This window comes from Oncorhynchus mykiss, chromosome 18, assembly GCF_057628025.1.
Source record: "Oncorhynchus mykiss isolate SJ-2025 chromosome 18, ASM5762802v1, whole genome shotgun sequence".
In the NCBI taxonomy this organism is placed as follows: domain Eukaryota; kingdom Metazoa; phylum Chordata; class Actinopteri; order Salmoniformes; family Salmonidae; genus Oncorhynchus; species Oncorhynchus mykiss.
This window is the reverse complement of record NC_143039.1, coordinates 43,470,566-43,588,442: the sequence shown is the minus strand read 5'-3', so window position 1 is coordinate 43,588,442 and position 117,877 is coordinate 43,470,566. Positions and strand designations below refer to the sequence as shown.

The 117,877-nt window shown below is 43.1% G+C and overlaps 3 protein-coding genes across 8 annotated transcripts; all 3 read left to right on the top strand.

The window, feature by feature from the left end:
* The first annotated feature begins 15,207 nt into the window (after positions 1–15,207).
* On the top strand, positions 15,208–22,910 carry LOC110496099 (uncharacterized). Of its 3 annotated transcripts, none has more exons than XM_021571793.3 (5): positions 15,208–15,293; positions 16,919–17,041; positions 17,320–17,435; positions 17,677–17,820; positions 21,162–22,910. In XM_021571793.3, the coding sequence occupies exons 2-5, from the start codon at positions 16,927–16,929 to the stop codon at positions 21,864–21,866; spliced, it is 1,080 nt and encodes a 359-aa protein (XP_021427468.1). In that variant the 5' UTR covers positions 15,208–15,293; positions 16,919–16,926; the 3' UTR covers positions 21,867–22,910. The 3 variants fall into 3 exon arrangements, with proteins under 3 accessions (XP_021427468.1, XP_036808519.2, XP_021427469.1); XM_036952624.2 differs by having other exon boundaries at positions 15,290–15,505; XM_021571794.3 differs by lacking the exon at positions 15,208–15,293 and adding an exon at positions 16,062–16,308.
* Positions 22,911–23,866: 956 nt separating this feature from the next.
* Positions 23,867–91,217, top strand: LOC110496098 (histone-lysine N-methyltransferase 2B). Of its 2 annotated transcripts, none has more exons than XM_021571792.3 (37): positions 23,867–24,245; positions 36,818–36,884; positions 37,084–38,673; positions 44,483–44,721; positions 45,007–45,084; positions 45,364–45,520; positions 45,687–45,933; positions 46,075–46,136; positions 46,814–47,086; positions 47,452–47,543; positions 48,786–48,893; positions 49,074–49,187; positions 49,412–49,558; positions 49,654–49,746; positions 50,977–51,094; positions 51,892–52,005; positions 52,375–52,559; positions 52,754–52,858; positions 56,743–56,853; positions 57,100–57,176; positions 66,556–66,740; positions 68,292–68,389; positions 79,069–79,203; positions 79,568–79,726; positions 79,951–80,068; positions 81,508–81,586; positions 81,848–82,011; positions 82,253–82,411; positions 82,669–85,099; positions 85,260–85,367; positions 86,407–86,540; positions 86,710–86,841; positions 87,065–87,317; positions 87,539–87,652; positions 87,756–87,839; positions 87,970–88,099; positions 88,391–91,217. In XM_021571792.3, the coding sequence occupies exons 1-37, from the start codon at positions 23,943–23,945 to the stop codon at positions 88,664–88,666; spliced, it is 9,039 nt and encodes a 3,012-aa protein (XP_021427467.3). In that variant the 5' UTR covers positions 23,867–23,942; the 3' UTR covers positions 88,667–91,217. The 2 variants fall into 2 exon arrangements, with proteins under 2 accessions (XP_021427467.3, XP_021427466.3); XM_021571791.3 differs by having other exon boundaries at positions 48,498–48,893.
* A 2,396-nt stretch (positions 91,218–93,613) lies between these two features.
* LOC110496097 (trypsin-3) lies at positions 93,614–117,677 on the top strand. 3 transcript variants are annotated; one of them, XM_090208489.1, is made up of 6 exons: positions 93,614–93,845; positions 114,855–115,017; positions 115,407–115,568; positions 116,316–116,407; positions 116,830–116,966; positions 117,234–117,677. In XM_090208489.1, the coding sequence occupies exons 3-6, from the start codon at positions 115,531–115,533 to the stop codon at positions 117,381–117,383; spliced, it is 417 nt and encodes a 138-aa protein (XP_090064615.1). In that variant the 5' UTR covers positions 93,614–93,845; positions 114,855–115,017; positions 115,407–115,530; the 3' UTR covers positions 117,384–117,677. The 3 variants fall into 3 exon arrangements, with proteins under 3 accessions (XP_090064615.1, XP_090064614.1, XP_021427464.1); XM_090208488.1 differs by lacking the exon at positions 93,614–93,845 and adding an exon at positions 93,849–93,994; XM_021571789.3 differs by lacking the exon at positions 93,614–93,845 and adding an exon at positions 114,493–114,684.
* Positions 117,678–117,877: the final 200 nt, after the last annotated feature.

Below are 117,877 nucleotides of genomic sequence, written 5' to 3'. Positions count from 1 at the left end.
GTTAACATTATGTTTTCGAATAACATCCCCAAGAGGTAAAATATATAGTGAAAACAATAGTGGTCCTAAAACGGAACCTTGAGGAACACCGACATTTACAGTTGATTTGTCAGAGGACAAACCATTCACAGAGACAAACTGATATATTTCCGACAGATAAGATCTAAACCAGGCCAGAACCTGTCCGTGTAGACCAATTTGGGTTTCCAATCTCTCCAAAAGAATGTGGTGATCGATGGTATCAAAAGCAGCACTAAGGTCTAGGAGCACGAGGACAGATGCAGAGCCTCGGTCCGATGCCATTAAAATGTCATTTACCACCTTCACAAGTGCCGTCTCAGTGCTATGATGGGGTCTAAAACCAGACTGAAGCATTTCGTATACATTGTTTGTCTTCAGGAAGGCAGTGAGTTGCTGCGAAACAGCCTTTTCTAAAATGTTTGAGAGGAATGGAAGATTCGATATAGGCCGATAGTTTTTTATATTTTCTGGGTCAAGGTTTGGCTTTTTCAAGAGAGGCTTTATTACTGCCACTTTTAGTGAGTTTGGTACACATCCGGTGGATAGAGAGCCGTTTATTATGTTCAACATAGGAGGGCCAAGCACAGGAAGCAGCTCTTTCAGTAGTTTAGTTGGAATAGGGTCCAGTATGCAGCTTGAAGGTTTAGAGGTCATGATTATTTTCATCATTGTGTCAAGAGCTATAGTACTAAAGCACGTCTCTCTTGATCCTAGGTCCTGGCAGAGTTGTGCAGACTCAGGACAACCGAGCTTTGAAGGAATACGCAGATTTAAAGAGGAGTCCGTAATTTGCTTTCTAATAATCATAATCTTTTCCTCAAAGAAGTTCATGTTATCACTGTGTTGTCTGTGAATTTATAGCACGACTTTTGATGGTCCTTGGTTGGGGTCTGAGCAGATTATTTGTTGCAATTGCAAACGTAATAAAATGGTGGTCCGATAGTCCAGGATTATGAGGAAAAACATTAAGATCCACAACATTTATTCCATGGGACAAAACTAGGTCCAGAGTATGACTGTGACAGTGAGTGAGTCCAGAGACATGTTGGACAAAACCCACTGAGTCGATGATGGCTCCGGAAGCCTTTTGGAGTGGGTCTGTGGAATTTTCCATGTGAATATTAAAGTCACCAAAGATTAGAATATTATCTGCTATGACTACAAGGTCCGATAGGAATTCAGGGAACTCAGTGAGGAACGCTGTATATGGCCCATGAGGCTTGTAAACAGTAGCTATAAAAAGTGATTGAGTAGGCTGCATAGATTTCATGACTAGAAGCTCAAAAGACGAAAACGTCATTTTTTTTTTGTAAATTGAAATTTGCTATCGTAAATGTTAGCAACACCTCCGCCTTTGCGGGATGCACGGGGGATATGGTCACTAGTGTAGCCAGGAGGTGAGGCCTCATTTAACACAGTAAATTCATCAGGCTTAAGCCATGTTTCAGTCAGGCCAATCACATCAAGATTATGATCAGTGATTAGTTCATTGACTATAATTGCCTTTGAAGTAAGGGATCTAACATTAAGTAGCCCTATTTTGAGATGTGAGGTATCATGATCTCTTTCAATAATGACAGGAATGGAGGTGGTCTTTATCCTAGTGAGATTGCTAAGGCGAACACCGCCATGTTTAGTTTTGCCCAACCTAGGTCGACACAGTCTCAATGGTGACAGCTGAGGTGACTACACTGACTGTGCTAGTGGCAGACTCCACTATGCTGGCAGGCTGGCTAACAGCCTGCTGCCTGGCCTGCACCCTATTTCATTGTGGAGCTAGAGGAGTTAGAGCCCTGTCTATGTTGGTAGATAAGATGAGAGCACCCCTCCAGCTAGGATGGAGTCCGTCACTCCTCAGCAGGTCAGGCTTGGTCCTGTTTGTGGGTGAGTCCCAGAAAGAGGGCCAATTATCTACAAATTCTATCTTTTGGGAGGGGCAGAAAACAGTTTTCAACCAGCGATTGAGTTGTGAGACTCTGCTGTAGAGCTCATCACTCCCCCTAACTGGGAGGGGGCCAGATACAATTACTCGATGCCGACACATCTTTCTAGCTGATTTACACGCAGAAGCTATGTTGCGCTTGGTGATCTCTGACTGTTTCATCCTAACATCGTTGGTGCCGACGTGGATAACAATATCTCTATACTCTCTACACTCGCCAGTTTTAGCTTTAGCCAGCACCATCTTCAGATTAGCCTGAATCCACTATAAGGCAATATGAACCACATTCAAAGCACTAAATTACCTTTCCTCGAAACGCCTATCTGATCTACCAGTAGTGGTCTACTGAAACCATACACACCATCTCAGGGGGTGCTCAGATCATCAACCACTGACCTCCACACCATCCTCAAAACCAGCAGTCCTCTTTTGGAGGCAGATTGGTCAGTGCTCCTGTATGGCACCAACATTGTGGATTTTCATCCAATACTTCTGGACTATGAGAACATTCTTTGGACAATAAAATTAGGTAAAATGGAAGCTGGCTACAGTCTCAGTTTTATCCTCCAAGACAGTGTGAGGATGTGTAACAACAATACCTGTGGTTTAACTTGATGATCAGGGCCAGATTACCGAATGGGCACGCAGGGCACCTGCCCTGTGGGCCCCGACCTCCAGGGAAAATCATCATAACATCCAAAACTAAAAGTATTGTGGATATATATTACAGTACGTGGACGTTTTACAATTCGTGAGCTCGTTTCATAGTTTGTGGGTATGGTTGTGGGTATGGGTATGGTTATATCCTGCCTGTTTGGCCCTGTCCGTGGGTATCGTCGGATGGGGCCACTGTGTCTCCCGACCTTTCCTGTCTCAGCCTCCAGTATTTATGCTGTGGTAGTTTGTGTGTCGGGGGCTAGGGTTAGTCTGTTATATCTGGAGTATTTCTCCAGTCTTATCCGGTGTCCTGTGTGAATTTAAGTATGCTGTCTCTAATTCTCTCGTTCTCTCTTTCTCTTGTTCTCTCTTTCTTTCCCTCTCTCGGAGGACCTGAGCCCTAGGACCATGCCTCAGGACTACCTGGCCTGATGACTCCTTGCTGTCCACAGTCCACCTGGCTGTGCTGCTGCTCCAGTTTCAACTGTTCTGCCTGCAGCTATGGAACCCTGACCTGTTCACCGGATGTGCAAGCTGTCCCAGACCTGCTGTTTTCAACTCTCTAGAGACAGCAGGAGCGGTAGAGATACTCTGAATGATTGGCTATGAAAAGCCAACTGACATTTACTCCTGAGGTGCTGACCTGTTGCACCCTCGACAACCACTGTGATTATTATTATTTGACCCTGCCGGTCATCTATGAACATTTGAACATCTTGGCCATGTTCTGTTATAATCTCCACCCGGCACAGCCAGAAGAGGACTGTCCACCCCTCATAGCCTGGTTCCTCTCTAGGTTTCTTCCTAGGTTTTGGCCTTTCTAGGGAGTTTTTCCTAGCCAACGTGCTTCAACACCTGCATTGCTTGCTGTTTGGAGTTTTAGGCTGGGTTTCTGTACAGCACTTTGAGATATCAGCCGATGTTCGAAGGGCTATATAAATACATTTGATTTGATTTTGATTTGATTTAAGGCAATTTAGTGCTAAAGATGGCAGCGGTGTTATATCCCTTGTATGAACATCATAATGCTGCCAAAGTTTGAATTGGCCAAAGAGATGACAATCATGAAGACTTGCACAAACAACAACAAGGAAGATAGCAGTGGGATTCAAACCCATGCCTCCAGAGAGACTGGAGCCTAAATCCAGCACCTTAGACCACTCAGCCACTCTACCCTGTGCTGTCAACAACCCCACAATTTGTCATCTGTTACCTAAGCATGCTAAGCGCCCATTGATTTCAGTCTCTTCTTTTTTCATTTTTCGTTTGTATTCTTCATTTATATCATGTTGCTTTTTCTTCCTGTGTCAACACACCATTTTTTTTTGCTGCTTTATCTGAAGAGCACGTTTGTAGAGCCCTTTAACAAGCTCAGAAAGGTGGCTCTTGGCCAGCTGGTGGGAGGGGCCACTGCTATAGAACAGGATGAGGTAGTTAAGGCAATGTAGTGCTAATTCAATGTGTTCTGCACTCGTGGGTTTGACTACACACAACATTTCTTATTTCCCTTGTAAGAATATTGAAACGCTGCAAAAGTATGGATTGAGTAAAGAGATACCCACACTGAAGCCTTGCACAAACATTGACAACGTCAAAGATGGCAGCATTGTGATACAAAGCCAATCCACCAGAGAGACTTGAGCCTAAATCCAGTGCCTTAGACCACTCTGCCACGCTACCCAGCCTCTTCCACAAAGCCAAACTTTCTCATCTGTTACCTAGGCTTGCTAAGCTCCCATTCATTTCAAAAACAGTGTCTCCCGTCATGCCGAACTAGAGGCATGACTGATAGGGATAACTAGCAGAATGTCGAATAGGGCCTAAAAAACGTTTTTCATCCTTGTTCATGAAAAAGTGCTGAAAAATATGTTTCAAATTCATGACCCAAAAACGGTGTCTCCCGTCATGACGAACTAGAGGCATGACGGATATTGACAACTAGCAGATGGCAGGGCCTAAAAAAAGTTTTCCGTCCTTGTTCATGAAAAAGTGCTGGCAAATATGTTTCAATTTCGTGACCAAGAAACGGTGTCTCCTGTCATGATGAACTAGCGGCATTCCAGTTGGCGCCAACAAACTAGTGGCATAACGGCTAGGGCCTAAAACAAGATTTTCGTCCTTTTAATTTAAAAAGTGCTGAAAAATCTGTTTCAAATTCGTGACCCAGAAACAGTGTCTCCCGTCATGACAAACTAGAGGCATGAAGGATAGGGACAACTAGCAGAATGCCGGATAGGGTCGCAAAAAAGTTTTTTGTCCATGTTTGTGAAAAAGTGCTGAAAAATATGTTTGAAATTCACGATCCAGAAACGGTGTCTCCTGTCATGCTGAACTAGCGGCATGCCGGATAGGGACAACAAAACTGGTTTGCATAACGGTTAGGGCCTAAAACAAGAATTTTGTCATTTGTCTTTAAAAAGTGCTGAAAAACATGTTTCAAATTCAGTATAGGTCTGGCCTGGTGTTCTGCCCTTAACCCTGTACTGCTTCTCCCCCACCTCACAGACATTAGGAGAGAGAAGATAGACAACTTATAAGATACAGCAAATAATAAAAGACCACATTATGTATTTTTGTAATATCACAAACCTGTATTCATCACTATTTTACCTGCTCGATGTCAGATGAGTTGACGATGCTCTCCTGGGCCAGAAAACATGAGCGCCGAGTTGACCTTCTGACCATGCCCAGCGGCCAAGGGCATTTTCAGAAGGTCAAATAAGGCAGGGAGATTGAACACTTTTGTCCTCTGGAGGATTTTATCCTTAAGGACCCGCATTGCTGCCTCAACAAAGTTATGTGTTGTTCCCTTGAGTTGGCAGCTTCTCCCGATAGTTGAGTGCCCAACACTCTCGACGACTGAACAGTCGATCGAAATAAGACGTGAATTTCTTCTACCTGTAATTAGGGTAAAATATGTACTTGAACAATGTCTTGTACTATAACATATTGGTTACAAAATATTGGGAAAATGTATCCAAAATAACAACATATCCCAAACATGGACTGGGCAAATGTCTTTGAGAAAAGACTAAAACTGATCAGCAAGTTCTGGTTTTATCGTAAAAAAGTGAATGAGAATAAAGCATAGGATAATAGATTGCACATCATTATACTGTTATACTACACTAACCTGGCTACAACTGGGTTTTGTTTGGCCTGCTGATAGAGGGGCTCAGCCATCTCTTCCCTGGAATACATGATGTCTTTGACAGTGAACTGGTTCTGCCTGTCTCTCAGGTCTACTCCACAGCCACCTCCACACTGCCTGGAGTAGGTGGAAGGTGCAAACGCTCAGTTTGGCTCCTGGAAATGCCCTCCCTCCGTCCCTTCTCTCCCTTGCAGTTATCTGTAATGATGATGTGAGGACCAGCCTGACCTCTCCCTGCAAAGGCGTCCTCCCTCAGTATGTCCTTCAAGAAAGAATCTCTGTGGCCGACGTGAGTAAGACGTTTAAGCATGTTAACCCTCGCGGGCCAGACAGCATCCCTTGCCGTGTCCTCAGAGCATGCGGATACCAGCTAGATTTAGTGTTTACTGACATATTCAATCTCTCCCTATCCCAGTCTGCTGTCCCCACTTGCTTCAATATGTCCACCATTGTTCCTGTACCCAAGAAAGCTAAGGTAACTGAACAAAATGACTATCGCCCCGTAGCACTCACTTCTGTCATCATGAAGTGCTTTGAGAGACTAATCAAGGATCATATCACCTCCACCTTACCTGACACCCTAGACCCACTTCAATTTGCTTACTGCCCCAATAGATCCACAGACGATGCAACTGCCATCGCACTGCACACTGCACTATCCCATCTGGACAAGAGGAATACCTACAGTGGGGCAAAAAAGTCTTTGGTCAGCCACCAATTGTGCAAGTTCTCCCACTTAAAAAGATGAGAGAGGCCTGTTATTTTCATCATAGGTACACTTCAACTATGACAGACAAAATTAGGAAAAAAAATCCAGAAAATCACATTGTAGGATTTTAAATGAATTTATTTGCAAATGATGGTGGAAAATAAGTATTTGGTCACCTACAAACAAGCAAGATTTCTGGCTCTCACAGACCTGTAACTTCTTCTTTAAGAGGCTCCTCTGTCCTCCACTCGTTACCTGTATTAATGGCACCTGATTGAACTTGTTATCAGTATAAAAGACACCTGTCCACAACCTCAAACAGTCACACTCCAAACTCCACTATGGCCAAGACCAAAGAGCTGTCAAAGGACACCAGAAACAAAATTGTAGACCTGCACCAGGCTGGGAAGCCTGAATCTGCAATAGGTAAGCAGCTTGGTTTGAAGAAATCAACTGTGGGAGCAATTATTAGGAAATGGAAGACATACAAGACCACTGATAATCTCCCTCGATCTGGGGCTCCACGCAAGATCTCACCCCGTCAAAATGATCACAAGAATGGTGAGCAAAAATCCCAGAACCACACGGGGGGACCTAGTGAATGACCTGCAGAGAGCTGGGACCAAAGTAACAAAGCCTACCATCAGTAACACACTACGCCGCCAGGGATTCAAATCCTGCAGTGCCAGACGTGTCCCCCTGCTTAAGCCAGTACATGTCCAGGCCCATCTGAAGTTTGCTAGAGAGCATTTGGATGATCCAGAAGAAGATTGGGAGAATGTCATATGGTCAGATGAAACCAAAATATAACTTTTTGGTAAAAACTCAACTCGTCGTGTTTGAAGGACAAAGAATGCTGAGTTGCATCCAAAGAATACCATACTTACTGTGAAGCATGGGGGTGGAAACATGCTTTGGGGCTGTTTTTCTGCAAAGGGACCAGGACGACTGATCCGTGTAAAGGAAAGAATGAATGGGGCCATGTATCATGAGATTTTGAGTGAAAACCTCCTTCCATCAGCAAGGGCATTGAAGATGAAACGTGGCTGGGTCTTTCAGCATGTCAATGATCCCAAACACACCGCCCAGGCAACGAAGGAGTGGCTTCGTAAGAAGATCCAAAATGGCGTAGCAGTCAAGACGTGTTTGTCCTGTCGTGTCCCTTGTATATATCGTTTTACATATTTTTCGTCGCATATCCTTTAAAATATTTTGCTAAACCTCATCATCTAAATACTCTACTGCAACCCGCCTCACCCAATGTGGCGTGGATCTGCTTTTTTTCCCTAAAGTATTTATATTTACTTCGGATCTGGAATCCCTCAACTGAAGCTAGCCAGCTAACTACCAGATATTAGTCAGCAAACCATTGCCAGCGGTCATCAGCTAACCTTCAGCTCGGAAAGCTCTCGCCAGTTCGAACAACGTGACTCTAACCAGAGCATAACGGACCTGTTATTTTTATCCCCGGATTCCTACCGCAAACTGAACATTTTCATCTGGATCTTCACAACTAGCTAGCGTTTCCATCCCAGAGCAAGCACCAATTTAGCTTGAAGCTAGCCCGGCCAGGACTCTTGTGCTACCACCGAAGCATACTCCTGGGCTACAATATCGGCCTGCTAGCTACCTAGAGCTACTTGGAACCCTACTAATTCCACGACTGGTCTATTGACGTCACCGCACGAAGAGGCAAAAACAGACTTACCCCCATCGCGACGTCCTCCCCCCAAAGGCTAACTTTCTGGCCCCTGCTATCTGCTTGCTTGCTAACCCGGTCTGCTAACTGCTAGCTTGCCCTGGTCTACCAACTGCTAGCCCATGCTAACTGCTTGTTTGCTAACCCGGCCTGCTAACTGCTAGCTTGCCCTGGTCTACTAGCTGCTTGCTTGTTTAGCTCCGGCCTACTAACTGTTAGCTTGTTAGCCTGCTAACTCTCTGAATCGTTGTGTCCCCAGCCAGCCCAACCACTCACTGGATCCATATGTTCACTTGGCTACGCATGCCTCTCTCTAATATCAATATGCCTTGTCCATTACTGTCCTGGTTAGTGATTACTGTCTTATTTCACTGTAGAGCCTATAGCCCTGCTCAATATGCCTTAACCAACCATGTTGTTCCACCTCCTACATATGGAATGACATCACCTGGTTTAAACATCTCTAGAGACTATATCTCTCTCTTCATTACTCAATGCCTAGGTTTACCTCCAATGTACTCACATCCTACCTTACCTTTGTCTGTATGCCTTGAATCTATGCTATCGTGCCCAGAAACCTGCTCCTTTTACTCTCTGTTCTGAACGTGCTAGATGGCTAGTTCGTATAGTCTTTAGCCGTACCCTTATCCTACTTCTCCTCTGTTCCTCTGGTGATGTGGAGGTTAATCCAGGTCCTGCAGTGCCTAGCTCCACTCCCACCCCCCGGGTGCTCTCATTTGTTGACTTCTGTAAACGTAAAAGCCTTGGTTTCATGCATGTTAACATTAGAAGCCTACTCCCCAAGTTTGTTTTACTCACTGCTTTAGCACACTCTGCCAACCCAGATGTCTTTGCCGTGTCTGAATCCTGGCTTAGGAAAACCACCAAAAACCCTGATATCTCCATTGCTAACTATAACGTTTTCCGCCAAGATAGAACTGCCAAAGGGGGCGGTGTTGCAATTTACTGCAAAGATAGCCTGCAGAGTTCTGTATTACTTTCTAAGTCTGTACCCAAACAATTTGAGCTTCTACTTCTAAAACTTCACCTTTCCAGAAACAAGTCTCTCACTGTTGCCGCTTGCTATAGACCTCCCTCTGCCCCCAGTTGTGCCCTCAATACTATATGTGAACTGATTGCCCCCCATCTATCTTCTGAGCTCGTGCTACTAGGTGACCTAAACTGGGACATGCTAATTAACACCCCGGCCATCCTACAAACTAAGCTTGAGGCCCTCAATCTCACACAAATTATCAATGAACCTACCAGGTACAACCCCAAATCAGTAAACACGGGCACCCTCATAGATGTCATCCTAACTAATTCACCCTCCAAATACACCTCTGCTGTTTTCAATCAAGATCTCAGCGATCACTGCCTCATTGCCTGCATCCGTAATGAGTCTGCGACCAAACGACCACCCCTCATCACTGTCAAACGCTCCCTGAAACACTTCTGCGAGCAGGCCTTTCTAATCGACCTGGCCGGGGTATCCTGGAATGACATTGACCTCATCCCGTCAGTAGACGATGCCTAGCTATTCTTTAAAAGTGCCTTCCTCACCATCTTAAATAAGCATGCCCCTCTCAAAAAATGTAGAACTAGTAATAGATATAGTCCTTGGTTCACGCCAGACCTGTCTGCCCTTGGCCAGCACAAAAACATCCTGTGGCGTTCTGAATTAGCACCGAATAGCCCCCGTGATATGCAACTTTTCAGGGAAGTTAGGAACAAATACACACAGGCAGTTAGAAAAGCTAAGGCAAGCTTTTTCAAACAGAAATTTGCATCCTGTAGTACTAACTCAAAAAAGTTATGGGACACTGTAAAGTCCATGGAGAATAAATTCACCTCATCCCAGCTGCCCACTGCTCTGAGGCTAGGAAACATTGTCACCACCGATAAATCCGCTATAATTGAGAATTTCAATAAGCATTTCTCTACGGCTGGCCATGCTTTCCACATCACTACCCCTACCCCGGTCAACTGCCCGGCACCCTCCACAGCAACCCGCCAAAGCCCCCACTATTTCTCCTTTACCCAAATCCAGATAGCCGATGTTCAGAAAGAGCTGCAAAATCTGGACCCCTACAAATCAGCCGGGCTAGACCCTCTCTTTCTAAAATGATCTGCCAAAATTTTTGCTGCCCCTATTACTAGCCTGTTCAACCTCTCTTTTGTATCGTCTGAAATTCCCAAAGATTGGAAAGCTGCCGCGGTCATCCCCCTCTTCAAAGGGGGTGACACTCTAGACCCAAACTGCTACAGACCTACATCTATCCTACCCTCTCTTTCTAAGGTCTTCGGAAGCCAAGTTAACAAACAGATTACTGACCATTTCGAATCCTACCATACCTACTCCGCTATGCAATCTGGTTTCAGAGCTGGTCATGGGTGCACCTCAGCCACGCTCAAGATTCTAAACGACATCATAACTGCCATCGATAAGAGACATTACTGTGCAGCCGTATTCATCGACCTGGCCAAGGCTTTCGACTCTGTCAATCACAACATTCTTATTGGCAGACTCGACAGCCTTGGTTTCTCAAATGATTGCCTCGCCTGGTTTACCAACTACTTCTCTGATAGAGTTCAGTTTGTCAAATCGGAGGGCCTGTTGTCTGGATCTCTGACAGTCTCTATGGGTGTGCCACAGGGTTCAATTCTCGGGCCGACTCTCTTTTCTGTATACATCAATGATGTTGCTCTTGCTGCTGGTGATTCTCTGATCCACCTCTACGCAGACGACACTATTCTGTATACTTCTGGCCCCTCCTTGGACACTGTGTTAACTAACCTCCAGACGAGCTTCAATGCCATACAACTCTCCTTCCGTGGCCTCCAACTGCTCTTAAACGCAAGTAAAACTAAATGCATGCTTTTCAATCGATCGCTGCCCGCACCTGTTCGCCCGTCCAGCATCACTACTCTGGACGACTCTGACTTTGAATACGTGGACAACTACAAATACCTGGGTGTCTGGTTAGACTGTAAACTCTCCTTCCAGACTCACATTAAGCATCTCCAATCCAAAATTAAATCTAGAATCGGCTTCCAAATCGCAACAAAGCATCCTTCACTCATGCTGCCAAACATACCCTCGTAAAACTGACCATCCTACCGATCCTCGACTTCGGTGATGTCATGTATAAAATAGCCTCCAACACTCTACTCAACAAACTGGATGCAGTCTATCACAGTGCCATCCGTTTTTTTCACCAAAGCCCCATACACTACCCACCATTGCGATCTGTACACTCTCGTTGGTTGGCCCTCGCTTCATACTCGTCGCCAAACCCACTGGCTACAGGTTATCTACAAGTCTCTGCTAGGTAAAGCCCCGCCTTATCTCAGCTCACTGGTCACCATAGCAGCACCCACTCGTAGCACGCGCTCCAGCAGGTATATCTCACTGGTCACCCCCAAAGTCAATTCCTCATTTGGTCGTATTTCCTTCCAGTTCTCTGCTGCCCATGACTGGAACTAATTGCAAACATTTCTGAAGCTGGAGTTTCACATCTCCCTCACTAGCTTTAAGCATCAGCTGTCAGAGCATTTTACAGATCACTGCACCTGTACTTAGCCTATCTGTAAACAGCCCATCTATCTACCTACCTCCTCCCCATACTGATATTTATTTATTTATTTATTTTGCTCCTTTGCACCCCAGTATCTCTACCTGCACATTAATCTTCTGCCGATCTACCATTCCAGTGTTTAATTGCTATATTGTAATTATGTATGTTTTGTTTATTCCACGTGTAACTCTGTGTTGTTGTATGTGTCAAATTGCTACGCTTTATCTTGGCCAGGTCGCAGTTGCAAATGAGAACTTGTTCTCAACTAGCCTACCTGGTTAAATAAAGGTGAAAAATAAATAAATTAATACATTTCAAGGTCCTGGAGTGGCCTAGCCAGTCTCCAGATCTCAACCCCATAGAAAATCTTTGGAGGGAGTTGAAAGTCCGTGTTGCCCAGCAACAGCCCCAAAACATCACTGCTCTAGAGGAGCTTCTATCTCCAGGCCATCAGACTGTTAAACAGCCACCATTAACATTGAGTGGCTGCTGCCAACACACTGACTCAACTCCAGCCACTTTAATAATGGGAATTGATGGGAATTTATGTAAAATATATCACTAGTTTCTTTAAACAATGCTACTGAATATAATGTTTACATACCCTACATTATTCATCTCATATGTATATACTGTACTCTATATCATCTACTGCATCTATATGTAATACATGTATCACTAGCCACTTTAAACTCTGCCACTTTGTTTACATACCCTACATTACTCATCTCATATGTATATACTGTACTCGACACCATCTACTGCATCTTGCCAATGCCGTTCTGTACCATCACTCATTCATATCTTTATGTTCATATTCTTTATCCCTTTACACTTGTGTGTATAAGGTAGTAGTTTTGGAATTGTTAGGTTAGATTACTCATAGGTTATTACTGCATTGTCGGAACTAGAAGCACAAGCATTTCGCTACACTCGCATTAACATCTGCTAACCATGTGTATGTGACAAATACATTTGGTTTGATTTGAGATCTGCATGGAGGAATGGGCCAAAATACCAGCAACAGTGTGTGAAAACCTTGTGAAGACTTACAGAAAATGTTTGACCTCTGTCATTGTCAACAAAGGGTATATAACAAAGTATTGAGATAAACTTTTGTTATTGACCAAATACTTATTTTCCACCATAATTTGCAAATAAATTCATAAAAAATCCTACAATGTGATTTTCTGGATTTTTTCCCCTCATTTTGTCTCTCATAGTTGAAGTGTACCTATGATGAAAATTACAGGCCTCTCTCATCTTTTTAAGTGGGAGAACTTGCACAATTGGTGGCTGACTAAATACTTTTTTGCCCCACTGTATGTAAGAATGCTGTTCATTGACTATAGCTCAGCCTTCAACACCATAGTAACCTCCAATCTCATCATTAAGCTTGGGGGCCCTGGGTCTGAACCCCGCCCTGTGCAACTGCGTCCTGGACTTCTTGACAGGCCGCCCCCAGGTGGTTAAGGAAGGAAACAACACCTCCACTTCACTGATCCTCAACACAGGGGCCCCACAAGGGTGCGTGCTCAGCCCCCTCCTGTACTCCCTGTTCACCCGTGACTGCGTGGACACCCACGCCTCCAACTCAATCATCAAGTTTGCAGACGACACAACAATAGTAAGCCTGATTACCAACAATGACGAGACAGCCTACAGGGAGGAGGTAAGGGCCCTGGCGGAGTGGTGCCAGGAAAATAACCTCTTCCTCAACGTCAACAAAATGAAGGAGCTGAACGTGGACTTCAGCTTGGCCCCACAAACTTTTACAGATGCACAATTGAGAGCATCCTGGTGGGCTGTATCGCCACCTGGTATGGCAAGTGCACCGCCCACAACCGCAAGGCTCTCCAGAGGGTGATTCGGTCTGCCCAACGCATCACCAGGGGCACACTGTCTGCCCACCAGGACATCTACAGCACCCGGTATCAAAGGAAGGCCAAAAAGATCATCAAGGACATCAATGACCCGAGCCAAGGCCAGAAGGCGAGGTCAGTAAATGTGCAACAAAGCTGGGACCTAGAGACTGAAAAACAGCTTCTATCTTAAGGCCATCAGACTGTTAAATAGCCATCACTAGCCCATTTGAGGCTGATGCCTTTATACATAGACTTGGAATCACTGGCCACTTTAATAATGGAACACTTGTCACTTTAATAATTTTTCAATAATGTTTAGATACTGCTTTTCTCATCTCATATATACATACTGTATTCCATTCTACTGTATGTTAGTCAATGCCACTTTGAAATTGTTCAATCTAATATTTATATATTTCTTAATTCCATTTTTTTTACTTTTAGATTTCTGTGTATTGTTGTGAATCATTTTTAGATACCACTGTACTGTTAGATACAACAGCACTGTTGGAGCTAGGAACACAAGCACTTCGCTACAACCGCAATAACATCTGCTAAATATGTGTATGTGACCAATAACATTTGAATTGATTTTAAAAGTAATGTTCACTAGATCGCTATCATGGTAACAACAGTAATACAAATAACAAAAAAATGATTTAATGCTACTATTAATAATAATTGTAATAACAATATTAATACTATTATTATAATTACAATAATCCATTTCAGAAAACTTTTAAATCCAATTGTTAATTAGTCCATTCGTATTGCACGATGTTCAGTATGTTTTCCATATTGGACATACTGCACCGTAGTACACAATTTCCTGTACATTGTGTTGCAGTAAGATGGGGGTCCATTCTACTCAGGAGCACCTCTATTTTCCAAATCCAAAGTTTACAACACAAGGAACATCACAGCTCTTTCTGCTGCCCTTAACTAAAGACTGGCCTTTCAGCTTAAATCCAGTCAGTTTTTCATATTGGACATACATTCTGCACTGTACCGCAGGGGTGCAACTTTCACTGGTGATGGGGGGGACATGTCCCCCTTCACATTCTGAAATTGCATTTTTGTCTCCCCATTTTTATCATTGGAATGTGATGCAAAACAAGGCACATGTGTGCTTTAGGACCATGCGGACGCCTCCGAGTGGTCGAGTAGGCTATTTGGAGTGTTTATCCGACTGGATAAAAAAAATATATATATAGATGTTATGCCCCCACCCTTCTAAAACCAAAGTTGCGCCCCTTCCCTGTACATCGTGTCGCAGTAAAAGGGGTGTCCATTTTACTCAGGAGCACCTCTAGTTTCCAAATCCACCGTATACAACTCAAGGAGCATCGCTACTCATTCTGCGGCCCTTAAAGGCCAATCAGCTAAATGGTCAACAATATTTTTTGTTTGTGTACTCCTATAATTTATTGCACCATACTCAATATGTATGTCCAATATGAAAAATAAATACAAATGAATGACATAATATCTTATAGAAATACTTGTAATTATTATTTGTGTAATAACTAGTATAAAATCGTTCGATAGTTCCTTCTTTGCCCTAATTATTATTTTACAACGTATACAGGAAAGCACTTTTATTCTGAAGGATTCCAAAAATCCGTGACCTGGAAGTACTTCACAGCAGTGCATCGTTGGATACTTTCAAAGGTAAGCAACGGTTGTAGCTCGTTATAAGTATACATTTGTACATTTATTTTTACCTCGGCTTTTCATGTTCATTCCCAAATTATTTAAAAAACACTTTCATGAACACCTAAGACAACATAATACTATTTTAGCATGGTCTCGGAAAATGTCTACTATCTTATTTTTTTCCCCCTCGCGTTTGTTTTGTCTGCATTGCTTGGCTAACGTTTTAGGTACTTTGCTTGTTATATTTGCCGAGTTTCTGGTTAGTTGTCATTGCCCTTTTCTTTACTGTTCTGTAAAACATATAGTGAACTGTAACTGAATATCTGATTTGTTGTACCTCTCTTGCCCTCATAATTCCGCGATGGCAAAGCCCGCCAGCCTTCCCAGCTAGCACGCTAAATCATAATTAAGTTCCCCAATCATTTGATCCACGGCGCATTTTTATTAAATTAGTTGTAGCTGGGTAGTTATTGAAACAAGTACCCAAAGGTTCACATTTGCTAGCTATTAGTTTCCAATTAACATTAAGGGTGGGTTCGTAAATTAACTCTGGCTATAAAGTCTGAGTGCCATAGCGCAGAATAATTGATGAATTTATGAACGGCCAGAGCGCACTCCAGATTGAATTTACGAACACACTGGACTGTGTGTGGACCTCAATTCGTCGTTCGATCACCCACGTGGGTATGTGCTCCTTAACACCAATGAGGTGAGGCGGGACTTGCAACGCTTTCAGCGTCACAATAGAACCAAGTTCTGTTATAGCGCCTGGCTACACAGTACACAGATGCGCGTGAGCAGTGTAGGTGCAATCAACAAGGCAGGTTTTGTCGCACCTGGACTATTGTTCAGTCATGTTGTCAGGTGCCACAAAAAGGGACTAAGGAAAATTGCATTTGGCTCAGAACAGTTGGATGTACACAGAGAGCTACTATTAATGTAAATCTCTCCTGGCTCAAAGTGGAGGAGGTTGAATGCACAGAGCTGTCTGAACTACTGGCGCACAGCTCTGATACCCATGCTACAATAGGTATTTTCACAGTCTGCAAGGCCAGAACAGACTATGGGAGGTGCACAGTACTACACAGATCCATGACTACATGGAATTCTATCCCACGTCAAGTAACTGATGCAGTAAAATTTGATTAAGATGAGCAGATAAAAATACACCTTATGGAACAGCGGGGACTATGTAGCAACACAAACATGGGCACAGACACATGCATTCACAGACACAATAACATACACACGTACACATACAACATACATACACATACACACGTACACATGGATTTTGTACTGCAGATATGTGGTAGTGGTGAAGTAGGGGCCTGTGGGCACACAGTGTGTTGTGAAATCTGTTAATGTATTGTAATGTTTTTAAAATTGTATAAACTGCCTTAATTTAGCTGGAACCCAGGAAGAGTAGCTGCAGCAGCTAATGGGGATCCATAAATACAGATGATTGAATAACATGTATGTGTAAATGTATTTTGCAATGCTCGCGCACGTGACGTGGCCAGTGTGGTAAGCATGTAAGAGTAAAATAAGACCATGCTGCAGATATTAATGTATTCCCGTATATGATTCCTATATTTTGGTTACAGCTAAACTTTTTTTGTTTTGCTGGGTGGATTCAGGTGTCAAAATGGAGTTCGGTAATGTTATGTTGGATATAGAGCAGATCGTTCTGGGGGAAGAGGTGATGACCAGTAGCACAGCATCCATCATCAAACCACAGACTGTCCCTGCTCCCCAACCCTGTAAGCACTCATTTTATTATTTCAGATTGTTGTTCATATGTATGAATTTCAGGTGCAGTATTGGTGCGGCAGGTAGCCTAGTGGTTAGAGCGTTGGGCCAGTAATTGGAAAGGTTGCTAGATCGAATCCCCGAGCTGACACGGTAAAAATCTGTCGTTCTGCTCCTGAACAAGGCAGTTAACCCACTGTTCCTAGGCCGTCATTGTAAATAAGAATTTGTTCTTAACTGGCTTGCCTAGTTAATAAAGATTAAATAAATAAATCTCCTCTTATTACAGATCAGCATGACAGCGTACAGTGTTTTCAGTGCTTCATTACATTCTGTAATGCCAAGTCCAGGGAGAGACACATGAGGAAGAGCCATCGTGAGGAATACAAGCAGTCGCTCCAGCAGGTATGGAACGGAGAAAATAAATGCAAGTGTAGGGTGAAGTTGCCCCTAGATGCTGATTTTGGGTGAGTTTAACATTTTTTTCAGTAGTGATTAAGTTTAACATTTTGGGGGTAGGGGGAGCTGATTCTACAGGGGAAACTTCACCCCGTAGCTGCAAAGCACACAGCAAAATGCTGTAGGCCTATATGCACAGCATAACTAAGACACTGTTAATTATTTGCTGTTTTATGTTATTCTGCAGACAGATACGCTGTTCACCTGTTATGTGTGCGATCGTACCTTCTCCTCCTCTGAGGAGCTGACGCAGCACCAGGCCTCACACAGCCTGGAAGACAAGCCCTTCTGCTGCACCCACTGCCAGGGAAGCTTCCGGACTTTCTCTGAGGTGAGAGTGGTCTTTCAATGGAAGGTGTAAAGTTTTAGTCTGTAATGACTTTTAGTTACGTGTAAGTGCCCCAGTAATCTCATTTAACCCAGAACTAAAACTTGCGTAATTTAAGTGATTTCAATGGCGCTTTATCCAATCTGATTTTTTAAAATGCAATTTCAAACCAAAATAATGTATCAATTTCTGCATTTCCTGCACTTTTGTTATCATTTACGCACTGCCACGCAGGGTTGCATGATATTGGCAAAAAATCTAGGCCTAGTTAATTGGTGAACTGTTGGAAATGGAAATATAATGAGTATAGTGAGCACCACCTTGAATACATAGTTTGACATGGCAACAAATGAATAAGTCAGGGAGTTATTATTGACAGGGTAGGGACTAAAGTGTTGCTTAGTTTTTCCATGGGACCCTAATTAGATGGTACATTACAGGTTTTCTTACCTCATGTAGTTAGCTAGCTAACATATTCATGCTTCACCGATATAATTCCTATCTGATTTAGAAGATACTGTTGGGAAAAACAACATTTCTTGGCATACACCAGCACTGGTACTAACTAGGCTATATTAGCTAGTTACGTTTGCTCTGACTCTTAGTACATTTAGCCAGCTAACTAGCGATTAACATTAGCGGCTAGTGATTTATTTACAACTTGCTAAGACAAACTACCAGACAGTCCCCTTGACTGTAATTATAGAACGCTTGTGGAAAGCACCATTGTTCTCACCAACATATTTTTGCATCTATCTGACCATGCAGGCGTCAGAGTGAACAGCAAGAAAGTACTCATGACTCCATGGTGGAGCAACTGCTCTCTCATTGAGTGACAGGGGGCGGGGCTAGGTGTGGGAAGCGGCATGCAGCAGGAGGAGAGGGAGAAAGGCAACTCAAGTAGCAAATGGAGTAAACTATAATAACGGACATCATACATTCCGGAGTTGCGTATCACATTTAAAAACCAAGCATTGAAATACCATTTATAGAAGGTCAAGTAAATCTCTGTAGTGTATCTGCCTTCTGTTGTCCATTGGTGCCTCTGTCTCCATGTTTGTTTCCTCAAGGTGGCCTGAGCCCAGGATTTCTGTTAGCCAGTTATTGCCAACTTTTGGCTGCATAAAAAAGTTGATAAGTAAATTTCCCGGTCAATGGTCAGAAAAAAAAAAAAAAAAAAATCCATTGCTAAATGATGCATTTTAGCCTATTCATTGATTGAAATACCAGTTGATGTAGTGTGAGAGCTCAAACAACTTTGTTGCTGTTGGATTGAGACGTGCTTTAATATGCCCAATCATTGTGCAACAATTCTAAAGGTAAAAAAAACCAACAACAAAAACAATGGCCACGATTAAACATTTATTTATTTTATTTCTCAAATGGTAATTGAAGCATGCTTCTCATTCACCATTCAAGTGCATAGACACCTAGTTAGGCTTCAGTGCACCACACCACTTTGCAATGGGCTGGAGGCAGTATGTATTTTAAAAAGATATACTTAATTGTGTGAAACCTGAACATTTTACTACATATTATGAGGCATGTCTTACCTTGCTTCAAAGTAGCCAAGCCAAAATCCAATAAAACGTGCAGACAATTATTTTATAGTCCTCCATATGCCATTGTAGCCTTTTTCTCTCATGTTCTACTGGTTTTCAAATAAACTTTCTTTCATTGTTCAGTATCCAAAGTCACAATCCTATTCATATTAGCTACTCATGCTAGTTGTTGCGTATTTAGATCTTCTCTCTTTCTAAATTTCAAACAGATATTTTCATCTCTGTCGCATGATGGGCATAGCCCATCTGTAAATAGCCCGTCCAATTACCTCATCCCCATACTGTATTTATTTATCTTGCTCCTTTGCACCCCAGTATCTCTATAAGGCACATTCATCTTCTGCACATCTATCACTCCGGTGTTTAATTGGTATATTGTAAATACTTGTAAGATAGCCATGGCCTACTATTCCTAGATTTCATAGTCATAATTTTTGTCTAGAAGTATAACTCATTCATTGTTTAGAGTAGGCCTAGGCTATAGGCCAGTGGTTCTCAGCTGGTTTTGCCTCGGGACCCAAATTGAACCAGGTAGTCTGCCACGAGCGAATATTTGCTTTGCGAAAAAGAATCGCCAAAATAGAATCTGGACAACTATTTTTCATGCTGTATTGATAGTAAATGTAGCAATTATATGACAGGAGAACAACATTCCCACCATTTTCAATAATACAATTTTGACAATATTATTGATGAAGAATGTTAATGAACTCACTGGCTTGAGACCACAAAATATTGCTGCTAATAACTCTACTGATAATACTGTGATTGTGACCCTTTATATGACTGGAGACATGAGCAGAATCTTCTTTAATATGACACAAATTACAGGGTAACCTTCTCTGCTGACACTAACAAACAGATCAATAAAAACAACATTGTCCGAGTCATATATTAGGCCTATGAAAAGGAGAGACACAAATACAATTTGACATCCATCTAACCTGAAGGAGAAATGATTGTATTAAACAAGAAGTGGCACTAACCCAATGATAAAGACAGTAAATATGGACACTTACTGAGGACATGGCCAATATTCTTTGCTGGTGCCAATAAGATAGGCTACTCTTTGCTTAATTAAGTTTAACAGTTTCATAACTAAAAGACAGATTGGAGACGTTTCATTGTCTTCTCTTTACAGCAATAGCCATTTGTTTTCCAAACAGTTTTTCTGCAATTGTATTTTTAAATATTATGGTATGCCTGGCTGGGTCTCTATGCTTTTCACTGACAGTCTCAACTCGTCAATCACCCAAATTGCGGGCCCTTCCGACTGTAGGCTATGCCATTTTAAACAATCAACAGCTTTTGATTTTTAAATAAGTTAATGATCCTCTATGGCAAAATCATGCTTTCTGGTGTAGTAGCCTATTTTGAATCATTGAATGTATTTCTGTATAGACAGTATGCTAATTAGGATATATCATTTTGGAAATTCAATTCACTTTTGGTAAAGCTCAGCTTCCCCGAGCCTTATGGACGCGCCGTCTATGTATTCTAATATCTTCAGATTGCTCATGGGAGTTCGGTAAGAATGAGGCACCCCGTTGCATGTTCTGTTAAGATGAATTACCATAAACTAAATGTGTTTTCTGTCATTCTAAGAATCGTAGGTGGAAGCCCTAATCATATTACCCAACCAATGCATATGGGTCCGGTACCTTTTTTTAAATGTCGGGTAAATTAAAATGCTGCCAGGCGAATGTCCGGCGCTACCTTTTCATAACGGAAACCCTGCCTGAACCTCTTTGTAATTTTTTTGTCTCTTGATGTCTCTCACAGTTGACAGTCCACCGGCGACAGCTGTGCAAGGAGCGTCAGTGTGCGTGCAAGAACTGTGGCATGGTATTGCGGGGCCCAAACCAGTTACGCACCCACTGCCTCACCCAGCACCCCCAGCTGATGGAAGAGGAGGATGATGACACCAAGACTCATCGTTGTGGCAAGTGCGGCCGCAGGTTTGAGATGGAGGTGGAGCTTGTGCTGCACCAGGAAAACTTTGTGGGTCATCGGCATTGTGACGCAAAAGTCCCAGCCAAACAACGCGGACGCCCTCCCAAGAAAGTGTCTGTGGCTGAGCCAAAGTCTGCTGAGCGAGAGGCAGCTAATGGAGAGAAGAGTGGGAAAGCTGGCGATGGGGGAGAGGAGTTTGTGGCAAAAGGAGGGAAACGACCAGGTCTACCCCATAAGGAGGAGCTCCAAATTCCCTGTCCTAAAGCTGAGTGTGACCTCATGTTCTCCTCTGTTGCCCTTCTCCGGGCCCACAAGAAGGAGAAGCACAGGCGGCCACCTCCACCTCTCAAGACTCACCCCTGCTCTGAGTGTGAAGAGAGCTATACTCGACCGGAGCAGCTCAAAGCCCACATGGCCATGGCTCACGGCTACGGCCAACACAACTGCCCTACCTGCGGCAAGACCTTTGGCCGGGAGAGCAACCTAAAGGCACACCAGAAGACCCACACTGAGGGAGAGGCAACAGACAAATAAAATAGATAATCTGGGGAAAGGAGAATGTCATCATGGTCAATTTATGTAATGGTTAAAGGTGCAATATGCAGAAATTGCTTACCATTTTCTGGTTGCTAAAATTCTAATAGTTTGCCTAATTTTAGTTTGTGATAAAACAAGCAATGTATAGAATAGATAATCATTATACCATCTAAACCACTGTGAAATATATTGTCAGCTGTTTGAGACTGGTGTACAAACCCAAAAGTAAAAGCCACAAAATGAAACTTAAGGGAGTCATAGAAATAGCGCACATAGAACATATCTACTGCTTCTTAGACTTGTTTTCGATGAGTTGTTTGCTTTCTATAACTCATATTTCTATGTGGATTTGGTCGGGTTACCTAAAAAGTTTCATGCTGCAGCTTTTAAGGGTTGGAAAAATATAATTTGGTTAAAACAGGCATTGACGTGGGTGGGTTTTTTATGTTCAAGATGGGAGTTTGGAGTATGTGACATACCATTATGGATAAGCACTTGGTTGGATCATTAGCTTGTTCCTGGTTGCTCCCACGGATTATTTTGAAATGCTTTTAGAACCCTCTAATGATGTGTACATGATCGTGAATTTCAACTGCCAGCCCCCTTCCAGGGTAGGAATCTATTTCCATATTACCTCAAATGTGAGCAGATTTAGTAACTTATCATATTGATTTTAGTAGGAAATCAATGGGTTTTATGGTTTGCATTTTAGTCATTTAGCAGATGCGCTTATCCAGAGCAACTTACAGGAGCAATTAGGGTTAAGTTCTTTGCTCAAGGGCACATCAACAGATTTGTCATCTAGTCAGCTCGGGATTCGACCTTTCAGTTACTGGCCCATCGCTCTTAATCGCTGGGCAACCTACCGCCTTCAACATTCCACTCATCATTTAGTTTACGTTCCTGTCAAGGCATCTTCTGATCATGTAAATGTATATATATTGGTCCGGAGAATATATTATTCTGTGAAGGATGTCGTTGTTGTGATATGATCTTGTACTTTTTTCATCCATAATTAAAGAGTAAGGAGTAATTTTTAAATTGCAGTCTGTAATTTATGTGAATTTGAGGTTATGGGAAACTAGTGTGTGAACCTGAAATTAATGGAAAAGATGAGTACTGAGTAAGATTGTATGGTGCTTATCTTTTCCATTCATTGAGGTTGTGGCAGAAGGAGCTAGTGAGGATGGAGAATGAGGAGGAAATCAAAAGGCAGAAAAGGGAAAAGATCAAGGGTGAATGAAGGTAAAAAAAACTGCTTGTAGTTGAGAATGGGAAAGAGGAGAATAACACCTGGAACCAGATAAGGAGTGAGCTGGAGATTAACCTGGCTAAGAGGAGTGGGGGAGAAAAGGAGACGGGCTAAGGAGGGATGGGTCCAGGTCAAAACCATTCTGGAGAAGAGCAGCAGAGAAACAGGAAAGAGGGATGGTGCTGTGGAGGAGGAAAAGAGTAGATAGGTTTACGAGGGATTGGTCAAGAAGCAGTAGGGATCAGGATATATAAGGGTGGTGCTGTTGAAGGAGATGGATGCTCTGAGAGTCACCATATAAAAATACTGGCAGGTGTTGAGCCAAATGGAAATTAGTATCATGGAGAAGGAATGCAGAGAGGAATGACATCGATTTTGAGGGGTATTGCTGTGATCACCACTTAAGATCCTCATTACAAATAAGAATCTGTGTGGTTACCTGCACAACAATATATACATATTATGGCAGAAAGGAGAGGAACAAGTGGGCAGAAGGAAGAAAAAGGGTAAAAGTTGCAAACATTTACTGCAAGTGGACTGAATACTGAATAATAATGTATTTTACTATACATGTATGTTTATTTTATTTCCTTTTAATACTTTTTTACTTAATTGAAATATAAAACACGAATAAAACTAAATGTATATGTACTCCACATTCATAAACACTCAAAAAGAATGCGGAGAATTCTGAAACGCAACAAACTCGTTTTCCCATGATGCAACGGTATTTCCTTCCTATCTCGCGCCTTTCCATCTTGTTTCACCAGAAGCGCTACAGACACAGCGCACCACCACCGTTGTTGTTATAGTAGTGAATAATGGCGGCAGTGGGAGGGGGATTATCATCTCCCGCTAATGGCGCTTGTTCCAGCACGCCGGCCGTAGCCCGGGCCCGTTTCCCGGGCCGGCCATGGACATCTCGTATTCGGCTACGATCGGAGAAACGTCCGCAGCGGGGAAGGTTGGGCTCGGAAAGTGGAGGCATAGTCACTGGAGGCCGGAGGCCCATCAACATTGGACTAACGTTGAGCGAGGACCCGTCACTGCTGCGTTTACTCGGGATTGCTGATAAACATAGGCGCCAGAGAGACGCGGGTTTCTACTCAAGCGGGAGCGGAGAGGTGAGTTTCCAAGCCGTGCAACAGACCCAATTAACACGTGTATGTTCCACAGCCTTCGCGGTGTAATATAGATTATATTGAGAATCAAGTGTCTGACAACGTTCGTTACCTGGCTACAGTAGGTATCCAGCTATACAATTGTTCAAACTTGAATTCTTGCTGAACCAGAATCTGGGTTTACAGATGACGTTCTAGCCGTATTCAACGCCTCTTTATAAATCCATATTGTGGTTCAGATGTTTGCTAGTTACTGTACCAATCCACTGTACTCGGAGACAAGTACACGTTAGTAGCTAACAGTGAAAACATCTCCTGACAGCCTCCTAGACTGACATTAACGTTACCAGGATCTTTGATAATCGATGATTTTAGGCGGTGAAATTGGCGGTAGCCAACATTACTATATCTGGATACAAGTTTTTCTGCCAATTTAACTAACTGTACTAAAACAATGTAGTTAGCAAGGGATGCTATCTAGTTAGCAACTTTTGCAACAGTCACATTTTCACACAGCCACCATCACTCTACGTAGTATCAGCACATTATAACATCTTTGGTATCGACGTAGCCCCTGTTCAGTCAGATTATGCCATAGTATCTGTCATTTGGTCCACTCCCGACAGCCCCCATCGTTCGTGAAAGATGTCTGGCCTGTGGAACAGAAGCGATTTTGAGACATTCCACTGCATGCTTTAAGTGGGCTACACCAAAAGCTTGGCCCGTGTGTCATTTAAACTAAGAGCAGTTTGTTCTAGCTTATATTTAACTGACTTCTCACACCATAGCCTACTAGTATTGACAGTTATCTTTTATGTGAGCTTGTCTTCGCATTCTCAATCGAATTGGCGCTCATGCCATGCTCACAACAACTAGGCTAATTGCTGCGTGACATGCCCCATTCGGCAAGCAATGTAGAACTGGTCTACTGAGACCAGTGGTCACCAACCATTTCTGAGTGAAGATAACTTTGAGTCAAAATGCAAGCCAAGATCTACCGATCAGAATACATTTTTTACATGACTTAAAAAACGTAAGCCTATGCAACATTAACGTATTAACAGCATTACTCTAGCAATGAGGTTTGCGAATCTAATAGCAACAATTATGATGTGTTGCTAATATGACTAGGATTGTGCCTTTGGATTTCTGGACAATGAGAGTTGATATGGAAATAGAATAGGAGAGAAATGCTGGTTAATTGCATGAAGAAGTCTTCATAAAATGCCTCCACATTTCTGCTGATGTATTTTCGCAAGGCAACTTTGAAGCAAGGTAAAACAGGCCTCCTTATTCAAATCAAGTCAAATGTTATTTGTCACATGTAAGGTCTACAGCAGGTGTACATTTCACCTCACAGTGAAATGCTTACTTACAAGCCCTTAACCAACAATGCAGTTTTAAGGAAATCTCTAAAAAAGTAAGAGAGAATTACAAATAATTAAAGAGCAGCAGTAAATAACAATAGCGGGACAATATACAGGGGGTACCGGTACAGAGTTTGTGTCAAAGTGCGGGGGCACCGGTGTCGAGGTAAATATGTACTTGTAGGTGGAGTGATTCAAGTGGCTATGCATAGATAATAACAGAGAGCAGCAGCCGTATGGGGTTGGGGGGACAATGCAAATAGTCTGGGTAGCCATTTTATTAGCTGTTCAGGAGTGTTATGGCTTGGGGGTAGAAGTTGTTTAGAAGCCTCTTGGACCTAGACTTGGTGCTCCGGTACCGCTTGCTGTGCGATAGCAGAGAGAACAGTCTATGACTAGAGTGGCTGGAGTCTTTAATTTTTTTTAGGGCCTTCCTCTGACACCGCCTGGTATAGAGGTCCTGGATGGCAGGAGTCTTGGCCCCGGTGATGTACTGGGCCTTACGCACTATCCTCTGTAGTGTCTTGCGGTCGGAGGCCGAGCTGTTGCCATGCCAGGCAATGATGCAACCAGTCAGGTGCTCTCAATGGTGCAGCTGTAAAACCTTTTGAGGATCTGAGGACCCATGCTAAATATTTTCAGTCTCTTGAGGGGCAATAGGTTTTGTCGTCCCATCTTCACAACTGCCTTGGTGTGCTTGGACCATGTTAGTTTGTTGGTGATGTTAACGCCAAGGAACTTGAAGCTCTCAACCTGCTTCACTACAGCCCCGTCAATGAGAATGGGGGAATGCTCGGTCCTCCTTTTCCTGTAGTCCACAATCGTCTCCTTTGTCTTGATCACGTTGAGGGAGAGATTGTTGTCCTTGCACCACAAGGTCAAGTCTCTGACCACCTCCCAATAGGCTGTCTCATCGTTGTCGGTGATCAGGCCTACCACTGTTGTCATCAGCGAACTTAACGATAATAATGGAGTCGTGCTTGGCCGTGCAGTCATGAGTGAAGAGGGAGTACAGGAGGGGACTGAGCACGCACCCATGAGGGGCCCCAGTGTTGAGGATCAGCGTGACGGATGTGTTGTTACCTACCCTTACCACCTTGGGGTGGCCCGTCATGAAGTCCAGGATCCAGTTGCAGAGGGAGGTGTTTAGTCCCAGGGTCCTTAGCTTAGTGATGAGCTTTGAGGGCTCTATGGTGTTGAACGCTGAGCTGTAGTCGATGAATAGCATTCTCACATAGGTGTTCCCTTTGTCCAGGTGTGAAACGACAGTGTGGAGTGCAATAGAGATTGCATCATCTGTGGATCTGAAGGTGCGTGGGTTATGCGAATGGAGTGGGTCGAAGTCAAGTAAAACATTTAGGGTTCAAAACATTTTACTGGCTCAAGCTCACATTGCAAAGTGCTGATAGTCAGGCTATAGTATTGACAGTTCTCTTTTTTTTTTGTGAGCTTGTCATCGTATCAAATTGGCGCCCATGCCATGCTCACAACTAAGCTAATTTCTGCTTGACATGCCCAATTCTGCAAGCAATTTAGAACTAGTCTATTGAGACCCGTGGTCACCAACCATTTCTGAGTGAAGATCACTTTGAGTCAAAATGCAAGCCAAGATCTACCGATCAGAATATTTTTTTTTTTACATGACTTAAAAACCGTAAGCCTATGCAACTATAACCTATTAAAAACAGTACTATAGAAATTAAGTCTGTGCAGTAGGCTATAGGCCCAATTAGGGATGCACATTTTGGCAAATTTTGCTGCTGACTAACTGACCCTCATCAACCTGTCAACAAACAGTTAAATTGTTTCTAAACAGTAAAATGAAGTGTCCAACAGAAAATACTATTAGAGATCTGTATATAATGGCGAGATGCTTATGTTTCCGTCCTAACAATTGGAGCCCAATGCTGGAAGGCAAGCAACAAGTTTAGACCCAAAATAAGCCCTAATTAACATATTGGTCTTATTTTGGACATATTTTTGCAAGGCAACTTTGAAGCAAGGTAAAATAGGCTTCATTATATGAATTAAAGTAAAACGTTCAGGTTTTAAACAGTTATACTACCTCAAGCTCACATTGCAAAGTGGTGGGTGACTGATAGTCAATGGTAGGCAGGCTATAGCCTATACGGGTGGTTCCCAACCCCTTTCGGGTATTGTACCCCCAACTGAATTTTGCTCTGCCCGGAGTACCCCTGAAGTACCCCCTTGTGCATTTTACCAGTAGGCCTATGGTCTCATGAGTCTTCTCACGTCCCCCCTGTGGATAGGCCAAGTACCCCTAGGGGTCCTAGTACCCATGGTTTGGAACAACTGGCCTATACACCTGAATGGCGAATGGCAGGCAAACCGGTAGTAGATCAGTTGTTGTATTACTTGTGAGGAACAGCTGAGTGAGCATACATTTGAATATTTTACTGGGCTGATGGTGCCTTCATCTGATGGTCAGTCTCAGCGGAGGGAGAGAGCAGGAGGAGACTAAGGTTCACCTTTCAATGTCCCGCTACTCTCCCTTTCCTCCACTGACCGAAAAGGGACACTGTCTTCCAGCTAATGGCACACTTGAGTCGCACCGCATTATTTCTTCCTCATACAGAAATTCATGTTGCTACTCCTATGAACAGAGATATTTAAATATTTCTACATATAAAAAAAAGACCTAAGACGCTAATAATGATGCAAGCCTATCAATACACTTTCCTACTCATTCATTACAGCTGCAGTATTGGTTGCAGTGGAAGTAGGAAGAATGCACATTTTAATAGCATATAAAAGGGTTGACAGTGCTAAGTAAGAACTTAAACTCATAAAAACAGCAGCTCTTTTCTGTGTTCATTGACAGTCTCTCGGTTCATGGTTTTAAAAGTTTTGAAATCTCACAATATCAACTTTGTGCTAGCTTTCTTTTACGCCTGCTATGTTACTGCAGACATGGTAGTCTAAGCCATCCGATTGGCCAGCGTTAGGCCTATTGTGCACTTGATTTGTTCTCTAGGCCCGCCGGGAAGGCCGAATTTGTTACTTCAGACACGTGAAATGGTTCAAAATGGGAACACTGAGCCTTTCCGGTGTGCAGTACAGCAGTGGCATGGTTTCTCTGACAGGGATTTATTCATTCTGATTCATTTACATTTGAGTAATTTAGCAGACTCTCTTATCCAGAGCGACTTAACCCTAATTGCTCCTTTTAAGTCGACATATTTCACTTAGCCAGCTCTGAAATTCGAACCAGCAACCTTTCGGTTATTGGTCCAATGCTCTTAACCGCTAGGCTACCTGCCACCCCTGAATTAGAGGTTGACCGATTTATGATTTTTCAACGCCGATACCGATTATCGGAGGACCAAAAAAAGCCGATACAGATTAATCGGACAATTTTTATGTATATATTTGTAATAATGACAATTACAACAATACTGAATGAACAATGAACACTTTTATTTTAACTTAATATAATACATCAATAAAATCAATTTGGTCTCAAATAAATAATGAAACATGTTCAATTTGGTTTAAATAATGCAAAAACAAAGTGTTGGAGAAGAAAGTAAAAGTGCAATATGTGACATGTAAAAAGCTAATGTTTAAGTTCCTTGCTCAGAACATGAGAACATATGAAAGCTGGTGGTTCCTTTTAACATGAGTCTTCAATAGGGTGTAGTTCTTATAGCACTATTTCTCTCTATACCATTTGTATTTCATAGACCATAGACTATTGGATGTTCTTATAGGTAATTTAGTATTGCCAGCCTAATCTCGGGAGTTGATAGGCTTGAAGTCATGAACATGGCTGTGCTTCAAGCATGGCAAAGAGCAGGAAAGTCCTGTCTGAATGAATGCTTACGAGCCTGCTGCTGCCTACCACCGCTCAGTCAGACTGCTCTATCAAATCATAGAAATACGAGCCGTATGTCATTAATATGTTCAAATCCGTAAACTATCATTTCGAAAACAAAACGTTTATATTTTCAGTGAAATACGGAACCGTTCCGTATTTTATCTAACGGATGGCATCCATAAGTCTAAATATTGCTGTTACATTGCACAACCTTCAATGTTATGTCATAATTACGTAGAATTCTGGCAAATTAATTTGCAACGAGCCAGGCGGCCCAAACTGTTGCACATACCCTGACTCTGCGTGCAATGAACGCAAGAGAAGTGATACAATTTCCCTAGTTTAATATTGCCTGCTATCATGAATTTATTTTAACTAAATATGCAGGTTTAAAAATATACACTTCTGTGTATTGATTTTAAGAAAGGCATTGATGTTTATGGTTACGTACGTTCGTGCAACGATTGTGCTTTTCTTCCAAATGCTCTTTTGTCAAATCATCACTCGTTTGGCGAAGGTTGCTGTCTTTGTTAGAAAGTCTTCACAAAGTTCGCAACGATCCAGGCGGCCCAAACTGCTGCATATACCCTGACTCTGTTGCACAGAACGCAAGAGAAGTGACACAATTTCCCTAGTTAAAAGAAATTCATGTTAGCAGGCAATATGAACTAAATATGCAGGTTTAAAAAATATATACTTGTGTATTGATTTTAAGAAAGGCGTTGATGTTTATGGTTAGGTTCACATTACTGCAACGATAGTGCTTTTTTCGCGAACGCGCTTGTTAAATCACCCGGCACCGCATCAATTATATTCAACGCAGGACAAGCTGGATTAACTAGTAATATCATCAACCATGTGTAGTTAACTGGTGATAATGTTAAGATTGATTGTTTTTTATAAGATACGTTTAATGCTAGCTAGCACCTTACCTTGGCTTCTTGCTGCCCTTGTATATCAGGTAGTCAGCCTGTCACGCAGTCTTCTTGTGGATTGCAATGTAATCGTCCATGATTGGTGTCCCAAAATGCCGATTACCGATTGTTATGAAAACTTGAAATCGTCCATTCCGATTAATCGGTCGACCTCTACACTGAATGAGATTTACCATTCGCAGAATGTGAAGATAGATGTGTGTATAAAATATGTATGTGTGCCAAAACGCACCTGTGCACTCTCAGTGAAGTTTATATACTGGTTGGTAAATGTTTGCCTACATGCATTGGTTTGTGTTAGATATGTTGCAACTTCTTCTTAAATGGGAATTATTTTTAGTCAAGCTTCAGTGAGATCTTTACTTTAAAATGGCCTTTGTTACATTGTAACTATAGCAATTCACATTTTCGATTGATTGCTGAATGCTGACTATATTTATGTTCAGGAAATGTTATGTAGGCTGTTCACTGATTCAGAGGTATAGTTAGAGGATACTCACCTTTAATTTTTTTTATTTTATTTGTATTTATTTATGTACAGTACCAGTCAAAAGTTTACACACCTACTCATTCAAGGTTTTTAAATTTTTTTTTTTTTTTTTTTTTACTATTTTCTACATTGCAGAATAATAGTGAAGACACAAAAACAATGAAATAACACATGGAATCATGTAGTAACCAAAAAAGTTTTAAAGAAATCCAAATATTTTATATTTGAAAATTCAAAGTAGCCACCCTTTGCCTTGACAGCTTTGCACACTCTTGGCATTCTCTCAACCAGCTTCACCTGGAATGCTTATCCAAAAGTCTTGAAGGAGTTCCCACTTTTGCTGAGCACTTGTTGGCTGCTTTCCCTTCACTATGCGATCCAACTCATCCCAAACCATCTCAATTGGGTTGAGGTCGGATGACTGTGGAGGCCAGGTCATCTGATGCAGCGCTCCATCACTCTCCTCCTTGGTCAAATAGCCCTTACAAAGCCTGGAGGTGTGTTGGGTCATTGTCCGGTAAAAAACAAATGATTGTCCTACTAACCGTAAACCAGATGGGATGGTGTATTGCTGCAGAATGCTGCGGTAGCCATGCTGGTTAAGTGTGCCTTGAATTCTAAATAAATCACTGACAGTGTCACCAGCAAAGCACCCCCACACCATCACACCTCCCCCTCCATGCTTCATGGTGGGAGCCACACATGCAGAGATCATCCGTTCACCTTCTCTGCGTCTCACAAAGACACAAAGACACGGGTTAAAACCAAAAATCTCAATTTTGGACTCATCGGACCATAGGACAGATTTCCACAAGTCTAATCTTCATTGCTCTTGTTTCTTTGCCCAAGCAAGTCTCTTCTCATTATTGGTGTCCTTTAGTAGTGGTTTCTTTGCAGCAATTTGACAATGAGGGCCTGATTCACGCAGTTGATATTGAGACGTGTCTGTTACTTGAACTCTGTGAAGCATTTATTTGGGCTGCGATCTGAGGTGCAGTGAATGCTAATTAACTCTGGGTCTTCCTTTCCTGTGGCGGTCTTCATGAGAGCCGGTTTCATTATAGTGCTTCATGGTTTTTGCAACTGCACTTGAAGAAACTTTCAAAGTTGTTGAAATTTTCCGGATTGATTGACCTTCATGTCGTAAAGTAATGATAGACTATTGTTTCTCTTTGCTTATTTGAGCTGCTGTTGCCATAATATGGACATGGTCTTTTTACCAAATAGGTTTATCTATTGTATACCACCCCTATCTTGTCACAACACAACTGGTTGATTCAAATGCATTAAGAAGGAAAGAAATTCCACAAATTAACTTTGAACAAGACACATCTGTTAATTGAAATGCATTCCAGGTGACTACCTCATGAAGCTGGTTGAGAGAATTCCAAGTGTTTGCGAAGCTGTCATCAAGGCATAAGGTGGCTACTTTGAAGAACCTCAAATATAAAATATATTTAGATTTTGTTTAAAGCTTTTTTGGTTACTACATGTTTCCATGTGTTATTTCATAGTTTTGATGTCTTCACTATTATTCTACAATGCGGAAAATAGTAAAATAAGAATAACCTTTGGTACTGTATCTTAGGGAAGTGCAAACCTACTAATGTGTTGAGTTTGAATATTAAACTAAATTGTCTGACGGAGAACCTTGAATCAGTAGTCTTTTGCATGAATACAAATTTTTAATGTGAATAAATGGAGAGTACCTTTTCAGTAATGAACTAGATGAGTAACTTCCAACCTAATTGATGGGTATTTTAATTTATTGTACAAAAACTAAAGTGTGCAAATGGATAACATCATTGCAGCACAATAGCCTATAGGAGGAGCCAAAATACAACAGAGGATTTCATCACATTTTAAAGTCAGCTATTGGAACTTTTAACTCAATCAACATCAATATGTTATTTTATATTCACTCACAAATATGGCATCACAATTTGTGTATATCAACACAATTGTTATTGTGGCAAAGTTGAAGGAAATGAACAAAGTACGTTCAAGAAGATGAAATATCAGCAAGATGTATGCTCTTTTGGTCTGCAATTTTGTGGTCATCCAGTGTAGTTTGTTGATGATAGGTTTGTAACCAGGAGTAAGACTCTTCCTCAGTCCTGTGGCTCTGCTCTTGTGAATACAGCCATGTAATTCTGGGCCTGTATTCAAAAAACATCTCAGAGTAGTAGACGGAGTGCTGATCTAGCATCAGTTTTTCCTTTTAGAACATAATGAATAAGCTTATGGAGGGGTAGGGTTGCAAAGGGTCGGAAGCTTTCCGGTAAATTTCCAGAATTGTTCTGGAAATGTTCCATGTGAGGATAAGCCCAGGAAGATAATTTTGCTCAAATTCATCCAAAATGTTTTTTAGTGGGATACACATTAGGCAATTCTAGGTCCTGTGGCATATTTTGGTTAAACTATCCCCAATTCTATGGAATTGCAACCCTCTGCATGCACAGTGCACTCTTCCATTACATGTAAAGCTGATTGTCAAGATCTTGCACACTAATGAGATGCTATTGAGCCCACACTACTATACTGAGCCCAGGATTACATGCTTTCTGGTATGTTCCGATTACAATACTGGGTGGGGTGAATATATTTTATATGACATACATGCTTCTTTGTTAACTAGTAAATAGTATCCTACAGCAAAGTGTGTTTAAATCATTTCTAACGTAACAATTTCTGCTTGTTTGTTTTTGCTACCATGTGGGTTTCTATACATATTTCATTTTAAAACATTTATCTTACAAATATATATATATATATTTTTTTTAAATTAATTATTTTACAGGAAAATGCAACGGGCACAATCTGATGTGTGGAGGCATTTCACTGTAGCTAATGTAGAAGGAAAAGCTGTGTACATTTGCAAGTACTGTGCCAAAATCATATGTGAAGAATGCAACAAAGATGCAGAATCATCTGGCCAAGTGCATAAAGTTCCCTCAGCGCTCACAACAAGCAACCTCTCACAAAAGTCCCTCTACTTCTATTTGAGGTGAAAATTATGAATCAGACACCTTATCGATAGCAACAGCTCATGGTCCTCCTGGAATCAGAAGTTTTTTTGACTCAATAGAGAAACGTAGTCAGAGAAATGCTGATGAATGTCTTGCTCGAGCTGTGAATGCAACTGGTTCACCTCGGATGCTCATAGGCAATGTGTATTGGAAGAGATTTCTGAATGTTCTTCTCCCAGCATACACCCCTCCAACCAGACATGCTTTATCTACTCATTTACTGGATGCACAGTTCAATATAGTTCAAGTGAAGGTCAAGCAAATCATAGAGAAAGCAGACTGTATTGCAATCATCTCTGATGGGTGGTCGATTGTTTGTGGGCAAGGAATAATTAACTACATCTCCACCGCTCAACCAGTATTCTACAAGAGCACAGACACAAGGGACAAGACACACCGGTCTCTTCATTGCAGATGAGCTGAAGGCAGTCATCTGTGGCCCAAGGTCATTGAAGGTATTTGCACTGGTGACAGACAATGCTGCGAACATGAAGGCGGCTTGGTCTAAAGTGGAGGTGTCCTGCCCTCACATCACACCTATTGGCTGTGTTGTTCATGCATTGAATCTGCTCCTCAAGGACATCATGGAACTGAAAACAATGTATACACTCTACAAGAGAGCCAATGAAATGGTTAGGTATGTGAAGGGTCATCAAGTTATAGCAGCAATCTACCTCACCAAGCAAAGTGAGAAGAATGTGAGCACCACATTGAAGCTGCCCAGCAACACCCATGTCATCAAGTTTGACAGTCTCTTGGAGGGGAAGGAGTTTCCAAGAAATGGCCATATCAGTCTGCCGATATGGACAGCCCCATCAAGAGGATCCTCCTGGATGATATATTTTGGGAGAGAGTGGTAAGCAGCCTGAAACTCCTGAAACCTATAGCAGTAGCCATTCCACGGATTGATGGAGACAATGCCATCTTGCCTGATGTTCAGACTCATCCGTACTGCCCTGCCCACTTCACTGTTGCTCTAAGCAGAGAACACTACAGTACTGAAATACATCAAAAAGCGTGAAGACTTCTGCCTGAAGCCCATACACGCAGCAGAGTACGTGTTGGACCCCAAGTATGTTGGCAAGAGCATCCTGTCTGGTGCAGAGATCAACAAGGCCTATGGTGTCATCACTACCGTGTCTCACCACCTTGTTCTGGATGAGGCAAGGTTCTTGGCACTCTGGCGAATTTCACTTCCAAGCAAGGGCTTTGGGGTGGAGAAGCAATATGGCATTAATGCCAACATATCTCATCAGCCACCTGGTGGAAGGGACTCTGGCAATCTCAGGCTCTTTCTGCTGTTGTCTCCATCCTCAAAATCCTACCAACATCAGCCGCCTCCGAGCGCAACTGGTCCTTGTTTGGGAACACACACACCAAAGCACGCAACAGGCTGACCAAAACAAGGGTTGAAAAATTGGTGGCCATCCGGGGAAATTTGAGGCCTTTTGAGCCTGACTACGAGCCATCCTCAGCAAGGTTGGACAGTGAAGATGAGGCCTCAGACTCTGATGTTTAAGAGGTGGACATTGAGGAGGTCCAGGGAGAAGACGTGGATGCCTGAGAGGATGACAACCAAAGCTTTAGTTTCTCTACTTTCATTTTACAGATGTATGTTGAAAGCATTTTTTTGGAGATGCGATGGATCATTGGGATCATTCAATATTCCCTTTTGTTGTTCAGTGAAATCATCCCATGTGAAGAGTCAACTCATTTAATTAAAGTTCAATTTGTAACTAAATGTTTATTTCTATTGGAAGGATTTAATCATTTGCAATTGTCTACTTTTGATAAGGTAAAAAGGTTTATGTTTCTGTCTCCATGTGATATGGTAAATATATCCAATGCAAAAAACATCTGTTTAAATGGTATTAATATTAATTTGCATATATTTCTGTAATTCCCATATTCCTTTTAATTCCCAAGGAAAGTTTCCACCTCTGAATGTTCCCCAAAATGTGCATCCCTATGGAGGGGGGGGACCTGATCCTAGATGGTTTGTGTTTACTGGCCCAGGTCCCCCTGTCAATTCATTATGATCTAAAAGGCAAAACTGATCTTAGATCAGCACTCCTACTCTGAGACGCTTTCTGAATACAGGCTGCAACAGGCAGCTCTGCATGTAACTTTATACAAACTCAGCTAGTCATGCGTGTGTCTTGTCTTTTCACAAATAAAGTTCCCTTTGCCACCCTGGTCTTTCTATATCCAATCCGATTTTACTTCCAGTAAAAAGCTAGTCTCCGGCCCCTATATCATCTTTGCAGTTTCTTTTGTCACGCTTGACTGACTGCATAAAACTGGGACAGATTGCATGGTCGTAGGTTGCTCTCTCGGATAGTGAGATGCTAGCTATATTTAGCCTATTAAGCTGATGCAGTTTTAGTCTAGATCAATTTTTGCCTTGTTATTTCTTATTGTTCCTTTTCTTACACATCCTCATCTTCCGGCAATGTGGAAAAATAGTATTCAGATCAGTATTTGTGAACATTGTACATTTCAGTGTACATTTCAGTGTACATTTCATGATGGTGTATGTTTTCTGTGGAAAGTAGAGTTTGATCAATGTTCACACTTTGCATTTGCAATAGCCTAGACCTAATTGAAATGGACACATTTGCAGTTATACCCCACTACATTTTGAAGCCTGATCTCTCAAATCAGTTCAGTGTGACGGTTTGTAACCAGATATCAGCTGGGTTGCTGCCCATGGATTCATCTGATCCCACCCCTTACCAACCCTGTGATGAGATCGAGGTGGCCTAAACATTTCATTATTAAGTCCTTCTGTAGTATACATGCAAAGTATTAAATTCGGCTTGTTATTATGTATTATATATTTTTTTGCTGAACACAGTGTGATGTGTGAACATTAAATTATGCATTATGTTCCTACCCTGGGTTTTTGTGTTTTAGGATGAGGATTTCCCTGGGTTTGGGACTGAATACCGGCCAACACTCTCAGCACACAATATCTCTGAAAGTAAGTAGGCTAATGATGAACAATAATGTGAGATATCAATTGTGCTCAGGAATTCTCACATTTCCTAGCAGAAATTTGCAGTAGCCTTCATGTTTGGGATTTATAGCTTTGGTAGCATACCTTATAATATGCATCAACTTATTGTCTGACATTGGTCTATTCGTATTAAGACACTTATGTTTCCCTGTCTTGTTTCTAGGCAGGCCTCTCCAATTATCATTGTTGAAGCCAGAAAATCCTCCCCCAGCTCCAGAACTTACAGCAAAGCTTGAGAAAAGTGGAGTGAAGGGCTCCAAAGAAGACCCTAAAGTTGGAGAGGGTCAGGAAGACGAAAACGCTGTGAAACCCAAAATAATTGCCAAACTGGCAGCCCAAAAAATGTCTCCCAGTTCTGGGATTAAATCTAGAGGAAAGCAGGCTACTGGAATAAAGGCCTCAAAAGGCAAGGGCAGTGCAAAATCAAATGGTTCCAACAGGAAAAGGGGAAGGAAGGTGGTGGAATCGTCTTCAACAGCCAGAAAGAGGAACAGGCAAGACCAAACAACAAAGGTGGGTAGGGGAGGCTCAGGGTCCAGCACAGCCCGACCCCAAACCAGCAGAGACAAGCAGGGAAAACTGGTGTGGACCCTGACAGTGGTCAAGGGCAAAGGGAAGGCCTCCAAGAGCAAAGAGGCCAGGGAGGTAACAGCAGACAAAACCGAACCAGACCAATCTGAGCCACAGATGTCTGGGAAGAGAAGAGGATCTCAGCAAGACCAAACAGGCCAAACTGGTGTGGACCCTGACATTGGGCAAGGGGAAGCACTGTCCCCTAAACCTGTGAATAAGCAGCAGCAGAGGAGGAGAGTGTCCAAGGGAACAGGGGAATCCCTTGAGGCTGGAGCTGAGATGGAGCAGAATCCAGCAATGTCCCTGAAAAGAAAGAAACCAGCACAGAATAAGCGCAAGTCCCTATTTGGCCACAGGAGGAAGCCCGGGAATGTGCAGAGGCTTAGTACGCCAGAGTCTGTTGTGAAACGCTTTCGTCGTAAGTTTGTCTTCTACACCTACGTGCCAGAGTACCTCCCAGACCCAGTGAAGCAGGAGGGAAAGGAGCAGCAGCCGCAGGGGGAGAGCACCAGGACAGAGGGCGAGCCTCTCCTGTCCCCTGGAGAGCTCGAGCAGGGAGCCAGCAGTAACTTCTCCTCGCCAGTGGTGAGCGCCAGATCTTCACGCGTCATCAAGGCACCCAAGAGGTTCCTCAATGACGAGATAATATCCTGGCACAGGGGCTCCCTGAAAAAGAATAGCCAAGGCAAGGTGAAGGTGAAGGAGGAGGATGCCATGAGCCTATCCTTTTATGATTCAGACAATGATGACATTGACCACTTGTCTCGAACCCCAGGCCAAAATGAGTTCAAACCTAAAGTTTCGGGCTCAACTGGTAAAAAAACACTTCAGACCAGCCTGTCCTCAACCCTGTCTGTGAAGGACTCAACGCTCAGCCCAGGCTCATCCCACCTCGAGGTCTACGAGAGACTCAAGAAGCTGACCCTCAGCCTGGCCCAGAAGAAGAAAGGCCTTAGTGCTGCTGAGGGTGAAACAGCAGAAGAAGAAGAAGCCCAGGAGGACCGGAGTTTGACCTCGCCGGTTAGGAAGAGAGGGAGGTCCAAGCTGAAAATGGAGGACCTCAACTCTCCTGGGGTTGTGAGGAAGCTGGCTGTGCAGGTCCGTAACGCTGCCGCTGAATCCCAAGCTGCATCATCTGTGACTATGGAGGAGGCAGCAAACGACACAGAACATTTCCAAGGTAAGGCATTTTGTGTGCTCAGTTACATACATTTGAAGTCGAAAGTTTACATACACTTAGGTTGGAGTCATTAAAACTCGTTTTTCAACCACTCCACAAATTTCTTGTTAACAAACTATAGTTTAGCTAAGTCGGTTAGGATATCTACTTTGTGCATGACACAAGTAATTTTTCCAACAATTGTTTACGGACAGATTATTTCACTAAGAATTCACTATCACCATTCCAGTGGGTCATACGTTTACATTCACTAAGTTGACTGCCTTTAAACAGCTTAGAAAATTCCAGAAAATGGTTTCATGGCTTTAGAAGCTTTTGATAGGCTAATTGACATAATTTGAGTCAATTGGAGGTGTATCTGTGGATGTATTTCAAGTCCTACCTTCAAACTCGGTGCCTCTTTGCTTGACATCATGGGAACATCAAAAGGAATCAGTCAAGTCCTCAGAAACAAAGATAATTGTAGACTTCCACAAGTCTGGTTAATCCTTGGGAGCAATTTCCAAACACCTGAAGGTACCACGTTCATATGTACAAACAATAGTACGCAAGTATAAAGACCATGGGACCACACAGCCTCCATACCGCTCAGGAAGGAGACACGTTCTGTCCCCTAGAGATGAACATACTTTAGTGTGAAAAGTGCAAATCAAATCACAGAACAACAGCAAAGGACCTTGTGAAGATGCTAGAGGAGACAGGTACAAAAGTATCTATATCCATAGTAAAACAAGTCATATATCGACATAACCTGAAGGGCCCAAAACTGCTTAAGCCTGAACTGCTCCAAAACCGCTTAAAAAAAAAAAAGCCAGACTAAAAAAGCCAGACTACAGTTTGCAACTGCACATGGGGACAAAGATTGTACTTTTTGGAGAAATGTCCTCTGTTTGGCCATAATGACCATCGTTATGTTTGGAGGAAAAAGGGGGAGGCTTGCAAGCCGAAGAACACCGTCCCAACCATGAAGCATGGTGGTGGCAGCATCATGTTGTGGGGGTGCTTTGCTGCAGGAGGGACTGGTGCACTTGACAAAATAGATGGCATCATAAGGAAGGACAATTATGTGGATAAATTGAAGCAATGTCTCAAGACATCAGTCAGGAAGTTAAAGCTTGGTCGCAAATTGTCCATTTGGAAGACCAATGACCCCAAGCATACTTCCAAAGGCTTAAGGACAACAAAGTCAAGGTATTGGAGTGGTCATCACAAAGCCCTGACCTCAATCCCATAGATCATTTGTGGGCAGAACTGAAAAAGCGTGTGCTAGCAAGGAGGCCTACCAACCTGACTCCGTTACACCGGCTCTGTCAGGAGGAATGGGACAAAATTCACCCAACTTATTGTGGGAAGCTCGTGGAAGGCTACCGTAAATGTTTGACCCAAGTCAAACAATTTTAAAGGCAATCTTACCAAATACTAATTGAGTGTATGTAAACTTCTGACCCACTGGGAATGTGATGAAGGAAATAAAAGCTGAAATAAATAATCCTCTCTACTATTATTCTGACAGTTCACATTCTTAAAATAAAGTGGTGATCCTAACTGACCTAAGACAGGGAATTTTTACAAGGATTAAATATCAAAAATTGTGAAACTGAGTTTAAATGTATTTGGCTAAAGTTTATGTAAACTTCTGACTTCAACTGTGTGTGTGTAATATTTTGCTTAATGGATATTTAGGAACTATCTGTTTCTTTATTCCAGAAAATGATTTGGGCTTTTGTGATAAAAGTATTATTCTTCGATGTTTTAATGCATTTAGGAAACCACATTTTACCATAGGATTGAGAAGTATAGCTTGCCAGAAGGCTCTGGTTAAAAGTAGTGCACTATCTTCCTGTTTCCTGCTTACAAGCAAAAACTAAAGCAGGAAGTACCAGTGACTCGCTTAATACGGAAGTGGTCAGATGCGCGGGTGCTGCGCTACAGGACTGTTTTTCTGTAACAGACTGGAATATGTTCTGGGATTCATCCAATGGCATTGAGGAGTAAACCAACTCAGTCACCGGCTTCATCAATAAGTGCATTGACAACGTACGTAAATTTCCTAACCAGGAGCCATGGATTACAGGCAACATCCGCACCAAGCTAAAGGCTAGAGCTGCCAATTTCAAGGAGCGGGACACTAATCTGCACGCTTATAAGAAATCCCGCTAGGCCCTCAGACGAACCATCAAACAGGCAAAGCGTCAATACAGGACTAAGACTGAATCTGACTACACAACTCGTCGTATGTGGCAGGGCTTGAAAAATATTACAGATTACAAAGTGAAAACCCAGCCACAAGCTGCCCAGTGACGCGAGTCTACCAGATGAGATAAATGCGTTTTATGCTGCTTCTAGGAAAGCAACACTGAAGCATGCTTGAGAACACCAGCTGTTCAGGATGACTGTGTGATCACGCTCTCCGTAGCTGATGTGAGCAAGACCTTTTAAACAGGTCAAAATTCACAAAGCTGCGGGACCATACGGATTACCAGGATGTGTACTCAAAGCATGGGCGGACCAACGGACAAGTGTCTTCACTGACGTTTTCAACCTCTCTCTGACCGAGTCTGTTATACCTACAGGTTTCAAACAGACCAACAAAGTCCCTGTGTCCGAGAAAGCGAAGGTAACCTACCTAAATTATTACCGCCCCGTAGCACTCAAACACTTCATGGCTACTGACGTGAAAGGCTGGTCGTGGCTCACATCAACAACATCATGCCGGAAACCCAAGACCCACTCCAATTCGCATACCAACCCAAGAGATCCATAGATGACGCAATCTCTATTGCACTCCACACTGCCCTTTCCCCCCTGGACAAAAAGGACACCTATGTCAATCAATCACATCTTTTTTATAAAGCCCTTTTTACATCAGCTGATGTCACAAAGTGCTGTACAGAAACCCAGCCTAAAACCCCCAACAGCAAGCAAAAACTCACTAGAACGGTCAGAACCTAGGAAGAAACCTAGAGAGGAACCAGGCTCTGAGGGGTGGCCAGTCCTTTTCTGGCTGTGCCGGGTGGAGATTATAACGGAACATGGCCAAGATGTTCAAATGTTCATAGATGACCAGCAGGATCAAATAATAATCATCACAGTGGTTGTCGAGGGTGCAGCAGGTCAGTACCTCAGGAGTAAATGTCAGTTGGCTTTTCATAGCCAAGCATTCAGAGTATCTCTACTTCTCCTGCTGTCTCTAGAGAGTTGAAAACAGCAGGTCTGGGACAAGGTAGCACGTCCGGTGAACAGGTCAGGGTTCTGTAGCCGCACCTATGTGAGAATGCTGTTCATTGACTACAGCTCAGCGTTCAACACCATTGTCCACACAGAGCTCATCACTAAGCTAAGGACCCTGGGACTGAACACCTCCCTCTGCAACTGGATCCCGGACTTCCTGATGGGCCGCCCCCAGGTGGTAAGGTTAGGTAACAACACATCTGCCTCGCTGATCTTCAACACTGGGGCCCCTCAGAAGTGTGTTCTTAGTCCCCTCCTGTACTCCCTGTTCACCCACGACTTACGTGGCCAACAGTGGTAGGCCTGATCACCGACAACGATTAGACAGCCTATAGGGAGGAGACCTGGCAGTGTGGTGCCAGGACAACAACCTCTCCCTCAATGTGAGCAAGACAAATTAGCTGATTGTGGACTATAGGAAAAAGAGGGCCGAACAGGCCCCCATTAACATTGGCTGAAGTGGAGCGGGTCGAGAGTTTCAAGTTCCTTGGTGTCCAAATCACCAACAAACTATCATGGTCAAAACACACCAAGACAGTTGTGACGAGGGTACGGCAGCATCTTTTCTCCCTCGGGAGGCTGAAAAGATTTGACATGGGTCCCCTGATCCTCAAAAAGTTCTACAGCTGCACCATCAAGAGCATCCTGACGGGTTGTATCACTGCCTCGTATGGGAACTGCTCGGCATCTGACCATAAGGCACTACAGAGGGTAGTGCGTACTGCTCAGTACATCACTGCCGCCAAGCTTCCTCACATCCAAGACCTATATATATATCTCATCATAGGTACACTTCAACTATGACAGACAAAATGAGAAAAAAAAATCCAGAAAATCACATTGTAGGATTGTTAATGAATTTATTTGCAACTTATGGTGGAAAATAAGTATTTGGTCAATAACAAAAGTTTATCTCAATACTTTGTTATATACCCTTTGTTGGCAATGACAGAGGTCAAACGTTGCTGGTATTTTGGCCCATTCCTCCATGCAGATCTCCTCTTGAGCAGTGATGTTTTGGGGCTGTTACTGGGCAACACGGACTTTCAACTCCCTCCAAAGATTTTTTTATGGGGTTGAGATCTGGACACTGGCTAGGCCACTCCAGGACCTTGAAATGCTTCTTACGAAGCCACTCCTTTGTTGCCCGGGCGGTGTGTTTGGGATCATTGTCATGCTGAAAGACCCAGCCACGTTTCATCTTCAATGCCCTTGCTGATTGAAGGAGGTTTTCACTCAAAATCTCACGATACATGGCCCCATTCATTCTTTCCTTTACACGGATCAGTCGTCCTTGTCCCTTTGCAGAAAAACAGCCCCAAAGCATGATGTTTCCACCCCCATGCTTCACAGTAGGTATGGTGTTCTTTGGATGCAACTCAGCATTCTTTGTCCTCCAAACACGACTAGTTGAGTTTTTACCAAAAAGTTATATTTTGGTTTCATCTGACCATATGACATTCTCCCAATTTTCTTCTGGATCATCCAAATGCTCTCTAGCAAACTTCAGACGGGCCTGGACATGTACTGGCTTAAGCAGGGGGACACGTCTGGCACTGCAAGATTTGAGTCCCTGGCGGCGTAGTGTGTTACTGATGGTAGGCTTTGTTACTTTGGTCCCAGCTCTCTGCAGGTCATTCACTAGGTCCCCCCGTGTGGTTCTGGGATTTTTGCTCACCGTTCTTGTGATCATTTTGACCCCACGGGGTGAGATCTTGCGTGGAGCCCCAGATCGAGGGAGATTATCAGTGGTCTTGTATGTCTTCCATTTCCTAATAATTGCTCCCACAGTTGATTTCTTCAAACCAAGCTGCTTACCTATTGCAGATTCAGTCTTCCCAGCCTGGTGCAGGTCTACAATTTTGTTTCTGGTGTCCTTTGACAGCTCTTTGGTCTTGGCCATAGTGGAGTTTGGAGTGTGACTGTTTGAGGTTGTGGACAGGTGTCTTTTATACTGATAACAAGTTCAAACAAATGCCATTAATGCAGGTAACGAGTGGAGGACAAAGGAGCCTCTTAAAGACGAAGTTACAGGTCTGTGAGAGCCAGAAATCTTGCTTGTTTGTAGGTGACCAAATACTTATTTTCCACCATCATTTTCATTAAAAATCCTACAATGTGATTTTCTGGATTTTTTTTCTCATTTTGTCTGTCATAGTTGAAGTGTACCTATGATGAAAATTACAGGCCTCATCTTTTTAAGTGGGAGAACTTGCACAATTGGTGGCTGACTAAATACTTTTTTGCCCCACTGTATATATTAAGAGGTGTCAGAAGAAGGCCTCCCAAAAAGTACCTTGACTCACTTGTACCCCTGCACATTGACTCGCTGCCGTATATTGCCTTATTATTGTTATATAATTTTCTTGTAACTTTTTTATTTATTTCTTAAATATTTTCTTAGCTCTATTTCTTCAACTTCATTGTTGGTTAAGGGCTTGTAAGTAAGCATTTCACGGTAAGGTAACCTGTTGTATTTGGCGCATGTGACAAATACAATTTGACATACAGGCTGTCTCAAGTTTGACACAGTCAGCCTTTTGTAAGTTAGTGACAGTTGACTGATTCTTCTCCCCAGGGGCAGAGTCCGCTCCTGAAGGAGTTTACAAAGGAGTGAGCCAGCCTAATGGGGGTGATGATGGGGTGGTGGTGGAACAGGGGGGCACCAGCCATCGTATCAACCTCACCGGCACCAACAAGAGGATGTTCCATCTGCTGAAGAGGGCCAAAGTTCAGCTCATTAAGATCGACCAGCTGAAGAGAGCCAAGCTGCAGCTGGTGAAGATTGACCAGCAAAGGCCGATGAAGTCATCACAGGTCAGAATCGGTGACCTTGATTGACCCTGTCTGCATCCCAAATGGCGCACACTTCCCTATGGTGTGCCCTAGGGGGTTTGGTTAAAAGTAGTGCACAACATAGGGAATAGGGTTCCATTTTGGACGCTACCATTGATTTACCCTGAATTAGCAGGGCTGTTGGTAACAGTTGAATGTCGGCTTACAGTGTATGAATTTGGCATAGATTTGTTGGATTAAAACCAATTTAAATTATTAGGCGGTTTCATTAATAAAATTTCACTTTTATACCCTTGTTTCTTTCAGCTCCTGTCTGGATCTGTAAAACTCAGTCCCAGAGATTTAAGAGTTGGAGGGGGGAGGAGGATAGGAGGCTCTGCTCAGGTGAGCCCCTGTTTCCTGACCCTGGCTATGTTTGTGTTTTTGTCTTTGTCTGTGTCCATCTCTTTTCTTTCCTCTCTGTTTTTAGATGTTGTGGTTTAACATTTCTGTATTGTTGATGTTTGTAGTACAGTGTTTTGTTAGTGGCCTGTCTAGGGTTTCTCTTGAAAATGCTTAGGCCATTTGTGCGGTGGCTGCAATTTGGTGTCTGTCTTTAGAGTGGAGTTTCATTGTAATAGTTTAATTTATGACCGTGTTCCCCACATAATCCTGTTCCCATAGGACCAGCTCCTTGGTGGTCCACGCATCAAGCATGTCTGTCGGGCAGCAGCGGTGGCGTTGGGGCAACCCCGTGCCATGGTGCCTGACGATATCCCCAGGCTTAGCGCTCTGCCCCTCCATGAGAGAGAGGGCATCACCACCTCACCAGCTGTAGAAGGTAACCTTTATGTTTATGAAGCACACTGCTAAGAACTGTAGTTACCACTTGTTTTCTTTTTCTGGTGTTTAGCTTTCTGTCGATTTCAGGTATTGACCTTAGCTCAGTCACCTATGTTAACAAATCATTTTTTCATCTCGCTCTCTCATGCTCTCTTTGTTTTTAGACATTGCTGATGACCCCTCTGATCAGGAAATCGAGCACACTCAGGAGCACAAGAGGACAAGACAGAAGCACAAGTACAGCAAGCAGCGCAAGTTAAAGCGGAACTATAACGAGGTTGGTCCTGGGGGTCGTGCCACCCGCTGTGGGTCCTGCCAGGGCTGCCTCCATGAGGGCGACTGCGGCACCTGCTTCAACTGCCTGGACAAGCCCAAGTTTGGAGGGCCAAACACCAGACGCCAGTGCTGTGTGTAAGTGCTCCTACTTTTCATCCACTATTATTAATCTACTCATGGACAAACACACACTGTATTTTTTCTTGGTTGTTTTGTGTACAAATTGAACATGATACCCATTTTAAAATGATAATAAATATTTCCCTGTGCCACCAGGTTAAAGCGATGTGTTCGGATTGAGGCGAGGAAAGTAAAGCGTGGCATGAAGGCATTCACAGGTTTGTTGGAGTTATGTTTAATACATCTGTATTTATATAATTTTACATTTGAGTCATTTAGCAGACTCTTGTCCAGGGCATCTTACAATTGGTGCATTTATCTTAAGATAGAGGGGTGAGACGACAACATCACAATCGTATCAAGTACATTTTTCATCAACGTATTTATCAGCAAAGTCAGTGTTAGTAGGACAAGCCAATTGCCTTTTTTCGGGATGCAGGCTCTTTAAAAAAAATGTAATGTACTCTTCAAAGAGGCAGGATGATTTCGGGAGATTGGCAGGGACACCGCTGTCCTGACTTTAAGGGGAAGCGTGTTCCACCATTGGGGTGCTAGGAAAGAGAAGAGCTTTGACTGGGCTGAGCGGGAGCTGCCCTGCTATAGGTGGAGGAACGTAGTGCATGGGTTGGGATGTAGGGTTTGAGCATAGCCTGAAGGTAAGGAGGGCCAGTTCCCATGGCTGCTCCATTGGCAAGCACCAGGGTCTTGAAGACAGCAACTGGAAGCCAGTGGATCAATTACTAATGACTACAAGCCACTTGTGTGTTTTTGCTGTTATTACCAATTACATTGACACCTTTAACTGAAAACTACACCAACACGGTGGTCTGCCTCATGGCCCAAAAATTCAACCAATGATTTCAGTGTTACCATTGGGCTTCAATTTGTTGTGCAGTCCTTTCAAGGCGGCGACGCAGGTCATCAGCCAATGTGTTTAAGTCCAATGATGACGAGGGGTCGGTGTCCTGGGAGGAGGGAGAGGCAGAGGAGGGGTTGGACCCAGCAACCCCTGGAGACTGCCTGAGCCTTTCCACCAGAAAGCAGCCAAGGCGGAACGTGACACCTCGCTCCTACAGCAGCCTGCTGAAGTCCGACTCGGACGAGGACATGGGCGGAGAAGCAGCAGTCAAGAGTCCTGTAAAGAATCCTGTCGCCCCAAGCAACCAAGGTAATGCCGTACACAGGGATAGGAGCCTTAGTGTATGATGAAAATATAGGTCAATGCATATTTGTGCCTCACCTTTTGAGTTGCACCACAACACGATCCATTGAACTCCATCTTTGAAATTGAGTGATTTGACAGATAGTTGAAGGATTTATAGCCATTAGCCAGGCAGATCAGAAGAAATGGGGTGGATGTTAGGGACCATAGTGATTTGAGATTGAGGATGACTGTGTTTTGAGGATAGACTTGCAGGTCAGAAATGCCAAAATACCATTGAGTGGTTTCAGGGTATTGGTTTGAGTAGAGAGTTTGTTATGTTTTAAAACCCATTTGCTCCCTGACTGATGCTGCTCCCTCTGATCTCCTAGCTCCAGAGGAGGGCCCAGTGCCCAGTGAAGTTGTAAGGCACCGCAGACCTGGGCCACCCAAAGGACTGCTGGGCCGACGCAGAGTCGACAAGGTAATTACCCGTAGAACTGTCTCTGCCTGACATTACTCACTCACATTTAAATGAGTGAGTAGATTAACTGATTAACTGATCAGTCTCTCACACTCTAACTTCGTCCTCTGTGTGCAGGAGTGAGCAGCTCCAATAACCACTTCCATCAAAATGCACTGTTTATTTTCTAGTGTGGTCCCCTTCTTTTTGGTGCTGAAGCTTTAAATGTCTGATGTTGGGAAAAGCTTTCACATTAATCGCCGACGCATGCATTATACCTTCATTCAAAAACCTCTGGATCCTCTGCAATCTTGCTTAATTTTTTCTGGAATTTAATCATCTGGAATCCAAAGATGCCGTGACTCAATGTTTCTTTTGACAGGCATGATCTCGCTCACTCTCACCCACTCACAGTTTACTGTGGGTAATGGGTCCTCTTTCTGGTTTGACTAGGCATGCTTTAACAATGATTAACTTATCTAACCCTCTCTTACCTCCTCTCACAGTTAACTACTGTGGTAATGGGTCCTCTTTCTTTCTTTCTGGTTTGACTAGGCATGCTTTAACAATGATTAGCTTATCTAACCCTCTACCTCCTCACAGTTAACTACTGTGGTAATGGGTCCTCTTTCTTTCTTTCTGGTTTGACTAGGCATGTTTTAACAATGATTTGCTTATCTAACCCTTTTACCTCCTCTCACAGTTAACTACTGTGGTAATGGGTCCTCTTTCTTTCTTTGTTTCTGCTTTGACTAGGCATGCTTTAACAATGATTAGCTTATCTAACCCTCTCTTACCTCCTCTCCTTCACTTCTCCTAGCTAGACTTTTCTCTCAAAGCCAAAGGTAGTTTTGGTGGCACTCCTCTTTCCTCTACCTTGCTGACGCTACCCGCCACCTAGCATGTGACCGTGGTCGTGCTGTAACGCTGGTCCCCCCTCTTTTGCTTAAGCATTCCCCCCCTTCACATGCACAGGGGAGCAACTCAGAGGAGCACCATCCAGGGCTGCTGGTCACAGAGAGCCACATAACAAGGAGCCCCAGCGAGCCGTGCCCACCCAGGATCCCACCGTTGCGGTTACAGTGGCGACTGCAGGTGCAGCTGCAACGGTTGCCCCAATGTGTGGTGCAGTCGGTCATGCAGGAGGAGGAGGAGGAGCCAGAGGAGAAGGAGTCTTCACAGGAAGAGGAGGAGACTATTGTTAAAGAGGCTGTGCTGCAACATAATCCCAGAATTGATCCCCACTATGTCCTTCGTTCCCAGAATGCTGCAGAACACACACCAACTAACATCCTCGCCACGCTAATCAACGGACTCCCCCAAAAGGGCCACTTGAAGACCGGGACGCACAGGATCCGCGTAGACTTTAAGGTGAGGGTCTCTCTCATTCAGATTATTTTATTGGTTTGAAATACCATTTGTAAATATTGCCAAAGCAGTATAGTGGTATAGCATTTCATTAAATAGAGTACTTGCTCTCTATCTCCCTCCCATACAAACATTCATTAAGTCACACCATTATTGTGTTTCTTTCTCTCGTCTTTCTCCCAGGAGGACTGTGCCGTCCAGAACGTGTGGTTGATGGGCGGTCTGAGTATCCTCACCTCCATCCCAGTCACCCCTCATCCTGTCTGCCTGCTCTGTGCCAGCAAAGGACACCATGAGGTAACTGTGGAAATGCATTTACAGAATATTCTGTCCTGGTGTTTGCCATATTATCATTAGAATAATTAAATTTCATTGTAGATAAGTATTACTGTTTTGAGGAAAACTAGGAGGCTGCGTAGGCTTAATGAAGAGCTACCCTGGGTTATCTGGAAAACAGTAGGTTTTGTGCAATATGTGTTCTCCTGATGCTGACTGCCTTCTGCCTTACCACCTCCCCTCAGATGATCTACTGCCAGGTGTGCTGCGAGCCCTTCCACAGCTTCTGCCTCTGGCCTGAAGAGCGACCCCAGGAGGAGAACAAAGAGAACTGGTGCTGCCGCCGCTGCAAGTTCTGCCATGTGTGCGGCCGCAAGCACAAGAACAACAAGGTGTGCATTTCAGCAGGATCCTCAAAAGTGAATTGAGATTTGGTAGTGTTTTCACCCCAACTTTCACATTTTAAATGTACTGTTTCTTCCTTTAGCCTGTGTTGCAGTGCAGGAGGTGTCAGAACTGCTACCACCCCTCATGTCTGGGACCCACCTACCCAAAGCCCATCAACTGTAACATGCCCTGGGTAAGTACCAGGAATGTATTATTTATATTTCTGTTTAACTTTTTCTTCTCTCTAATCCCCATTCCGATTTACGACCATGTTTTTAACCTCTCCATGGTGTGTGTGACGCTACCGTCCCACCTGGCCAACATCCAGTGAAATTGCAGAGCGCCAAATTCAAAACAGAAATACTCATAAAAATTCATAAAACATACAAGTGTTATACATCGGTTTAAAGATTAACTTCTTCTTAATCCAACCACAGTGTCAGATTTCAAAAAGGCCTTACGCCGAAAGCATACCATGCGATTATCTGAGAACAGCGCCCAGCAGACAAATCATTACAAACAGTTACCAGCCAAGTAGAGGAGTTACACAAGTCAGAAATAGTGATAAAATTAATCACATACCTTTGATCTTCATATGGTTGCACTCACAGGACTCCCATTTACTCAAATGTTTGTTTTGTTTGATAACGTGCCTCTTTATATCCAAAAACCTATTTTTGTTTGCATTTTGTTCAGTAATCCACAGGCTCAAAGGCAGTCACAACAGACAGACGAAAAATCTGAAAAGTATCAGTAAAGTTCGTAGAAAAGTGTCAAACGATATTTAGAATCAATCCTCAGGTTGTTTTTAGTCATAATAATCAATGACATTTCAACCGGACAAAAGCTTCGTCAATATAAAAGGAAAACAAGAAAGGCGTGCTCTCGGTTGCGCGCATGAAAAACCTCTGGGACAGTGAATGGTCCACTCATTCTGACTGGTCCCTCATTTTTCAGAATACAAGCCTGAAACAATTTCTAAAGACTGTTGACATCTAGTGGAAGGCATAAGAAGTGCAATTTGAGTCCTAAGTCAATGGATACTGTAATGGCATTCAATAGAAAACTACAAAAATAAATCCACCCAGGAAGTGAGATTTTTTTCTCAAGTTTTTGCCTGCTGTATCAGTTCTGTTATACTCACAGATATTATTTGAACAGTTTTGGAAACTTTAGAGTTTTCTATCCAAATATGCCAATTATATGCATATCCTAGCTTCTGGGCTAGGATTTCTTTGGAATGAAGTACCTTGCTCAAGGGCACAACAATGGTGGATATGCTAGTAATGATCTGAAACCAGCAACCCTCAGTTCTTAGCCAATTCAGTTCCCACTTTTCTTCGCCCTACCCTGGACTTGAACCAGCGACCTTCCGGATACTTGTCCATCTCTCTAACCTTTGGGCTACCTGCCCCCGTCCCAGGTGTGTATGACGTGTATCCGGTGTAAGAGCTGTGGAGTGACCCCAGGGAAGACCTGGGACATGGCCTGGAACCACGAGCAGGACCTCTGTCCCGACTGCAGCACCCTCCACCTCAAAGGTAGGACCTCAGCGAAACATTACAATCTGTGTATTACTAGTAAGACGTGATGTGGTATTAACCAGAATATTACAGATGAGACAAAAATGTTCACCTGGCCCTTTAATGTTACCATGGTAATGTGACTTGTTCGTACCTGGTGAGATTGAGTCTGGCTAGTAGAATCGCTGCCTTCTCTTCCCAAGCAGTTGAAACTCAAACATTGAAAAACAACCTAGCTTGTGAAAAAAACATTGTACATTTCCAAGAAACACTTCATTAGACTTTCATTTCAAGTAAATTAGAACAACTTTTATGCCAGGCAACAGCGTTTCTAAAAATGAATCTTTCACTCAGCTCTTCACGTGCGCACAGCCCCCCAGCCAGGCGGGGTTGCAGCACCAGGTGGTATAGGTTATATAGGATTCGTAGTCCTTTGACTGTGTGCGATAATTTTACCAGCTATGGAAAAAATATAGAATAATCACCTAGCAGCATTTATTTTACTATAAATGTGATCATACTGGACTATTTTTATTTACAAATGTGTCCTGAAATGCTTGCGCTGTTGAGCCCTGACCAGCCGCCAACATGGCTGGTGATATAGACATCTTACCTGCCAATGACAAAATCGACCCGCAAGCTGGTGGGTGTTAATTTCATGCCCTGACGGTATAGACAAACTCCAGGAACAGTCCAAGAAGACCGGGATGAGAGCAGTTGTATAGCTGGACTGATACTTTGTCAGGACCTTCTGGTCATGTATTTGTATAATTTAACCATTGATTACTGTAGTACATCTGATTTTGTTTTACAAGGGAACTTCTGCACTATCTGCTCCAAGTGTTACGAGGAGAACGACCACAACAGCCAGATGATGGAGTGCTCCAGGTGTAGCCACTGGGTACATTCTAAATGTGAAGGACTCTCTGGTGAGTGGGACTAATATTTCTGCCTCAGGACTGTCTTTATCAAGGGGATGTACAGCAGGGGTGGCCAACACTCATCTTAGAGGGTTTCTGGTTGGTATGCAGTCTTTTGCTTCAGCCCTACACACACACACCTGATCCAGCTGTCACACACACTTGACCCAGAATCAGGTGTTTTAGAGATAAGGGCTGCAACAAAATCCTGCAAGAGGGTAGCTCTCCAGGCAAAGGGGTGACCACTGCTGTTAACAGGATGTAGGGGAAGATGCCACCTTAATCAAAATATAGGCCCTAACTTGAGGGATCAGAACAACTCTCTCACTATAAATCCATTCCATGACATTGAAATTCTTCCTCTCTTCTGTCTGTCAGATGACCTATATGAGATAATGTCCAGCCTGTCAGAGAGCGTAGTGTACTCCTGTACACCCTGCAGCCAATCACAGCCCAGCTCCTGGAAGGGTGAGCTGAAGGACAGGCTGAGGGCGGGGCTAGAGAAGGTGCTGGCCAACCTCCTTTCTGACTCCTCTGCCCAGCACCTGATCACCTGCAGGGAGGTACGGACTGCCTCCATCATAGTAGAGACATCAAGTAGTCACGAGTCAGACTTAATCTCTCACTTTCGCAACATGGTTTTGCTCTGTATCCAAAAACAACTAAAATGTTTAGACTGTCTTATCTATTGTATATCCCTCAACACGGACCCTCTGACAGCAGTCTACATGTACTATGCTGTTTCTTCCCCCTGTAGTGTGAGGAATCCACAGAACCAGATGCTTTCAGGGACAAACACCAGCCCATCTGCGACCTACATGCCGTGGGTCAAAAATTTGAAGGGCACCAGTACACTTCACTGGTGAGATACCTCAGTCCTTTTTAAACTTTTGAATTATGCCACATGAAAACTATTTAGAGGTGGTCTATTTTGCTCTCAGGGCATCAATATTCTACTGTGAATCATGTATGTCTTTTCAGACCACATTCTGGTCACTTTCTACAGTCAGAGCCTTCAGAAAGTTTTCACACTCCTTTACTTTTTCCACATTTTGTTGTTAGCCCGAATTTACCATTTATTAAATAGAGCTTTTGTGTCACTAATCTACACACAAATCCACATAATGTCAAAGTGGAATTTTGTTTGTAGAAAACTCTAGAAATGATTAAAGAATTAAAAGCTGAAATGTTTTGAGTCAATAAGTATTGACTTTGTTATTGCAAGCCTAAATAAGTTCAGGAGTAAAAATGTGCTTAACAAATCACATAAGTTGCATGGACTCATTCCGTGTTCAATAATAGTGGTTAACATGATTTTACCCCACACACATCTGTAAGGTCTCTCAATCGAGTAGTGAATTTAAAGCACAGATTCAACCACAAAGACCGAGGTGTTATGTTTTAAATTAACCGAGTAAAAACTCACGGACGATTGTTAAAGCTCAAACCAAATGTATTCCCCCAAAGGGTCAGACAGCTGATCAGACAAAGACATGTTTTCACCAGCACAAGTGTGTAAATATACCCCAATTTGGGTGCCGTCTCCTCCTTCCCTCTAAACATTACTTTATTGCTAGGCAGGAAGTTAAGTGATGCGGGCAGTAAACTGTTCCTTCTCCCTTAATCTGACCTGACCTCAGCCCCCATTCCTCACTAATCCATGTCTCTCCATCCTTATCAGTGACTGACTGAAACCATGTGATTACCTTTCCTTTTTTTTCAGTACATTCCAAGCTTAATTGCCTCCACCATATACATTCCTTCTACAGATAACCATTCATTTCTGGTGTAGAAACCACACTATGGCACTCTTCATTTCCATAGGATACGTGATGATAAACAATATTTCAAGTTTAGGAGTCAGAACGCGTCAGTTGTTAGAAATTTTAAAAAGCAGACGCTGAATTTCAAATAAAATGCCATTTGTCACATGCCCCGAATACAACCAGTGTAGACCTTACTGTGAAATGTTTACTTATGAGCCCTTAATCAACAATACAGAGTAATAAAAAAAAAACGAAAGGAGAAATGCTACCAATAAAATAACAAGGTACCGAGTTAATGTTCCGGAGTACGATTTAGTCGAGGTACTTGAGATAATATGTACATGTAGGCAGGGGTGAAGTAACTATGCATATATAATAGAGTAGCAGCAGCATGTTTGAAGGAATGTTTGTGCATCCGCTTCATCTGAACACTTCCATATTGAGCGCGTCACTGGTACTCTTGGAAGCAGGAATCAGGAGGTTCGACTTGCTGGTAGAAATTAGGTAAAGGGGATTTCAGTATTAAAGTCTGGCACGAGGAGCACTGCCTCTGGATGAGCATTTTCTTATTTGTTTATGACCCTATACAGCTCGTTGAGTGTGGCCTTGGTGCCAGCATCGGTTTGTGGTGGTACATGATGGGGATTTGGGCATGGTCCGGGGAAGAGCAGTTTATCGTTCACGTCCGACTCATTAAATAAAAAATCATCATCCTGTTTGAGGTGAGAAATCGCTGTTCTGATGTCCAGAAGCTCTTTTCGGTCATAGGAAACGATGGTGGAAACATTATTATTCCTAACTCGGTTACCAGAGAGGAAGGAAACTGCTCAAGGATTTTGCCATGAGGCCAATGGTGACTTTAAAACAAAGTTTAATGGCTGTGATAGAACTGAGGATGGATCACCAACACTGTAGTTACTTCACAATAATAACAAAATAAAGTAATATTTTATGTATAGAATGCATAAAATAAAATAGAATACAAATATCTCAAAACATGCATCCTGTTTGCAACAACGCACTAAAGTAATACTGCAAAAAAGATTGCATAGAAATGTACTTTTTTTTCCTGAATACAAAGCGTTTTGTTTGGGGCAAATCCAACAACACATCACTGAGTACTACTCTTCATATTTTCAAGCATGGTGGTGGCTGCATCATGTTATGGGCTTGTCATCGGTGTTGGACTAGAGTTTTTTTCTTCTTCAGGATAAAAATAAACTGAGTACAGCTAGAAGCGCAGGTAAAATCCTAGAAAACCTGGTTCATAAAACACAAGGCCAAATCTACTCTGAAGTTGCTTTACTTTGAATGTTCATGCGTGGCCTAGTTAGTTTTGACTTAAATCTGCTTTAAAATCTATGGCAAGACTTAAATGGATGTATAGTGGTGATCAGCAATCAACTTTTTAAAATAATAATGGTCAAGTATTGTACAATCCAGGTGTGCAAAGCTCTTAGAGACTTACCCAAAAAGACATCGCTGTAATCGCTGCCAAAGGTGCTCTACAAAGTATTGACTTGGGTGTGAATACTTATGTAAATTGGATATTTGTGTATTTCCTTTTCAATGAATTTTTTAAACATTTATATAAACGTTTTTACTTGGTATTGTGGGTGAAAATAATTATATATTTAAGCCATTTTGAGTTTTAACAACTATGTGGAATAAGTCACATTGTTTTTATAGTCTGAAGGCACTGTCTACATTTTGGTCATTTAGCAGATGCTCTTATAGCTCATATAGACACTCTAATAGTACAGTAAATTGAATCCTGTGTGTTGTGATAATTGCGTTGTTTGCTCTATAACCTGTTAATTAATATGCCTTGCGACTGTGATATATAGGCTTAAAGGCCGAGACAATAAGACAGTGGCAGAATCACACCTTTTTGTTTTAGCACAAAACCGTATAGCAACCTCTGTCCACAAAGCATATTGCATGTACAGTAGCAGACAGCATGGTCAAGCAAGTTACTATTTCCGAGATTTTCGGACCACTAAGCAACTATTGATTTAGAACCGTGGAGAGTTACCGCAAGTCACAAAGAAAACAGGAGCTGCCTCCACTATTCCAGCACCATTTCCACTTCAACATCATCAAATCACCTCGGCTTAGTCTAATACACTGACAGCTAAAAGATAGCAAAAATATTTAGTCAATCAGCATAAGCTGTGGCTGTCGATGGTTCTGATTTGTGTGTGTGCACGTTCATGCAAGTAGAAAAACAGGACTCTCTACTTGTAGAGAAATTGCCATCCTCCTCTCCTTCATGTTGAAGAAACGGTCTAACTCTGTCATACAGTACACACCTTTTTACATTTTTTTGTTGTCCTAGGCTATCTGGCCAAAATGCTTACTCGCTTGCCTAACTTCCATTAATGGGCAACGTTAGCTCGTTAACATTACCCTTCTACATCTAGCTACATATTGAACTTCCAGCGTCTCAGGCCAGAGACACAACAATAAATGAGTTAATGGTTGGATTAGAATTGCCGTTATAGTCATTGGCTAGTACGGAGAATTAAGTAAAACCACACACAAACCACACCACATTTTAGCTAAGTGACGTATGCTCTCAATGGAATTTGATAGGATGCCTATCATTTAAATTGTTTTATTATTTGTCATCTCCTAAACTTGACACCGTTTTTCCTTTTCTTTTGCACCCCAGTATCTCTACCTGCACATCATCATCTGCACATCTATCACTCCAGTGTTAATGCTAAATTGTAATTATTTCACCTCTATGGCCTATTTATTGCCTTACCTCCCTAATCTTACTACATTTGCACACACTGTACATAGACTTTTTCTATTGTGTTATTGACTGTACATTTGTGTTTGTAATTCTGTGTTTTTGTCGCGCTGCTTTGCTTTATCTTGGCCAGGTCGCAGTTGTAAATGAGAACTTGTTCTCAACTGGTTAAATAAAGGTGAAATAAAAAAAATCTATTTCCTGCTTTTGTCAACCAATCAGAAATCATTCCATGAGGATGTTGTCATGGTGATGAGGAAGTGGTTGAAGGAGGAGGAGTCTCTCCCTGAGGGCCTGAGTCCCACCTGTTTGGCCAGGTCTCACTACCTGAAGGTTAGTAGAAAGACCTTTCCTCCATTAATGCTATAGACATTATTAGGGGCCATACTTGGCTAAATCATTATTGTTTGCCTATGTACTCAGACTAGTATTAAAAAAATAGATTTTCTGTTTTATTAATTTCCTCAATTAATAAAACTGCATAAAATAACTCTGAAAGTCTCTCTAGTGGAACGTTTGCTTATTGACTCCCCTTAATGATGTACAGAGATCACTCACTGAGTATATCTGTCCTTTCAGTTGCTGGAGGAGACTTTCAGTTGGTTTCATAGCCAAGATCAGAAAATGTGGGACCCACTCTCCAAAGATTTCCCAAGGTAAATGGATACGCTATGTGTAGACAGTATGACTGTGTATGTTATACATTTTGACCGACTTTCTCACATTTCCACCAAGAAGATAAGAGAATCTCTATGACAAGAAATTATTTTTCCTACAGATAAAGCAAGCATATAATACTTGTTTTTAAAAAGCTAGCAAAGGATACTACTTTAACCCCCTAGAGTGGATGTCCGCACACCCATGGAAGTCTTATTAGCATAATATCCACATGGCCGATTAATTTGGACCAATTTCAAGTTTTCATAGCAATTGGTAATCGTCATTTTTGGACGCCGATTATGACCGATTACATTGCAATCCACGAGGAGGCAGCAAGGAGCCAAGGTAAGGTGCTAGCTAGCATTAAACTTATCTTATAAAAAAAAACAATCAATGTTAACATTATCACTAGTTAACTACACATGATTGATGATATTACTAGTTTAACTAGCTTGCCCTACGTTGCATATAGTCAATGCGGTGCCTGTTAATTTATCATCAATCACAGCCTACTTACTCCAAACGGGTGATAATTCAACAAAAGCGCATTCTAGAAAAAAGCATAATCGTTGCACCAATGTACCTAACCATGAACAGCAATGCCTTTCTTAAAATCAATATACAGAAGTATATTTTTTTAAACCTGCATATTTAAATTCATGTTAAGCAGGCAATATTAACCAGGTTAAATTGTGTCACTTCTCTTGCGTTCAGTGCAAGCAGAGTCAGGATATATGCAGCAGTTTGGGCCTCCTGGCTCATTGCGAACTGTTTGAAGATAATTTCTTCCTTACAAAGACCGTAATTAATTTGCCAGAATTTTACATGATTATGACACAACATTGAAGGTTGTTTAATGTTACAGCAATATTTAGACTTAGAGTTGCCACTCGTTCAATAAAATACGTAACGGTTCCGGATTTCACTGAAAGAATAATCGTTTCCGGATTTGACCATATTAATGAACTAAGGCTTGTATTTCTGTGTGTTTATTTTATTATAATTAAGTATATGATTTGATATTTGATAGAGCAGTCTGACTGAGCGCTGGTAGGCAGCAGCAGGCTCGTAAGCATTCATTCAAACGGCACTTTCCTGCGTTTGCCAGCAGCTCTTCGCAATGCTTGAAGCACAGCGCTGTTCATGACTTCAAGCCTATCAACTCGTGAGATTAGGCTGGCAATACTAAATTACCTATAAGAACATCCAATAGTCAAAGGTATATGAAATACAAATGGTATAGAGAGAAATAGTCCTATAATAACTAAAACCTAAAACTTCTTAACTGGGAATATTGAAGACTCATGCTAAAAGGAACCACCAGCTTTCATACAGTGCCTTGCGAAAGTATTCGGCCCCCTTGAACTTTGCGACCTTTTGCCACATTTCAGGCTTCAAACATAAAGATATATAACTGTATTTTTTTGTGAAGAATCAACAAGTGGGACACAATCATGAAGTGGAACGACATTTATTGGATATTTCAAACTTTTTTAACAAATCAAAAACTGAAAAATTGGGCGTGCAAAATTATTCAGTCCCCTTAAGTTAATACTTTGTAGCGCCACCTTTTGCTGCAATTACAGCTGTAAGTCGCTTGGGGTATGTCTCTGTCAGTTTTGCACATCGAGAGACTGACATTTTTTCCTATTCCTCCTTGCAAAACAGCTCGAGCTCAGTGAGGTTGGATGGAGAGCATTTGTGAACAGCAGTTTTCAGTTCTTTCCACAGATTCTCGATTGGATTCAGGCATGGACTTTGACATGGCCATTCTAACACCTGGATATGTTTATTTTTGAACCATTCCATTGTAGATTTTGCTTTATGTTTTGGATCATTGTCTTGTTGGAAGACAAATCTCCGTCCCAGTCTCAGGTCTTTTGCAGACTCCATCAGGTTTTCTTCCAGAATGGTCCTGTATTTGGCTCCATCCATCTTCCCATCAATTTTAACCATCTTCCCTGTCCCTGCTGAAGAAAAGCAGGCCCAAACCATGATGCTGCCACCACCATGTTTGACAGTGGGGATGGTGTGTTCAGGGTGATGAGCTGTGTTGCTTTTACGCCAAACATAACGTTTTGCATTGTTGCCAAAAAGTTCAATTTTGGTTTCATCTGACCAGAGCACCTTCTTCCACATGTTTGGTGTGTCTCCCAGGTGGCTTGTGGCAAACTTTAAACGACACTTTTTATGGATATCTTTAAGATATCCATAAAGAGATATCTTCTTGCCACTCTTCCATAAAGGCCAGATTTGTGCAGTATACGACTGATTGTTGTCCTATGGACAGAGTCTCCCACCTCAGCTGTAGATCTCTGCAGTTCATCCAGAGTGATCATTGGCCTCTTGGCTGCATCTCTGATCAGTCTTCTCCTTGTATGAGCTGAAAGTTTAGAGGGACGGCCAGGTCTTGGTAGATTTGCAGTGGTCTGATACTCCTTCCATTTCAATATTATCGCTTGCGCAGTGCTCCTTGGGATGTTTAAAGCTTGGGAAATCTTTTTGTATCCAAATCCGGCTTTAAACTACTTCACAACAGTATCTCGGACCTGCCTGGTGTGTTCCTTGTTCTTCATGATGCTCTCTGCGCTTTTAACGGACCTCTGAGACTATCACAGGGCAGGTGCATTTATACAGAGACTTGATTACACACAGGTGGATTGTATTTATCATCATTAGTCATTTAGGTCAACATTGGATCATTCAGAGATCCTCACTGAACTTCTGGAGAGAGTTTGCTGCACTGAAAGTAAAGGGGCTGAATAATTTTGCACGTCCAATTTTTCAGTTTTTGATTTGTTAAAAAAGTTTGAAACATCCAATAAATGTCGTTCCATTTCATGATTGTGTCCCACTTGTTGTTGATTCTTCACAAAAAAATACAGTTTTATATCTTTATGTTTGAAGCTTGAAATGTGGCAAAAGGTCGCAAAGTTCAAGGGGGCCGAATACTTTCGCAAAGCACTGTATACAGTTGTAGTCGGAAGTTTACATACACTTAGGTTGGAGTCATTAAAACTCGTTTTTCAACCACTCCACAAATTTCTTGTTATCAAACTATAGTTTTTCCAAGTCGGTTAGGACATCTACTTTGTGCAATTTTCCCAACAATTGTTTACAGATTATTTCACTTATAATTCACTGTATCACCATTCCAGTGGGTCATACGTTTACATTCACTAAGTTGACTGCCTTTAAACAGCTTGGAAAATTCCAGAAAATATCGTCATGGCTTTAGAAGCTTCTGATAGGCTAATTGACATCAATTGAGTCAATTGGAGGTGTACCTGTGGATGTATTTCAAGGCCTACCTTCAACATCAGTGCCTTTTTGCTTGTCATCATGGGAAAATCAAAAGAAATCAGCCAAGAACTCAGGAAAAAAAGTGGTAGACCTCCACATGTCTGGTTCATACTTGGGAGCGATTTCCAAACTCCTGAAGGTACCACGTTCATCTGTAGAAACAATAGTATGCAATTATAAACACGATGGGACCACGCAGCCGTCATACCGCTCAGGAAGGAGACGCGTTCTGTCTCCTAGAGAAATGTACTTTGGTGCGAAAAGTGCAAATCAATTCCAGAACAACAGCAAAGGACCCTGTGAAGATGCTAGTGGAAACGGGTACAAAAGTATCTATATCCACAGTAAAATGAGTCAACATATCAACATAACCTGAAAGGCCGCTCAGCAAGGAGAAAGTCACTGCTCCAAAACTGTCATAAAAAAGCCAAAATACAGTTTGCAATTACACATGGGGACAAAGATTGTACTTTTTGGAGAAATGTCCTCTGGTCTGATGAAACAAAAATAAAACTGTTTGGCCATAATGACCACCGTTATGTTTGGAGGAAAAAGGGGGAGGCTTGCAAGCTGAAGAACACCATCCCAACCGTGAAGCACGGTGGGGACAGCATCATGTTGTGGGGATGCTTTGCTGCAGGAGGGACTGGTGCACCTCACAAAATAGATGTCATCATGAGGAGGAAAATTATGTGGATATATTGAAGCAACATCTCAAGACATTAGTCAGGAAGTTAAAGCTTGGTCGCAAATGGGTCTTCCAAATGGTCAATGACCCCAAGCATACTTCCAAAGTTGAGGCAAAATTGCTTAAGGACAACAAAGTCAAGGTATTGGAGTGGCTATCACAAAGCCCTGACATCAATCCTATAGAAAATCTGTGGGCAGAACTGAAAAGGTGTGTGCGAGTCAGGAGGCCTACAAACTTGACTCAGTTACACCAGCTCTGTCAGGAGGAATAGGCCAAAATTCACCCAACTTATTGTGGGAAGCTTTTGGAAGGCTACCGTAAACGTTTGACCCAAGTGAAACAATTTAACCTGTAGTGACACCCCGTCCCGCGAATGGGACCATTGTCATCATCTGACACTAATTAGCATAACGCAACGGACATAAATCTTCCTAGAAAATATTCCTATTCATGATAATCACAAGTGAAATATATTGGAACACAGCTTAGCCTTTTGTTAATCACCCTGTCATCTCAGATTTTCAAAATATGCTTTACAGCCAACGCTAGACAAGCATTTGTGTAAGTTTATCATAGCCTAGCATAGCATTATGCCTTGCTAGCAGCAGGCAACCTTGTCACGGAAATCAGAAAAGCAATCAAATTAAATCGTTTACCTTTGATGAACTTCGGATGTTTTCACTCACGAGACTCCCAGGTAGACAGCCAAAGTTCGTTTTTTCCCAAAATATTATTTTTGTAGGCGAAATGGCTCCGTTTGTTCTTCACGTTTGGTTGAGAAATCGCCCGGAAATTGCGGTCACCACAACGCCGAAAAATATTCAAAATTTGCTCCATAATATCAACAGAAACATGGCAAACGTTGTTTAGAATCCATCCTCAAGGTGTTTTTCTAATATCTATTCGATAATATATCCGTCGGGACAATTCGTTTTTCACCAAGACCGATTGGAGTAATGGCTACCTCTGTATTTTTCTCAAGAATCTCTCTCGGAGCCACCATGTGACCACTTACGCAATGTGGCCGCCTACGGCTATTCTTCAACAGAAATGCGTAAAACTACGTCACAATGCTGTAGACACCTTGCGGAATACGTAGGAAGTGTAAGTTCGTTGATGGTACATTCACAGCTGAATAGGCAGTCATTGGAACGCAGCGCTTTCAAAACCTGGGGCACTTCCGGATTGGATTTTTCTCAGGCGTTTACCTGCAACATCAGTTCTGTTATACTCACAAACAATGTCTTTACAGTTTTGGAAACGTTAGTGTTTTCTATCCAAAGCTGTCAATTATATGCATATTCTAGCATCTTTTCCTGACAAAATATCCCATTTAAAACGGGAACGTTTTTTTCCCCCAAAAATGAAAATACTGCCCCCTAACACCAAGAGGTTATAGGCAATGCTACCAAATACTAATTGAGTGTATGTAAACTTCTGACTCACTGGGAATGTGATGAAAGAAATAAAAGCTGAAATAAATAATTCTCTCTACTATTATTCTGACACTTCAGTCTTAAAATACGGTGGTGATCCTAAATGACCCAAGACAGAACATTTTTACTATGATTAAATGTCAGGAATTGTGAAACTGAGTTTAAATGTATTTGGCTGAGGTGTATGTAAACTTCCGACTTCAACTGTGTATATGCATAAGTGTGTGTGTGTGTGTGTATAACACTGTTTACTGCCAAAAATAAGGGGTTAAGTACATGTAATAAAAAATAAATAATTGTTTTCTGATCTTTCTTATACTCTATCACTCAGATATACGGTGCAGTCAAAGTATTCAGGCCTCTTCACTTTTTCCACATTTTGTTACGTTGCAACCTTATTCTAAATGTATATTTGAATTGAGACTCAAAATTGAGCTCAGGTGCATCCTGTTAACATTGTGCATCCTTGAGATGTTTCTACAACTTGTAGTCGAGCTGTGGTAAATTAAATTGATTGGACATGATTTAGAAAGGCACACATCTGTCTATATAAGGTCCCATAATTGACGGTGCATTTCAGAGCAAAAACCAAACCATGAGGTTGAAGGAATTGTCCGTAGAGCTCCGAGACAGGATTGTGTCGAGGCACAGATCTGGGGAAGGGTAACAAAAAAATGTATGCAGCACTGAAGGTCCCTAAGAACACTGGCCTCCATCATTCTTAAATGGAATAAGTTTGGATCCACCAAGACTTTTCCTGGAGCTGGCTGCAGTGCCAAACTGAGCAATCGGTGGAGAAGGGCGTTGGTCATGAAGGTTACCAAGAAGCTGATGGTCACTCTGACAATCCTTCCGGAGTTCCTCTGTGGAGATGGTTGTGCTTCTGGAAGGTGCTCCCATCTCTGCAACACTCCACTGTGGTAGAGTGGCCAGACAGAAGCCGCCACAAATTTAAAGGCACATGACAGACCGCTTGGAGTTTGCCAAAATGCACCTAATGGACTCTTAGATTCTCTGGTCTGGTGTAAACAAGATTGAACTCTTTGGCCTGAATGCCAAGGGTCATGTCTGGATGAAACCAGGCAAACCTGGCAGCATCCCTACTGTGAAGCATGGTGGTGGCAGAATCATGCTGTGGGGATGTTTAGTAGCAAGGACTAGGAGACTAGTCAGGATCGAGGGAAAGATGAACTGAGCAAAGGACAGAGATCCTTGATGAAAACCTGCCCCAGAGCGCTCAGTACTTCAGACTGGGGTGAAGTTTCACCTTCCAGCAGGACAACGTCCCTAAGCACACAACCAAGACAACGCAGGAGTGGCTTTGTGACTCTGAAGTCTCTAAATGTCCTAGAGTTGCCCAGCCAGAGCCTGGACTTGAATCAGATCAAACATCTCCGGAGAGACCTGAAAATAGCTGTGCAGCGATGCTTCCCATCCAACCTGACAGCGCTTGAGAGGATCTGCAGAGAAGAATGGGAGAAACGTCCCAAATACTGGTGTGCCAAGCTTGTAGCATCATACCCAAGACTCTAGGCTGTCATCACTGCCAAAAGTGCTTCAACAAAGTACTGAGTAAAGGCTCTAAATAGTTATGCAAATGTGACATTAACTTATCATTTTTTTTCAAACCTGTTTTTGCTTTGTCATTATGCTGTGTGTGTGTGTGTATTGTTTGTTATTTTTTAAATTAATTTTAGATTAAGGCTGTATCGTAACAACATTTGTGAACAGTGAATGTGTCTGAATAATTTATGAATGTATTTATTTAACCTTTATTTAACCAGGAAGGGCTCATTGAGATTTAAAATCTCTTTTTCAAGAGCGTCCTGGCCAAGATAGGCAGCACCAAGTCATTACAAAAATGACAGACAAACAACGTGAAAAATGACAAGTAATCTAGTAAAAACCATAGAATTCACAAGAGTGTAACAAAATCAAAAACAGCAAATTAAAAACATTGACCGGTCAGGGAATCAGTCTCAAGATCATTCATCAGTGATTTAAAAATACCAATCGGGACAAGTTCTTCCAGTTTAAAAGTATTTTGTAAGGCGTTCCAAGACGATGGCGCAGAGTTCATAAAAGCCCTTTCACCAAATTCAGTTTGGACGTTTGGAACAGTTAGCAGGATAAAGTCCAGCGAACGAAGAGTGTACCCACCACATTTCTGAACAATAAAAATCCCCAAATAAAAAGGTAGTAAACTCAAAATGGCTTTGTAAATAAAAGTATACCGGTGACTGAGCCTACGAGTGACTAGAGAAGGCCAGCCAACCCTTGTATACAAAGTGAAGTGGTGCATAAGGGTTTTGCAGTTTAAAATAACTCTCAAAGTGCCATGGTAAAGGTTGTCAATTGATCTCAAACACTGAGCGGAAGCGTTCATATATAAAAATATCCCCATAGTCTCGTCTATGAATGCACTGTATAACAGACACTTGAGAACAAACTTCCTTTACATTTTTTTTTGGGGGGGGGGACTATTTGTTGTTCCATGTAGTGTATCAAAGTTATTGAATGCGCTAATAACATGTTTAATTAAATAATTGTTTTAATATTTCTTTGATACTTCAAGGGGTCTTACAATTCCAAATCAAGTAGAAAAATGTGTAAAATCGAGCACACAGACATGCAATTGCCATAGACAAACATTGGCAGTAGAATGGCCTTCTGAAGAGTTTAGTGACTTTCAATGTGGCACCGTCATAGGATGCCACCTTGCCAACAAATAATTTCAGAGAATGCTTCTTGCCCCAATACATGGTGCCAACTGTAAGTTTGGTGGTGGAGGAATAATGTTCTGGGGCTGTTTTTCATGGTTCAGGCCCCTTAGTTCCAGTGAAGGGAAATCATAACGCTACAGCATACAATGACATTCTAGACGATACTGTGCTTCTAACTTTGTGACAGAATTTTGTTTCAGCATGACAATGCTCCCGTGCACAAAGTCCGGTCCTTATAGAAAATTATCTGTGTGGAAGAACTTCAAAGGCCTGCACAGATCCCTGACCTCAACCCCCATCGAACACCTTTGGGATGAATTGGAATTGCCCAACCTCACTAATGCCTTTGTGACTGAATGTAATCAAGTCTCTGCTGCAATGTTCCCAACATCTAGTGGAAAGCCTTCCCATAAGAGTGTTATAGCAGCAATGTTCCCAACATCTAGTGGAAAGCCTTCCCATAAGAGTGTTATAGCAGCAAGGGGGGACCAACTTCCATATTAATGCTCATGATTTTGGAATGAGATGTTTGACAAGCAGGTGTCCACATATTTCTGGTCATGTAGTGTAGCTTAGTAGGAACCCCCCCCCTCACTCTTCAGGCTAAGACTGTTTAGTGCCAAAAATAAGGGGTTAAATACAAATGTTTCCTGATCTTTCTTAAATCGCATATTTTTTTATTTATATTTAAAATTATTTAACCTTTTATTTAACTAGGCAAGTCAGTTAAGAACAAATTCTTATTTACAATGACGGCCGACACCCTCCAAACCCGGACGACGCTGGGCCAATTGAGCCACCCTATGGGACTCCCAATCATGGCCGGTTGTGATACAGCCTGGATTCGAACCAGGGTGTCTAGTGACGCCTCTAGCACTGAGACACAGTGCCTTAGATATAGCATACACTTCCAAACAAACTTCCCTTTTAGAATATCTTTTTGTGTGTGGGGGTGGATAGACTCTCTACTGAATCTGTTATTCGTTGTGTTTGTATGTGCTAATAGCAGTAAGGCAAAATACTATTTTTCTTATATATGTTGGCTACTTAAAGGGATCGTAAAATTCCAAATCAAATACCTAAATGATCCTTGGTATGACCTTAAAACAATTTCATATAGCTTGCAGCTACCCCCATCACCCCCTTCCCTAGACAGGACTTAGACTCTTATGGGTTAAAAATTCTCTGTTGCTGAGCAAGTCTCCCCCCTCTTCTGTCTCAGTGGTATGCTCCCAGAGGCAGTTCTTCCTCCATCTATGGAGCACAGCTATGCACAGTGGCTGGAGAGGACGTACCAAGTTACCAGTGGTTCAGGCTTTCTCCAGCAGGGGAACAGCGTCCCTCCCCCATCCTCAGGTACCACCCATCAGCCCTGGACGCTGGAGGGCCTCCCACTCGAATCCCAAGGTATGTAGTCTATGGCTGTTTCCCAAATAGGGAGTCTGGTCATAGGCATAGGGCTATGGTCAACTGTAGCGCACTACACAGCTCTGTAAATGAAGAGACCACTGCAAAATTATCAGTTTCTCTGGTTTTACTATTTATAGGTACTTGTTTAGGTAAAATTTACATTTTAGTTTTATTCTATAAATTACTGACAACATTTCTCCCAAATTCCAAATATAAATATTGTCATTTAGAGCATTTATTTGCAGAAAATGACAACTGGTCAAAATAACAAAAAAGATGCAGTGTTGTCAGACCTCAAATAATGCAAAGAAAATAAGTTAATATTCATTGTTAAACACAATGTTTCAACTTAGGAAATCAATATTTGGTGGAATAACCCTGATTTTCAATCACAGCTTTCATGCATCTTGGCAGTCTTTCACATTGATGTTGGGTCACTTTATGCCACTCCTGGCACAAAGATCTAAGCAGCTCGGCTTTGTTTGATGGCTTGTGACCATCCATCTTCCTCTTGATCACATTCCAGAGGTTTTCAATGGGGTTCAGGTCTGGAGATTGGGCAGGCCATGACAGGGTCTTGATCTGGTGGTCCTCCATCCACACCTTGATTGACCTGGCTGTGTGGCATGGAGCATTGTCTTGATCGAAAAACCAATCCTCAGAGTTGGGGAACATTGTCAGACTAGAAAGAAGAAAGTTTTCTTCCAGGACAACCTTGTACGTGTCTTGATTCATGCTTCCTTCACAAAGACAAATCTGCCCAAATCCAGCCTTGCTGAGCACCCCCAGATCATCACCGATCCTCCACCAAATGTCCATTGTACGTGGCTAGTTGGCATTTCCAGGTCTCGCAACCACTGTGAAATTTGGTGGAGGATCGGAAGGCTGGCATCAGGCAGATGTCTTTGTAAAGGACACATGAATCAAGCCACGTACAGTGTTGTCCTGGAAGAAAACTTGCTTCTTTCTACTCTGGCAATGTTCCCCAACTCTGAGGATTGTTTTTTCCAGCAGGACAATGCTCCATGCCAAGACGCATGAAAGCTGTGATGGAAAATCAGGGTTATTCCACCAAATATTGATTTCTGAATACTTCCTAAGTTTAAACAACATGATACTAGTGTTTTAACGAATATGAACTAATTTTCTTTGCATTATTTGAGGTCTTGACAACACTGCATCTTTTTGTTATTTTGGCCAGCTGTCATTTCCTGCAAATAAATGCTCTAAAAATGTTAATTTGGGAGAAATGTTGTCAGTAGTTTATAGAATAAAACCAAAATGTTAATTTTACCCAGACACATACCTATAAATAGTAAAACCAGAGAAACGGCTAATTTTCCAGAGCTGTGTTAGGAATAGGGTGCCATTTGGGACAAAGCTTATGTCCTAGTCTTAAAGCAGACATGTAACCCCATTCACCAGCACAAGAAGATATTTGTTGTGCGTAAAGAAATTGAGTGCAATGACTGATTTTTGCATTTCCCTTGATCCTAACAATGTGAATGGTCAATTAAATAATTAATGTGTTTGGTGTATCTTGTCTAGGTACAAATGGTGCTGTAACCGGGGCCCTGGAACTCGACCGGACCAAAGATGAGAGACAGTGTGCACTCTGCCAACAGTGTGGTGACGCCACACCCAACGTGAGTTCTTCTGCCCACCTCTGAACATATCCCACTCAGTAAAACCGGATATCATACATAGTGCATTCGGAAAGTTTTCAGACCCCTTAATATTTTGTTACATTACAGCTATATTCTAAAATGTATTAAAGTATCATCAATCTACACACAATACCAATAATGACAAAGCAAAAACAGGTTTTTAAAAATGAAATATCACAGTATTCAGACCCTTTACTCAGTAATTTGTTGAAGCACCTTTGGCAGAGATTACAGCCTTGAGTCTTCTTGGGTATGACAATCTTGGCACACCTGTATTTGGGGAGTTTCTCTCATTCTTCTCTGCAGACCCTCCCAAGTTCTGTCAGGCTGGGGAGCGTTGCTGCACAGCTATTTTCAGGTTCCTCCAGAGATGTTCGATCGGGTTCAAGTCCGGGCTCGGGCTGGGCCACTCAAGGACATTCAGAGACTTGTCCCGAAGCCACTCCTGCGTTGTCTTGGCTGTGTACTTAGGGTCGTTGTCCTGTTGAAAGGTGAACGTTCGTCTCAGTCAGGTCCTGAGTGCCCTGGAGAATATTTTTTTTGCGAATTGCTCTGTACTTTGCTCTGTTCATCTTTCCCTTGATCTTGACTAGTCACCCATTCCCTGACACTGAAAAACAACCCAACAGCATGATGATGCTGCCACCACCATGCTTCACTGTAGGGATTGTGCCAGGTTTCCTCCAGACGTGTGACGCTTGGCATTCAGGCCAAAGAGTTCAATTTTGGTTTCATCAGACAAGAGAATCTTGTTTCTCATGGTCTGAGAGTCCTGAGGTGCCTTTTGGCAAACTCCAAGCGGGGTGTCATGTGCCTTTTTACTGAGGAGTGGCTTCTGTCTGGCCACTCTACTATAAAGGCCTGATTGGTGGAGTGCTGCAGAGATGGTTGTCCTACTGGAAGGTTCTCCCATCTCCATAGAAGAACTCTGCAGCTCTGTCAGAGTGACCATCAGGACCTTGGTCACCTCCCTGACCAGGGTCCTTTTCCCCCGATTGCTCAGTTTGGCCGGGCGGCCAGCTATAGGAAGTGTCTTGGTCATTCCAAACTTCTTCCATTTAAGAATGATGGAGGCCACTGTGTTCTTGGGGACCTTCAATGCTGCAGACATTTTTTTTGTGCCGTTCCCCAGATCTGTGCCTCGACACAATCCTGTCTGGGAGCTCTACGGACAATTCCTTCGACCTCATGGTTTGGTTTTTGCTCTGACATGCACTGTCAACTGTGGGACCTTTTATATAGACATATATTTATTTCCAAATCATGTCCAATCAATTGAATGTACCACAGGTGGACTCCAAGTTGTAGAAACATCTCAAGGATCATCAATGGAAACAGGATGCACCTGAGCTGAGTTTCGAGTCTCATAGCAGAGGGTCTGAATACTTAGTTGAAGTCGGAAGTTTACATACACTTAGGTTGGAGTCATTAAAACTTGTTTTTCAACCACTCCACAAATATCTTTTAACAAACTATAGTTTTGGCAAGTCGGTTAGGACATCTACTTTGTGCATGACACAAGTAGTTTTTCCAACAATTGTTTACAGACAGATTATTTCACTTATAATTCACTGTATCACAATTCCAGTGGGTCAGAAGTTTACATTCACTAAGTTGACTGCCTTTAAATAGCTTGAAAAATTCCAGAAAATGATTTCATGGCTTTAGAAGCTTCTAATAGGCTAATTGACATCATTGCAGTCCATTGGAGGTGTACCTGTGGATGTCAAGTCCTCAGAAAAACAATAGTAGACCTCTACAATTCTGGTTCATCCTTGGGAGCAATTTCCAAACGCCTGGAGGTACCACGTGCCCTATTGTTTTTACAGATGAACAAGTATAAACACCCTGGGACCACGCAGCTGTCATAACACTCAGGAAGGAGACGCATTCTGTCTCCTACAGATGAACATACTTTGGATGAACATAAACATACTTTTTGCAAAAAGTGCAAATCAATCCCAGAACAACCGCAAAGGACCTTGTGAAGATGCTGGAGTAAACAGGTACAAAAATATCTATATCCACAGTAAAACGGGTCCTATATCGACATAACCTGAAGGGCCGCTCAGCAAGGAGGAAGCCACTGCTCCAAAACCGCCATAAAAAAAGCCAGACTACGGTTTGGAACTGCACATGCGTACAAAGATGGTACTTTTTGGAGAAATGTCCTCTGGTCTGATGAAACAAAAATAGAACGGTTTGACCGTAATGACCATCGTTATGTTTGGTGGAAAAAGGGGGTGGATTGCAAGCCGAAGAACACCATCCCAACCGTGAAGCACGGTGGGGACAGCATCATGTTGTGGGGATGCTTTGCTGCAGGAGGGACTGGTGCACCTCACAAAATTGATGGCATCATGAGGGGGAAAGTATGTGGATATATTGAAGCAACATCTCAAGACATCAGTCAGGAAGTTAAAGCTTGGTCGCAAATGGGTCTTCCAAATGGACAATGACCCCAAGCATGTGTGGCAAAATGGCGTAAGGACAACAAAGTCAAGGTATTGGAGTGGCCATCACAAAGCTTTGACCTCAATCCTATAGAAAATTTGTGGGCAGAACTGAAAAGGCGTGTGCGAGCAAGGAGGCCGACAAACTTGACTCAGTTACACCAGCTCTGTCAGGAGGAATGGGCCAAAATTCACCCAACTTATTGTGGGAGGCTTGTGGAAGGCTACCCAAAACATTTGACCCAAGATAAACAATTGAAAGGCAATGCTACCGAATACTAATTGAGTGTATGTAAACTTCTGACCCACTGGGAATGTGATGAAAGAAATAAAAGCTGAACTAAATCGTTCTCTCTACTATTATTCTGACGTTTCACATTCTTAAAATAAAGTGGTGATCCTAACTGACCTAAGACAGGGAATTTTTACTAGGATTAAATGTCAGGAATTGTGAAAACTGAGTTTAAATGTATTTGGCTAAGTTGTATGTAAACTTCCGACTTCAACTGTATGTAAGTAAGGTATTCACTTTATCATTATGGTTTATTGTGTGTAGTTTTCTGAGAATATATGTATATATTTTTAAATAAAACTAATGTAACAACGTGGAAAAAGGGAAGGGGTCTGAATACCCTCCGAATGCACTGTATTAGTGTTTCTCAACTCCGGTCTTTGAGTTCCTCCAACTGAACGTAATATTGTGACGATAACTACTTTTCCCTGAAGGAGGGAAACGACGTACTATGGGGGAGTCGTGCTCTCGTAACATCGGCAGAAGTATCTAAAATCACGCCTGACAAGGCCAATGAAATGTACTCCTTGCTGGAAGCCCCGCATTCCACAGTTGATAAGCGTGAGGTTCGTATATCCTTACATTGATAAAGCCTCACAAAAGTATGTGATGATGCCCGACTCGCCGCAGCACAAATATCTCCTGCAGTCAACTCTTTAAACAACGCCAGACCCCTGGTGGTGTGGGCATGTACACTGCTAGGTAACCCTTGCTTCTTGCTGCAATATTTCAGGGAGAAAGCCTCCACAATCCAGTGGGAGAGACACTGCTTGGTAACATACAGTGCCTTCAGAAAGTATTCACAGCTAGGGCTGTGGAGGTCACGAAATTTTGTCCGCTGGTCGTTGTCAAACAAATAACTCAGTCTCGTGGTAATTTACTGTTTAATTAACACACACATTTAGCATTTCCTGGCTTCTACACATAGTCTACAAGCCACTGATCCAGACCTTTGGAACATCTACCTTTTTAAAAAAGTCTAATAAATCCATGTAATATAGCCTACACCGTCACAATAAATCAATTTATTTTAGACAGGTCTAAAGAAGCATGATTTGAAGAAAATGTAGTCTTATTTCAGAACAGAATAACATACTCTGAGTTGTCCCTATGTTAGGTCCTGATCTGGCTATGCCAAATGGCTGTGGGCTACACTAGTTCATTTAGCAGAAAACTTTTGCTTAGAATTCCGTTCCATTATTTTATAGTATGAACAACAAAAAACAAAACAATATGGGGATGTGGTAGTTGGATGGGCTATTTACAGATGGGCTATGTACAGGTGCAATGATCTGTAAGCTGCTCTGACAGCTGATGCTTAAAGTTAGTGAGGGAGATTTTTTGCAGTTCGTTCCAGTCATTGGCGGCAGCAGAACTGGAAGGAAAGGCAGCCAACGGAGGAATTGGCTTTGGGGGTGAAATATACCTGCTGGAGTGCGTGCTACGGGTGGGGGCTGCTATGGTGACCACTGAACTGAGATAAGGTGGGACTTTACCTAGCAAAGACTTATAGATGGCCTGGAGCCAGTGGGTTTGGTGACGAATATGAAGCGAGGGCCAGCCAACGAGAGCATACAGGTCGCAGTGGTAGGTAGTATATGGGGCTTTGGTGACAAAACGGATGGCACTGTGATAGACTGCATCCAATTAGCTTGAAAGGCTTGAGCTCTGTTTTGTTTTTTTGCGCAGGCTGTACACACTTCATCAGTCACTCATTCACAATTGGACAAGTACTTCACTGCGGCATTCCGACGTGTATGTTGAAGATATTGGAGGAACTGTCCACATTTACTTTTCATCAGCCATCAAGATGAGTAGGCCTAACAAACAGCAAAAACACTAGTTTATGTCAATCTACTATTCCTCATAATAAAAAAGTAGGCCCAAATGAATACAACCATTTTTTTGCGCAATGTGGCTGACGCAACGGATCAGAACGTTTACCTTATAATGTTGATCAACTATTAAGCTATTTCTTCACATTATAAGCGCAGCAATGCGCTCATGGTAGTAGGCTGTAAGTGCAAATGTTCCATTAGCTGGAAAACACCATTGTCAAAAGTGACTACAAATGCAATTACGCATGTAATGCATTTATTATAAAGGTGCATATTGATGTTTAAAATTATTTTCCACAAACTTGAAACTCACGTGTTGCTTATGTACAGTGGGGCAAAAAAGTATTTAGTCAACCACCAATTGTTCAAGTTCTTCCACTTAAAAAGATGAGAGGCCTGTAATTTTCATCATAGGTACACTTCAACTATGACAGACAAAATGAGAAAAAAAATCCAGAAAATCACATTGTAGGATTTTTAATGAAATTATTTGCAAATGATGGTGGAAAATAAGTATTTGGTCACCTACAAACAAGCAAGATTTCTGGCTCTCACAGACCTGTAACTTCTTCTTTAAGAGGCTCCTTTGTCCTCCACTCGTTACCTGTATTAATGGCACCTGTTTGAACTTGTTATCAGTATAAAAGACACCTGTCCACAACCTCAGTCACACTCCAAACTCCACTATGGCCAATACCAAAGAGCACCAGAAACAACATTGTAGACCTGCACCAGGCTGGGAAGACTGAATCTGCAATATGTAAGCAGCTTGGTTTGAAGAAATCAACTGTGGGAGCAATTATTAGGAAATGGAAATCATACAAGACCACTGATAATCTCCCTCGATCTGGGGCTCCACGCAAGATCTCACCCCGTGGGGTCAAAATGATCACAACGGTGAGCAAAAATCCCAGAACCACACGGTTGAATCTTCTTCGACCTCTTCTTGTTGATCACCTAGTGAATGACCTGCAGAGAGCTCGGACCAAAGTAACAAAGCCTACCATCAGTAACACACTAAGCCGCCAGGTACTCAAATCCTGCAGTGCCAGACGTGTCCCCCTGCTTAAGCCAGTACATGTCCAGGCCCGTCTGAAGTTTGCTAGAGAGCATTTGGATGATCCAGAAGAAGATTGGGAGAATGTCATATGGTCAGATGAAACCAAAATATAACCTTTTGGTTAAAAACTCAACTCGTCGTGTTTGGAGGACAAAGAATGCTGAGTTGCATCCAAAGAACACCATACCTACTGTGAAGCACGGGGGTGAAAACATCATGCTTTGGTGCTGTTTTTCTGCAAAGGGACAAGGACGACTGATCTGTGTAAAGGAAAGAATGAATGGGGTCATGTATCGTGAGATTTTGTGTGAAAACCTCCTTCCATCAGCAAGGGCATTGAAGATGAAACGTGGCTGGGTCTTTCAGCATGACAATGATCCCAAACACACCGCCCGGGCAACGAAGGAGTGGCTTCGTAAGAAGCATTTCAAGGTCCTGGAGTGGCCTAGCCAGTCTCCAGATCTCAACCCCATAGAAAATCTTTGGAGGGAGTTGAAAGTCCGTGTTGCCCAGTAACAGCCCCAAAACATCACTGCTCTAGAGGAGATCTGCATGGAGGAATGCCAGCAACAGTGTGTGAAAACCTTGTGAAGACGTACAGAAAACGTTTGACCTTTGTCATTGCCAACAAAGGGTGTATAACAAAGTATTGAGAAACTTTTGTTATTGACCAAATACTTATTTTCCACCATAATTTGCAAATAAATAAATACAAAAATCCTACAATGTGATTTTCTGAAGAAAAAAAATCTCATTTTGTCTGTCATAGTTGAAGTGTACCTATGATGAAAATTAGAGGCCTCATCTTTTTAAGTGGGAGAACTTGCACAATTGGTGGCTGACTAAATACTTTTTTGCCCCACTGTATGCCAGTTAGGCTCTACAGCCCTTGCCAAGTGGATTGTGCATAATTTTAAGAAGTTGTTTGGCCGCTTTAGTTGTGATACTAACCTTAACACATATATGCCTATCGGAGAGGTTACATGAGGTGTGCGACAATGATTAGAAAAAGTGGCAGAAAAAAGGCATTCTCAAGTGATAGGCTAATATTAGCACCCTTCAGACTATTCTTGATTTAATCTTGTCTTTACATATATTATTTAGTATATGTGTGAAATGTTTTATTTAGAATTAAGCATTATCATGCACCTGTATCACAACAGGGACAGCGGTAAAAAAGATACATGTCATCTATGCACTATTAAAATAGTGAATGGAGGACGCTTTTCCCGTGGTTCATTTTCATGCAAGCCAAGTAGGCTATACTCCTGTTGTAAAGATAAACAATGTCCTTAATATTAGGAAAGTTGAGAAATAAATATAGTAGGCCTATAGAAAGCTGATGGAGTCCTCTTTTTAGTAGAGGCCATCACTCTGTTTTCTCCCTCATAGCCTATAGAAATGTTGCGCAACACGAGCTCATGGGCTCTCATGAAGTGTTTGATTAGATTTTAGATGACATTTGCATCGATGTCAGACTGATTAGAGGGACAATAGAGTGCTGAGTACCAGGCAGTTAGCAAGTTTGGCAGGCTGACCAGCAGCAGCATCAGAGCTTGGAGAAGCCTAATTACACTGACTAAATGATCACGTGGACTCAGACTGCCTTCATGACCGCCGGTGTGGCGGTAACACGGTCACCGCAACAGCCCCATTCACACCCCTTTACTTTTTCCCATTTTAGCTGTATTTTTTTTATCGGTTTTAAAAAAATTGGTCACTGGCCTACACACAATACCCCATAATGTCCAAGTGGAATGATGTTTTTAGGACATATTTACAAAGGATTAAAACATTTTAAAGCTGAGATGTCTTGAGTTCAAGATTTAAAAAAGATTAAAACTTGTTATGTGTGCAATAATGCTGTTTAACATGATTTTTGAATGACTACCTCATCTCTGTACCCCAGACACACAATTATCTGGAAGGTCCCTCAGTCGTGCAGTGAATTTCAAACACAGATTCAACCACAAATACCAGGGAGGTTTTCCAATTACATGTTGGATGCTGTATCAATACACCCAGTCACTACAACAATACAAAACAGTTAACCGCTTAATGACTGTGATAGAACTGAAGATGGATCAACAACATTGGTTGGAGCCGACAGCGAGCCTCCTGTCAAGTGTAGTCTGGGAGTTATTGGTTATTTTTCCCTTTCCACCGCTCTCAACCACCACGTGTATAAATGTGGAGAAGGGACATTTTTCATTGTACCCACACGTGAGAGATGCAACACTTTTGTCACCTGTGAACATTATGGAACTTTCGTTTGACACAACTGTTTGTGCCAAGGTTTGCCTGAAGCCCGGTACTCTGGGTTCAGGGGCCCTGGCAATTAGTGAAGTACCCCGATTTGCAGTGCCCCTTGGGGGTACTTCTGTCACAACGAGCGTCAGTCGATTTAGGCGGTAAGATGCGTCCCAATAACCTGCTGGCACCCAGCACTGCACAGCTCCCATTAAACATTTACCCAGGAGAAAATCGCTATCATGATCGTTGTCATAGATACTGGTGCAACAGCACCTTGTAACCCAGCTGGAAAAGGGACAGACTGCTCTGAAAAACTGATCCCTTCTGTGGTAAGACAAGTGATTTGCAATTGAATTTAATTCACAGGGATGCAACCAATCGCTTATAGAACCTATAACCTGTATCACTAAGCACCTCATAGGGACTTGAGGTGCTTAGGAATCAGCAATGAATCCCAGTAGTGAGCCACCTATGGGTGAGTGCCCCCTTGTGGACTGAGAGCGAATCGCCCAATTTATAATTCTCACCCTGGGAGATTGATATAACCCTTGAACCCTGTGAACACCAAGGAACGCAGGATAACCTTTTGGGCACAGGCTGAGCGATAGGGCTTAAAAATTCTTTATTTTTTAAAATATTTTTTTTTATGTATGGGCTATTCACAATATACATCTAGATTTGTTTGTTTTCTCTTAAGCTTTGTTGTACTATTTTCAACTTCAAATGCACTGCATATCGACCAGTCGTCAATGATCAAATTTATTCAAGGCTTGTGAAATTATACCTAGACTAAATTAAAAAATATATAAGCTTTCCACAACCATAAGACCCACTAATGTCATTATTTTATCAAAATACACTGAACAAAAATATAAACGCAAATTGCAACAATTTCAAAGATTTTACTGAGTTACTGTTTATATAAGGAAATCAGTCAATTGAAATACATTTATTACGCCCTAATCTATGTATTTCACACGACTGGGAATATAGATATGCATCTGTTGGTCACAGATACCTTTAAAAAAAGGTAGGGGCATGGATCAGAAAACCAGTCAGTCAGTATCTGGTGTGACCACCATTTGCCTCGTGCAGCGCGATACATCTCCTTCACATAGAGTTGATCAGGCTGGTGATTGTGGCCTGTGGAATGTTGTCCCACTCCTCTTCAATGGCTGTGTGAAGTTGCTAGATATTGGCGGGAACTGGAACACGCTGTCGTACACGTTGACCCAAAGCATCCCAAACATGCTCAATTGGTGACATGTCTGGTGAGTATGCAGGGCATGGAAGAACTGGGACATTTTCAGCTTCCAGGAATTGTGTACAGATCCTTGCGACATGGGGTTGTGCATTATCATGCTGAAACATGGGGCGATGGCGGCGGATGAATGTCACGACAGTAGGCCTTAGGATCTCATCACGGTATCTCTGTGCATTCATATTGCTATTGATAAAATGCAATTGTGTTTGTTGTGCGTAGCTTATGCCTGCCCATACCATAACCCCATGGGGCACTCTGTTCACAACGTTGACATCAGCAAACCGCTCGCCACACAACGCCATCTACCCGGTATAGTTGAAACCGTGATTCATCCTTGAAGAGCACACTTCTCTAGGGTGCCAGTTGCCCACTGAAGTTGGTTAAGACTCCAAACTGCAGTCAGATCAAGATCCTGGAGAGGACGACAAGCACGCAGATGAGTCTCCCTGAGATGGTTTTGACAGCCGAAATGATTTCATTGTGCAAACCCACCGTTTCAATAGCATTCCAATGATCCCACAATTGAAGAAGCTGGATGTTGAGATCCTGGGCTGGCGTGGTTACACGTGGTTGTGAGGCCAGTTAACCGGCCTGCCAAATACTCTAAAACTGTCGGAAGCAGCTTATGGTAGAGAAATCAACATTCAATTCTCTGGCAACAGCTCTGGTGGACTTTGCTGCAGTTAGCCTGCCAATTGCACGCTCCTTCAACTTAAGACATCTGTGGCATTGTGTTGTGTGACACAACTGCACGTTTTAGAGTGGCCTTTTATTGTCAACAGTACAAGGTGTATAATGATCACGCTGTTTAATCAGCTTCTTGTAATGCTGCACCTGTCAGGGGGAAGGTTTATCTTGGTAAAGGAGAAATGCTCACAAACAGGGATGTAAACAAATTTGTGTACAAAATTTGATAGAATGGAAAATTGGGAATGCTTATGTATTGCTATAGCCAGGCCTAGGAATCTGAAGAATAACTAATTGATTGTGATTGGGAGGGGGGGAGAGCACACTCTACCACTAAGGGACAGTTTAGTTGGCACAACGTAAGATTGTCTCATGTTCCAATTGTTTGTTTTAGTAGCACGAAACGTTCCTGTTCACACCAAGGTGAAGAGCGGAATAACTGAGAGTGAATCTGAGTCTTACGCTTATCACCTGTGGAAGGAGGGTCTTTCAGCGAGGCGCAGATTTCATTGGCCTTGTCAGGTGTAATTGTAGATCCTTCAACCGAAGACGTGAGAGTGCAACTCCCCCATAGTATGTTGTACTGAAGTTAACTGATTGAAAGGGAACACATTTCAACTAGTCATCAAGCACTTGACTAGTTGAATTACGTGTGCTTTTATGCAGCGACAACAAAAATGTATTATATTTGGGAGTACTCGAGGACTGGAGTTGTGAAACAATTCTATCGTACATCATTCCCACAGTAATGGTATTACCAGCTATTGTCTCAGGTCCACTCTAAATCTGAACGTCCTCGTCTTTATTTTAGGACGCGGGCAGACTGCTGTACCTGGGGCAGAACGAGTGGGCCCACGTTAACTGCTGCCTGTGGTCCGCTGAGGTGTACGAAGACAACGGAGCTCTGCTCCAAGTACACAGTGCTGTCTCCAGGGGACGCCATATGGTAGGAATGCATAGAAATTCATCATAGTTGCATCTCAAATGGCAACATGTTCCCTATAAACTGCACTTATTTTGACCAGGTCCCATAGTGCACTGTGTAGGGAATAGGGTGACATTTGAGACACCTCCCACATATCAAGGCTGTAGTACATCCTTACTCGATAGGCTTTGTATTCAGGCATAACTATTCAATTGCCCGTTTGTAACATTGTCATAAGATAACTTTATTGTTCCAAAGAGAATTGTCAAGTCTGCTATTTAGTTAAAATGATCATGTTTACTCTTCAGGGACTTTTCCATTAGTCTTTCTCATTCATTGTTTTCTTTCCTATCCTTGCACTCATTCAACCTTTTCTTCCCTACAGCGCTGTGAGCGTTGTGGCCAGGCGGGGGCGACGGTGGGCTGCTGTCTCTCGTCCTGTCAGAGTAACTACCACTTCATGTGCGCCCGCGCCCGCAACTGTTTCTTCCAAGAGGACAGGAAGGTCTTCTGCTCCAGGCACCACGACCTCGTCAGTGAGAAGGTGAACCTTTGTATATGGGCTAATGAGGGACACACACACACATAAACAAACATATAGTTGTCTTTCCAACCTTGAGCACCACCACTTTCACTGTGACTTGTCAGCAGCATTCAAACTTCACACCTGGTCACTTATTGTGTAGCATTAGGACCAATGTTATGTCTTAGGACACACACACACACACCTACTGCACAGGATTTACACCCGTTTCCCCTCTTCTCCAGATGGTGTCTGGGAATGGGTTTGAAGTTCTCCGGCGGGTCTACGTGGACTTCGAAGGGATCAGCCTTCGTAGGAAGTTTCTGACTGGCCTGGAACCAGAGTCTATAAATATGACCATCGGTGTGTATGGTACATCCCCAAAGGCACCCTATTCCCTATGTAGTGGGAATTGGCCTATATGGATGGGGATAAATTGAAATATTTTTTACTTACTGAAGAAATATGGAAAGCATATGCATAACCATGGTAGCAATTAAAAGGGAACAGTTTGGATATTATGGGCAAATTATTAGACTAAAGGTGAGAACACAACAGTTCACCTAACACAAGACTGAATCCAAACATTACACTGTTCATTTTATGTGCATTTTACATTTACTGTACTTTTCGCCACATTTGTTGATAACAAAATCTGAAAATACTATGGATACATTCAGTAACTTAATATGAATATTCTTGAAAAAAATGTGGGTTAGGTTCAATTTACTAAGGAACTGTGTACACTTTGGAGGTGTGGCCACTTGTAGATACCAGTTTGACCTCACTCAAACCCCTGGCATTTTTTTTGGTCTTATACAAAAAAAAATGTATCACACAGTTACTGTTGTTTATCCAAAAACTGTCCATTTATAAATTGCCATCTGGGTCAGGTGGGCATCATTTGAAAGCTTGTTCTGTTACCAACATGACTAGCTAGATCTTGGTGTTAAGCTTTCACAAGGCAACTCAGAGAAGCAGTAATTTTTGGTGAGCATAGAATGGAATCAGGAGTGCATTTAGATGCGTGGACCGCTGCAAATTTGCTTCACAATACAGAAAACGTCTCATTTGGTTAAGGACCACCCAGGGTAAAACACCATGTCATCTTGTAACTTTATTACATTTTAGTGGTAGCCTACCCTACCCTGGTATTGATCCACTAATATTCAAATCTCCTGGGTATGAAAACAAATATGGGCATTGTGAAGGGCACCATTGTCTTCTGTTGTGTTATTTTGTTTCTACACATCAAACATAGTGATCGTAAACGTTGACTCTGTAAATTATGAGTTTTGTATGGAAATGCGAAGTGCACATTTAAGACTTGCTTTGTATGACACAAAACCGGTATTTATTATAATCCTCTACGTCTCACCTTTCAAAACAGATAGTCCTCTTTAATTTAGAGCAAAACACGCGACCCCAGTGCTCAAGTTCAGAACTGCTGTCAAGTCAAAACCTGTAAAGCGGAGACCCTGAGCTCTGACGTATAGCATAGAACTGTAGCCACTGCATTCCAATGTAGGAACATATCAGTGTCCAAATCTGCCATTGTCAACCCATATACGGGTATGAGTGTAAAGGGTTAACAAGAGCCCCGGGCTCTGGTCAAAAGTAGTGCACTACATAGGGAATAGGGTGCCATTGGGAACAAAGCCTCCCTGCTTTTTATTTGGAAGGTGTGACCCATATGCTCTAAAAGTATGGCCGGTCAGGGATTTATATTACCGCCAACAATCATTCCCCTTTTTATATGTGAAACCCTCTGAAACCATCCATCTGGCTCCTTCTATATCCAGGCTCTCTGCAGATCAACAGGCTGGGTGTGCTGACTGAACTATCAGCCAATGGAGCGAGGTTGTGTCCTGTGGGCTATCAGTAAGTGACCAATAATCCACGTGACCAGACATGGATGCTGTCAATTTTGATTCCTGTTGAATAATCCATTTCTGAATGATTTAATCAGGGTTGTCATTGTCTAATTTAATATACTGTTAATATAAGAAATGAATGGCCGTATAAAACTCCTGAGTTACTTTGTAGGATAGCTTCCCTCGAGTTCATTTTAGAATATTGTGTTGTTTATATATTTTACTTTACTCACCTTTTTCCTCTTCTCCTTCCTCTTCCTCCGTCCAGGTGCTCTCGGCTGTACTGGAGCACAGTGGACCCTCGTCGGCGCTGCAAGTACACCTTTAAGGTGACAGAGGTGTGTTCTCCACTCGAAGAGAAGCCAGGGGAACCACTGTGGTGGGACCAGGAGGAGAACCGAACCATAGCCCACAGCCCCAGCTACTATCAAGGTCAGAAACCCATACCTGCCCCTATCTGATAGTAGGGTGGAGCACTTCAATGGATAACCTTGATGTCCCCTATTTTATATTTGTTTATGTTCTATTGAAATAAATAACAGAAGGATAAGTATAACAACTTAATTAAGTACATGGGGATCATACAATCTATTCTATTGATAAGGGACAATCTACTAATTCTCAAAATGGACTCTTCAAAGTAAATAATGCTCCTTTCTTGTTCCTTGACCAGAAATGGAGATTCCAGAGGCTGTGTTGAGTCCTCCTCCCATTGAGGTATCTCCCAGCACCACCCAGTCTCTCCTGAAACAGGAGACGGGGGCCAAAACCCCTGGTTACTCACAAACCAGGAGACCAGCAGGAGGAACATCTCGACCTCTTCCCTCCCCAGGTAACACCACTCCCTTAGACATTAAGTTTGATATCAATACCAGTTTATATTAGTTTCATATCTAAATCATTTAAAAGTTAAATATCTGCTTTATTGAGGAAAGTTTTTACTCGATATGATATGTTGGTCTTACCTAGCAACCTTACATTGAATAAACTAAGTCCCTTAGGATAAGAGAGTTTGCTAAATGACCTCAATGTAAAATGTTAATATCACTTTTCTGCCATGACACTGACTGGTGATCCTCTTCTCTCTAGGGAGTGCCATGTCCAAATCCCACCACATCTTGACTCTCAGAGACCTGGACGATACCCGCCGGCCGCGTCGCCTGTCTCTGAGCTGCCACTCAGGGGACTCCTCCTCCCCCACCGACGGCCTCGCGGGACCAATGACACTCCGTTCAGGGGGCACCCTCCACCCCAGGTCCCTCCCCTTCAGTTCCCCTCCCAGAACCAGCGAAAACCTCCTGAGTTCCCCTCGGCAAGTACGACCTCTTGCTGGCTCCTCCAGCTGGGGTTCCCCTCCCTTGTCCCCCTCCAGTCTTACCCACCCTTTCTCCCTGCGGCCTGGCGCCGCCGGCAGCCCCCCCTCCAACCTCCATCTGGCCTTCCGCCACTCCTCCAGGATCAGACAGCCATTCAAAATCCGAACTCCAGTGTCCGCTGAGGTGCCACAGTACTTCTTAGCTTCATCCGAGCCAGAGAAAGCAGAGGTGGCGCCCTCAAACGGGATCACATTGACAGCAAATAACATGGAGGAAGACACAGATGTCAGCCCCCTGATGTCGGATCAGGACTTGCCCTTCACAACATTCGACGTGGCGGACGCAGACGTTGCGGTGGCCTCGGTGCTAAATGCCAAACTGGAGTTTGACGAGGCCTTGCTGAACGAGACTGTGGCGCTTCACTGTGGAGGGTCCCATACAGGTGGAGGAGATATGGAAGAGGTGGAGGCACTAGAGGAGGAGACCCAGACTCAGGGTAGGGACAATATGGACGCCAACAAGGCCTCAGTATTCACCAAAGACATGGCCTCTAAAGATGATCTGGAGAACGGTTCCTCAGACGAAGACATGGATCACTACTTGAAGTTCTCTCGTACGGTGGTGGTGTGCGAAGCCTCCAAGGACTCAGGGCAGGAAGGTCTCCCTCTCACCCCACCACTTCCTACGTCTCAGTCCATTGCTCAGCTTGACGGAGCGGATAATGGCTCTGAGAGTGACTCGAGTGAGGCTACTGGCGATCAAGAAGAGGGGAAGAGTGGGGAAGCTCAGGGGGCTGACAGTCAAGAAGTGTTTGAAACCTGTGACCCAAATAACGACATGTCTATTGAAGAGGAGGTTCTGATGGACTCTGACCAAACGGAATCCCAGAATGAGGTTCTTCTGGACCCAAGTAGTGGCCATTTTGTTTCAGCTGACGACGGCACCAGAGTGTACCTGGCCAATAATAAAAAAGCAGCTCTTGATGACAGCGATAGTGACAGCTCTGGCTCCTCTACAGATTCTCTCATTGGAGTGGACGACGAAATGGGAGACCCAGACTTCGAGCCGGAACCCAAACCCAAACCCAACCCAAAACATCTTGTAAAAACCATCAAAGTCATGCAACGCCCTAGTCCTGTGAGCATGAAAACTATTCCTCCTAAACCCACACCAACACAGAAGAAAATCATCAGGGTGTCCCTACCTTCTGCACCTGCTCTGCCTCTGAATGTGGCCTCCTCTTCCCCACCCATCATTGTTCGAAGCGTTCCAAGGACAGTCCCCTCCACCGCTTTTCCGACCCCGTTTGTAATAAACGGCATGAACTCTATACCCTTCCAGACAGGGGCCACTAGGGGCAGAGCTATCGCTATCCGCCTGGCCACCCCCAGACAAGAAGCTCAGCAGCAGCTGACGGCCACTATTCTGTCTGGTGCCTCCAACTCAGCCCCGTCCCCGCAAGTTCTGCTAGTCAACCGTCAAGGTCAGATTCTGATGAAAGATCCAAATACCAACACTTTCCAGACGGTCAGCACCAGTTCTCCGTCCTACAGCCGCATCAGCCAGATCGCCAAGATGATCCACAGCAGTGGTGCCCTGCCACGGGCAGTTCCCCAGGTTGTGGTCGTACCCTCTACGTCAACACCCTCACCACGGACAGCAGTCTTCCATAGTTCACATCTCATCACCACTAACAGAAACAACACCACCACATCAACCACCATCTCTAACAGAAACATCACACCAGCAAGCAACACCAACCTCCTGATCAGAGCCCCACAGAGTTTGCATGATGGGCGAGTGCTGGTCCAAGCCATGCCCGTGACGAGTGGAGCAAAACCAGTGAGGGTCAAGTGCGTCTCTTTGCCTGGCAACCAGGCCCAAGCTATTTTAGACAGAGCCATGGCTACTCATCGCGAGCCCTCTCGGATACGGCCTAATATCCTCAGGGTGAGCCCATCTCAGCTGAGCCCATCCCAGTTTCAGGTCCACCCCTTCCTCAACAAACTCCAGTCCCCTGTAGCCATTTCTGCCACTCCTGGACAGATGCTCCGTCACGAGCCGGCCATCGTACCCGAGTCTCAGTCCCAGGTCCGCGTTAAGAGAGTGTCCTCCGTCGCTGAGCGTCCCGGCAAGAAGAAGTGCAAGACTGATTTCCTCCCGCAGTTGCCCTCTAGTGACGTGGATGACCTAGATGGCAGCAGGTAAGGCAGAGTACCATATCTACGATATGAGATTTATTGTTTCTTCTTTAACTTTTTAATTTTGGAACCCTGACTGCACTACACATTTTCCAATTTGGACAATTAAAGATATTGATTGATAGATTTTTACAGACTAAGAGTCACTGTTTTCTTCACACAGAAATAGTGGTGTTCGAATCAAAGCCCCAACAATGAAAGATGTGCTGGATCTGGACCAGGAGAAGGTTGAGCTCAAGGTCATCCCACCACCACAACCTGAGAATATCAGGTTAGTTTCTTCTCAAATGGGACCATAGCAAGATGGATGCCAGAAATACACACAGCAAGGTTCATTTTAAATCCCTCAAATAATGTTATAATGCGTAGGTACGGAGAGCCTTAGTGGTCATGGTGAAGGAAAAGTACAGCTAGACTAACCCGTTCCCTCTGGGATTTTTATTCCTTCCCTATTTTTTTTTTTTCTCCCTGAATATCAAAATTCGATCCCTCAATTGTATTAATCCATTCCCTCAATTTATTAATTTGTCTCCCCTGCAGATTCGAGCACATGTCTTTATCATGAATTGATCAGAGTTCATTGAATTCTACTAATCTAATCAAAGTTTATTAGTTGCGCACACAGATTTGCAGATGCTATTTTCTTCTTGTTTGAATATGTTATTGAGAACCTCACTCTTTCACTGCCTTTTTAGTCTATACTCCGGCAGAGTTCATTGCTACTTATCCTATCCTGTCATCGCAACAAATCAAATAGCTATCGGTTTTAGTTACGAACATAGATGGCTTAAAGCGGCTCTGGCTCTATCTGTGCCTGGTTGGTTAAGTCGCTATACAGCTATAGCGAGCAAGAAGCCTAGCTAGCAGCTAAATTAGTTAGTCACACATACGCATGCAAACACACACACGCAGCAGCATGTTTCTGGGAAAGTAGAGTAGAGCGGGCGACAGAATGCCGATTCAGAGGACAATTACATGATTGAGGGAACAAATTCCTAAATGAAGGGAACGGATTAATAAAATTGAGGGAATTATTTTTTATATTGAGGGAACTAATGAAAAAACATATTAGCCTAGCTGTTATTTTTGTCTCCACCATGACCCATAAGGCTACTCTTTTATTGCTCTTTTATTAATAGAAAAAAAGCTGCCGTCTTTTGACTTCAGTCGGTCCGCCATCACATTTCTTTTTTGGAATGACTCAACCCAGATGAGCACCCCTTTCCATAGAAAGGCACATCAATATCTAAACTCTTTTACACCTTAGTTTGAGTTCATATAACACCATGTCTGTGTGTCTTGTCTTATAGACCCCGTCCCATACCTCAGATGGAGCGTCAGCCCAACAGCAGCACCACTCAGAGTAGCAGCAACATCCATGGGAAAACCCATGTGTGGGTCAGCGCACGCCATGGAGATCTCTCTGACTGGGGCCCCTACTCAGGTGGGCAACCTTGAGCGGTTATACATATGATTATTTCATATTTTTTCCCCATTCAACCAAAACCCATATTTAAAAAAGTGTGTTATGAATGATAAAAAAATATTTATAATTTCTGATCAATAAAATCTGACTTAACCTTCCTATTCTTAACACACTTAAAACCGCTCAGGTTTTAGCTCAGACGAGGACATGCCGCCACCTAAACAGGACAAGACCATGTTCGCCCACAGGAACCAGCCCCACCTGCGCTTTGAAATCACCAGCGACGACGGCTTCCATGTACAGGCAGACAGCATAGAGGGTGAGAATCTCAGCCTAACTACGGAAACACTAGCTGTAACTTACATAGGTGTAGCTATTCCTTTTTGTATATAAAAGCGTTCTCTATGCAGAATATGTTTGTACTGGCTTTTAACTCCAAGACTAGGCTTAGTCTGAGTCCAGTAAAACGACCCTATGCAGTATCATTCTAATACTTTCTTATTCATATCCTTTGTTTTCTTTCTTGCCTCTCCCTCCCTCAGTGGCATGGCGAGCGGTGATTGACGGCGTCCTGGAGGCCCGAGCAGGGTTCCATCTGAAGGCGTTGCCCCTCGGCGGGGTGAGCGGGGCGCGCGTTCTGGGCCTGCTCCATGACGCTGTCATCTTCCTACTGGAGCAGCTGCAGGGCGCCGCAGGGTGCAAGCAACACCGCTTTCGCTTCCACCGCTACGACACCCCTGACGACGAGCTGCCCATCAACCCCAGTGGCTGCGCCCGCGCTGAGGTCTACTCACGGTAAGAACCAAGCACTGATGTCTGTGGTTAAAATAGGTTTGTTGAGGACCGAGCCATCTCGCCATAAGGGCGCCATAACTTTATCCCTTAATAGAATGTAGAAGTGATTTATATTTTGAAGCTTACTGTCAGATTTGTAAAGTCATTGAATCTGAATGTTATAGCCCTAACCCTAACCCTGCATTTAAACAAATTCCCTCTCTGCCCATGTCCCCTCACAGGAAGTCAACCTTCGACATGTTTAACTTCTTGGCATCTCAACACAGACAGCTGCCTGACATCATGTCCACGCCATGTGACGAAGAGGATGACGACTTCCCACTGAAATCCACTAGGTTAGACAACTCCACAATTACCATTTGAGTTTATGCTGTCAATTAATTGTTCTAAGTGAAATAAGTTCTAACCTACTGGATTCTCCATGTTCCTATCTCATAGACGAGCCACCAGCACAGAGCTTCCCATGGCCATGCGCTTCAGACACCTGGAGAAGACCTCCAAGGAAGCAGTGGGGGTTTACAGGTCACTAAGAAACTATTTTAAAACGTTCTGATATTATTAATATTATGATTACTTTGTTTATTTAGGGTAAAATACTTCATATTTACTATTTTTCTTTTTCACTCTATATTTGATCTTCTCCTTATCCTAGGTCTGAAATTCATGGACGCGGTTTGTTCTGCAAGAGGAACATTGAGGCAGGGGAGATGGTGATCGAGTACGCAGGCAACGTCATCCGTGCTGTTCTCACAGACAAGAAAGAGAAATACTATGACAGCAAGGTTGGTCAACAACAATCAATGGAGCGATCATACAGAGGAAAATACATTTGAGAAAATACACCAAAGCAAAATATACAGCAATGCATCTCATTTCATTCAGTAACTAAGTATATTTTTACCATTCGCAATGATACATTTTAATCCACGCACTTAGGTTTTTAACTTGCATTCATGGTGTCCGGCTTTTAGTGTGTGTCTTTTGTGTATTGGTGTTTTAATAGCTGGTGCAAACATTTCCCCTTTTGGGTTTTCAATAAAGTACCATCTAAAACCCTCTTATCTCCTCGTCAGGGCATCGGCTGTTACATGTTCCGCATTGATGACTTTGATGTGGTCGACGCCACCATGCACGGCAACGCCGCCCGTTTCATCAACCACTCGTGCGAGCCCAACTGCTATTCACGCGTCATCCTCGTGGACAGCCACAAGCACATCGTCATCTTCGCCCTGCGTAAGATCTACCGCGGCGAGGAGCTCACCTACGACTACAAGTTCCCCATTGAGGATGATGGCAGCAAGCTGCACTGCAACTGTGCCGCCAGGCGCTGTCGCCGCTTCCTCAACTAAAAGACCAGCCAAACACACCACGTTGGAGGAGTACTTGAATTCATAGAGGAATATGGACCAGGAGACGAGGGAAAATGCAATGATATGGCGATAGGAGTGTTGCCAATAAGTACTGATGAATTGGAGCCTCCTCCGTAGTTAGTTTAATTTAAAGTCTGACTGATATGACTCATTTTAATTTAAAGACTGACTGGTGGACATTTTTGGGTTCTATCCTACAGCAGGGTTTCCCAAACTCGGTCCTGGGGCCCCCTGGATGCACGTTTCGGTTTTTGCCCTAGCACTACACAGCTGATTGAAATAATCAAAGCTTCATGATGAGTTGGATATTTGAATCAGCTGTGTAGTGCTAGGGCAAAAAAGGAAATGTGCACCCAGGGGGAGCCCCAGGACCGAGTTTGGAAACACCCTGTCCTAGAGGGCTTCTTGAGCCGCTCCCTCTGTCGCAGAAACCAAAAAGGGCGCCAAATGATACAACACGTTTGTGGTATGAAGAGCTATCAGTGTTTGTGAGACAAAATGTCTACAGCTACAGGCATTTATTCTAGGCCTGCAAGGCAACCCAGTTGATTCAGACCTCAGTAATTTCGTACACTGGTGACATTACGCAATCTCATGGTCAACTCGCTTGGTTTGTCTACGTTCTTGACTCAGTCGCCAATGGCCTCTAATAAAAATGGAGCGAAATATTCCACAGTTGTGGTGCTGATCACTTGGACCAGAGATGTGGTTGGTTATGTACTTCATTTCAGTTGTTTCTCATCAGTCAATTACTCTGTTTTAAAGAGGAATTCCATGTTATTGTAGCTATGACAATAGAAGGCTACATTCAAGTGGAGGCAACTGATTTTAGCACCTTATTTTCCATGGTCATAAGCGCAAGCATTGCTGTACATAAAAGGCAATGCTGACCTGTAAATTGGACGAAGAAAAGCCTGTTTTATTTTTTTACTTTGACCCAAGCCACCTCCAGTATACATTTTTAGAGCAGCTATATTTTAATTGTCCATTTCGATATTATGGAGACCATTATAACAGTCTGCATCCCAAATTCCCTACATAGTGCACTACTTTTGTCCAGGGCCCATAGGGAAAAAGGTAACATACAAGACAGAACTCTTATGAGCATGGGGCAAGTTCAGATTGTTGCTCTTTTATGAAGGTGCTGATGAAAACTACCCAAAAGGTTTGCTTTCACCTATGTTTTTAATGAAATCCCTACATGATTAAAGGTACACTCAGCGAAATGACGTTGCCACGAATAGCAAGGCTTCAATCTAACAAAGTGTCTGCACATGTGCGCACAAGTTCAGTTCACAAGGTTACAGCGTGTTAGCAAGGGCACCAAAACAGTGGCGAAGTTAAACCTCGTTCTTAAGTGTTCTAGTTGTTGCAGAAATTGACCCATTATGCTGTTTTACTTTCTGCATCTACATCAAATCGCTGAGTCTACCTTTAAACATGTTCTTCACTCATTTCTCCCCTGTACTTGAAATTAGAATGTCATGCTTTAGATCTGTGAAAACATATCTTGTGACGCACCCCTCTAGAAAGAAATAATGAAACATGTTTTTAGTCTGCCAGGTATACTTTTTTTCACTATTGTTTTTGTGCCGTTTTGTTCATGATCTTCCAGACTTTAATATTGGGGAAAGTAATATGGTTTGGGGTGAGGGAAAAAATGCTTTGATAGTACTCTACTCCCTCCCTATCATTTTACAACCCAATTTGTATATGTATTGTTGTATATTGGTATAAATGAATAATCAAAATGCTAATGAAAATAAATAAATATGTGTTGTCAAATATTAACCTGGTTTATATTCGCTACTGAACACCCACTAATTTTAAACAGGGGCATGAAACTTACAGTACAATACCTGGTCGAAGCCTATGTTCAGTTAGTCGTCCTTTATCTTCTCTGTTTTCCCCTTCTACTTACCTGACAGTGACACTCCTCTCCCCTGTCTCTTGCGGGTGTACTACCTCTGTGGCTCACCATGGCATAAACAAGAGAAGATAATGACTGTTACAGTAACTACTTCAGCCAGCGCTTGAGGTGCTGGAACTCAGTTTCTGTTTGTTCCAGCCCAAGTCAAGCACTGACTGTAGCATACCACTTAGAATGCATGGCCAATCCAGCTTCGTTCTAAGTGATATGCTAATATGGATATTGTAACTTGCTCTTGGTTTCCAACTGGTGCTGTGCTGGCTCGAATGTGCAACCCAATTTAGGGCACTGAGCTGGCTGTGCATGCATCAAAGGACACAATCTACATGTTTTGGATTTTAGTTGGGGTTTGGAGAGGTCTCTGCCCCAGAGTAATGAATAAATGCAGTTTGTGTTATTTCTGTAGGATTATTTAAATATATTTAAAATAAAAATGAATCTCATTGCGTGTTGAACATGGTTGTTACCTTGGCACAAAGCGAACTTTGTCTGTACATAGTTGTATACAACATTTCTAAACCTGTTACATCTTTTCTACGCACTTTTTATTTTATTCTTGATGTTCTTGGCTTAATAAAGATCTTGAAAGGTTTGAAGAAATGTTACTGAGGGATTTGTTTTTGATTCGATTCAATAGAACTTTAAATGATGATTGTTATAAGCTCTACTGTCTGTCTTAATTTAATTTGTGATTGTGTTAGGTAACAGGGTGGGGTTGGGGGAGAAATTAGTGGGAGCATGATTGAGCTCACAGTGCACCAGATAAGACAGGCTGACCCTAGCCCACTGGTACATACAAACTGTTGCAGCATGCATACTGGGGACTGAAACGGGGATCGTGAGACACCGTGGTTCACCAGTAGTCGGTAATGCGTTGATTAATTGACTGGCTGTTTTGACACTTTAGTGTACTTCAAAATGTGCTTGAGCATCAGCAGTTTCTCTTGTTTTGTCACTGATAGTCACTCAATTAGCCATGTCAGCTAACCATTTTTAGATTAATTTACCAATCTATCCAGTTATCTAAACTTATAGTAATCATGGCCGAATACCGACCGGGTGCCCAGGGGCCCTGACCTCCAGGGGGCCCCCCATTTGATTTTGTTAATCACTCTCACTCTGATATCATTAAGGTGAAATAAGCAGTGGTGGAAAATGTATCCAATTATCATACTTGAGTAAAAGTAAAGGGTAACACTTTACTTGACATGTCATTTGACATAAAAGCTGACAACTTGTTATTGTAATGACATATATTTAGACCTGTTGTGGCATATGTGTTATTTTATGGCTGTTATGACACCTACATAAATGTCAACACATTCCATTACACCATAGCCTACGTGTTAACAGTATGTTTATGTTAACTTTTTTATTTTATTGACCATATTCATTATTGTAATTGCATACACATTGCTGTCAGACATGTGCCTGCCCCAATGCTCTGTTGCTGATGAATGCAGGAGAAGACACTTTTTTTTTCTTTTTTACGGATGACTGATATAAGGGCATGTACATGATAACCCTATCTGGCTTATATGATTGGTCATAGTTTTTTTATTTGTATGTTTTATTTCACCTTTATTTAACCAGTTAGGCTAGTTGAGAACAAGAACACTGAAAAGTATCTAGACATTATCTCAAATTTATTTTAGACAAAAATGTGGTTTCCACCACGGAGATTTGTATGTTGGAGAAATGTCTCCAACATTTGCAACATTGTTTCAATATTCAAATTCGATCTCCAGCTGTCCCATAGTAATAAACGTAACGGGAGTCGGGACGAAACAGACAATTGAAATCATGAATCAGCTGGCTTCATTTTTATGGATATATGCAAAGAAATGTCAAACGAAACAAAGTGCAGCTGGTTTGCAGTCTTTCCAGCGTCCATAGACACAGAACAAAAAGACTGAACGACTGGGTCGTGTCTCTAGCAACCGAAACAGTAGAACGAACGACCAGCCGACTTGGGTAGAAGCCCTAGATTTGTGTCGGGACTATATCTTGTGGAAGGTTGAGTAGAGAATTGCATATTTTTTTTTATAAAATTGCAAAATGTATAGAACTGCAGAAAACCTGCTTTAAAACTTACATTTTTCTCTCCAACATGAAGAGGTTGGCCTCTAAAAGGCTAATCCAAGTCACTCATTTCTACATAAAAGCAGGCTCTAAAGCCTTGTTCACACTGCAGGCCTGAAAGATCAAATCAGTTTTGCTTTAAAATCCATTTGAAATACTGACTACAAACAGTAAGTTACAAGTGACTAAATCGGATTTCTAGGTGTTCGGGCAGCAGTAATTTGCTGACATGGCTATGCTTGTTGTCATAGTAACGATGGGTGTATGTAAGCTGATTGGTGGTGGTGCTCGTGGTTCCTACTCTGGAGTTATGTAGCAAGCTAAGTAGACGTGGAATGTTCAAAATCATAGTGTAAGAAAACTTTGAGCCTCAAAGCCTCAAAGGAAAAGATGATCAAAGTAATTTTTGGCTAGCTACTGCAGTCAGCTAGCGAGCTAGGTTGGTGTTTAGCTTTCTAGCACATTCACTAATTTGTTTGTGAACAATTAACAAGCTAGTTAGCTACCACATGTTCTTGTCAAACTGTCAGAGTAGCGAGTAGTGTGCCAAAAACACTTGAGGGCAAATACATCATATTTGACCATTCAGAGACAAGTTGCATGACCAGCAATCAGATTTTTATCTGTGGCTTGAAATATCTGAATCCCATGTTATTTTTGGTTGTTCAAACTGCAGGAAAAAGAACAGATTCAAATCAGATTCTTTTTTTTTTTAAATAGGACTTGAGTCACTTCAAACTGCCAGTGTGAACGAGGCTTAACTGCCCTGACAGCAGGTCTACCTGGACAACCACAGCCAACTCATAATGAACGAGCTGGTATCTGTAATTTTCATACGTGTAAACATACTGAATTGTAATTGGATGCATTTTACCGCCATATCATACTGTGCTATGATTGGTTAAGACCACCCAAATGGTTAGGTCATGGTCAGTTTGATCCTGGTTGGCTGTACGTGAACATGCCAGTTATAGCTAGCTAATAAAGAGCTACATTAAGAAATATCCTGTAGTACTGCATTTTATTATTTTGTACAAAGTGTGCAAAACAAGACATGTTGTCAGAGTAAAAGGTCTTACAAGATGGATTTTTCTGGAGTTCCTTCACCTCGAATGGACTGGGAGTCAAACTTACCCGATGCATGACGTAAGTACAAACAGCATGTGGCGCTAATGTTCACGGGTCCTCTGAAGGACAGAGGAGAAGAGGAAAAATGCAGCAACCTGCTCCTCTGGATCGGTGAAAAAGTGAGAGAGATTTACAACACACGGACACTAACCGAGGCTGAATCAAAGGTACTGAAAATATACTACGATCGTTTCGAAGCATATGTTGCGCCGAAGACCAATAAGATTGTCGCTAGGTACAAATTCCATGAGAAAGTACAGGGAGCTAGCGAGTCTTTTGAACAGTTTGTGACAGAGCTGCGTCTGCTTGTGAAAGACTGTGATTATGCAAACAAGGATGAGATGGCCAGGGACCGTATTGTATTTGGAATACACTCACCGCGAGTGAAAGAAACTTTTGAATGTTGGGTCTGAGGTAAGGCTGGACAAGGCTATCGACATAGCCAGATCTCACGAGCTAGCACAGGCTCAGATAAAAATAATTTCGCGCGGTAGCACGAGCGCATCACGTGAACAAGCAGTGCACGCAGTCAGGCAGACATCAAAGCACACCTCCAGTGCACAGAGAGCGCGTTTTTAGAACGGAGAGACACGTAACTCCAAAACAAAGCGACACAGACTCAAAACATGTGGATATTGTGGATACAAAGTGCATGGCGAACAAGGAAATTGCCCAGCTAAAGGTAAACAGTGTACTAAATGTTGCAAAAGTGTGCAGAGCTTACCGTGGAAAAACAGTACACACAGTAAGTGAAGATGAAATGTCAAACGCTGATGAACTGTTTATTGATTCAGTGACACAGAAGTAATATATCAGAGACAGAGCAAGTCTTTGCTGACATTGAGATAGGAACACAAGGCACAAAGCTAAAGTTCAAACTAGACACTGGTGCACATTATTCCTCTGAATAAGTACTGCAGCTTGACATCTGATACAGCCCGCCACACGCAGACTGACTGGTTATGGTGGTGAACAGCTCCCAGTAAAAGGCACATGCACTTTCAAATGCAAATACAAGGAAAAGTGACATGATGTTAGACGTTTATGTTGTTGACACTAGAGCACCTGCAGTGCTAGGTCTTAAAGCATGTTTAGACATGGACCTCATCAAGCTAGTTTTATCAGTGACAGCACCAGTAGAGACAGACAATTTACTGGAGGAGGTTGCTGATGTTTTTACAGGAATAGGATTATTCCCAGGAGAATGTACCATTCACCTTGACCCAGATGCAACCCCTGTGGTTTACCCACAGAGAAAGATTCCCCTTGCTCTCCGTGCCCGTCTGAAGAAAGAGTTGGAGAGCATGGAGCAATCTGACATAGTCACCAAGGTTACAGAACCGACTGACTGGGTAAACGCGTTAGTGGTGATGGAGAAAGCACGCACAGGCTCCGAGTATGTCTCGACCCAAGAGACTTGAACAAGGCTATCATTGTCCTTTACCGACGCTAGATTGAATCACACACACAAGCTAGCGGGAGCACACTACTTCAGTGTCATGGACGCTAGATCAGGCTACTGGGCTATCAAGCTCACAGAAGAGTCATCTAAGCTCACAACATTCAACACACCGTTTGGACACTACAGGTTCCGTTGCCTGCCTTTTGGGATTATCTCAGCCCAAGACGAGTTTCAGCGAAAGATCGACGAAGTGTACGAAGGCCTCGACGGAGTTGTGGCAATTGTGGACGACATCATTGTCTATGGTCGAATCAAAGAGGATCACGACCGAAATCTCTGTTTGATGCTGCAAAGATCCCGCGAGAGAGGAGTCCGGCACAACCCCGAGAAGAGCACAGTTGGCGCTACAGAGGTCAGCTACTTCGGACATCTTCTCACAGCAACTGGAATCAAGCCAGATCCACAGAAGGTCTTACCCATAAAATAAATTGAGCCACCAAAGAACCATGCAGAGCTGGAAACAGTGCTTGGCATGGCCAACTACTTAGCCAAGTTCGCACCCAGCCTCTCCAATGCTAATGCACCCCTGCGTCAACTGCTAAAGCAGTCCAGTGAGTTTCTCTGGGACAAGCAACACAACATTGCTTTCCAGAATGTGAAAGACTTGATCACGAGAGAACCAGGACCAATCATTGCCTACTACGACCCCAACAAAGAGCTCAGACTCCAAGTGGACGCGTCGAAGTATGGACTAGGTGCAGTGCTACTGCAAGAAGGAAAGCCCATCGGCTACGCTTCCAAATCTCTCACAGACTGTGAAATCAACTACGCTCAAATCGAAAAGGAGCTCTACGACATTCTGTTTGGATGTAAACTTTTCCATCAGTATATACAATGGGGCAAAAAAGTATTTAGTCAGCCACCAATTGTGCAAGTTATCCCACTTAAAAAGAGGAGAGAGGCCTGTAATTTATCATAGGTACACTTGAACTATGACAGACAAAATGAAATTTTTTTTTTTTACAGAAAATCACGTAGGATTTTTAATGAATTTATTTGCAAATTATGGAGGAAAATAAGTATTTGGTCAATAACAAAAGTTTCTCAATACTTTTATATACCCTTTGTTGGCAATGACAGAGGTCAAACGCTTTCTGTAAGTCTTCACAAGGTTTTCACACACTGTTGCTGGTATTTTGGCCCATTCCTCCATGCAGATCTCCTCTAGAGCAATGATGTTTTGGGGCTGTTGCTTGGCAACACGGACTTTCAACTCCCTCCAAAGATTTTCTATGGGGTTGAGATCTGGAGACTGGCTAGGCCACTCCAGGACCTTGAAATGCTTCTCACGAAGCCACTCCTTCGTTGCCCGGGCGGTGTGTTTGGGATCATTGTCATGCTGAAAGACCCAGCCACGTTTCATCTTCAATGCCCTTGCTGATGATAGGCTTTGTTACTTTGGTCCCAGCTCTCTGCAGGTCATTCACTAGGTCCCCCCGTGTGGTTCTGGGATTTTTGCTCACTGTTCTTGTGATCATTTTGACCCCACGGGGTGAGATCTTGCGTGGAGCCCCAGATCGAGTGAGATTATCAGTGGTCTTAGTATGTCTTCCATTTCCTAATAATTGCTCCCACAGTTGATTTCTTCAAACCAAGCTACTTACCTATTGCAGTCTTCCTAGCCTGGTGCAGGTCTACAATTTTGTTTCTGGTGTCCTTTGACAGCTCTTTGGTCTTGGCCATAGTGGAGTGTGACTGTTTGAGGTTGTGGACAGGTGTATTTTATACTGATAACAAGTTCAAACAGGTGCCATTAATACAGGTAACGAGTGGAGGACAGAGGAGCCTCTTAAAGAAGAAGTTACAGGTCTGTGAGAGCCCGAAATCTTGCTTGTTTGTAGGTGACCAAATACTTATTTTCCACCATAATTTGGGATCATTTTCAAAAGGAATAAGAGAGTTGGTTGCAGTGTTGCCAACTAATTTTCAGGGTAAGTTGTGTCATTACGTAGATTACACAATAACGTTACTCAAATTGATTTGACAGTTGTTCAGGTACAGACTCCCACTCTTTTCTGTACTTCTGGCAGTACCATTTTGATTGATGTTGTAAGTTCTGTTCAAGATCAAACATTTGTGACCAACTATATTCATTGGGTTTGGCTTGTCGAACCCATACTACTGCTGTCAGCCAACAATGATTTGCAATTCGCTGAAACTGCTGCTGCCTGGGTACGGGCTGAGCGCCTGCTGCTGACGTCACTCACAATGCACTTTTGCAGCCAGGCAATGATGTTGTGACAGAGAAAATTGTTTGTGTCATTTAGAGGGAAAATGCGTGCATTATAGCTTTGAGTCACTTTTAAAGTTGCTAAAAGTTCCAAATACATTTTTAAAAGTAGCCACATTTGTCAGGGCAGTCTGAAACGATGCTAAAACTAGCAACAAAATTGCTAGGTGGGCATCACTGGTTGGTGGCGCTCACTGGGCTATATTTGGCTGTAAGAGATGGAGGTCTGAATAGTTGAATCGTACAAGTTTTGTGATAGTTCCTAGTTATTGATTTTTGGTTTGATTGTTTAGGTAACACCAGTGAATTTGAACAGGAAGTTAATGTATTCTAAACATTATCTGTTTCCATTATGTGGAACCATGTCGGGAAAGGGGATTGCAGGTTGAGTTAATTTTATTTTAAAGGGACAGTGCACGTTAATCACAGTTGTGGGTGTCTGATGGTGTCACGCCCTGGCCATAGAGAGTCATTTATTCTCTATTTTAGTTAGGCGCCGCCTCGCTTCGCGTTCCTAGGAAACTATGCAGTGTTTTGTTTTTTTACGTGTTATTTCTTACATTAGTACCCCAGGTCATCTTAGGTTTCATTACATACAGTCGAGAAGAACTACTGAATATAAGATCAGCGTCAACTCACCATCAGTACGACCAAGAATATGTTTTTCGCGACGCGGATCCTGTGTTCTGCCTTTCACCCAGGACAATGGAATGGATCCCATGCAGCGACCCAAAAAAACGACTCCGAAAAAGAGGGAAACGAGGCGGTCTTCTGGTCAGACTCCGGCGACGGGCACATCGTGCACCACTCCCTAGCATCCTTCTCGCCAATGTCCAGTCCCTTGACAACAAGGTTGATGAAATCTGAGCAAGGGTAGCATTCCAGAGGGACATCAGAGACTGTAACGTTCTTTGCTTCACGGAAACATGGCTCACTGGAGAGACGCTATCGGGGGCGGTGCAGCCAGCGGGTTTCTCCACGCATCGCGCCGACAGAAACAAACATCTTTCTGGTAAGAAGAGGGGCGGGGGCGTATGCCTTATGGCTAACGAGACATGGTGTGATGAAAGAAACATACAGGAACTCAAATCCTTCTGTTCACCTGATTTAGAATTCCTCACAATCAAATGTAGACCGCATTATCTACCAAGAGAATTCTCTGCGATTATAATCACAGTCGTATATATCCCCCCCCCCCCCCCCAAGCAGACACATCGATGGCTCTGAACGAACTTTATTTGACTCTTTGCAAACTGGAATCCATTTATCCGGAGGCTGCATTCATTGTTGCTGGGGATTTTAACAAGGCTATTCAGATTAGATTAAAACAAGACTCCCTAAATTTTATCAGCATATCGATTGCGCAACCAGGGGTGGAAAAACCTTGGATCATTGTTACTCTAACTTCCGCAACGCATATAAGGCCCTGCCCCGCCCTCCTTTCGGAAAAGCTGACCACGACTCCATTTTGTTGATCCCTGCCTACAGACAGAAACTAAAACAAGAGGCTCCCACGCTGAGGTCTGTCCAACGCTGGTCCGACCAAGCTGACTCCACACTCCAAGACTGCTTCCATCACGTGGACTGGGACATGTTTTGTATTGCGTCAGATAACAATATTGACGAATACGCTGATTCGGTGTGCGAGTTCATTAGAACGTGCGTTGAAGATGTCGTTCCCATAGCAACGATTAAAACATTCCCTAACCAGAAACCGTGGATTGATGGCAGCATTCGCGTGAAACTGAAAGCGCGAACCACTGCTTTTAATCAGGGCAAGGTGACTGGTAACATGACGGAATACAAACAGTGCAGCTATTCCCTCCGCAAGGCTATCAAACAAGCTAAGCGTCAGTACAGAGACAAAGTAGAATCTCAAATCAACGGCTCAGACACAAGAGGCATGTGGCAGGGTCTACAGTCAATCACGGACTACAAGAAGAAATCCAGCCCAGTCACGGACCAGGATGTCTTGCTCCCAGGCAGACTAAATAACATTTTTGCCCGCTTTGAGGACAATACAGTGCCACTGACACGGCCTGCAACGAAAACATGCGGACTCTCCTTCACTGCAGCCGATGTGAGTAAGACATTTAAACGTGTTAACCCTCGCAAGGCTGCAGGCCCAGACGGCATCCCCAGCCGCGCCCTCAGAGCATGCGCAGACCAGCTGGCCGGTGTGTTTACGGACATATTCAATCAATCCCTATACCAGTCTGCTGTTCCCACATGCCTCAAGGGGGCCACCATTGTTCCTGTTCCCAAGAAAGCTAAGGTAACTGAGCTAAACGACTACCGCCCCGTAGCACTCACTTCCGTCCATCATGAAGTGCTTTGAGGACCATATCACCTCCACCCTACCCGACACCCTAGACCCACTCCAATTTGCTTACCGCCCAAATAGGTCCACAGACGATGCAATCTCAACCACACTGCACACTGCCCTAACCCATCTGGACAAGAGGAATACCTATGTGAGAATGCTGTTCATCGACTACAGCTCGGCATTCAACACCATAGTACCCTCCAAGCTCGTCATCAAGCTCGAGACCCTGGGTCTCGACCCCGCCCTGTGCAACTGGGTACAGGACTTCCTGACGGGCCGCCCCCAGGTGGTGAGGGTAGGCAACAACATCTCCACCCCGCTGATCCTCAACACTGGGGTCCCACAAGGGTGCGTTCTGAGCCCTCTCCTGTACGCCCTGTTCACCCACGACTGCGTGGCCACGCACGCCTCCAATTCAATCATCAAGTTTGCGGACGACACAACAGTGGTAGGCTTGATTACCAACAACGACGAGACGGCCTACAGGGAGGAGGTGAGGGCCCTCGGAGTGTGGTGTCAGGAAAATAACCTCACACTCAACGTCAACAAAACTAAGGAGATGATTGTGAACTTCAGGAAACAGCAGAGGGAACACCCCCCTATCCACGTCGATGGAACAGTAGTGGAGAGGGTAGCAAGTTTTAAGTTCCTCGGCATACACATCACAGACAAACTGAATTGGTCCACTCACACAGACCGCATCGTGAAGAAGGCGCAGCAGCGCCTCTTCAACCTCAGGAGGCTGAAGAAATTCGGTTTGTCACCAAAAGCACTCACAAACTTCTACAGATGCACAATCGAGAGCATCCTGGCGGGCTGTATCACCGCCTGGTACGGCAACTGCTCCGCCTACAACCGTAAAGCTCTCCAGAGGGTAGTGAGGTCTGCACAACGCATCACCGGGGGCAAACTACCTGCCCTCCAGGACACCTACACCACCCGATGTTACAGGAAGGCCATAAAGATCATCAAGGACATCAACCACCCGAGCCACTGCCTGTTCACCCCGCTATCATCCAGAAGGCGAGGTCAGTACAGGTGCATCAAAGCTGGGACCGAGAGACTGAAAAACAGCTTCTATCTCATGGCCATCAGACTGTTAAACAGCCACCACTAACATTGAGTGGCTGCTGCCAACACACTGACACTGACTCAACTCCAGCCACTTTAATAATGGGAATTGATGGGAAATTATGTAAATATATCACTAGCCACTTTAAACAATGCTACCTTATATAATGTTACTTACCCTACATTATTCATGTCATATGCATACGTATATACTGTACTCTATATCATCGACTGCATCGTTATGTAATACATGTATCACTAGCCACTTTAACTATGCCACTTTGTTTACATACTCACCTCATGTATATACTGTACTCGATACCATCTACTGTATCCTGCCTATGCTGCTCTGTACCACCACTCATTCATATATCCTTATGTACATATTCTTTATCCCCTTACACTGTGTATAAGACAGTAGTTTTGGTATTGTTAGTTAGATTACTTGTTGGTTATTACTGCATTGTCGGAACTAGAAGCACAAGCATTTCGCTACACTTGCATTAACATCTGCTAACCATGTGTATGTGACAAATAAAATTTGATTTGATTTGACTAGGGTGGGCATTTTATGTTCTTTTTTTCTATGTTTTTGTATTTCTTTGTTTTTGGCCGGGTATGGTTCTCAATCAGGGACAGCTGTCTATCATTGTCTCTGATTGGGAACCATACTTAGGTAGCTCTTGCCCACATGGGTTTTGTGCGTAGTTGTTTTCTGTATAGTTAGTTTCCTCACAGAACTGTTCGTTTTCCTCTTTGTTATTCTTTGTTCTAGTGTTCTGGTTTTAATAAAATATCATGAACACGTCTCATGCTGCGCTTTGGTCCAGTCATTCACAGGAAGAGGATCGTTGCAGCGTGGCCAGGAGAGGCAGCCCCTTTACATTTTGGGGGGGAACACGGGACGTTCGGCAGAGCCGAGGATGCTTTTCTAGCTTTGGCTGTAAAGCATATTTTGAAAATCTGAGATGACAGGGTGATTAACAAAAGGCTAAGCTGTGTCTCAATACATTTCACTTGTGATTTTCATGAATAGGAATATTTTCTAGGAATATTTGTCTGTTGCGTTATGCTAATTAGTGTCAGTCTATGATTACGCTCCCTCACGCGGGATGGGGAGTCACTAGAGGTTAACCTGTTAACTCTAGGGGCAGTATTTCATTTTTGGATGAAAAACGTTCCCGTTTTAAACAAGATATTTTGTCACGAAAAGATGCTCGACTATGCATATAATTGACAGCTTTGGAAAGAAAACACTCTGACGTTTCCAAAACTGCAAAGATATTATCTGTGAGTGCCACAGAACTGATGCTACAGGCGAAACCAAGATTAAACTTCAAACAGAAAGTGAGCAAAATTTTTGAGGCGCTGTTTTCCATTGTCTCCTTATATGGCTGTGAATGCGCAAGGAATGAGCCTACACTTTCTGTCGTTTCCCCAAGGTGTTTGCAGCATTGTGACGTATATGTAGGCATATCATTGGAAGATTGACCATAAGAGACCACATTTACCAGGTGTCCGCCTGGTGTCCTGTGTCGAAATTGGTGCGTAATCTCCAGCTGCAAGTATTCTTCCATGTGATTCAGAGGAGAAACCAGACTTCCACGAACGATATATCATCGAAGAGATATGTGAAAAACACCTTGAGGATTGATTCTAAACAACGTTTGCCATGTTTCAGTCGATATTATGGAAAAAAGTTTGGTGTTTTGATGACTGAAGTTTCGGGTTTTTTTGGTAGCCAAACGCGATGAACAAAACGGAGCGATTTCTCCTACACAAAGAATATTTTTGGAAAAACGGAACATTTTAATCAATCACACATTTTTATTAGAATTATCCAATATACTCCAAATCAACCACACAGAAAAACAATATGTATTTACAATGACTGTTCTAGGCCTACATCAGAATCATAACTCTTCTTGTCAGGATTTTCGTTATAATCTTCATTAAAAAACGGTCTAAACATCAAAACAAGAAGGAACCTAAACATTAATGGTCTCATCTAACATAGGCTCCTCGTAAGTGAAGGACCTGGGTCCATCTACTAGGTCTCGGGGTATGTATTCATCATTCCACTGGTCAGAGCTCGGCATCGGTCCGTATCTCACCATCTGATGTGTCATCGATTTCTCCAGAGTCCTGCTAATGAGACCTCTCACGCACGGAATCAAACAACATCCGCACAAAACTAACACAGTCACACAGGTGAAGTTTGCCCACAACGCAGTGATCATGACATTTTTGAATTTTCCAAAAATACTGTCAAACCAACTCGTCAGAGAAGTATCCACCCCAGAGTTTTCTGCTAATTCGTGAGCTACGGTGGTTAAACCAGCCAGGGCCTTGGTCACTGATCCATCCGGAGCTGTGTTATTTGGGATGAAGGTACAGCACATTGTTCCAAATATCATGTACCTGTTATGACTTCTATGAATGGTGAGTGGAGGAGTCAAGCGCAGAGAGCAGGTAATTCTGTACGTGGATACTTTTATTCCAAAGACAGCGGAGACACGGATATGCAAAACACAAGGGCGCATGAAACAACCCGTTCAAAATAAACAGGACTAAAACTGTCCGGAAAAATAGAGACCACACTAATCAACCAACACCAATAAACAGAGAACGAGCCCGCACAATACCCAGCGGGCCTAGTGCCCTTAAATAGCCTACAAACAAAACTAACTCAAAACAGGTGTTAGACCCAACTAACAGAAACAAAAGGGAATCGATGGCAGCTAATAGGCCGGCGACGACGAGCGCCGCCCAAACAGGAAGAGGCATCATCTTCGGCGGGATTCGTAACAGTATCCCCCCCTGACGCGTGGCTCCCGCAGTGCGCAAACCCCGGCCTCGAGGACGACCCGGAGGACGATGCGCGGGGCGTTCCGGTTGGAGGCGGTGGAAATCCTTCAAGATGGAAGGATCTAAAATGTACCCAGCACCTCTCCTCCGGACAGTACCCCTCCCAGTCCACGAAGTACTGCAGGCCCCTCACCCGGCGTCTCGAGTCCAGAATAGCTCGTACTGTGTACGCCGGGGACCCCTCAATGTCCTTCTTGTAGGGGACCAGCTACCACCGGCCCGAGGAGAGACACATGAAATGAGGGGTTAATGCAATAGTAAGAGGGAAGTTGCAATCTATAACACACCTCGTTTATCCTCCCGCTTTGCCCTCTAGTGGGTGGTCGAACACAGCTCGAAAACAGCGGGTGAACTCCAGGTAGTGGTCCCGAGCCGAGTCTGGGCTGTTCCAGACAGCGTTGGCCCAGTCCAGGGCCCTACCCGACAAACAGGAGACGAGGAGGCTCACACTCTCCTCACCCGAGGGAGTCGGACGCACGGTAGCCAGGTAGAGCTCGAGCTAGAGCAAAAATCCATGGCACCCAGCCGCCGCTCCATCGTACTCCTTCGGGGGGGAGAGACGCAATGTGCTGGACCCAGACGACGACGTAGGTGGAGTGGGTGGCGTCGTCTGTGGGGGAGCTGGGGTAGATGTTGGTAGACCACTCCTCTCCCATCGCTCCATCATCTGGTCCATCGCTGAACCGATCCGATGAAGGACAGCTGTATGATGATGGACGCGCTCTTCCATAGTTGGGAGAGGGGTGGTCGCTGCTCCTGCTGACTCCATTCAGTGTGTGCGGGCTTCTGTTATGACTTCTATGAATGGTGAGTAGAGGAGACAAGCGCAGAGAGTAGGTAATTCCGTACGTGGATACTTTTATTCCAAAGACAGGGGAGACACGGACATGCAAAACACAAGGGCGCATGAAACAACCCGTCCAAAATAAAAAAAAATAGAGATCACACTAATCAACCAACACCAATAAACAGAGAACAAGCCCGCACAATACCCAGCAGGCCTAGTGCCCTTAAATAGCCTACAAACAAAACTAACTCAAAACAGGTGTAACCAATTAGACCCAACTAACAGAAACAAAAGGAAAGGGAATCGATGGCAGCTAATAGGCTGGCGACGACGACCGCCGCCCGAACAGGAAGAGGCACCATCTTCGGCGGGATTTGTGACAGCACCCCTCCCTTCTCAGCTAGTAGCGTATCTAATGTTATCCTATTCTGCTATGCCATCAAACTAGTCGCTTCTGTCTGTTCTGCCAATCCTTTTATTGCATCTCTAGGATAATTGATGAAGCGCTGTTGATTATAATATATATATATATAATTGATCCAATCCACATTCTTATTGAGAGTTGACCAACAGAAAATTCTTGATTCTAATCCTGCTAAGATCTGATTTCTTGCTTTAAACTCGTCTGGTACCCCAATATTATCAATATATACTCTATTGTCAAAAGACCCAGATGGAGAGCTTCTTTTTTCCCATCTTGCCAACACTATGTCATGGTGTTGGATGAGGGTGAAAGGCATTCCTAAATGTACAAGAGCACATAGGCCTGTCCAATTCGTAGGCAGATTCGGCCATAACGTCATTCCCCCACACAACCACCAGACGTCAGCCCTTATCCTCTTTATCTCACTGAAATCCCCGGAGCTCAACCAGCCTGTCAGATCCCTCATAGTCTCATCAGTTGTAACGTTCTGTGTCCTATTGCATGTTCTTACTTTCCCTACGTCCCGTCCGTGTGAGATGTATCGAGCTATACAATAATAATGTCCTCCTGTAACTGAAAGGGGGAAGTCTGGATGTCCTGGGCACATGGGGATACATGCAGATCAATGCAACTGTCATTTTCTGGCTTCCCTGCCTTCATGAACAGCTTTACCATACAGGCCATTCCCCTGGGTGAATCAATTCCATCAAATGGAAAGGGGAAGGGGATAGTTGTCAACTGAGGTTTTGCTGTGGCTCAGGCATAACCTTATTATTTCGCTACTGATCTGGCTGTATAACCATAACCAGTTTCCACCTCAATCACTTCCTTAAGATCTTTCGTCTGAGCTATCCGCCCCGGCCCATGGCTCTTTACGACTCCACTGTCAGTATCTGTTTTGTCAGGGGCTCTGCTTGTATTCTGGCTGACTATAGAGCTATCACCTGCCCTAACCTCTTCTACCCGGAATGGCACTAGGGTATCAACTGAAACCTGATCAAATCCAACATACCATAACCCGAGATCCTCTTCCTTTACGTTTTTAATAGTAATTCGTACCTTTACGCAATATTTATCTCGCTCCGGATTACAGTCCAAAATCCTCACCTTCACTGTACTTCACCTTCTTCCATCTCGGATGGGTCATGATGTATTAGGACGAGGGCTCCCACAATAAGACAGCTCAGACCAATCAGCACTCCTGTAAAGCCCCACCCTTTCCTGGAGAACATATCCTCAGCCAGAGGCCAGCCCACACTTTCACTTCTACGAACGCACACAGGGAGGATAGGGCGGGGTCAGGGAATCTTTGTTAGAGAAGTAACCCCCGAACCCTATTGGTATTCAGTTCTTCTCCTAACTCTGTGATTGTTCGACAGTGTCAGTGTGTCTTACCCTCTTGCAATGTGTGATATGAACCCCGGTAGCTCTTTCAGCTATTCTCACGGTGAAGGCTGTCACCAGGAGTACTTGGTATGGCCCCTCCTAACGGGGCTGCTTCCCGTCTATTCTCCTCAGGGACTGGATTGAGTGAATCACCTTCTCCTGTAATTCACCTGTAGAGCATAAAATCTTGGACATACAGGTTTAGTTAAAAACTACCTGTTATTGGCAGAGAGGTTTGAAACTCTCTGTTATGGGTCTATTAACTTATACCGCATGGGGATGTCACCAGGCAGGCCAAAACTCCACCCATTCAAAACGAGCTGAAAATTCTGTCTTTTCAAACAGCTTTTACACTCAAAGGGTATTATCATCATTTTAAAATGTCTAACTTCAAACTCTCAAAACTTCAAATTTCTAACTCTCACTTCCTCCGACCAGTACCCTAATGGCCCTCATGCCCAGGCCCTAGCTCCAGACCAAGGGGATGAGGATGTCCCATCCTATGATGACGGCGGCGAGGGGATTAGAATCCTCTTCGCAGCAGACGAGGAGGAGATGGAAGCCGACAAATCCTCTTCCACCCTTAGCGGGGCATCGTCACCGGATGAGAGATACTATTCACTGCTCGATGTCTGGAAACGGGCAGCGGTGAGACTCAACATTTAGTGGCCTGAGCCATTGGGGAGCGGCGACGCAGACAGGGACTTTTACGATGGGCGGCGTCTCCCTTCTGGTACTGTTCCAGGCATGCAGTTCCTCTCAGCTGTCCCAGCATGCATGATGGAAACCAAGGGCAATTTGGTCAACCCCCTCACCTCCAAAGCTCAGACCAGGCATTTTGCCAACATGGAGGTCAGGGACATAAAGGACCTGGGTGTCGGCAGTCCACTGGTAATTGACCTATAGTTTCCCAAATACCTTAACCCTGGTTCTTCGTCTATGACGGGGACACCTCTCTTCCTGGAACAGCAGATCGATTCTTCACTTCCATTTACCAGAAGGTTTACCTGTCTGCCGCATGTTCAGAAGAGTTCTGAATGTGATGTCCCTGCTCCTGGTGTACCAGGCCAAACTGATGCAAGGCTATCCAGGACGTCTAGGGGAGCCATTCAAGGCTGTGGCCGTGCCATTAGCCTGGTGGCAGTAGGAGAGAGAGCCTTGTGACTCAACCTGTCAGGTCCCTTGGACAAGGAGAAAGATGATTTCCTTGACAACCCCGTGGTGCCCAAGGTGCTGTTACAGCCTTCTGTTGCCACCATATGACAGAAGCGCAAATTTTACACTGACCAGCCTTCAACTGCAACCCAGGCTACACCCCACCAGCATATGATTTTTAAAGGAAACGATCTAGGCTACATAACAATATCAGAAATGACTTGCTCGGTCGGCCCTTAGGTGGGGGTAAGATGGTGGACAGAAAAAACGTGAAAAGTGGAACATGTTTTGAGTGAATATGGAATGGTGGATCACACAGAATTTATGGCAGAGCTACAGAAGGAAATTGAGCATGAGAGTGAGAATGAGTTAACTGCAGTGGCAAGTGCGGTGAAGACTGCCGGGTTTGCGCCTCCTCCTGGTGATGACAAAGATGATTCTGGTCCAGTGGGAGAGAATGGATCCTTGCCTTCTAGCAGATTAATATGTGGTGTTTGGTTGGATGGAGAAGAGGTTGGGGACTGTTGAGTTGGTGAAAGCAACTTGAAGTGGATTTGTGATGATTTTTTGCGTTTCTTCTGTCCAGAGGGAGCGGGCGCTCTGGACCACACGACTAGGGACAAGAGCTGTGACTTGCTTTGCTCTCCGAAGCAGGTGGCGTTAAAACTGCAATATGTTACTTTTTGCGCGACCCAACCAAATTGACGTAGAAATGTGAGTTATAGATCTGTCATTCGCATTGAAAGCTAAGAAGCTGTATATCTGTTCTGTGTGCTTTATTTCTATGCCTCATGTTCTTAGGTTTAGTTTTTGCATATTTTACTTTTGGTTTTGTACACCAGCATCAAACAGCTGAAAATGCTTTTGTCCCGGACCCATTATGGTGTTTTAGGTGACAAGCTTATGGTCATGTTGCAGCATGTGTAGGAGAGAGATTCTTATATGTGAGAAGAGTGCAGGAGGGCATGACACAAAGGACTGTGTAGTATCGATTTTAAAAGTTTTGTGTGTTAGCTGTGGGGGTGCCCATGGTGCTGGAGCTCGGAAGCGTCTGGTGAGAGGAAGGCATGTTGAGTTTGCCAGGATCAGAGTAGTACAGAAGATGTTGTATGCTGAGGCAGTGAAGTAGTAGAGGAAGATTGGTACAAGGTAGGTCTATCAACATACCTAATTGCCACGCACAATTTCCTGTCACGAACTCGGATACCTCCTGCACATCTGTTGCACACCTGTTGTTTCCTAAGTTTTATTTTTGTTTTGTTCAGAAGTGCTTGTGTCAACCTGCTACTGGCTAGCTGGGCTGCAATGGAGCCCGCTTCGTCTGGAATAGTTCAAACATTTTCAGCGCTGTAAAGCTGTGTTTATTACACTTTTGTCTGGGACAATATTGGCAATTCGGGGTTCCAATACGGCAATTGTTTGCTAATGGAGGATTACAGAAATGAGCTGGCTATGCTTCTCAATCTCAATTATGCACGGATTTATGGGGAAAATGCAAATTGGAACAGTCTCAACTCCTGTGGCTGGATGCCTCTCGGGCCTAATGGATGTTTCCCCGCCTTGTCATCTGTCCCTATCCAAATGGCCTGTAAATACATGGAACTTGCCTAGCAATGAAGTCGTCTCCATCTGCTTCTCCTCCATCTAGTAGTGGAGTAGATGGAGAACAGCTAGAAGATTTGTTCCAATCAGCGCTGGTCCCATGTCACAACTTGTGGAAACCGAAGGCAGCGGCATGCTGCTAAGTGAATGGGAGTGACTGCGAGAGGTTCGTAGCAGATTGACATAGGGAATAGCTCTGCTGCACTTGTTCCTGATCTACCTGCGCCTTTATCGCTGGGATTCCTCGTGTCAGTGATGGTTGTGCTGACTAAAGCTGCGGATTTATCGTCGAGTTTGGCTCCTTTTCCTCTCTCTGGATCTGAGGGGGCACTGCACACCGTGGAATGTTCGGACTTATCGCCGGGAGAAGCTATCCTGCTTCTCGTGGGCCTGTGAAAGGTTCAACGAATTGTGAGAGGGGTAGGAATGGGCAGATTTCTCCACCCCATTCTCCGGCCGTTGTATTGGGCAGTTCAATGGTGAGAAATGTCTCAGTCCCTGGAACAAAAACGTTGTGCTATCCAGGAACACAAGTACAGAACATCAATAAGCTGCTCCCAAATGCACACTACCACTACTACCTTCGTGGTTGGGGAGTCCATAGTCAGGAATGTAACAGTCCACCATGCTTTACTGGGATCTGCACTGGTGCAATGTTCTCCTGGAGTCCATGTTATGGATCTAAACAAGCAGCTACCCTGTGTGTTTTGTCCCATAGTTGTGCATGCACCGGTTTTGTTGCTAAACAACGAAGCCGTTTTATTATGTGAGAATATTACTTTTGTCATACAGTAGATAACATGTGACACCGATGAATAAGTGTGAATCTGAATAATATATAAGTCCCTAACATTCATATATCATTCATATCATATCTTATGTTATTAAACACCTTTTTTTCAATCTACTGCACAGGCTAATTTTTCAAGGATGATGAAAGTCTTAGGACATGTTCTCATTTGCATCCCAACATTTCCCATAGCTACTCAGAAGTACACTATATATATACAAAAGTATGTGGACACCCCGTCAAATGAGTGAATTCGGCTATTTCGGCCACACCCGTTTCTGACAGGTGATAATATCAAGCACACAGCCGTGCGATCTCCATAGACAAACATTGGCAGTTGAATGACCTTACTGAAGAGCTCAGTGACTTTCAACGCGGCACCTTCAATTCGTCACATTTCTGCCCTGCAAGAGCTGCTCCGGTCAACTGTAAGTGCTGTTATTGTGAAGTGATAATGTCTAGAAGCACAACGGCTCAGCCATGAAGTGGTAGGCCACACAAGCTCACAAAACGGGACTGTCCTCAATTGCTACACTCACTACCTAGTTCCAAACTACCTCTGGAAGCAACGTCAGCACAATAACTGTTCGTCGAAACCCATGAAATGGTTAAGCAGCCACACACAAGCCTAAGATCACTCAGCAAAGGGGGGGCCAACTCCACATTAATGCCAATGATTTTGGAATGAGATGTTCGATTAGCATGTGTCCACATACTTTTGGTCATGTAGTGAACATTTTAACAAACACAACTAATATGATAATGGCAGAACCGATGAGGTTATCTGAGTTGTCATAATTTGGCTTGCTGACCCTGGCTAGAAAAGGAGAAATGTATTTAATATTTTTTATAAATAAAATGTTTACTGGTATGTACAGTATCAGTATGTTGCAAGTTTAGAGGGGCTCCCGAGTGGTGCAAGCGGTCTAGGGCACTGCATCTCAGTGCTAGAGGCGTCACTACAGACCCTGGTTTGATTCCAGGCTGTATCACAACCGGCCATGTTTGGGAGTCCCATAGGGTGGCGCCCAGCGTCGTTAGATAGGCTAGATCGTCATTGTAAGTAAGAATTTGTTCTTAACTGACTTGCCTAGTTAAATAAAGGTTAAATAAAAAATAAAGAAATATAAAAAGTTATTATCTGGTCGTATAGACGGGTTAGCTGACAACGTCACGAAAACAATGTGCACACTTCAATGGAGCAGAAGGCAGTGTGTTGTTGTGATTCTGGATGGCCAGATACTGTAGCTAGCAACAATGACAAGAAGCTGCCAAGTGGGGAATCATAGATGGCTCATTTCAGCAAATGTTATCTTGTTCTTGAATCCATGCTTTATTTTGAGGTGTTTTGACTGTCACGTCTATGCTAATATGTCAAAAATTCACTAGCTAGCAAACCAACAACTGTAACAATGTATTTGAGACAAGTGGTCATTGTGCAAATGTATTTGTTTTCAATGAACATTGGAGATTATATATAGTTTACATGCTGTCAATCTAAGCAAATCCCATCTGTTTTGCCCCATAGTTGCGCATGCGTCAATTTTGTTGTTAAACAACGAAGCCATCTATTGTCACGTTCTGACGTTTTGTTATGTCTTTGTGTTAGTATGGCCAGGGCGTGAGTTGGGTGGGTTGTCTATGTTCGTTTTTCTATGATTTGGTATTTCTGTGTTTGGCCTGGTATGGTTCTCAATCAGAGGCAGCTGTCAATTGTTGTCCCTGATTGAGAACCATACTTAGGCAGCCTGTTTTCACCCTTGAGTTGTGGGTGATTATTTTCTGTTGAGTGTTTGTATCGGCACCAGACAGAACTGTTTCGGTCGTTCACGATTTTGTTCAGTGTTCATTTACTTTATTAAAAAGATGGACACTTACCATGCTGCGCATTGGTCCTCACCTTCTTCCACCACCAACGACGAACGTTACATCCATTATGTGAGAATATTACTTTTTGAGTCAATGAATGAGTCATTGAACACACACAATTACTTCAGGTGTCTAGGCAAATGTCAATTTACTCTAGAGCCTAAATTAAAGAAAAACTAATTTTATTGGTCACATACACATGGTTAGCAGATGTTTAATGCGAGTGTAGCGAAATGCTTGTGCTTCTAGTTCCGACCATGCAGTAATATCTAACAAGTAAACTAACAGTTACACAACTACCATTTACACACAAGTGTAAAGGAATGAATAAGAATATATAAATATATGGATGAGCGATGGCCGAACGGCATAGGCAAGATGCAGTAGATGGTATAGAGTGCAGTATATACATACAGTGTGGAGAACAAGTATTTGATACACTTCCGATTTTGCAGGTTTTCCAACTTACAAAGCATGTAGAGGTCTGTAATTTTTTATCATAGGTACACTTGATAAAATAAAATTCATACAATGTGATTTTCTGGATTTTTGTTTTAGATTCTGTCTCTCACAGTTGAAGTGTACCTGTGATAAAAATTACAGACCTCTACATGCTTTGTAAGTAGGAAAACCTGCAAAATCGGCAGTGTATCAAATACTTGTTCTCCCCACTGTATGAGATGAGTAATAACAGGAACAATGGTACAGGAGAGGGCTGAGAACGCACCCTTGTGGGTGTGTAAACATTATATATATAGTGGCATTGTTTAAAGTGACCAGTGATACATTTAATACATAATACACTTTTGAATGATTAAAGTGGCTAGAGATCTGAGTCAGTATGTTGGCAGCAGCCACTCAATGGTAGTGATGGCTGTTTAACAGTCTGATGGCCTTGAGAGAGTCTCGGTCCCCGCTTTGATGCACCTGTATTGACCTGGCCTTCTGGATGATAGCGGGGTGAACAGGCAGTGGCTCAGGTGGTTGTTGTCCTTGATGATCTTTTCGACCTTCCTGTGACATCGGGTGGTGTAGGTGTCCTGGAAGGCAGGTAGTTTGCCCCCGTTAATGCGTTGTGCAAACCTCACTACCCTCTGGAGAGCCTTACGGTTGTGGGCGGAGCAGTTGCCGTACCAGGCGGTGTTACAGCCCAACAGGATGCTCTCGATTGTGCATCTGTAAAAGTTGGTGAGTGTTTTTTGGTGACAAGACAAATTTCTTCAGCCTCCTGAGGTTGAAGAGGCGCTGTTGCGCCTTCTTCACCACGCTGTCTGTGTGGGTGGACCATTTCAGTTTGTCCGTGATGTGTACGCCGAGGAACTTAACTTCCAACCTTCTCCACTACTGTCCCATCGATGTGGATAGGGGGCTGCTCCCTCTGCTGTTTCCTGAAGTCCACGATCATCTCCTTTGTTTTGTTGACGTTGAGTGTGAGGTTATTTTCCTGACACCACACTCAGAGGGCCCTCACCTCCTCCCTGTAGACCGTCTCGTTGTTGTTGGTAATCAAGCCTACCACTGTAGTGTCATCTGCAAACTTGATGATTGAGTTGGAGTCGTGCATGGCCACGCAGGCATGGATGAACAGGGAGTACAGGAGAGGGCTGAGAACACACCCCTGTGGGGCCCCATTGTTGAGGATCAGCGGGGTGGAGATGTTGTTTCCTACCCTCACCACCTGGGGACGTCCCGTCAGAAAGTCCAGGACCCAGTTGCACAGGGCGGGGTTGAGACCCAGGGTCTCAAGCTTAATGACGAGTTTGGAGGGTACTATGGTGTTAAATGCTGAGCTGTAGTCAATGAGCAGCATTCTTACATAGGTATTCCTCTTGTCCAGATGGGTTAGGGCAGTGTGATTGCGATTGCGTCGTCTGTGGACCTATTGGTGTTGTAAGCAAATTGAAGTGGGTCTAGGGTGTCAGGTAGGGTGGAGGTGATATGATTCTTGACTAGTCTCTCAAAGCACTTCATGATGACAGAAGTGAGTGCTACGGGGCAATAGTCGTTTAGCTCAGTTACCTTAGCTTTCTTGCATGTGGGAACATCACACTGGGATAGGAATTGATTGAATATGTCTGTAAACACACCAGCCAGCTGGTCTGTGCATGCTCTGAGGACGCGGCTAGTTGGAGGCCTATAGTTTATTCTTATGTTTGGAATGTCATACAGTAGATACCATGATGTGACTCAGAGGAATGTGTGTGAATCTGAATTATCCTATGTTATTGAACACCTTTTTTTACAAACTACTGCACAGGCTCATGTTTCAAGGACTGTTAAACTCTTAGGACATGCTATCTCATATGTGTCCCAACATTTCAAAAGGCTACTCAGAAGTACATTTAAACAAACACAACTAATATGATAAGGGCAGAACTGATAAGGTTATCTGAGTTGACATAATATTCCTTGCTGACCCTGGCTAGGACAGGAAAGGAGCACCCAGAACAGTATTTATTTATAAATAAAAATAATGTGCTGATATATACAGTATTCCTATACGTTGCAAGTTATCATGTATTATGTGAGAATATTACTTTTTGAGTCACTGAACACACACAATTACTTCAGGTGTCTAGGTAATTGTCAAATTACCTGAGTCTATAGTTTATCATTACGTTTGGAATGTCATACAGTAGATAACATGACGTGGCCCCTAGTTGGAGGCCTATTGGTTCCATACTACACCCATATTGAATTAGGTAATGGCTCCATGTGTTCTGGAGCCATATGCCCTCTTCCCAGGAAGAACTGGTTTTAACAGTACCTTGAAAAAGGGGAGATAGCGTGGAGTGGTACAGTGTATATATAGCCTTGGTTGTGTGAGCGCCATACGTACAAACAAACATGAAAGCCCTGATTCTTCTGGCTTTGCTCGGAGCAGTGTGTAAGAAAAACAAATCACTCTACAGGAAAGTGGACTGATGTGCCTATCCTTGTTAACTAAACTGTTTTAAAAATCTTCTTTGTTAACGGATCCATCAGCTTATGGCTCTTATGATCTACTCTTCTGGATGTAAGTATGATCGGGCTTAACTCCACACCTGATTGTTTCAGTTGCTGCCCCGGTGGAGGAGAGGGATGAGAAGGTTGTCGGAGGGTATGAGTGCCCTGCCCACTCCGTGCCCTACCAAGTGTCTCTGAACGCTGGCTACCACTTCTGCGGTGGCTCCCTGATCTCCAGCCAGTGGGTGGTGTCTGCTGCCCACTGCCACAAGTCGTAAGTACTGACAGGGCTTTATTAAACTGATGTAGGCCTATTTGATGTCAGCCCATGGTGTTTTAGCCTTTAATTGGGCCCACTTGTTATAAACTATAACAAGTGGGACACAGTCTTTCTTGGTAAGATAATCATATGGTCAGGAAAGAGTCCGGTATAATAGGTGATGTTGGTCAGGTAGTAGTCTAAATGTATTGTTTACTACAGAACCACATTTCAATATATGCCATTTCACAGTCACTTTTTTTCCAAAGCGACTTACAAGTAGCGTGTGCATACATTTCCGTATGGCTGGCCTACCGCGGGACTTCACACAATCTTAGATGTGTTCTTTACTTTTCATTCACTCCAAAATGATGGATTTCCTAAAACCCTCTCCTGATCCTCAGTCGTATCCAGGTGCGTCTGGGTGAGCACAACATCGAGCAGAACGAGGTCACTGAGCAGTGGATCGACTCCGCCAAGCTAATCAAGCACCCCAACTACGACAGTTACACCCTGGACAACGACATCATGCTGATCAAGCTGAGCAAGCCTGCCACCCTCAACAGGTGATTAATGAGCAGTGTTGTGGAGTAGTGAACTACATTTAGTTCAACTAGTAATTCTGTGTTCGTTGAACTAAATAATATATTGGTTGTGTTTTCAGTAGTTAATTACTGTTTTGCCATGTAGTGGTGTAGCTAACTACTGGAACTACACTACTCTTCTTTCTAAAATAACATATTGGTTGTGTTTTCAGTAGTTAATTACTGTTTTGCCATGTAGTGGTGTAGCTAACTACTGGAACTACACTACTCTTCTTTCTAAAATAACATATTGGTGAAGTAGGCAAGAATTGACATACTTTCTTTTTTGGCATCAGACTTGTCTAATTCTCACTTGAAACACTTGTGTACCTAATTCTCACTTTTTTGTGTTTAATAGGCTAAATTACACATTTTGACTGGCAATTTGTAGTCTATAACATTTCATATTTAGATATGATAATTTTTCACGGAGTAGTTTGATGTAGTGCACTACTTTTTCTAAGTAACTAGTTAAGTAAAGTGTATTTTTCTTAAGGTTAGCTTTAATGTATCTTAACTTCTTACAGCGTGAAGTAATTGGTAGCTTGGTAAACTATATTTTCAGAGTAGCTTCTTTAAGTCTTGAATATCCTTTTTTTTGTCCTTTTATCAATTTATAAATAAATATGTATTTAGTTAGGCCTATGCCATTTGTATGCTTGTGGGTTTCAATTTGTACCGACTGCTGCTATTTAGGTGGAATATAACATTTGAACATGAACTTTACAGCTACGTCCAGACTGTGGCCCTGCCCTCCCGCTGCCCCCAAGCCGACGAGAACTGCCTGGTGTCCGGCTGGGGCAACACCATCCCCAATGGAAGTAAGTGAGAGGCTGGAAGCTAAACGTAGAAGTTGCACCTAACCGTAGGCTTAGGATACGACTAGCCAACCCACAATCTTAAACGTAAAACTATTAGGCAAATACAAAATAATCCTGTATTAGTGGTTATGGGCCCTTTCTACAGTTCCATAACTATGCCATGATAAAGAGGACACACACTACAGGGGAAATCAGAGGGGATTGGGATTTGAAGTTAATAAGTGCTTTCTTTGATTAAAGCAAATTTACTTGAAGGGTATGCTTTTTTTGTGTAGATGATGCATAACATTTCAAACGCAAACGGTCTAGGGCTGACTTGAATGCACACAACACAGCACCTCTCGTGAAGAATACTGTATGTTGAATGAGAGGCTGTGTAAGTGTGGCATAGCATATTCATTGATTTATTTATGCTTTGCCAGACAGCTTTCCTACTAAACTCCAGTGCCTGAGGCAGCCCATCATCGATCACAGAATCTGCGAGAATGCTTACCCCCATCTGTTCACAGAGAACATGGTATGCTCCGGATTCATGCACGGAGGAGCCAGCAGCTGTCAGGTTAGTCGGCCTAAACCACTGAGAAAAAGGGGGTGGAGATACCGATATAGGATTGTTTGACTATACTATCAGGTTCAGCCACAGCCTTTTCCTGCTTTCATTCTTCATCCCCTACCACTTGTATTGATAGTATTCTCTAACCCTCTACCCAACACTCTCCTTTAGATTGTCTTACTACAGTTAGTCTCCTGAGAATATTCACTTTAATTCTGACCTTTTTATCCTCTCCCTCTCTCTGCCTTTCTCTCTGTGTGTGTGTGCACGCAGGGGGATTCCGGTGGACCCCTGGTGTGTAATGGTCAGCTGCAGGGTGTGGTGTCCTGGGGTTACGAGTGTGCCCAGGAGGGACACCCCAGTGTCTATGCCCGCGTTTGCCAATACAACAACTGGATCAGCGATATCATGAGCAGCAACTAAACACAAATACACAGTGTTGCACACACACACATGTACTGTAATGCTCACACACTCATTCAAGGTCACACTAACTATGCCAATCAGAAACATTCACTCTACCTCTGAGTCAACAGCCAGTGTATCAGTCAATACGTTGGGATACTGTGCAGCACTCTCACACCCTGTCAGTAATATACCGTTTGGAACACACACTATATCCCGTGCAGACTACAGCCTACCCCCAGAGAAGTTTAGGTTATATCTATGAAATGAACTACAATAAATCATATCAGTGTGTTTTTTTCTTCTTCAAAATGATTCAAACTGTTCTTCATAACACAGACAGGTACAACACATTGTGATGGGAACAGCATGTGAGCCACACAGTTGTTGGGGGGGGCGTTGCGTTTTCTCAACATTTTGTTTCACAGCAGTCTGAGAAGGTGATGTTCACAGACAGTCTAGTTGATAATATTGGGCTCCTCCTTTCAGGAATACATGTGGACATTTTCAAA

Bases quoted from the DNA above. Each gene is read 5' to 3' on its own strand.
- LOC110496099 (XM_036952624.2), top strand. From the start codon at position 15,358: ATGTTCATTCCCAAATTATTTAAAAAACACTTTCATGAACACCTAAGA. The intron at 15,506-16,918 runs GTACTTTGCTTG...GGGTGGATTCAG, and splicing joins TTGCTTGGCTAACGTTTTAG to GTGTCAAAATGGAGTTCGGT. The intron at 17,821-21,161 runs GTGAGAGTGGTC...TGTCTCTCACAG, and splicing joins GCTTCCGGACTTTCTCTGAG to TTGACAGTCCACCGGCGACA.
- LOC110496097 (XM_021571789.3), top strand. From the start codon at position 114,645: ATGAAAGCCCTGATTCTTCTGGCTTTGCTCGGAGCAGTGT. The intron at 114,685-114,854 runs GTAAGAAAAACA...TGATTGTTTCAG, and splicing joins GGCTTTGCTCGGAGCAGTGT to TTGCTGCCCCGGTGGAGGAG. The intron at 115,569-116,315 runs GTGATTAATGAG...TGAACTTTACAG, and splicing joins AAGCCTGCCACCCTCAACAG to CTACGTCCAGACTGTGGCCC.
- LOC110496098 (XM_021571791.3), top strand. From the start codon at position 23,943: ATGGCGGCAGTGGGAGGGGGATTATCATCTCCCGCTAATGGCGCTTGT. The intron at 52,006-52,374 runs GTGAGTGGGACT...TCTGTCTGTCAG, and splicing joins TAAATGTGAAGGACTCTCTG to ATGACCTATATGAGATAATG. The intron at 66,741-68,291 runs GTATGTAGTCTA...TATCTTGTCTAG, and splicing joins CCTCCCACTCGAATCCCAAG to GTACAAATGGTGCTGTAACC.